General features: G+C 39.1%; 16 protein-coding genes across 22 annotated transcripts; 8 read left to right on the forward strand and 8 right to left on the reverse strand.

The window, feature by feature from the left end:
- Window positions 1–22383: 22383 nt before the first annotated feature.
- RB195_020099 (uncharacterized protein) lies at window positions 22384–36619 on the forward strand (the record flags this gene model as incomplete). 2 transcript variants are annotated; one of them, XM_064188255.1, is made up of 17 exons in its annotated part: window positions 22384–22517; window positions 29488–29566; window positions 29623–29781; window positions 31274–31396; window positions 31618–31716; window positions 31775–31886; window positions 32443–32519; window positions 32597–32722; window positions 32781–32854; window positions 32926–33034; window positions 33102–33173; window positions 34518–34629; window positions 34687–34757; window positions 35099–35224; window positions 35289–35404; window positions 35564–35701; window positions 36469–36619. In XM_064188255.1, 17 exons carry the CDS (start codon window positions 22384–22386, stop codon window positions 36617–36619), a joined length of 1878 nt encoding a protein of 625 aa, XP_064044136.1. The 2 variants fall into 2 exon arrangements, with proteins under 2 accessions (XP_064044136.1, XP_064044137.1); XM_064188256.1 differs by lacking the exon at window positions 22384–22517 and having other exon boundaries at window positions 29537–29566.
- Window positions 36620–39044: 2425 nt separating this feature from the next.
- RB195_020100 (uncharacterized protein) lies at window positions 39045–44303 on the reverse strand (the record flags this gene model as incomplete). The annotated part of the gene is made up of 5 exons (XM_064188257.1): window positions 39045–39169; window positions 39225–39290; window positions 39350–39440; window positions 39495–39622; window positions 44219–44303. The coding sequence occupies 5 exons, from the start codon at window positions 44301–44303 to the stop codon at window positions 39045–39047; spliced, it is 495 nt and encodes a 164-aa protein (XP_064044138.1).
- A 1024-nt stretch (window positions 44304–45327) lies between these two features.
- Window positions 45328–48217, reverse strand: RB195_020101 (uncharacterized protein; the record flags this gene model as incomplete). The annotated part of the gene is made up of 5 exons (XM_013451834.2): window positions 45328–45405; window positions 45538–45656; window positions 46703–46799; window positions 47620–47678; window positions 47992–48217. 5 exons carry the CDS (start codon window positions 48215–48217, stop codon window positions 45328–45330), a joined length of 579 nt encoding a protein of 192 aa, XP_013307288.2.
- A 3502-nt stretch (window positions 48218–51719) lies between these two features.
- Window positions 51720–53173, forward strand: RB195_020102 (uncharacterized protein; the record flags this gene model as incomplete). 2 transcript variants are annotated; one of them, XM_064188258.1, is made up of 4 exons in its annotated part: window positions 51720–51806; window positions 51869–51968; window positions 52362–52411; window positions 53048–53173. In XM_064188258.1, 4 exons carry the CDS (start codon window positions 51720–51722, stop codon window positions 53171–53173), a joined length of 363 nt encoding a protein of 120 aa, XP_064044139.1. The 2 variants fall into 2 exon arrangements, with proteins under 2 accessions (XP_064044139.1, XP_064044140.1); XM_064188259.1 differs by lacking the exons at window positions 52362–52411; window positions 53048–53173 and having other exon boundaries at window positions 51869–51997.
- An 817-nt stretch (window positions 53174–53990) lies between these two features.
- Window positions 53991–54676, reverse strand: RB195_020103 (uncharacterized protein; the record flags this gene model as incomplete). The annotated part of the gene is made up of 2 exons (XM_064188260.1): window positions 53991–54133; window positions 54571–54676. 2 exons carry the CDS (start codon window positions 54674–54676, stop codon window positions 53991–53993), a joined length of 249 nt encoding a protein of 82 aa, XP_064044141.1.
- Window positions 54677–56234: 1558 nt separating this feature from the next.
- Window positions 56235–56594, forward strand: RB195_020104 (uncharacterized protein; the record flags this gene model as incomplete). The annotated part of the gene is made up of 1 exon (XM_064188261.1): window positions 56235–56594. One exon carries the CDS (start codon window positions 56235–56237, stop codon window positions 56592–56594), a length of 360 nt encoding a protein of 119 aa, XP_064044142.1.
- Window positions 56595–56635: 41 nt separating this feature from the next.
- RB195_020105 (uncharacterized protein) lies at window positions 56636–57860 on the forward strand (the record flags this gene model as incomplete). 2 transcript variants are annotated; one of them, XM_064188263.1, is made up of 2 exons in its annotated part: window positions 56636–57308; window positions 57376–57860. In XM_064188263.1, 2 exons carry the CDS (start codon window positions 56636–56638, stop codon window positions 57858–57860), a joined length of 1158 nt encoding a protein of 385 aa, XP_064044143.1. The 2 variants fall into 2 exon arrangements, with proteins under 2 accessions (XP_064044143.1, XP_064044144.1); XM_064188262.1 differs by having other exon boundaries at window positions 56636–57496.
- A 375-nt stretch (window positions 57861–58235) lies between these two features.
- RB195_020106 (uncharacterized protein) lies at window positions 58236–59069 on the forward strand (the record flags this gene model as incomplete). Its single annotated transcript, XM_064188264.1, has 1 exon — window positions 58236–59069. One exon carries the CDS (start codon window positions 58236–58238, stop codon window positions 59067–59069), a length of 834 nt encoding a protein of 277 aa, XP_064044145.1.
- Window positions 59070–59088: 19 nt separating this feature from the next.
- On the forward strand, window positions 59089–59469 carry RB195_020107 (uncharacterized protein; the record flags this gene model as incomplete). The annotated part of the gene is made up of 1 exon (XM_064188265.1): window positions 59089–59469. One exon carries the CDS (start codon window positions 59089–59091, stop codon window positions 59467–59469), a length of 381 nt encoding a protein of 126 aa, XP_064044146.1.
- A 1391-nt stretch (window positions 59470–60860) lies between these two features.
- RB195_020108 (uncharacterized protein) lies at window positions 60861–61139 on the reverse strand (the record flags this gene model as incomplete). The annotated part of the gene is made up of 2 exons (XM_064188266.1): window positions 60861–60947; window positions 61005–61139. The coding sequence occupies 2 exons, from the start codon at window positions 61137–61139 to the stop codon at window positions 60861–60863; spliced, it is 222 nt and encodes a 73-aa protein (XP_064044147.1).
- A 16921-nt stretch (window positions 61140–78060) lies between these two features.
- On the forward strand, window positions 78061–79237 carry RB195_020109 (uncharacterized protein; the record flags this gene model as incomplete). The annotated part of the gene is made up of 2 exons (XM_064188267.1): window positions 78061–78223; window positions 79017–79237. The coding sequence occupies 2 exons, from the start codon at window positions 78061–78063 to the stop codon at window positions 79235–79237; spliced, it is 384 nt and encodes a 127-aa protein (XP_064044148.1).
- Window positions 78937–79179, reverse strand: RB195_020110 (uncharacterized protein; the record flags this gene model as incomplete). The annotated part of the gene is made up of 1 exon (XM_064188268.1): window positions 78937–79179. One exon carries the CDS (start codon window positions 79177–79179, stop codon window positions 78937–78939), a length of 243 nt encoding a protein of 80 aa, XP_064044149.1.
- A 2308-nt stretch (window positions 79238–81545) lies between the features above and the next one.
- Window positions 81546–81881, reverse strand: RB195_020111 (uncharacterized protein; the record flags this gene model as incomplete). The annotated part of the gene is made up of 1 exon (XM_064188269.1): window positions 81546–81881. One exon carries the CDS (start codon window positions 81879–81881, stop codon window positions 81546–81548), a length of 336 nt encoding a protein of 111 aa, XP_064044150.1.
- Window positions 81882–83270: 1389 nt separating this feature from the next.
- On the reverse strand, window positions 83271–85561 carry RB195_020112 (uncharacterized protein; the record flags this gene model as incomplete). The annotated part of the gene is made up of 8 exons (XM_064188270.1): window positions 83271–83395; window positions 83512–83629; window positions 83716–83823; window positions 83884–84125; window positions 84186–84269; window positions 84515–84659; window positions 84792–84902; window positions 85496–85561. The coding sequence occupies 8 exons, from the start codon at window positions 85559–85561 to the stop codon at window positions 83271–83273; spliced, it is 999 nt and encodes a 332-aa protein (XP_064044151.1).
- Window positions 85562–90140: 4579 nt separating this feature from the next.
- RB195_020113 (uncharacterized protein) lies at window positions 90141–98055 on the forward strand (the record flags this gene model as incomplete). Of its 2 annotated transcripts, XM_064188272.1 has the most annotated exons (13): window positions 90141–90299; window positions 92214–92326; window positions 93369–93472; window positions 93545–93645; window positions 93840–93939; window positions 94000–94163; window positions 94226–94345; window positions 95476–95572; window positions 96060–96191; window positions 96327–96385; window positions 97556–97713; window positions 97779–97931; window positions 97994–98039. In XM_064188272.1, 13 exons carry the CDS (start codon window positions 90141–90143, stop codon window positions 98037–98039), a joined length of 1506 nt encoding a protein of 501 aa, XP_064044153.1. The 2 variants fall into 2 exon arrangements, with proteins under 2 accessions (XP_064044153.1, XP_064044152.1); XM_064188271.1 differs by having other exon boundaries at window positions 97779–98055.
- A 1482-nt stretch (window positions 98056–99537) lies between these two features.
- RB195_020114 (uncharacterized protein) lies at window positions 99538–114386 on the reverse strand (the record flags this gene model as incomplete). 3 transcript variants are annotated; one of them, XM_064188273.1, is made up of 35 exons in its annotated part: window positions 99538–99594; window positions 100182–100317; window positions 101000–101160; window positions 101233–101358; window positions 101425–101565; window positions 101642–101812; window positions 101971–102058; window positions 102122–102237; window positions 102303–102438; window positions 102737–102875; window positions 103002–103111; window positions 103233–103349; window positions 103619–103794; window positions 103976–104072; window positions 104206–104270; window positions 104359–104536; window positions 104596–104689; window positions 105202–105305; window positions 106360–106488; window positions 106566–106708; window positions 106830–106923; window positions 107009–107100; window positions 107178–107285; window positions 107392–107574; window positions 107777–107892; window positions 108525–108700; window positions 108761–108860; window positions 109381–109443; window positions 109620–109767; window positions 109832–109891; window positions 110026–110141; window positions 112065–112152; window positions 113485–113624; window positions 113693–113797; window positions 114221–114386. In XM_064188273.1, the coding sequence occupies 35 exons, from the start codon at window positions 114384–114386 to the stop codon at window positions 99538–99540; spliced, it is 4239 nt and encodes a 1412-aa protein (XP_064044154.1). The 3 variants fall into 3 exon arrangements, with proteins under 3 accessions (XP_064044154.1, XP_064044156.1, XP_064044155.1); XM_064188275.1 differs by having other exon boundaries at window positions 114221–114305; XM_064188274.1 differs by lacking the exon at window positions 109381–109443 and having other exon boundaries at window positions 114221–114305.
- Between the last annotated feature and the right edge of the window lie 6532 nt (window positions 114387–120918).

The following is a 120918-nucleotide window of genomic DNA, read 5'->3' on the forward strand; positions in this document are numbered from 1 at the left end:
TGAAAAAATAGCAAGCGCACAACGAAAACAATCGCGGAGAGGTGAAGGCACCGGCCACAAACTATTAATCCGATCAATACGTTTGACCGCGATAATTTCCAATATTTGATCTACTGATCTGACAATCATGTTCTGCGAATTGGTGGATATAAAAATAAAATGAATAAATAAATGATTGAATAATAAAATATGAAATGAATACAAATAAAATATAAACGTGAATAAAATCTTGACTAACACTGCTATTATTATTCGGAACGAGTCGTATCTGTGTCTAATGGCTGCATGGCCTACATAGCTCGAATCAAAGAAACGAAATATCCATTGAAGGCGTCCAAGACATCCAGAGAACTATTACCTGTACCAATCATCGTCAATCGATAACGTCCAGACGTTAGAAAATCTCGAAATGAACAATTGTGCTAGCTATATTGTGTAAATGCACAGTAAACACAAAGTTTTCATCTCAAATCCATTTCACACATATAATTGTTTATTTTCTATCAAAATAGACATTTTCAAAGTTAGGTTACTGTAGTTGGGTAGAGAGCGAGATCACGATGTCAGACGGTCAACGGATGGCGGAATACTTCAATACTCGGACTGTGTGGCGACAATGCCCTCTCTTATGATGTTGGGACCTGTCCCAGTCCCCTTTTTCTCTTATCGTTCCACTTTTTTAGCTATGTCTTCTAGTTCTGTTGAAAACAGTAGTTACTGCATTTTTTTTTTCTTTTCCTGTTTCCTTCTAGAATTTTCTGTTAAATCTTTTGCATTACTGCTCCTCCAAGATATCTTCAACTTTCTATTTGTATACAACTTCCAAAAATGAAAAACAAAAAAACAGGCACAAACCATTGATTGAGAAATCAGCAGGTCATTGCTGCACATACATATGTAGAGTAAACAATTGAATTGAACCTGAAAGAGTACAAATCACCGATGAGAATATGAAATCACATGAGACGAATTTACTAGTCTCCAATGAGTTTGTGGACATCTCTGGAACGAAAAAAAAATAAATGAGACTTTTTGTTCATTTGTCTCGTACATATAGAAAGTACGCAGGCGGGTGCACCGCAATCGGTTAGGGATCCACTGTAGCCGCACGGTCGACGGTTCGAAGACGCCCTAGTGCTCACCAAGCCATTTATCCCTCCGGGGTGGATAAATTGGTACCAGACTTGTCCGGGAGGATAAAAACACTGACCTGACACATCGGCTAGCCACCGCAAGTCATTGTATAGGCCAGTTACACGTTCGTTGACCTCAAACGATTCTGAATTGAAGCGAACGTGGTAGCGCATCCCAAGTGGATTGGTACGTGTGGCTTTATCTTTGCACTTTTATATTTAACGCACATGAACTGTTATTTTTTTTGCCAAAAATAAACTTTCCGGATGAGTAGGAAAGCAGAGGCTCATGGCGAAGAATAAAGTAGTGGAATTTTAACAAGCATCATTTATTAATGTTTTTGATTAATTTTTCTCGATAATCTACATCTTTTCCGTTAGTTTTTGTATAGTAGATTATGGAGAGGGAGTAATTCCATCCATTCTTCCTAATTTTCGTAAAAACGGCCCGGAAGATGCAGCGCGTGCACAAGGCTGGCGCGCTCCAGTCGAACTCCTCCTAGAAAATAGTGCGCCAGAACGCCCATAGCCGTATCTTCCAGGCCGTTTTTTACGGCAGTTAGGGAGAAATGGACGAAATCACCCTCTCTCCATAATCTACTATCCCGTATACGAATACTCCACCTGAAATCCGTACCACCTCAGATTCGTGGGGTGATGCCTTTAAGTGAAGCTTATGGTTGCCATAGATTGCTTTTTCCTAGCTTGAGACAGATACTAGAAAAACTTTTTTTTTTTTGCAGGTTTAGCCTGGTACAAGAATTGTTCCCTTGTACCAAACTTTAACAGCGCCAACACAGATGGCAACATGGAATTAATTGCACTTCTCTATGACTTCCTTTCGATGAAGGCTTGGTTTCAGAATGGATATCATTTATGCAAATGAGCATAGAAATAAAGCTTTTGCTATATTTTAGGTGCTGAAATAACACCTTAGGAGAGTTTTTTCTTTTAGAGGCAACCTTGTGCTACGTGTGTGAGGAGTAAAAATTCTGGAAAATCACAAAAACTGATTTCTAGGATTCAATTGTCCAGATAAATCACTTCTCATCGACGTATGCACTCGAGGAGTCTGTTCACAACTTCTACCCGTTTTATCCATCCATCTCATCCGAGTTCATCGCTCTATCCTTTTGCTCTTAAATCTATAAACAGTAATTAGTAGTTAAGTTAGTTAAGCTAGTTGAAACAGATGGGAGGACTATATAGACCTTGGAACGCGAGCGTTGCGTTAGGTCCAGACTCGAAAATTACCAAACAAGAGGGGATTTCTAATCAGTCTGAAATAATCTACGTATTCCTAATCGGGCGACGTCGGACATGTAGTGTGGCGTCGCATCTGAATGAGAGTTAATCGTCTAATCTCATCAACTAGCCGACCACAGCACTCTCATATGGAAGAAATCCGGGACGCGGTCGGTCGCATTCGCTAATGCAAACCATACGGACACATTTAGCGCGACCAAATATGCGCTGCAGATGGAATGTACCAATATCCATAATGGATTCATTTTAAGAGGAAATGTATATAATCATTTTTCAACTTTTTTCGCCAATTCTCTGCATAAAGCAAAAATTTTATGAACTGTTTTCATAAATCCGCGAGATTTTCGACCTCTGAATTATCACAGACTTTTTCAGGTAACAAAAACCTATTAAAAAGAGGGTTACTCCATGTCATTTACTGTTCAGATTTATGTCTGTCGTATTTATTGTTTTTTTTCGTATTTGCAGTAATAAGAAACAAGTAGAAGTAAAAGCGTGCAAATAGAAAGAATTTGAGCAGGGAATTTGGACGGCCAAGCGTGTTTTTGAAGTATAAACGTTCAGGAGAGCAGCTAGTGAAGTGGTCACTTAAATGCAAATAGGCGAGAAATGTTCTTTTAGGAACTTAGGTGAATAAGTAAACAAATATGGAAACAAACAAAGATTCAGCGATGAAGTCAAAGTGCATTATACAAACAGAAGGAAAAGAAGTAGAATGAAGAAGATAGAAAGAGGATCGTACGTCATAAGCTTCGTTTTTTTTGTGTTACGCTTGAAGGAAGGAAGAAAAGTAAAGAAATGAGGGAATGGATGAGAAGAGGATGAATGAAATGATAGTACGATAGGGACCTGAAACGAGTGACTGAGCGTAGTACGGTAAATATATCCAAATATGTAAACGAAGTGGAAAGAAAAGGAGGAGAAAGAACAAGAAATTATGCTGAGCTTGGAAGAGTTTGGAAGAGGTATGAGTATGGAGAATAAGCGACAAAATACAAATATCGCACACGAATTCCCAGTGAAGTTGAAAAGATCGGTAAAAATCAAAGAAAAGAACAGATAGAGGGGAATCCAATGCTCCTGTAGAGAGTTCTTGATTTGGGGAACAGATCTCGTTTGAGGAATTTTTATGTCCCGAAGGAAATGAATGACATGACAACCCAACCATAACGAGAATTGTGCTCGAATCGAGAGCCTGTGCTTTAAGGAAAAATATTAGCATTGTTATTTAGTTATTTATTTGTTTATTTGTTTACTTTGCTTACAAACTGCTAAAGTAACAGGAACATATTTATTCTCATTGTTTAGAAGATTATTTGCAAAATGTAGATAGATCATTTTTTAAAGTATTATGCTATTACTGACAAATTATTATTATTATTATTGATCGTAGATCCGTTGAGTAATAATTTTTCCATCAAGATACTTTTTTGTGACAGTGAAACATATATTGATGCTGGATTATATCCACGATTTCCGTCGTCATTCAACCCCCATGATCCAACTAATTGAAACTGTAATTGAAATAACCAGCACAATATTTGCTCAATAAAATTCGCTGCGGTTTGACCTCACTCAGTTCTCCGTAATAAGTTGCATCGTCGGAGAGATGAAACGTCTCACAGGGCTGTTTCTGAAACTCACGCTGTTTCTTCTGGATTAATAGGGGGATGTGAGTGTAATTACGTCTATACTCATATACTATGAACGTGCTTACGTTCTCCTTTTCATGGTGCGGGTCCCGACGCCGTCAATTTCGTCGTGACACGATCCCTCTAAACACAGCTCTGGTTATCTCAGGATTGTTATTATCGGGAATGCAGTGTGTGTGTGTGTATGTGCTCAAGAACATTTTCTCTTCACTATGTAATTAGTGCTCTTCAATGATACAAAAATATGAACATAAGCTTTTAAGCTGAAACAATCTGGATAGATGAATAAATTAAAGAAATTGCTTTGAAAGTTTCTTAACGCTAACAATAATTGATTAATTTAATTGAGGAGACCGTAAACAAAAAACTGTGATTTCATGTCACCGAGTTCTTACGGTGTTCTCGTGTTTTTTTTTTCTTGAAACATTTATGCTTGCAGGTCGTGAATCTTTCAAGGATAAATTCCTCGAGGAGATTCTCCTTTTCGATTATTTCGAATCATTTCCAATAGAATATCAACTCCGTAATTGTGAAATTCACCTATGGTAATCCCGTCGGGGGAATTCCGGAATTAACATTTTGATAGGGCGCCAACGGCTATTATCCGAGAAATTGAACGATGCAAGCGATGTGCGTACGGACATACATTAAATACGACGTTTGCACTCCGGCTTGAACCTAAGATGCGATGCGAATTTGATTCCATATTTAGGTTGAACCTCACACTTTCTTCTTTTATAGTTTTTGAAGAGAAAAAAAGAGTGTTTCCATGTGAAGTTAACTGTTTCTGGATGAGATTTAAAAGTTGGAGAAAAAATCTCCAAAAAATGATATTCGCTTCGCGCTCGTCTTATATGAGCTCCAATTTCCTACTCGTAGCTACATATGCAAATTTTCTCCAGACAGCTGAACAATTTCCCACATTTTCTTCTTTTTTCAGTGGTCAGAGAAGCAGCAATCGTTGGTTGTTCTCAGCTCATCTCAATCTCATTCAAATGAGACATTTGAAGCTATATTTTAGCTATTTTCTCCTGCTAGCAGCTGCAAAATTTATCCCATTGCACATTTTTGAATGATCTACATATCCTATGGTCCACTACTTGTTCTGCTACCTTGAATTCTTTTTTTTTTCATCTGCAGCCAATTTTTTTCCTTCATGGTGGTGCTATTACATATGTAATATATGATAGAATACGTACATTTCTCGAAAATCAGCTGTCTACGGAAAAAAACTTAATTATTTTTTATTGCTGGTGACTTGCACATGGCTCAGACGTACCGTGTGCTGACCTTTTCCATCGTTTCCTCCATAGATTTACTTTATTTTCTCCCCTAACCTTTCTTCTGTTCCTCGTTTTCTTCCCCATTTTTTCTTTTCTACAGATGGTGATCTGCAACAGCAACGGTGGAATGTAATGAATTTACGCAATGTTTGCAAATTTACGTTTTTTTGCCGCTTTGCTGCTTCAACTGCGCTTATTTGAAGAAAAAACAACGGAAATTTGCAAACAACACCTTATTATCTAGTTAGTTTCTATTATAAAAATCAAATATTTTTTTAAACGGTAACTGTTACCGCTAATTGCGATGACCTTTACTAACAAGCTTCTCTTATTTATATTCTCTCGGAAATTCACACCTGTTCAGAGAAGAAAAAGGGGAAAGTAGAACTTATAATGGAGCCAGCACAGATCTATGCCTGTAGCGAATCTCTACATAACAAAGTCAGTTCAGAAGAATTTTTTCTTTTTCTTTTCTTTTTCGAAGAATTCAAAAATTCGTGATCTTGAATCTTGGTACTGAATTCTTTCTATTTCTTCTTATCTCCTACTACTTCCCACCCCCATTTTTTCTAATTTTACTGTAGTAGAATAAAATACCATATTCTATAATCACATACATGATACCATGAAACTATCGCCTAAAATAAACTAAAGTAACTGAATAAGGGTAAACTTTAGAACGGAAAATTTAAGAAAAAAAAGTTAGGGAACTTAAACCGTAAAAGTAGTGGAGGAATGATGTTGAGGAAGTGAATTGGAAATAGGTAAAGATCGAATTATTTTCAATCACTCTGCGGTTGAGTCAAAGTTTTGTAGTAATGAACATTGGATGAAGTGAAAGAATTCACCAGGGCATCAATTCTTAAAAATTCTTAGTTTCATTTTTCGAGCAGTGTAATCTTGGTTTGTGATAATTTCTGACTTTGCAGAGGATCACAATAGCATCCATGGATGTCCTTAATATTCTACTCACGAATTCTACTTACAAAAAAAAACCTAATTTATTAGTCTATTTGATTTTTTGGGCCCAGTCCTCATTTCGGTTGATGATTCTCTAGAAATACAAACGAAAAACTTTGGTAACACAAATTTCTATCCAGCGACGAAGTTTAAGTAGTCAAACATGAAGAAACTTCTAGAAAGACTACTATGAGAAAGTCTAGCGAGAAAAATTTGCAGAGTAACCGGGAAAAAACTGTTTCGAGCTCATTTCGTATAATTTCTAGGAATCTAATTCGTCTTCTAACTAAGCAAAAATTAATTCTTAAAATTTTATAATCCGAAAAATAATTTTTGTTACTGTCACAAGTGGAACGATAATGATAGAAAAATGTTTGCGATTATATGCAATTGCCTTGCACTTTTATGCTTCCTTTTGAATTCTCATATCAGTCGTTTTCGTTCAGAAATATTTAAATTAGTTATTCGCTATTCATTATGTACTTCTCTCCATATCCCAGAGGTAATCGGATCTTTTCAACAAAAAAAAACAAGCTTTTTTTGACGTTGAGGTTTGGTCTACCTCCAATTCTTCTAGAAGTACAGAAACACTTAATTAAGTCGCAATTCATTCGAACAATCATTACTTCATCATCATCGATGTTTGAGCTTCCAAGCTCCCCATGCAGACCTTTGGCAAAATTAACATCAGTATTAGCATTAATTAGTAGTATAGTATTACGTAAAATAAAAAAAAAATAAAATAAAGTAAAAGTAAATAAAAGTGAGATCCATTAAACTTGAAATTTTTAATTGAATTGAATTAAAACGGAAAGTTCTACGATATTCCAACAAATATCCGCTAATTAATTGCTCAATTGTTCTTTTTTTTTAACCGGAAAGCACCACTTATGTAATATGTACGTAGGCGTAAGAGCTCTACGAATTTTTGGAAAGAAGCTTCTCAAAAAATTCGAGTAAAATAATTCAATAAAATTAGACAATACGAGTAAAATAAAAACGAGTAAGTCTGAAAAAAAGGTAGACAAAAATATACATGCAAATATAATGCAGTACTTTTGAAATAAATTCCCCTAGAAAAAAGTGTTTGCAATCATATACATGTATATATATATTTATATATATATATATAAAATATTTATAAATAAAAAGCTACGTTTAAATAGAAATGCATGAGATCATAATGTCTACAATAATGATGTCGTAAAAATTCGTATTAAACCGTAAAAAAAATTGTTAATCACAAAAATGATCAAAGCAGACCATACAGACGCAGAAAAACTAAGCTTTAAACTATGTGGAACTATTGATTCACGCCTTAAACGCTGTCGTATCCCATAACATCTCCGAAAAGTATGAGATTTCTGGTATTTGAATCCGCATGAGATGCGCCTACGCGTCTGTGTTTCGGAATCGTGTGAGGTTCACGAACGCGTAACCGGTCCATAGAATGACTTGCGAGGGCCAGCGGATGCGTGGTCAAATCAGTGATTTTATCCTCCCGGACAAGTCTGGTGCTATTTTTTCGACTCTGGAGGGATGAAAGGCTTAGTTGGCACCGGGGCTGTTTCGAACTTCCGGTCGACTGTGAAGTCATAGCTCTTACCGACAACGTTACACCCACTCATACATATATCTCCTTTATTCTTATAAATTAAGATAAATCAAACTTTTTAAAGTCAAATATGTATAACTTAAAATATATGCATTAAATATATTAAAATATACATATCATAATATGTTAAAGCTCCTTTATTTTTAAGATTCTTTTTCTGTAATATCTTTTACGCAAATATATATTTTTTATTCCATTTTCCCAGCTCTAAAAATCCATGGAAATATTATCTTTTGCAAAAAAAAAACTTATCCCAATCAAAAATCAAACCGCCTTGCTTATGTGATCACCGAATATTGCATAGAGATTTCGCTCAGGGGCTCCTCGTCTCGTTGGCATCTCTTAAGTTGCCCTCTGGCATTAGCAGAATGCAATTTAGTGGCCAGAAGCCGGCTGAAACCATTATTGTTCATCATTTAAGCGCAAACAAGTAAATTGGCTGTTAGCATTTGCTGGAAAAAGATGGCGTTAATGAAATCGCGTGGATCTGGAGAGGCGAACGATGCAAACTTATTTATTTGATTTCAGCTTTTGCCTAAAATAAGTAGATATGATGAAATAAATGTTGCTAATATCACTATTTGAATGCCTATTCATCTATTCATACACATATTATATTATTATTAGCACTATTCATTATTATTATTATTATTACTATTATTACCATTATTATTATTATTATTATTATTATTATTATTATTATTATTATTATTACTATTATTATTATTATTATTATTACACAATCCAGAAAAAAATTAAGAGTGAATTCCGTGGAAATGTTGGAGAAAGCAATAGAAAAACGAGCAGAAAATAAAAATAAAAGTTTCAGGGATTATCAGACCATGTATTTTTGACATATGTCTAAGGTGCAAGAAGCACATACAAAGCTGTAAAACTAAGTTCAAAGTTGGAAAATTAGATTCAGTCTGGAAATTAATGGATTTCAATCAAAAACAAAAGAGACCAAAGTTTGAGAAGCGCGAAATAAATTCGTGAATATAGTCTGAATAATAATACCCTAAAATCACATAGATAAGTGTTAAAGAAACCATAGATGATTTCAGAATTGTTCAACCTAGTTATTTTTGTTATATTGATTTGTTGTTTGAAATTTGAAAAAAACACATTAGAAAACTGTAGTCAGGAAGAAAAAAACGCGAGGCAACAAAAAGAAAGCATCCATCTTTCCGGCAGAAAGGAAAACGGAGTTATCTATGGGATTTTAGGGTAGGTACAAATGTAGTACAACATATAATTGACAAATTAATTCAGCAACGGACACTTCCGGTATTTGAATTATTAGTGATTGATTAGTTATTAATTTCATTAAGTCAACTTAATTTTTGAGACTAATTTATCTCAATTGTTCTCCAAGCACTAATTTATTCATATTATCATATTATATGGGGTGGGTGTGGCGCAGTGGGTTAGAGGTCCGTTGTAGCCCCACGGTCGAGGGTTCGAAACCGTCCTAGTGCAAACCAAGCCAATGACTTGGTCATCGGCTGGCCCCCGCAGGTCATTGTATAGGCCAACACGCGTTCCAAAACCTCATCGGTTACGAATTCCACTAAAACGCGTTGGCGCATCCCAAGTGGATTGATACGCCAGTGACTTTATCCTTTCTTTATCTTATCATATTATATTATTAAAGGGATAAAGGATAAAGTCACTGGCGTATCAATCCACTTGGGATGCGCCAACGCGTTTTAGTGGAATTCGTAACCGATGAGGTTTTGGAACGCGTGTTGGCCTATACAATGACTTGCGGGGACCAGCCGATGATCAAGTCAGTGTTTTTATCCTCCCAGACAAGTCTGGTACCAATTTATCGACCCCGGAGGGATGAAAGGCATCTGCGCCACACCCGCCTGTAATATTATATTATTACGGTGCTTAAATAAAGTGATAAAGGCCACGGCGTCGATCAGTTCCCAAAGAGGAATGGGGACGCTCGCGTTCGACTTCAATTCAGAATCGTTTAAGATTTTAGGAATGCGTTTGCAACCCTGCAATAACTTGTGGGTCCCGAGCCGATTTGTCAAGTCAATGTTTCTATCCATCCAGACACGTGTGGCCCCAATTTATCGAAGAGATGAAGAACTTGGTTGGCACTGGCGCGGTTTCGTGCCATCGATCGATCGTGCGTAGTCATAGTCGGACCTCCTACCGACTGCGCTATACCGCCACCACCGCATTGCTTAAATACCAATCCATGTTAACCAGTCGGTGTACTCGAGCAATCCGGAGATTCCATACTTTTATGGATAATCTTCCAGCGATGGTTGTCTACTGAGCGACGAACACGAAAACGGAAGCGGTCGTCCCTCGTAACCGCTGTAGATTCTGTCTGCTCGAGTCGTTAGCGTGACCGATCCTCGTCCTCGTCTCGTCTAATAGCACAGCTGGTCATTTTCAGGGATTTCAGAGTGTAAAGTCTCAGGAATAAATCCAGCAAAATGTGATACACTGTGACCAAGCCTATACGATTCTCTTCTTTCTATTCGGTTTTGAATTTTTTAAATTGGTCCTTTAACATTTTCATAATTTAATACTTTACCTCGTTCTTTAGTGACGGGAGAGGACGATGTTGAAGAAATTTGTGGTTCCTTCAACAAATTTACTTTAACATGTGTCTCATAATTAGCTTCTTCTTACTTAGCCTCTAACTTACTTCCTTACGGTGAACGTAATTCACTGCAATAGAAGGTTTTTAGGGGGAGTTTCATCTAGTCATCGAGACTCTCAAAAACAGTGGTGAAGCCGAGTTTGTTGAGGAGGTTGAGGTTGTAGGGCGTTAACTCTTCCACTTCACAAATTTTATGAGACTTTGAAGGAGAACTCTCTTTTTTATTACCATATAGGAGTCTTTTTAACGATCTGAAAAAGAATAATAAAGAACTGAGAATCGTGCACTTTTACGTAGATCACATTAAGTCTGTCTAGTGTCAGAATCCATCGTGGGAATTGCTGGCATTACAGTACCGAACACAGTCGAATCCACGAAAAAAAAGCGCGTTGCCACAGAGGGAAAAAGAGGTGTAGTTGACAAAATTCCATAGAATTGTCCAGAACATCGGTCTCTTCTCTACTTCTGTTTATCATCATGCTTGAGATTACTTTAGAAGAGACTTATGATTACTTATTTATTTATTTATTTATTTATTTATTTTATTTATTATGTGCTCAATGGGAAGAATTAGAAAAAAGATATGGGAAGGACATTTACAAAAAGTAAATACACAGCAAAAAAAAAAAGCACACAACGAGCAGAAATCAGCCCAATGTACGTTTCTGGCATATTATGAAGGACTACAGAACTTTCTAAGGTAAATCTCACTCTCGATTCCTATAATACTCTTTCTTTTATGTATGGATTATTTTCTGAGAATTTCGTAGCTATTCCAGATTATATTCCTTTAATTAGAGGCTCAACGGCAGCAGCTGCCCTGCCACATACGTTCCTTTGCTGGGTTGGGTGCGATTCGCTTAAATGTTTCCAGTATCGACCCCTCATTCTATGGGGCCGCTATTTAATTACAATGTATGCCAGCACATCCCGAATGTCGATCATTTCGGAGCGATGCCAATGGAATTTTTAATTGAAACGAAATCGATTCGGGGATACTTTCCTTTCTCGGCGGATACAGGAAGTCGCGAGCCACGCCCATCGTTTGGTGTACATCGGTGTGTGCGACCGCCGTCGCCACCACCGTCACCGCCGCTACCGGCTGCCGTCGGTTGCACGCTGTCGGGAACCGTCGCTCGTCCACTTCGCCCACTTCCGCGGCGCGGCGGTTACTGTAGCCGCATTATTCCGACTTTTATTCGTACTGTGATTTGCTGCCGCAGCTATCTACTAAGAGAAGAATGTCATTCTGGTTATAAATAATACGAGGTCTTCAAGAGCAGGTGCCCGCTGCGGGTTCCCACGGGGAATCAGTGCACCATTAAACCTCTTTAATTGGCATTCTCAGCGTTAATGCGCTTGAATTGCTTTTGATACCTGGAAAATCTGGAGAAGCTAATAATAAAATTTAAAAAAAATTCTAGGAGCAATTCAATTGGAATACATTTCGGAATAAATTCGAAAGCCGTAGAATGTTATAAGATTGTTCCAGTTCGGACATTACCAGCTCAGCCAACAAACTCACTTTTTCTTTTCTAAATTTTTCTGATTTTTAAAAATACTAAAGCACAGCTCTACCTAAACATAACAGATAAATAAACAACAAATTTTACTTCTTGTTAGTGATGGGCCACAGCATGGAGGTTCTCCCGCTAGATCCTATCTGGAGATCCGACATTTTTTAATAATTTTTTTTATCATATAGTCTGAAATTTTCCTGTATTTTCCTCGCACAGATGTCCCCTGTGAAAAAAAGAAACGCAAATGATCCCTCCCAGTAATTTCCATTGTTGTATAAAAGAATGTACCCTGAAATTAGATATATTCATACAGCCCTATGTACATACGCATGAACATTGAAAAGGCAGCGATACGGTACCGTAGCGTACCGTCGCCCGCTCGTTTCTGTTATCAAATGAAAGTTTCGGAACATTTTACATATCATTATAATCTTTTCATCAAAATTAGCATAATATTGAGAGGAAAACAATATTTAGCAAAAAAAAATACCTACCAGAATGACAACATTTGCAAAGTAACATTGTCTGAGCTAAGAAGAATAGTGTGGTTAGAAGAATAGTGTTCAGAGAGCACAGGGAGCTTCCATTTTGTAAGAAAATTGATGACTTTTTAGGTACAACCATATAAAACTGTTTGTTCGTCAATTTTTCCATAATACGCATTTAGCTACTTATTTATTTATTTACACATGTTCTGTTGTGGACACACATTTAGTTCTTTCCTCTTGAGAACAGGAAACAAGCTGAATGATAAACGTTTCACATAGGCTAGGCCATCGATAGTCGTTTTTTTTTCTGAAAGTGAAAATTTCTGAAAATTATATTCTTTCTTCTCAATTAAGGAAGATTATCTTTCAAACGATCTGCACAGATTTCTTCATACTTCAGGATCTTTTGTTAGGAAGAATATCGTAATCGTGCGATTTTTCTATTTTTTTTGATTATGTGAGGAGTGAAACCACAGATTTATTTCCATATTTTAAAGCATTCAAGCAAAATTGTTCTAATGATGAAATTGCTTATCTTTCTATCCTGCTTGCAACGTAAAGGAATTGCTGAGAACGGGGAGCTTTGAAGAATTGAGGTATACCGAATTGTGAACAGTTTGTTACTCATCTGTATTGTGTTGTTCATTGACAGATTCAAAGTGAAAAACACCGTTGGTGTACATTTTTGGAATAGTGCAATATTCCCTCGCTTCATGGCATGTAGTCAGATATGAACGACATGAAGCACGTTACAGCTGCGTAAGCGGTTGCGCTCGAAGTGATACGGTGAAGCGTTGAGGTTAGGATCGAAGTGCGACCACCCACAATCCCTCCATTGCTGTAATCCTGGCGAAGCGAACGAAGGTTCCACCTCGATCCTAACAGCAACGCTCCACAGTGTTTCGAGCTTCGAGCGCAGCCGCTTACGCAACTGCACCGAACTTCAACTCGTTTTGACCCTAATGCACTTTGGCTTAACCTCCCAGATGGTGGGCCCTGTAGAAAAAGTGCACTCCATGACGTACGTATACGTACGTCATAAGCGCCGAAGGGGTAATCGGCCGGTTGGTATTATCACGGTCATTCGCATCTCCGCTGAAGCCCAACCTTCTCGACCTACAGCGAGATCTCGCAGAGAATCCATTCGTTCGTCACTGTTCCAGACCTTTCGAGTCTCGGCGCCCACCCCACCGTATACCGCCGATCGACACCGAGGGACCTGAGGAGTACCTTCGGGTCGAAAATGCTCTCAGTTCAGCCTAATAAAATAGAGATTTTTATCGACTATTCTCCGCTTCATCTAGATATTTGACCTATTTGAGTCGGGCTTCGGCGGTGTGCTGGGTAACAGCACTTTTTAAACAGCCTAGCAATATCTGGACAACTTTCGCCATATAACCGTACGAGTTAGTTAGTTAGTTTAGCTCGTTCGTGCTCAGACCGTATACCCAAACTCCTAATTGCACCCGGCAAAACCACCACGGGCCGGCAGCAGTCGGACTCCTCGTGAACGCGGCCCTTTCCATGATTTCTTCAGAATCAGAAACAGAGCAAAAGAAAAAAGCGAAACTGGACGTATTCCGGTCGGTACACGGACCACTGAGTTGATAGCGGAGGAAAGATCCCCTTCAAGACCATGTCAACCATAGCTGCTTTGTAAGGTCAATTTGCACTTCTTAAAAAATAACAATTTTTCAGAAAAGAAATGCTTGAAAGATCAGTTGAGTCAGCTAGATGATGTTGTGGTTGTTGTTCCTCTTGATCTATCTCGATCAATTCCTCCCAGGCGCCTCTATGAGAAGAAGGATGGAATAATAGGCGGCTAGAATTTCATGTAAATTACCCGCCAAAAAATGTGCATTCGAATCTTGGAGGGCCCCCGAATCAATTCTATTCATATTTGATGTCATCTATTCTCTGACCAATACGTTTCCAGATAATTCCTCTCGAAAGTGCAGAGACACCGACGTTACTGCTGGTGCTCCTGGATATAGTTTTCAGGAGTCCATTACTTTTGTTGGGAATCGTTTCATAGCACGTTTAGTTCTTCTCTCGGGTTTAAATCTCATTCAATTTTCTCAAATATGCATCTTAACGTATTTTCGATTGCTTTGGACAGATTTGAGTTTCACTTTTTCAGACCTTTTGTAACTTTTTCTGTTCTTCATCTGCTGAATTAACTATTTGTGATTTCTTTTTATTATATATATATATATATATCATTCTCTTCTAGTTACTAATTTGTAATTAGAAAGAACAGGATGTTCTTAAGGTCTTTAGGAAAAATTCTTTATTAACCCTCCCTTAAGTACATTAGGAGAATTCTTGTTCTCCGGCCTTCTTCATCTGCGGATTCATTCAATGGAACTTGTTCGAAATAATAATAATAATAATAATAATAATAATAATAATAATAATAATAATAATAGGAAGAAATAATAATAAATTATAAAAAATAAATGATAAGAAACAGGAGAAGAAGAAAGAAGAGTTTCTGGCAACTCAAAAAAAGCTTTTAATGTTTTTCTTTCATCAACAGATCAAATTTAGTTGCATTGAAAATGAGATCCAACGGGAAAATTCTCCGAATTCTTTTATTTCCCGTCGTCGCAGTATGTACCGAGATAACTAGGAGGTCCACCAATCCTTCTCCCGACCACTCAACCGTTCTCGTGTTGGAACACGCGGAACGGCATGCGTTCTCGTCCACTCTAATTACGTTAGCAATAATCCATCATATGAGATGTCCAATATTCATTCGTTTACAATAACCGGCTGCTCGTCGCCGAAAGCAACTCGTCCGTTATTGTGATGATCGAAATTGTTGAATAGAATATGACTATTGCCCTTTAATCATATACTGCAAGCCGGTATAGTAATAGCTCAATGCACATATTTTATTTTCTTCAACATATTCATATTTTTTCCGCCAGTCTTACTCGGATATTTATCTACAATATATAGATATGTCTATGTATATTTATACCTTTATCCACTAAATTTTTCTGCCTATCAGTTACATGGGACAGTTATTTAGACTAGGTTTTGAAATCAAATAAAGAAACCCAAAGAATTTCGCAGTATCCGGGACATTTTGCGAAAAATTCCTCAAATTTTTGAAAATGAATATGACTAACGAATTTTTTCCCTGAATTTTCCGACTTACTCAAGTGAGTCTCTTCTCCCACAACAACCTGACTAATCCGGAGAATTTTTGAACTAAATGACTGAAAAAGGAGAGGAACGAGTAATTATTTGTGATAATACCTCAAAACGTAAAAAGAGTGTAGAGCCTTTCATTCCAAAGTGAATATTCCCGTATTTGTTTAAAAAAAACTCTAAAATAGAAAAGAATGCAGTTTTACTAATCTATTCACTTTATAACGTATGAATTTACTGCGTAGTATAGAATATATGCGACCTCTCTTGTTTTTCCCGTGCAAATTGAATGTTTTGTCCGGTTGAACGAAATTTCCTGTCATTCTCAAGCTTTTTCGAATTTTTTCTTTGCTTAAATCGAAAATTTTGTTTTTATTTCCTGAAAATCTATGCATTCTGTTTATTTTCTTGTAGAGGAACGTCGAAAGGTTTCTGATGGATTTCCATCATTTCGATGAAATTGTAGTGGAATTTTGCTTGAAATTCGAAAAAAGCAGCACGTTCCCCTCAATCCAGCAAATATAAAACGTCCGTAGGGGATGCAAACTATGGAATTTGACGATTTAAACTATTATATAATGGAATAGAATGAATAATGAATTCGGATCATACGCACTTCAACAAAACGAATATTCGAGTTTAAAAGATTTTTTTTAGAATTTGATATCCATCAAATTGTTGCCTAATCACTCATAGTTAACGTTGAAATTTTTCAAGTATCACGTACGCGAGCGCTTTTATTTTTATTGAATATTCTGAATATTTTTCACTAAAGGGACTATGAGCCATAAGCACAAAAAATTTATAATATTCGAAAAAAATACGAATTCATTCTTTCATTCGATGGCGAAAATTACGTTGCAGCTATCACTATATTCATATTATTATTTATTTATATGTCATTATGTTATATTTATATTATGTTATATAATTATATTTGAACACTATAATTCTCAAGAAACCGTGAACAAAGATACTTGCCACTGATCAATCCCTTTGCGAAGTTCAAACGCGTTCGACTCCTGAACAATTCAGAATTGTTTGAGGTTTTGACCCCAAAAAATCTTTCAAGGACTTCCAAATCTTCCACAGTCCTATGTGATGGATTACGGTGGTGAATTTATGCATAAAGCCAGTGATTTTTAGTTTCAAACAAATCTGGCACGAATTTATCGACCTCAATTTATTGACCGCAGAGGTTTGGTTGGCCAGGGACGATGTTTGCAACATCGACGCTTCGACCATAACCCATAAGGGAAATGATTTCCAAGCTAGTATTGCTGCCGATCCGCGCGAATTATGGCGCAAACAATGCCAGAAGGCACTTTGAATAACTATCAACGCCCGTGTCCAGTAAATTTATCCTTGGAAGAATAAATATGTGCGGTGGAAATGAAACAATCGGCGAATCTTCTCCTGCCATCCGGACAATACAGTATTATTTGGTTGATTTGCCGATCCAAACTCGGCCTCAATGGTACTTCGTTGCGAGACCTAAGCTTTTTTGGACAAACATTTCTAGCTCTTGAACGACGGGATTTATATTTCCACTGTGTGATGGACTAATCAGCTGGCGAAACATTTTCTTGGACAACTATTTCTCCAACTCAGGCACATTTATCCACCACAGCGCGTTTAGCCAATTGGGTGAATAATATGTACGGGACCCAGTTGGGTATGAGCACAGGACCTTAAGTGAACACTCTGTGTATAGATTGCGTTCAAAAATTACCCGGATTCGCGTCTCCTGGTTTCGATCTACTAGGCTCCTTGGTCGGCCTGGCCCAAAAACCCTAAGGTTCAGGGTTGCAGCACCGGTTTGCCTGCTGTACCAACAAATTCAGGCACTTACGGCAAAGTCCACCAAGTCGTCGGCAACATTGGGTGATTACCGTAAGACGACTTTACCTTATTTCTTATGGTGACCTCAAATTACATGTCAACTATCGCCATTTCGCTTAGAAAATAACTAGTACACTGTGGCATTTTCTGGAAAAAAAATATTCATGCCACAAATTTTGAGTATTCATGTAAAAATTAACGATAAACATGGGTCCCATGCAGTTAAATCACCAACGTCACCAACTACTTCTGCCGATAATTGATTTCTTCTAGCTTTTGAAGATATGTTTTCATATCAAAACGAGAATATTGAGGATTTATCGCGATTTTCACCCGAAAAACTAAGGTCACCTGCAAGGTCACCGCAAGAATTTTAACGTAGATATCTGTGCATATGACTTTTTTTTCAAATAATTCATTTGTAACTGTAATTCGAGGATGAAGCGGCTACAGAATGTGCGAGAAATACGGGGGAGTCCTCGAAAACAATAAACTTAATGGAGACTGAGCGGCTATGGTGCTAGAATTCTGCGATAATTCTGTCTGTTCCTCAAATGAGGATTAATCCGTTGAGAAAATGCAGATGTCGAGCATTTCTCACACCTGAAAACTTTGAAGAAAAAAATCTTTTCATGGTTATTTTTGCTAATTCTTAAATATATTTCTATTACCTTAATGTTACTGCATATTTTGCATCCTTTTTTTCTTTTTTACTTCCATTTATATACTGTTTTTAAGCTGATTAGCTATGTTAGCTGCAATTTTGATTCTTATTATTATTCTATTGTTATATTTTATTATACTGTTGTATATTATCTGTTATTGTATATTATTTATTATAATATTTACTATTTTTGGACATTTCATTTCATTTTATTTCATTTCTTTTCACCTATTTGGAAATGTACATTACTATAAGTTATCTTTGGATCTGATGAGAATTCCACGGAATGCTTGGAGAGGTTTTTCGGAAATTTCTGGAATCTCCTGGAAAAATTCCCAGCGTTCCATACTGAATCTTTGATTGGTGGTCAATTTTTGAGCGGCTGGACAAGAGGAGAAGCTTTCTTCTCCACATTAGTTCATATTTTCTTAAGATGTTAGTGTAAAGCTTGCATGATACTGGTCAATTACATCATCTCAGCCTTGGATTCGCCATATGAGTCCTCACCAGACATTCGGTCCGCTTCAGGGATTGCTTTTCCAGCTTTTCATGCGATCTTCTTTTTTGAACTCTCCAGCAATTTTTCTTCTCGTCCGCTTTCCCCTCTCTTTTTCTTTTCGTTTTTTTCTCCATCTCCTTCTTCTCGTCTTCCTTCTTCTCATTCTTCTGCTTTTTCTCCTTCTCCTTCCTCTTCTGGTTCTTCTTCTAAAATTCCTTCTTTTTTTTCTTCTTCTTCTCCTTCTGCTCCTTTTTCTTCTTGCCCTTCTTCTTCTTCTTCCTTAACGTCATCCAACGCTCTCATATTCCTCTCAATTTGCCCTCGCGTGGTAATAGATAACTGGCACGGTTTCCATGCTATGAATAAGTAATAGCGGACTGCTTATTTGCCAATTCTGCCTCAAACGACTCCTCAAAATTCGCATGCAGACAATGAACAGCCAGTTATCCGAAAAATTTGCACATGCAGTAGGATCGCTAATTCTTCGACAGAAGACGAAAAAGACGCGAACCCGCGTCTTTTTCGTCTTTTTTTCATAACTCGCCTCAATTTGATCCTTATTATAAGATCTACACATCATCAGATTCGTGAGCACGAGCTCTACCGATTGAATGTAATTAGAACTTCCAAAACCTATCAAGGAAAGAGTTTTCGGAAAAAAATTACCTGCGGGTACATACTAACAAGATTGAGTCCGAGATAATTGCGCCCCAAGGATATATGATTTTTGACATGAACATATTTTTCGAAATGTGAAACGATGGTTACATATTCGTAATCTACATAATATTGCGAACAATTTGATATCTTTCACAGCTATAACTTCATGATTCTGGAGATTTTGTAAACTTGACTAAAGTGACATGTTTGAACTCCAGAAAGGACCAATATCACCAGCTTAAAAATTGTTTTCTTACAAAATACGCAAGAAAACTATTAGTTGTAAGGCATATTCTGTAAGAAAACAATTTTTAAGCTAGTAATATTGGTCCTTCGTTGTTAATATGTACCCGTAGGTAATTTTTTTTTGGAAACTGTTTCCTTGATACGTTTTGTTTTGAAATTTCTAATTATATTCAATCGGTAGAGCTCGCGCTCAAGAATGTATTAATGTGTAGATTTTTTTAATGAAGATCAATTTGAGGCGAGTAATGAAAAAAAGACGGAAAAGACGGGGATTCGCGTCTTTTTCGACTTGTGTCGAAGAATTAGCGATCCTACTGTAACTCTTTCTAAGAAGTCAAAATGATGCTTTTAATGAGCAATTATTCCGCAAATATCTTTAATTTTTTCCATTTTCTCATTTTCGAATTCGTTTTTCTAATAAATCGAGTCCTTGCACTTGAAGACTAAGGGATTCTGCTAGTGAAGAAGACTCATCAAATAAAATCAGTACGATTCCTCGAATTTTCAGCAACCAAACATTCTTCAGATGAAAAAAGGTCCTGGATGTGGAATAAAAATCCTGGGAAATTTTTGATTATATGCTGTAATACTACAACCATGGAAGCAGTCGAAACAACCGGACCCTATAATTGTACTTCGTGGCTGAGTCGGGCGAATACTTCCGATCTACACATTTTCTCTGCAAACGCAGAATTCATGTGTCCCTGTAGATTAATAAAATATTTTTAAAAAAGTGTTTCGAAATGCAAAGAGTTGTAGTACTGCAATGATTGTTATACTAGAATATAAAAAACTGCAAAATTTGAAACTATTTCTTCGGATTGAAGAAGGGCATGTACTTAGTATGTTTTAGATGTCATAATGATTATTGTTTTTTTTTGAGGAAACTCCAGGAAAAAAAGCATTTTGCGTAGTCCTATCTTTTTTTTACAGAACACAGAATAACTGATAGCAAGTCGGATTTTAGGAACGCAAAATTTGAAAAAAAAGACAGCCCAAATTGCGACAGTGTACGAGTTGTTGCATCTCCTTTTTCCCAGAAATCGTTATCAACTCTCTCACATACCTTCCCGAAGAACGAAAATCTCTCCGATCCGGTCCCAAAGAACGAAAATCTCAACTCAACGGTCACAGCTGATCTTCGAAAACTAGGGATATGGATTTCTTGGACATTCACGAATATTTCAAGAACTTGACCAGTTTCGTTTTACTTCCGATGAATTCTGTAGAAACTGGAATTTCTGGAATTTCAGTGGATTTTAGTGAGAAAAGGTCGGAAATGGGTGTTACAAAAACATCCTCCATCTTCTTTTCATTGCGCTAATTAATTAATTCTAGTGCACAACATTTCGAATACTAAATTGATAATTGTGTTAATCCGCATGACCGCGACGCATCCGCGGAAACTCATTTTCTGATCTGGAAACTTTTTGGAAAATTCGATGAAATCTTTGCGATTACTTGAACGAATGCTAGTCCCATTTGTCCCACTTCTTTCGGAATTTTTCGGTTTTTTTTGTAAGTTCTTTTGTATAAATTGTTGTCAATTCTTTATGTTTGAAATTATCTTGGAATGAAATCTTGCTCGCGTGTGCAATTCCTAACTCAAGTTAGACTTTCCTGGATTTACGAATGTCTGAAGAAGAAGACTTCCGGTTGAATTATTTCGGCAATTATTTTCGCATTTCTCCAAAGTGAATTTTGAATAAATTTCCGTTTTGAACAACTTCTTTCGGAATTTTCCAATTTTTTTGGAAGTTTTTTTTGGATAAATTGTTACTGGTAACACTGGTGTTATTGGGTCTAGGAGATCACTTAGCTCATGTTTATTGGGTTGGACCATAAAGAGATTCCCTTGAGCTCATATGAGTTACTAATTAACATTACTTTCGTTGAAGAAAATTTCATTCTCATCAACTCTGAACGAAACATTGTCATTTGTTAGCGAACCTCTCCCTAAATCTCTTGGTAAAATAGTCATTTCCTCTTTTTTCACTCACTAACAACCATATTTATTTCCACTACCATCAAAACACTTGAAGATACTAGTTGCATGCTTCCATCATCTCCTTTTTCCCCTCCTACACTTCAGATTTTTGTCATGCCATTAAGTATGCATTTCTGGTGAAGGGAATATGACTGGTGCCCTTCATAGAATCCTCATCCTTCTTGAAAAATCAATAAATAATTTTTCTTGGTCTCCGCTGACCATTTCAGACCTCGGATCTCATCTTAAGCTAATTTTTCCGCAATTCTTCCACATTTTTTTTGAGTTGGAAATCACTTTGTGGATTTTCTTACTGTCTACAATATTACACTTGATACCACCACTGACGATTTAGTTTCTTATCCGAGGGAACATCGGATTTTTTCGGAATAATCACAAAGAAGCTGCTCCATATAAATTCAGCGCTACTTTACGCTTTTTTTTGTAGAGATTATTAAAAGTCCAAAGACTACCCAGCACACTTTTCATAGTAATTTGTTGGTCTAAATTTAAATAAGTTCAATATATTTGACTATACAAATTTAAAGTAGATCAGGAATCGTTCCCAATGTTTCCCCCGTCGACTATAGCGTTAGTTCTGCCGTTCAGCCGATGTCGGATAACAGTCGATAGAAAAAGAGCCATTGTATAATATTAATAAGTCGAGCACACCGTGCTAGCTGTCCGCGTGCGTTTGTCGCCGTCTCCGTCCCGTCCCCCACCGATACGCCGCCCATTTCGGTCGGTGCATTGTCACTTTTTCATAAAAATCCAATATAGATGCTTTTCAGTGGCGTCGTTCTCGTCATCATCGTCAGCCTACCAATCGATGAGCCCGTCAACGTTGTGTTGTTGTTAGCCGAACGAACGTACCGGACCGGGACCAGAACATGGACGAATGTGTTCGCCATTCGGTCGGTAACGGGAAAATATTCGTCCCACTTATTCCGTAACGACAAATGACTTCTTTTAAACACACATCACCTTCACCTTCCGTCTTTTGCGGACGGTATTCAAAAGCTAATAATACGAAATTACGATATTATTGCTCGAGAATACCCTTCGCTGTTGACGAAAACATATTGTGTGCAAATTATTTATGGAATAAATCATCCCTGATAAAAATAAGATCTCCAAATGACTGGAAAAGGCAGCGATGCTCCATTTTATACTCAATACTTCTTTAATAAAGTCAATTTTTTCCCAATTTCTTTGCCATACTCTTTCAAAATATTTTTTTTCGAAATACTCAACGTGATCTCAACCTCAACCACAGGCGGTTGGTCCGAAGCACCAAAAAGTTATAACAAGGATTTTTGATTTAAAAAATGTTGGGATTTGAGAGCACATGGTGTTTACGATCTTAAGATCTCTACAATTTTTTTCAACAAGCAACCAGAAGAGCGGAAAAATTGCTTTTCAGAAAAAAATTCTTCGAAGAACGCCACATGATGAAAACGAAAGTGCAACTTTTACGAGTAATTACGTGGACTAATGAATAGTTCATAATTCGGTTGAAAGTTGAAGTCGCCTGAAAATTCGTTCTGAGTCTAGAGTGGAAAAGGGTGTGGTATTGAATAAGAATGTCTCTAATCATACTTTTACGACGCCACATAACTCTCCAGCTATGTTAAAGTAGTCTCACTGGGATCAAATCGTTTAGGAGACATGGTTCAGTCCAAAAATCTAAGAAAAACCTCAGAAAAGTGACGTAAGTTTTTAAGCAGACAAATTCTTGACATCTCAGGATTTCTTCTACTACCCATTAAAGATTTCGATTTGTTTATTTATTTACTACGCTCAAGGAGTGTCAAAAAATAATGCGGTAATGACAAAGCATAAAAAGAAAACAACGAGCAGGATTTAGCTCCGTATTCTGCTTACTCGAACTCATCCAGGCCTACGAGGGAAAGTTAGGTATCCAAGACTTGTGGAGATATGCAAGTATAAGCGGGGTTCAGATTTTATTGGCACACCGTCTTTGAGTTCGTAGAATTAGAAGAAATTAGAAGCAGTCGCACAAGCGGTGCAGTAGAGCGTGGCGACTAGGATCGAGTCAGGATCCCTGCTACCGCCTGTTTCATTGCTTCAGTTCGCGATGGTCCCAGCTAGATTCCAACCACTATCTCCACCACGCTGATAAAAAAAACTCAGAAGTACTAAACTTAGAAGCACTTAGAAGCGATTGTAAATCATCATACAATCGTTCTTGGCAACTTTAATGCATGTGCATGTAGACTGGGTTAGCTCAATAGCATTTAGTTCACCTTTTTTTGGTTTTCTTAGATTTCTTATCTAATGCTGGCTTGTTGCAAAATGTGAACGTCAACAGAACTCTCGACATTATCCTTACACCTAGCATCTATACTCTCGACGTCAAGCTTTTTCCACTGCTAGCATCATCTGACCCCGCTATTATCCACTTTGAATCACATGTAGTTATGTTACCACCAGGAATTCCGATGCACAACTTTTTTGGAAAGAAATGTCTCTGTTCTTCAATTCGTAGATCATTTTTGCGCACAGACAAGAAATCCTAAGTTTTTTTCCAGTATGTCACATGCCTCTCATTAAAGTTGTTAGAATACTCCCTACTAACTAAATAACAACAGTAGTACGTACATGATATTTCATTTGTATTTGCATTTTGGATATTTTGGTTAGAGAATGCGGTAATGTTGAGAGGAAAAGAGGAAAGAATATGTCAGTGAACGTGGACTCTATCATCCGATACGCAATAACATGCAAAGAAAAAAACAAACTTCAGGTTCTCTTCTGTATAGCTGAATAAGCGCTTTTTACAGTGACCTATGTGGATCGTGTGGTACTATTTCAGGCTCGAGTCAGAGCCTCTCTACTCTTCTTTGAACAATTATTTTTCCGGTGTTGATTGATTTGCTCTATTTGATCAATACTCCTCATATTCTGACATTTACTTCAGATTCTGTAGAAATATTTACGAGGGTTTGGCAGAATTTGTCCCTCTTCGATTTCCTCGCTCTTTTTCCTTGAACCTCAACGTCAACTAAAAATTTCGTACTCTCAGAGGCAACGTCTTTTCGGCGGATGCAAGGCTCCCTAGTCTCGTGGATCAAACAGAAGCAACCTATTTCAGAGATCCTGATAAAGCTAAAGGTCCAGCTATACATTTTACTAATGTCTTTTCTTCATATTTTCTTTTCTTCAGACTGCCCCAACATCATTTCAGAAATTGTAAGCATAATTCCTGTCCAATAGCAGAGCAGTACATGTTTTTACATCCTTCTGATATCTACAAATACCTCCAATCTCTCAAAACCAGCACACCACGAATCTGCAGTGGTGAGGGAGTCCGCGTTAAAAGCAACAGAGGGGTCGTAGATTGCGCAAACCGGGGTTGTTTTGGTTATCTCTCTCTGGTCGTCGTAAGAAACGGCGTAGGAACCACTTTTTTTAATAAGTGATACGTTGGAACGCTCGTTATGTACACCTTCCGGTCCCCTTGCCAGTCTATTCCTTAGTTTTACTCGAATTGGCTCTTGAAAAGACATCACTGATCTTTGACCGCCCAAAGGACCGGCGCATGCACATTGGTGGCGCATTGCGGTTGAAATTGCCGTAAAAAAATTATGCCTTCCACGTCGTTTTGTACGACGATAAGAAAGAGACAAGAGGAGCCACTCCTGATCCCGCAAACTACAACACTAGCTCTAGCCCTTCCCGCGGATTCCCTCACCAAGGCAGATTCGTGGTATGCTGCCTTTAAAGGCATCACCCCACGAATCTGAGGTGGTACGGATTTCAGGTGGAGTATTCGTATAGGGGATCGTAGATTAAGAAGAGGGGGTGATTCCGTCCATTTCTTCCTAAGCCTTGTGCACACGCCGCATCTTCCGGGCCGTTTTTTACCCCAATTAACAAGAAATCGCGCAACTCTCCATAATCTACGATCTCGTATACGAATACTCCACCTAAAATCCGTACCACCTCAGATTCGTGGAGTGATGCCTTTAAGCCGTCGATTAGTGAAATGTACGATAGGATTTCATCTTTTCTATTCAAGGAATGTGCCGCTACTTTATCTCCTCCTCTAGCTTATATCTTTAAATCTCAGTATCGCTAGATGAAGTTCCAAGTTCTGGGGTCTGGAAATACGTCATTGTCACAGCCATACCTGGATTTCCAGGTACCAATTTCCCAAGCAATGGTCATCCCATTGGCTGTTAGCTACCAACGCCGGCGAAAGTTTTGAAAAAAAAAATAGTGAGATAAACTATTATCTTGGGGAAAAAGTTTTCATCTAATTTCTTTTCAGCAACATGGGTTTACCGCAGGGCTTCGACATCTACTAACCTAACTGATAATGTCTTTGACTGATCTCTAACTCTAAACCAAGATAATAAAATAGATTCAGTATACGTTGACCTGTCAAAACCCTTTGATAGAGTATGACACCCTAAACTAACTGCTAAACTCCAGTAGCTTGGAATACACAAGCATATTTTAGATGGGATGATCTGTTATCTTAACATAAGAAGTATGACGGTCAAAGTTGGCCACAGACACTCGGCCAAATTCTCTTGGACCAGTAGGGTTTCACAAGGTGGAGTCCCCCTGGTTTTTTCTATGCAGTCGTCCTATCAAATACAATCAGAACTTCTTTGCTTGTGAGAGTCCAAATGTACGCTGGTAACATTAAGATTTACAGCATCTATGATGATGAGAATTACCATGAATACGTACTGCACTTCTGACATCACTGGCTAGTAGGTCTGACTTTGCTTCCAAACAGGATCTGCATACTACCTACTACACCTCTCTAGTTATGTATTTAAATAAAGAGGATCTGGCTTAGTGTAGTATGAATGAAGTAACAATTGACACTTGTAAATTGACACTTCTATAGGAGGCTTTGGAATTTTTGATAATCTCAACTTCTCAGAACATATTGATCACACTGTACGAAAAACGCTCTTCTTTTTTCGACTACTCTGGATTCTCCATACAAGTAATCCAACTAATCTCATTCGTTTATACAAATCGTTCGTCTTCCCTTATCTTGAATATGGCTCTCATATTTGGAGCCCTTCAAAGGAGATGCTCATAGCAAAGTTCGAAAAGGTGCAGCATACTTTTACCTGTGTGTTGTTCAGAAGAATGACAGCAAACCCACGGTGACTAGCTACAACGACCGTCTCAACCGACTTAGTCTCGAGTTCAAAGAAACGAAACCAAGTTAACGTGTAGCAATTATTGCTGTTTTCCACTGGCAAAAGAACTGGTGATTTTAACTTACATTACGCAAAAATCCAACATAGAAACTTTCCGCTTATGTCCAACACCCTTTTCTATGCAACTGCAAGACGGTTGGAGCTCTCATCTCGTGATGTTCTTAAAACCAAATACAGTAGATTATTCAAGATGAGTTTAAAGAAAATTGACTTGGACCAGTATTTGAATATTGGTGTCTAGGTGTATGTCCTCTTCTTTATTAAAGCATTTTTCAAGCGTGTGGTGCCATTTACACAGTATATGCACTGACTCATAGGTTCCCACCAATAATATCTCTCAGTTGTTTTCCACAATTCTCTTCTTCTTGTACTTTTTCTCCTATACCTTTTCTTTTTTCATCTAACTGCGAGGCCACTCCTCCTCTCTTTCCGACTCGCGAAGCTTATTCCGCTAACGTAAGCTCATTCACTACTAAGGATACGAATATCTTGTCGCTATACCTCTTTTTGATTTGCCCCGTCATGTTACCTCTTCTCTCAACTATCTCTGAGTAACGTCCTCTTATTAACTTCCACATCTTCTAGCTAATTTGGTTTGGTTTGGTTTGGTCTTGTCCAGATTGTGGTGGTTAGTCGTTGGATAATCACGAAAGTTGGTGAACTCTCTTGTTCAAAGCCAGATTCGCTCTGGATCCCAACTTGCTCCTTCCGCCTTGACCTGAGTTGGTCCTCCAAACCCTGATATGTAGATAAATCGACCGATGTAAAGGGTTATGGACAAGCGGAGTAGACGTCATAAGAGGATTCTCTACTTTGTGGAGTAGGAGAATAACATGTTTGGCGTATTATTCGCCACGGAAAGGACTACACCAGGCTCCAGTGCGAATAAATGTGCCGATTTTTTCTTAAACGTTCTGACGTTCTGACTTAGACAAAATGTCCGAAAAATACTGTTCCGGTGCAGCCGAAAAGAAAATCACATTATTTATGGGATGATGGAATATCTGAGGGTGAATAATTAGAAATAACTTAATTATGGATTCAAATGATTAATTTAGATAAAGATAAAGGATAACATTTCTGGCGTTAATCAATCCGCTTGGGATGGGCTCCCACGTTCACTACAATTCAGAACCGCTTGAGGTTCACGAACGTGTAACTGGCCTATCCATTGACCTGCGGGGGCTAGCCGAAGTGTCAATTCAGTGTTTTTATCCTCTCAGACACGTCTGGTAGCATCTTATCGACCACGGAGGATGAAAAGCTTGGTGAGCACTACGGCGGATTCGAACCTCCGATCGATCGTCCAGGAAGGGATCCTCTAACCGCTGCACTACACCCACCTCTCAAATTACATCCCAAACTATTAATTTAGTAGGACTAATTCACAAATAATCATTTATGAAGCAATATTTCATCTACTTTGTTTATTATTTTCAACATTTTTATTTTCATTACTTCTATTTTTATTCATATTTGTTTCTTTTTACTTCGTTCTTTTCGGTTTTGATTGTTGCTGAATAGGCTAGAACTTCGACAGATATGCTGCAGGTGCTGTAACTTCCGTGAATTTACTTTCCACGTGTATTGGAGAATCTCAAAAGAGGAGAAAATCTGCTGAACATATCAGAAAAACTGCACACCCGCATATCCGCAGAAGTTCGTACCGTTCGCTTTCGCTGGAAATCACTTCTGGCGCACACAGTTTCCGTATGGATTTACGAGAGTTGAACGTAGACATTTAGAAGAGAAAAGGATTCATTACATCAGGTGTATTGATACATGCTCAATTGTACCTGTTATAGACTCATTTTAGCAGAAATTCGCATTTATCATGTCACTGAACAATAAATGTATGTATAGTGGGGTCAAAACGACATGAAGCAGGTGCAGTTGCGTAAGAGGGTGCGCTCGAAGCGGTGCGGTGGAGTGTAGCGGTTGGAATCATCGCGAACTGCAGCAATGAACGGCGGTAGCAGGGTATTCACTCGATTTCAACCGCTACGCTCCACCACGCCGCTTCGGGCGCAACCGCTTACGCAACTGCACCGCGCTTCATGTCGTTTTGATTGTACTAAAATCAGTAACAATTCATGGTATTTTCTGGTCAATATGACCGTTTCCCGAATTCGATTGCGTAAGCAGTTGCGTTCCAAGTAGAGCAGCGGTCCTGATGGAGGCGAAGCCCTCGTTTGCTGCAATCAGACCGCAGCGATGAGTGAGATTCCACCCCAGCCGCTTACGCAACTGCACTAAACTTCAGACCGCTCCGATCCAACCGAGAATTCGTGCAGGTCCTACGGAAGTGGGACAGTTTTCTTGGACAGCTAGCATTTTTACTACTGTATATGTAAACAAAAACAATATTAAACTAGGGAGTATTAGAAAGAAAAAAATACTACAGACTCGAGGCAAAAGGAATAAAGAAATGTTGTGTGTGGTTTTACAGAAAAAATGCTGAATTTACCGTATACCTTCTCATCTAATAGTTCGGTGTAGCCGACAGTGGATTTCCCCTCTAGTTCTAAGTTCACTCTTCTTTCAAGCATTCACTTCCACGACACGATAGTGAGATAGGTTTCTCGGAGAGGACTGCCGTATCAAAACTTGTATAAACAGTTCCATACGTTAACATCCGACTAGTAAACAATGCTGACCATATCTTCATTTCAAGGGTAAGTTTCACTTATGCTCAACTTCTCCTCAGCAGCAGACCTCCGGTCATGAACAAAACCAGCAACGTTCCAGACATGGTATTTTGTCCACAAAGACGTCCGGCGACATCGCAATCAGTACGCGTTCGATTTAGTCGTATGAAACCGCCGAGGAGCTCGATGATCCATCCTATGGTCACCTTCGATTCCAATTATCTGTTGACGATGCTGCTTTAAATGAACACCGTGTCAAGCCGGGCAGGAGCGAATTCCAATACGGACACTTTGTTTTCAACATTCAACAGATCAAAAAGGTAGGAGGACAGATTATTGCTTGTTAAATCTAGGATTTTTAATGACAGTTTGTTGCAAATATCGGCGTAGTGGTATAGTGGAGTCAAAACGACATGAAGCACGGTGCACTTGCGTAAGCAGTTGCGCTCGTAAAGGTGCGGTGGAGCGCAGCGGTTAGGAACGAGTGAGGATCCCGGCTAAAATCGTTCGCTACTGCAGTTCCGTATCTTCACCGCGGCGCTTCTAGCGCAACCGGTTACGCAACTACACCACGTTTCATGTCGTTTTGACCTGACTATAGCTACGCAACCCCGAAATTTGGCACTATTCATGCGTATAGTTTAGAGGAAAAAGAATAATGTGTGGAAAAGGGATCATTGTCCGAATATAGTCTGGCCAAAACGACACAAAGCGTTACGTAAGCGGCGCTGTGTGGAGCTAGCGTTTGGAATCAAGGTGGGACCATCGCAAACTGCAGCGATGAATGGTATTAACAGGGGTCCTCGATCCTAACCACTACGCTCCACCACACCGGTCGAACGCAGCCAGGCTTCATGTCGTTTTGACATGACTATGTAATACCGATCACCTAATCGTTTTCAATCGATACCGAAACGTTTAAGCATTAGCAACCGCACACTTTAGTTGGACCCTGCAAATGCACCTCACTTCTACTTACTATTCGACTCTAGATTATACGGTAGTATTTACAGTCGAAGGTGAATTTATTTAATCAGATAAGATAATCCGATACAACGCGTGCTCCTCTTTTTCACACACTCCCTCTTTCCTCCACTCTCGGGATAGTCGGGTCAAAACGACGTGAAGCACGATGCATTCGCGTACACACTCGAAATGGCGCGATGAAGGCAGCAGTTGGGACCGTCACAAACTGCAGCGATGGTTGGTGCCAGCAAGGATTTCACCACGCTTCTAGCCGCTGCGCTCCACGGAAGTGCCTCAAGAAAAGCGGCTTACGCAATTGCGTACGTGCTTCATGTCGTTTTGACCCTATTATACACTTCCTCACAAAGCGAATTTCTACGAAATCTTCGCAGTCGTTTGCGGTGCCAATGAAATCAGGTGGAAGACGGTCCTATTCTTCATAGTTCAGTAAACGGCCATCACCCACGCATCAAATCCTCATTCCTAGTAGTCGTCGCCCACGAGAACAAATTACGGCAACAGTCTCAAGTCCAAATGTTTCGATGAACTCTCAGCTAGTACTCATCTCCTTATGATTTAAGGGGGCAGTTGTAGAGCACTCTGTAAGAGGTTTCCCCCTCTGCACCATCGATCGGTGGTTCGAACCCGCCTCAACGCTCACCAAGCCTTTCAACCCACGGGGGACGATAAATTGGTATCAGACTTGTCTGTGAGGACAAAAACACTGACTTGGCTAGCCACCGCAAGTCATTGTGTTTGTAAACCTCAAACGACTCTGGATTGAAGCTGTGCTAAGAGGATTTATTAACGCCAGACACTTTATCTTTTATCCTTTAATGACTTAAGGATGAAACTCGACTTGCTCTCCTTTCTTGCACAACATCATCAGATTACGAATGGTACTTGAACACTCAAATGCGAATCAAGACAGGAACGATGGATTCTTCTGCGCTGAAGGTGGTTGACAAGGTAAGGTGTAGCGCTTCTAGTTTCAAAATGATTTTTTAAAAACATTAATTGGAGAAGTATTTGCACAGCATAGATAGTATATGCATGTAGTAGAGTGATTTAATACTACTACACCGGGCAAGTACAACATGTGCTTTCTGGGATTTTCACATAGAATGCAGATTGAAGTGGGATCTCTTAACCATTGCTGACGAGCATGTATGGATGTTGTAAATTTGTAGGATGTATTTGTGTTCTATCCCAAATGCGAACCAGTTTCTGTTGAAGTCATGAATAATGAGATTGCAACTGTGAAGTTTGAGCTACGAATTCTAAACAAGGTTTGTTGTCGTGATAGGTAGCATTGTTTCAAGACCACATTGATCTTTTCTTCGCCAGCTGATCCAGTCGCTACCAAAATTTGATGAAGGGGACCATACAATTCGTTTCGAAGACGGATCAACGATAAAAGTCTACAAACATCTGCTAGCATTGTACTCTCCTTATATCAGTGAGTATCTTATACATATAGTCAGCGCCCGACGTGTTCGACCAGGCGAACGCAACGCGTATGACGTGCATCGCACGCTCCTGCTCCGCTTAAGATTTTCCACTTTTCTTTTTGCTCCACTTAAAGCCATCGCCCCACGAATCTCGGGTGGTGCGAGTTTCAGGTGGAGACTTCCTATACGGGGTCGTAGATTGTAGAGAGGAGCGTGATTCCGTCCATTTCTTCCTAATTGCCGTAAAAAAAACGGCCCGTCAGATGCGGCGCGTGCACAAGGCTGGCGCGTTCCAATCGAACTTGTTATGGAAAATAGCGCGCCGGAACGCTGGAAGCCGTATCTTCCGGGCCGTTTTTTACGGCAGCTAGGAAGAGATAGACGGAATCACCCTTCTCTCCATAATCTACGATACCGCATAATCTACCCTGAGGTGATGCCTTTAAATCGAAGCTGCGTCGTGCCCACATGAACAAATTCGGCGCCGACTACATTTTGAAGTGAAATGATTTCAAGCAATGTCGTATTGTGTAAGGACAAACGAGAAATTAACTACTTTTACAGAGAAATGCACGGAAGACTCTGTTCTCACATGCATAGAGAGATTTCCGAGGGAAGCGTTCATTGAAATGTTATATCATGTACGGTCTCACGAAGAATTTGACATTTAAGAACCACACCACTGACATATTATTAGTTCCTCTTTTTTTGGCTTCAGATCTATCCCACTTTGCGCCCCATCTATCGTAATATATCTAATCTTGCGAAAGCAGCTGTCGCGTTTCAAGCTGATCCACTGGTATATGCATTGTCGATGCATGTCGTTGAATTCAATATAAGACCTGTATGTTGATATGCTTCCGAAAGTACAATAGTCTCTGTTACTCCTTGTATTCTCTCAGATGTCGTTGGAGCAAAAACTGCGATCAGCAATCGATCTTGATTTGTGTCCAGCAGTAGAAGAACTCGTGTACAGGTTCTCTCAGCTCGAAACAAGTGTTTATAAACTATAGAAACATTAGTCGTTATCATAAAAATGACATTAAGAGCTGCACAAGACGGTATTTGGGGCCATTTAATTAAACTTGGTTTCGAACCAGAGGCATTCTTTGGTCCTGAAATCTACAAAAAAGTTGTATGTCCGGCTGTTATGGCGGTTAGTGGAATTCTTGCAGTCTATTCTAGTTCTCGAAGATTCCACGAGGACATGACAATAGTTTTAGGGTCGCCAAAATGATTACGGAGAACCTTTTACACCATCTCCATATAAGCAGCCAGATTTCTTCAGTGAGGAGGTAAGTAAATCAATTGCTCAACTGTCCAGTACTAAACAGACGTGCGATAAAAACCGTTTTTGTACCTTCTTTTAGTTAAATTTGTTTCTTGTTCTTGAAATGGTTGCCATAAATATTTGTACTAGTCAGGATTTGTCACAATATTCTGGAAAGCACGTTTTATTTCCATCCTTGCATTGGGTGACGTCTTCCTAAATATTTACAATCATGTGGCTACTTCTGTTCCTGTTCTTCTTCTCCCTTCTGATGATCGCGCTGTGCGTTTGATTGGAACAAGGTTGAAGGTAGCAACTGTCTCTTAAAGACAGCTTATCACTATTTTGCCGTGCTGCGGAGCCCCAGGGAAAGGGAAGGATTTGACGTGCTGCGGAGCCCCAGGGAAAGGGACGGGTATTAGATTGCGGGATCCAGCGTAGCTCCGCTCATCTCTCCCTAATCGTCGTAAAAAAAACGAAGTAGAAGATGGGGTTATTTTTCCTACGAAGTAAGCTGGAATGTACCACCTTTGTCCTTTGTCCGCGTTCACGTGCGAGCGGTCGATGATTAATACGATTACGATTAGGGTAAGTTGAGCAGACACACGCTGGGTTCCACAATCTATAGTCGAGTCAAAACGGCATGAATAACGAGTGTAGTAACCAGCAAGGGTTTCACTACGCTCCTAAGCTTCACCGAAGCGCCTCGAGAGAATCCGCGTGCGCAAGGCAACGCGTATGGTGTGGGTGGGCTTCGCACCACATTAAGACCGTGATACGGTGCAGTGCATTTGCGTACACACTCGAAACGGTGCGGTGGAGGCAGCAGTTGGAACCGAGGTGGGACCGTCGCAACGATGGATGGTGCCAGCAAGGGTTTCACTACGCTCCTAAGCTTCACCGAAGCGCTTCGAGAGAATCCGCGTGCGCAAGGCAACGCGTATGGTGTGGGTGGGTTTCGCGCCACATCAAGACTGTGATACGCATCCTTTAAGTTTCGCTTTCTATAACTATTTGATCGTCTCGTGTATACTATTGTAGTAGCACTCCACAAATTTGTTATATGCTGCTACGGTTTAAACTGATGCATCTGCATTAATGTGGGGCTTTCCTGATGAATTGCATCCAGACGGCTGATACTACAAACAATCAGTGCGCCGTTCAGCTTCCTCATCGTGTTAAGTGTCATGTTTAGCATTTGATTGTCAACCACAGCTTTCTCCTTCGCATCTGTAGTCGATGAACTGCACCAAACGCTTTTTAACCCTGGAAATATCCTGCGAAAAATTCTTTTCCATATTTGATTTGTCCCATGAATAAGTCGTTTCGTTTTTAATGGTAAATCCATGGTTAAATACAACGTCTTCAGTCACGAAAGGATAAAAGCAACGTTGGCGTCCTATTTCGGAACACCCCGTTCTATGTGAATAGAGGTATTCTTGCCGTGCACGGTATGACGAAATTAACCCTTAATTCAAATGGTAAGCCTCCCTACTGTCGAAAATGTCTCCGTAATTTTTAGATCTGGTAGTTTACAGGGTTTCTGCAAGCGTTATTCACACGTGAAATGGAAGAGCAGTGCGCTAAAAGCAAGATTATACCAGGCGAAGTAAGAAATCAATGCTTTCTATTTCTAAACTATAGAACTATAGTCGGGTCAAAACGATACGTAGTGTGATGCAGTTGCGTAAGCAGCTGTGCTGGAAGCGGTGTGGTGGAGAAAGCGGTTGGATTCGAGGTGGGACACCCAAGAACTGCAGCGAACAGTGGTCCTAGAAGGGGTTCCTTCCTAACCACTACGCTCCGCCGCGCCGCTTTGAGCGCCGGCGATTACGTAACTGCCCTGTGGTTCATTTAGTTAAGTCCTTACTATAAATTTCGATTTTCTATTTGATTTGACTTCAGATTTGATTTTCTTTTCCTCCATAGCTACTTATACTGCAAATTTAGGTGTTAGTGTCGTTATTCTGCTCATTATATCCTCTTGGTCCAGCAATTCCCCTTAATTTCCTAAAAGCTGCGATAGTTTTTTGTCACGATCACGACTGGCATCATGCAAAACACAAATTGGAGCAGGTCTTTTCATTCAATTTCTAACAGTTCTCCTTAGGTGGAAATGAGTAAATAATCGAATTTTAAGATCCTCATGCAGAAACCACCAGACACATGTGACGAATACCGCGATCAGTTTATCTTCGCAGAGACATTTAATCTCCGGAATATGCTGACCGTGTCGGTTCAAAGAGCAGAAGGAAGGTCAGTTGTTTAAACTTCTATTTTACGTCATTACAGTTAATTTCAACGCCGTTAGGCTCCTACCTGGTTTTCTCGTTTATTCCCTGTGCAAGTAGATATCCCTTTCTTAAGAGTTGTCACAAAGTTGCTGATATATGTTTCAAAAAACCAATTTTGTAGCTGTAATGGATTTGCGAACGAACTGATCAAGCGGGATGACTTTAAGATGATTTCTTCGGCAACTAGAGATCTCATCATGGATCGAATATGCAGCGGTTGGGGATTAGAGCCGAAGAATGTGAATCGATTGGCAACCAGGTATCGGCAAATTTGCGAGACGACTTTAATAATACCTTTGTCAGTTTCAATTCATTATTCGTATTTTATTAGGTACTCTGACGTAGACAATGGAATTTTACCCATAACGCTAGCGTATGCCTTATTTTGTCTCTGTGATGCACATTATCCGCCATTAGGATCCACCATTACGTTGAAACGAGGGGTTTGAAAGCATACGTCTACGTTCGCGACATCTCATTATTGTGTCATGGGAAATTCCGCGACAAAAACTGGATTCTATTCGAAGCAGTAATACTATTAACGAAAGCAAATGGTTGTGTTTTGTGTTACAGTGACCATAATTCACTCTTAGAATCATAGGTGCGATAGGGAGAAGCCGGACCCTCCTCAGATGAAGGGGACTTAGCTCATGGGGTGCTGTTCAAGTGAAGGGGGTCCTTTCGCCAACCATCCAAAAGTGAAGGGGGTAATTTCGCCAACCGTTTAAAAGTGGAGAAGGTCCCTTCCCCAATCGTTCAAAACTGAAGGGGGTCAGAGCACCGGCTCCGTCCATCGCATCTATGCCTAGAATGTAGCGTATCTATGCAACCCAGTCCACCTAAGGGAATAGTCCGCTGCTTACGAAAAGTCCTTCTTCGCCAGCTAACGAAAGCTGTAATTGCAGTCTAGCTGTCGTAATTGTAGACCTACAGGTCCTCTCTAAGCCCATACCTTATTTCTGGGCTGTCTGTGTGGTAGGCTATTCACTATTTTGAACGCTAAGGGAATCGTCACCTCCTTTTCAGAGAACCAACCTCATTTCGTGAGCGTCAAGTAGGCTTGGTTCGCGGTGGACCACGTGAATTTGAGGACGAACCCAATGCGGCAACGATGGCCGACATGTTATCGGATTACTATTTCGGTCCTGTGGAAGAGATATGTGTAGTGAACAACTGAGTGCGGCTAATGCTTTTTTTTCTTGAGTCAACTTCCTTCTCATATGTGTCCAATAGTTTGAGTTCGACTATTATGTTAAAGTTTTTTTTTTTTTTTTTTTTTTGGTGTGATGCGTAATTAATACAAAAGTCAAACTCAAACTTATTTATTTTTACAGATGACACAGCATCATCTGAACTAATTTCTATTGGTGTTGTCTTGCAGCAACCACGTTATGTTCATTCCTCATTACTCCACCAGTTACACTTCTCGAAAATTCGGTCCTTTTCTTCACTTCTGATTGTCAGTCAGATAATCAGGAGCGAAGAACTCCCGTTCTGCATTGCAGTTTTGACTTTCTGCAGTTAACAAAAGTTAGTACTTATTCACTGGGTGGTAATCTTAATGTATTGATTGGCAACAAGACCAATCACAGGTCGAGACTACGCTAAAAAATGAGAGGCGAAAAATCTCTTGCTGAAATCCCTTTCTCATCTTGTCAGCTTCGTCTGGTGCCACCGTTTTTGTTCAGATCCAGCACATGAATAGACATTGATAGGCACGGTATATTTGCTCGGATGACCGTAATTCGCTTTTGATTAGATCAAAGAAAGAGGCAGGAAAGTTTTGGTTCTTTCGCATTGCGGTCCCTCGGGGAAACATAATGTAACCAAGGAAGCGTTGAGTTGTTTAGGACTGCTTTAAAATGTGACCAAAACTATTGTTTCTGTCCAGCAGAGAAGCGCAACAGCATTTTGACGGTAGCAGTACTAGGTGTATATATATATATATATATATATATATATGCAAATTAATGCCTTTTTCTTTGAGTAGCCTCTCGCAAAATTCATCTTGATCAATGTGTCAACATAACACATTTTGACGTCTTGAACTCAAAACGTGGAATAATGGTGTTTATTCTAGTGGAATAGTCTAGTTGTTCTAGTGAACTAGCTGTTCGTTCTTTTTTTTTCTCTTAATAAAGATTTACAGTACTGTTTTTCGTGTTTTTTTTTTAGGATTTAATGGACAATAAACAGCATCATATTAACTAGCACTTGCCATCAATCACCATGTTTTTTTTTCTTTTCACTTCTCGTAATAGAACCAAGTCTATTTTGAAAGTATGAAGTTATGTTGTTCAGTTAGGCGTTGTTAACAAAAGAAGTTACTTGAAAGGATGATACAATTAGTGAAGAATGATAGCTGAGGCTGTCAATATCATGTAACCAAATGTGACGTTCTAATCCACTTCACTTATAGTCATGTCAAAACGACATGAAGCACGTACGCAATTGCGTACGCGGCTTCTCTCGAGGCGATTTGGTGAAGCGTAGCGACTACGAACGTGGTGAAATCCTTTTTGGTACCACCCATCGCTGCAGTTTGCAGCAGTTCCATCTCAGTCCTAACTGCTACCTCCACCGCGCCGTTTCGAGCGCGTACGCAAATGCACCACAACTACACTCGTGGTTCACGTCGTCTTGACCCGACCATACTAATTTTTGGTGCAGTGCTGTGGTGAGGGCAAGGAGATGGCTCGTTAAGCGGAAAATGTGTACGAGCTGCTGCGGACGCGTACACTCGGATAAACATAAGCTCTGTTCGGACAAAATCTGTGGTCTCCGTGCTATCGCGTTCCATTGCAGTTCCGATGGGTCCGTGGTAGGTTTCTCGCGGTGGGACGTTCACCCAACTATACCGTTGAGGCAGAATCCGGCCTTTATTTGCGCTACCATGCTAACAAGCGAAAAAAAAAATCACGATTTGAAAATCACGCCAAAACTTACGCGGTCGCTTACGCCGTTTTGCACCATTTTTAATGTAAAATAAGATGTTTCGACATTGTTGCTCTATCCACTACATGCACATAAACCGTGCTTAAAGGCATCACCCCACGAATCTGAGGTGGTTCGGATTTCAGGTGGAGTATTCGCATACGGGATCGTAGATTACGGAGAGAAGGGTGATTCAGTCCATTTCTTCTTAATTGCCGTAAAAAACGGTTCGGAAGATGCAGCACGTGCGCAAAGGCGCGCTCCAATCGAACTTGCCCTAGAAAGTAGCGCGCCGGAACGCTCGAAGCCGTATCTTCGTTTTTTTTTACTACAATTAGAAAGAAAAGGACCCTTTCCTCCACAATCTACGATCCCGTATACGAATACTCCATCTGAAATCCGTACCACCTCAGATTCGTTGGGTGATGCCTTCAATAAAACTAGAACTGTTGTTGTCATGAGAATAAAGAACGTTTGTAATGTTACTTTTATTTTACCATCATTTTTCATTCATTTCTACAACTGTGGTCACAAAAACTTCTGAACTTTGAATAATCAAAATAGGATTTCGTTATTTACAAGTGAAGCTCTTTGATAATTCCATAGATAAATTTTCGTTCGCATTCTATTGGAAGCATTAATTTCACCGGAAGCAATGATCAAATATGTTACGACAAGCCTCTTACACTTCCTCTGAACATTCGTCTAAATTTCTTCTTGGATTTCACGAAAGCGGTCCCAAAGGGAAGACTTCGATCATGGCCGTAAATAGTTGGTAATGGTGGCGGGAATGCTGAAAGTTGATTCATCTCAACAGGTGAAGTGAAATTCATCTCTTCCTCGCTTACCTATTATTCCTCCAACGTTTGGCTGTCTCATAGGAAAAATCAAAGATCGGTCCAGTACAGTCCTGTCTAAATCACATATGGTCCTGTATGGAATTCTCTCCGCGTGTCTGCTCATTACAACATACTTCGTAAGTTATCCTCGTTCAACTCATCCGATTCTGATGACGAGGTTCCTATCGAAATTTGTGAAGTCGTTTTTGTGCTGCCGCTCACTATCTGGAAACATATTATCGTTTTTCTAAGGTATCATGATTCTCATTGTTTTCTCACCATTTCCCACACTTTTTTGTGTGGATTTTCGTCGGAACCTCTATTCCTGGAACTTCCGTCAACCACTTTTGATTTCCTCTCGGCTGATGTGCTCCACATCTTTGAGGAGGCACGGTATCGAACTTCATCTGCAATAAAAATCATTTTTTATGCATCGAACCGCAGAAATCACAGATTTTATGGGATCAAAGGAACATTGCTTCCAGGGGACGAAGACTGGACAGTAATATTTTTTTTAATCTCGTCAATAAGTAGGCGACATTTAATCAATATATAGAGGAGAGCTAGGAGTAGACAAATTAATAAAATTGGTACCAGAGCTATAGTCGAGTCAAAACGAAATGAAGCACGGCGCAGTTGTGAAAGCGGTTGCGCTCAAAGCGGTGCGGTGGAGCATCAGGAAAGGGAAAAAGAAGGTCAGGAATGAGGTGGGACCCTTGCTGGTACCACTCATCGCTACAGTTCGTGATCCTCGCTCATGGTCTCCGTTCGTTCCCGACCGCTACGCTCCACTACACCGCTTTGAGCGCAGCCTAAGCTCAGTGCAGCAACTGCGCTTAGCTTCATTCGCTGTCACCCAAGTATTTCTATGCGGCTTATCAGAGATTGCAATACATTGTTTTATACGTATACTGTCTGTCTAGTACAGATCAATATAGCACGTTCCAACCTAACTCGTAGGAACAAACGCCAGTTTTTTTTTAAGACGATTAGGAAAAGTTGAGCGGGTAGACGCTTATATAAAGTCAAAAGATAAAGTCACTGGCGTATCAATCCACTTGGGATGCGCCAACGCGTTTTACTGGAATTCGTAATCGTTGAGGTTTTGGAACGCGTGTTGGCCTATACAATCACTTGGGGGGGGGGGGGGGGGGGGGGGGAGGCAGCCGATGATCAAGTCAGTGTTTTTATCCTCCCAGACAAGTCTGGTACCAATTTGTCGACCCCGGAGGGATAAAAGGCTTGGTTTGCACTAAAGCGGTCTCGAACCCTCGACCGTGTGGCTACAACGTGCCTCTAACCGACTGCGCCACACCCGCCCGACGCTTATATTCGTCATCTAAATCACAAATTCTATGTTTTCCATTAAGCTTCCACAATAACTCAATTCCGTGATACATGGCTTCCTTAAAGGGAAGATGCCTTAAAAGTAGGGCATCCGAGTGCGACGCGTAAGTACCCTCCGCATACTTGCGACAATAACACAGTTTGAACGCAACATTTCTTGCGGCACGCGCCGCACTTATGTGCGTGCGGTCGAAGATCAATAAGGTCTTCTCAGAAACCCAACCAAGTGAAACCAACGAATACGTTGCTCTGCGCTTTCATCGCTTACAGGTCTAATATTATTTTCCACCAAGGATTTCTATGATTTTTTACAGTGAGAGTACTGAACAACGAATGAATAACCGGAAAAGAATTATTGAGAAAATAGTGAATGAGAAACGAGGAGTGTAATAACCGGAACTTAAGTTTGCTCTGTCTTCTTTTCTTAAGTTTTCTCTCTACCACGACGCTCATAACAAACGTAAATCGTTGTCGGTTCATCGTTCAAGTAACTGATAACATTTTGAACTACTTCCTTCTGGGATTTCACGTCATTCATGGCATTTTTTACGCTTACAATATATGGGCAAGTATAATGCAGTCGGTGAGATTTTCGCTTGAGATTGCACAGTCCATGGTTCGGAGACACTCAGAGACCAACCAGGACATTTATTATTATTCCGGGGTGAATAAATTGGTATCGGATTTGTTTGTGCGGAAACCAAACAATGACCTGATAGATTGGCTGAGCTTCGTTAGACAAACTTCAGACGATCCTGAATTGAAGTGGAACGCGAATTGAAGTGATCCCAACGGGGTTTGATCGACGCCGTGCACTTCATCTTTTGTCCACTTTATTAGTAGTTGTATTGGTATAAATAATAACTGTATTTTTCCACAGTCCAAAAAGCTCCTTCCAACCTCCAAAATGAATTCCAGAGTGATACAGAAAATTCAAAATAAATTTTTGACGTGATAATATTGAGACGAAGATGGTAAATTAAAATAAAATAAGAACAGAAAAATATGAAAAAGTAGGGCTTTTCTCAATGTTGTCTCACCTAATTTCACTTTGGCGCATCCCAAAAAGATTTTATTAACTGCGCATACGTTTTATCTTTAAAACGGAACTATTTATGATCTCTGATCGTCTTCCAAACTTCCCTATTTATGATCTGTGATCGTATTCAATTCCACTTTTCACTTCGCCGTAAATTTCGTCATTGAAACTACAGCTGTTTTCTTATGTTAGGATTGTTGGAGGAGCGAATGTGGAACAGGAATGTGGAATGAACGACTCCGGCGGCGATTGACACATCTCCGCTACACTTCAATTCACTTTTCTTCAGATAATGTGATTGTTGCGGAATTATTTCGCAGTTAATGTTCCGGAAAACGGGTAATACATTAATGGGAGCGTCCGAAATAAGGGAAAAAATGTTTTAGCGCTGTTGAATGTGGTGTGAGTTATTGGTTTCGTTATTATCGAAAATAATTTCAACAATAAAGTAGGTAAATAATTATTTCTCATAAAATTGGATGAAGAGAAAATGTGGAAGATTCACTGAATGATCTTTAAGGCCATTTTCAATCAGTATCGATATATTCAACATAACAAACGCTTAGGCTAGGATAATGTGTCTAATAACAATCTTTCTTTTTTTCTTCAATCGCCAACTTTATAGAAATCTTCTCATCAGATACGTACCGCATAGAGATGATGCAGGAGAAGTCACAGGAATGAATTTATCACATAATTTCACAAAAATCAAACATTAAACTGGCAAAAACATTGATTTTCAGAGCACCGAGTATCAGTTCTGAGGATATTTAGCAGGGAAATTAATGGAAAAACCGAGAATTTCCCGTCCATTCTTCTTTAAGGAAAAATTTAAACTGATCATAAAAAAGATGGGACTAAAGGACTAAAAACGAAAAAAGGAAAACTGGCCAGATAAAGATACACTGACAATAAAGACACTGGATAAAAATAAAAGTTTTGAAGAAAAAAACTGCTGCTAAGATAATATGATAGAAAAGAAAAGAGAACACCTTAAATTCTTGGTTTGTTCCCAAACAAATCGACATTCTATGGGATTTCTTTGAAAAGAAAATAGAACTCAGAATCTTTTCTGCCACCAATCGAGTCTGGGAGGATGCGAAACGTCAGTCAAAATAAAGGTCGTTAAATATCTGGCGCAAAATGCAACTGTCTACAACTTCTCCTCACTCTGCGATTTTAAAATATAACCAAGAAAATTTCGGAGAAAAATTTTAAACAATATCTATTTCTACGTTCGGAATCGAACCACACTTTTGATTGGAGGCAGTGGACTAGAAATAATTAAGCAATTAGATATAATATATCTAAATATGTTGCTACATATGTTTTCCTATATTATACTATATTTTATTTCTTTTTTGCTATATTATATGTTTTCGTATCCTATTATATCAGTAACAATTTTTATTCATGGAGATTGGTGGAGAAAATATTGCTAATGTCCTGCAGAATTATGGGAATAATAGTCATATTTGTAATGCGTGATCAATCTTTGGGTCAAGTGATCGTCATCATATTAATATGACACCCGAAAGATTTTAAAAATATAGCAACCGAAAGTTTTATGTGCATCTGCCTTTGAATAAATTCGATCGATTTTCGATCTGATTCTTCTTAGAATCGGTATTATATCGGTCCTTGAATCAAGAGAAGTCGTATATTTTGCCTTTTTGGTTCTTCTTAGGATTTTACATTACTGGATCAAGAAGAATCATGCATTATAGCACTTTTTTGGAAAAAAAGCCTCACTAAAAAAATTACTCTTTAAAGCGTCATTTAACACGATGATGGGTCATGTGGCTACCCAAATGAGAATTGAGAATTCGGTCTCGTGAGTGGATTGACAAGAAGTCGAATCGATCATGTGATGGAAAGTAGATACGTGCCATTTGTTTACTTATTTATTTATTTATTACGCTCAATGACGTGCTAAAAAGAATGTGGTAAAGGCAAATACAAAATAAATGCAGTAAATAACATAATGAAAGAACAGAAAAAAAGAATACGACGAGCACGGATCAGTTCCGTGTATTTCGTGGATTGCGATCCGAGTAATTAAGTACTCAACTCCACTAAAGTCATATTATTATCATATTATTGACCAGTATTATAAGTGGACTATATTAATCGGAATCCACGTTCGATATAGTATAAATTAAGTTTAAAACGGTTATTTCGGTTAGAGTTTTTAATAGTTTAAATTTAATTTAATTTAATTCAGTTTAATTTTTTTTGACCTTCTATACTCGGAGGATAGATGAACGTTTAAAGTGGAGGAACTTGGATTTTTGTTAAAACGGAAAATATAAATATACAAAACATCCAAATATATACAAGGAACTCTTAAATACTCTAACTCTTAAATTTCCCCTTAGGTATTCGTAATTCATTTATTGTACTTAATATAAATAGGACTTATTTTGGATACCATCCGGAAGATCCGGAAGATCCGGAAGCACATCTCCCATATATCGGAACGGTCGGATTAGGGTGGCTTGGTTTATTTATTTACATTACGATGTAACTTCTCGGTTCCTAGTTAGAAAACCGAAAAGAGTAAAAATAAGAAGTGCGCATATTCATTGTATACAGCATCACGAGAAATAAACCTTACCGGAAATTCGTTGAGACGTTCGATTAACGAGATGCGTAGCGATAATCGCCACAAATAGGGCAAACGACGATGAGAAGCAGAGCATTTTCGTCCGAAAACGAACTGTGGACTGTGGATAGGGCGCAGGGAAAGTGACGGGTGGAAACTTGCTGCTGCGCTGCTAGGCTTTCTCTTCAAGTTCCGCTAACATTATCATAGTGATTGAAATGACGCTGAAGAAGAAATCCGAAGAAAAAAAACGTCGTGAAACGTTTTCGTTGATTAACTAGCCGTGTACGGCTAACGGCATTTCTTCACTGTTGACGCGTTATTAGAAGAAATGGTTAGGAAACATACTAAGTGACTTTTTCTATTCCACAAATGTGACAGTACTAATTGAATTTCCTGTTGCGCATAGACACCGTATAGATTCGACGACGAATCGACAAACTCCGATATTCCCTGAAGTTTCCTCAAATCCTTAAATTTACTTCCACAAAGCTTTGAGAATATACTTCAAAGCATCTGATGTCCCGCTTATGTAACTGAGCTTCCCAGCGATTTTTCTCGGATTTTAATGAGATGAAGAGAAGTAGAAGCATTATTAATTGCTCATATCTCAAAAGTAAACCTCGAAAATGTAATTAAGTCCTCCTCGACGCTGAGATAGGGATAAGGTAGGTAAGTGTACGGTTTTCCAGAATTTCGAAGATGGGATCAGCCCAGCTACACGAGTAAATGCGAGAACATTTCATTTGAGAAGAATACTGTAGGAAAAATTTTTTGAACTAAACACCTTTATCCAAAGATTTTGAGACGACTGAAATGTTTGATAGAAAAATCAAAAATACTGGGTTATCCACTAATAAAAGTAAGGAATTTGCCACAAATAAAATGAAAACTAAATTCGCTGAAGTAAGGTATTTAAATGTTATTGGCACTTTAACGTAACTTTTTTTCTCTTCTACATTACTATACAGGTACACATTTACGCAAATTCAAATAAAAATATAGAGACGAGAATAAAAATAAATAGAGGCAATAGTTAAGTGGAAAATAAAGGGGGTACACAACAAGAAAACCACAATCATTTGCACTTTATCTGCCAATTCTTCTAAATTTACAATCTCCTAGGACTGCTTCTTCGTGAGATTCTGGATTGCGATCAACAAATCTGTGAGAAAATTCCCTTCACGTCCAGGACCACCCTGTAGAAGAACTAAGATATGTGATTGAGATTGGAGTTTGTCAAAAAACTGGTTCTTTTAGGAGAAAAGAAGAAAAAAAAAAAGAAAATTATAAGGATTGACCGAGCGAAACGCGAATTTCGCAGCACTCACCACAATCGTCCTATCACCCAACGTTACATTTTGTCCAACGTGGATACCTTTTTCCTTGTTGAAGTTAAACGCACCAGATCCACCAAATTCGGAGCCATTCACCAGTCCAATATCCTCTTCTTGAAGTAAATAAATCGATGAAAATTGGACAATACCCTCCGGCAAAGGAGTATCCCACCAGGAACAGTCTGACTTTCCCTAACCTTCTCCTAATACTCAATTTCCTAAGGCAACGCTCCGTATAACATGCGAGCTTCCCGTATTCTTTAACGTGAGAAAAATACGTAGGAGCGAAGAAGATATTATACCCACAGTTTACTTGTCTAACGTTTTTATCACTTACATTATTAGTTGAGGATACCTTACAAAGATTTTTTGTAACAATTACTTTGTCGAGACCTTAAATCCTACAATTAAGCTAGAAGATAAAATAAATCCTTCTGTAGTTTACTTCTCTGTAGTTAAAGTTACTTTAGTTACTGACGTTATTATAAACGGACCTACTCAGAACATAAGAGAATAAGTAAATTGTATGCGCAACCGCCTTCATCCCTAATATTATATTATTATACATTACTATAATAATTCCCAGAAATTTGTGAAAGTTCCTAGAGCCGTCGCCCTATATGATACGATAGATAGATAGGATTAAATCTTATAGATACCACAACAGTTGCTCGTATTGTCCAACGTGAGGGAAATAGAAAGTGAAAACAGTAAAAACAAAAATGTGAAAACAGAAAGTACTGAGCAAAAAGAAAACTTTTCTTCTGTAGTTTACTTCTTTGCAAACAATTATTATGCAGTTATTATCTCTATAGTTAAGTATAAAATTAATTTCACAAAATAGAGGAGGATATATGTATTTATAAATATATACGAGACTTTTATCAACTAGTAAGTCCCAATTTTCATCCTTATTTTTATCGCCGGATATCGCATTAATCCTTCCTTTTCATCTTCGCACGTTTCTCTTATACGGTGAGATCTGTTCCCTAAAAGAATTCTGCTACTTCCATTTATATTCTTATTATGTTCCACTTATCCCTACTTATATGAAATGTTTCAGATCTAATTTTTTACACTTATGGGATTGTTTGGATGCATTTTAATTGATGAAGCTCAAAATCCATATTAACTCCCGAAAATTTAAATAAATGCTCACTTTCTATGTGGAAAGTGCCCTTTTCAGTGACCAACTTCAGATTTCGCTTTCCTCCGTAACCAAACAGGTTGAATCCTTCATTCGATGCGATTTCTAGCTGAAATTTCGATACGAAAAACTAGATTATTAAAATAATTGGTTTGTCAGTGAATCTTCAAGTTAATTTTATTTTTTTAAAATTATCCTTAGTTGTTATTCACCTTTTTGTACTGTTTCAGTCCAAGTAGTGCAGTTCCTTTACTTTGGGTAAAGTGTGAAACTGCAGAAAAAAAAACAAACCCTTTTAATGCTCAAATTATAAAATAATGCTGGAACACCAGTTTACAAACATCGATTTCACACCGATAAATGTAGTTGCAAAAAATTCGTATTTTTTTCAAACTCGTAAATAACTCTGTTGTAAAGGAGGGTAAAGTGTATAGCGTATATGACCCTTTCAGGATCCACCTCGTTCAATTCTTCGAGTTCCAACTTCAATTCAGAATCGTTTCAAGTCCACGAAGGCGCGAGTACCTTCAGAATAGCCTGTGGCGGTCAACCGATGTACCACATCAGCACTATTGCTCTCACATGCGAGTCTGGTACCACTTTCGACCCCAAAGCGATCAAAATTGCAGGTAGAGTTTTTTTTTTCAGGAAAATATTCCGCTTAGGCGGATTCTCATGCAATAATGGGAAACCGATGATTTTCTTTTTAACAAATATTATTTTAGTATCACTTAAAGCGATTAAACCGTTTTCATTACTAAAAACAATTTGTAAATTGTTGAATGTTGAAGATAAAGGATGGAAAAATTGCTTCAAAGTGAAGGTACTCTTACAAAATATTTTTTCAAAAGCTGTTAATTTCCACACAACTCCTATATATGCGACTGTACACCTTAAACAATTAAACCTTCAACCTTAACTGAACTCACATTTCCATCCGCATTTTTCAGGCCAATATTACCGAATGGTATCGGGATGTTGAATTGCGCTGAAATTTTAACAAACATAAATATCGAGAAGCAATAATTTGTTTACTGTTTACTTCTTCGTTTGTATATAGTTTTATAAACTCCATTATAATCATATAAGAAGATAAAGGAACAAGCATGAAAAATACACAAATCTTTTTTAAAAAAATCAAACTTAAAAGATTGAGAGAAGAAGAAAGAAGAGAGATTGAATTAAATTAAATTAAAAGACAAATAAAAAAAAATCAAATCTAAGCACAAATTTGTACGATCCTATGATGGGATCATGGCGCAGCGCCATGACACGGACACCACCAGACATCAGTCACTCACAATTTACCCTCGGTTTTGCTGCTCTCAAAGTGAAGGTAATTATGGATTCAGACTTCCATAGAGGCACAATTTCTTTGAATTCAGAGCACAAAGAAAAATTGCAAAACTGATCAATATCGTACCGTTGGCGAGGACCACAATCGCAGCGACGAGCAGATGTCTGCGCATCGTCGTAGCCGTAGAACTGGATTCGTGGATGAGACGCCAAAGGGCAGTTGACGATCATGCATGTGATGATTATCCACGGGGATTTGTCGGATGTTGTTTATCTCAAATATACGCAGGGAAACATTATTTTCCGGTTCCTGCTAATGTTTAACGATCAAACTTTGATTGATTGAACTGGGAAAAAAATCCTGAATAAAAACTTCATTTATTTCAAGCGCTCATATTTTTTGTTTTAGTGTCTAGTGGATAGATGTTAATAAATGATACAGCTTCCGTCATGATCCATCAGTTGTGCTGAATCCAGAGATTTTGGCCCACGTACGGCTTGTGTTGAACCTGATGAATGATTCTTTCAGTATATTTTACTTGTAAGAATTTCCGGAAAAAAGAAAGGAAATTTTATTCGAAACTGTTTTCCAAAAGGCAGCCCATTGCGAAATTGACGTAGTATCTAAGCTTGGTTTAAAAAGAACATAAAATTTGGGATGTAGATTATAAGTACGAGCGTGGCGTCGTTCAACTTCCCCTAATCGTTCTGAAAAAAACGACGTTTATTCCCACGGGGTGCGTGAAAATGCCCCACTGTTGTGCACGCTCCGCGTACACAAGCGAGCGGTCAGAGATCAATGAGGTCTTTTCAGCAACCTATTCAAGTAAAATCAATGAGCAGGTTGTTGAGAAAACCGTAGCGGGTACACTGATGGATACTCCAACGTACCCCGTAGGAACTAGGGCGGTTCCCACGCTATTTTTCTGGATAATTAGAGGCAATTGAGCAGGGACAAATTTATATTCGCAATACACACCCCGGTTCCTACACTTTCCACCACGTTTCCACACAACATCAATTTCGTAAGATGTTTCCTTCGAATCAAATGAATACCTGCACAGAAAAATTTGAATTTTTAGGAGAACTTGCACTCCTGTGTTTTCAAACATTACTTAGGCAGTGAAGGATATTCTATATTCCGATGATGCTGTTATTTCGACAAGTTAGATTTCTTTAGCACTCTTTTTTTTAAGAAATACGGGAAGAAGAGGAGAGTAGAGGAGTGGAAAGAAATGAAAATCCCGAAAAATTACATACATACGCTATGCCCGCACGTATTGCTTGTATTGAACAAACGTTCCTTGATCTTACGATTCTATGAGGTCACGAGGAACTAATTTCATCTTTTGTCTTCTCCAAAAAAAACCGGTAGTTGTTGTACTAAAGGCGAAGTCGTACTGTCTTGAATAACCTTGGAGAAGTGGCGGTGGAACAATTCTTTCAATTATTCTACGCATCTCCTACGTACAGAGGTGTTTTTTTTATTTTTTCTGTAGTAATAACAATAAGTATTGATCTAATAGAGATCTACATAAATTTCTAATCGATCTTTTTTCCAAATTTTCCAGATTTTGTAGTTAAAGTGCCCACTAAGCTCAAATTTAAGCTCATTTTGCATTTCTTTTTTTTAAAAAGGAACTTTAGAAGAAAAAATTTGCTAAGTACTACAGCAATTTTTGCAATTTTGCTACCAAGCAAATCGAATTATTATTATTATTATTTCTCCAAATTAAACTCTTCAACTACTTTTCATTGTTACTTGACTGCTGCCTTTCTAATAAATTTTACTATTTATTGCACTACAAGAAAACATTCAAGTGAGTTCCCTAATAGAACTAATTTTAAAAAATATAAGTTAAAGAACTGGTAATCTGTTTAAACTGTTAAAAGCATGCTATTTTGCATCCTTCCCCGTCTGTTTTATTCTAGAATACTCCTCTTTTTCCCAAGAGATAGGTACCTGCGTTCCATAGCAGTCACATTCTACGGAAGAGGATACGGTGAAATAAATTATTCTCTTCTGCAGAACCAGTTTACACAATTAATTTTTTTCTGCGCTCCGACTGCATTTCTAATACCATCCCCCTGATGTAAAATTACTAGCAGTTATTTCTGATATTAGCTCCTCATACCTGCTGCTAGCAGTGTGGATTTTTCCAGGATTTCATCTTAGCTGGTAGTTTTTTCTTTCGGATAAAAATTTGACCAACACGATATAATAGTGTTCGTAGGTGTTCTAGTGTTGTTTTATGCATAGTATATGTTACTTTTCTATTTCCATAGTATTTTTATGGAATTAAAAAGCTTTTTTTTTAGAGAGAAAGCACAAATCCAAGGAGATATGTAGTTATGGGATAATTAGGTGCAAAGAATTAAATTTACAAAGACGATGAAAATAAATTAAAAACAAAAAATATAGGAGTTAAAATAATTGATAGAAATTGACTAAATATAATTATAAAAGGAGTTCTTCATTTTTCCGCTACCCATCCCCGCTGACATGGGATTGAGGGTTCAATTTCTTCCACAAGCAGTGAATTTTATCTTTATGTGTAGATAACTTGAAATTCAACTCACTGTGAAAATTGTCATGAGGGATCCACTGCATGTGCGTTAAGTGAGAATTTGGGGTTATTCCTTAAATATTGGGTTTCTCCTCCATGAAATCTAGAAAATTTGATCACCATCGCCGTATTTTGATCCTCTTCGACAAATTCCGTCCCATTCATTGTGAAAAGCTTGGAAAATATTTTTAGCTTGCACATAATTAGCTTTTAACAACTCTATTATTTGCTAATTTTAATAGAAAAAAGTTGCTAAAGACACTTTTTAAAAACATTTCGGTTTCAAATAGTTGGAAAACCGCTTAACATTGTATCTCTGTCTTTTGTTTCGAGTAAACGGGGAATTTTCTAGTATATAAAGGCAAATTGAAATTTTCCACTATAAATTTGAAGGCAGCATACCACGGATCTGAAGTAGAGTGGAAATCCGTGGGAAAAGCTAGAGATGGGGTTGTGGAGTCGTCGCTCATAACGACAACTTCAGTTGCGACGTGTCGTCTTTGTGCACGCGTCGCATCCACGTGCGAGCGGTCAAAGATCAATGAGGTCTCCAAATCAGCCTATTCCAATGAATAAGCTGCTGAGAGCACTGCAACGTGTACACGTATAGAGAGGCGCGTTCTTACGTACCTCGCAGGAAATAAAGCGCTTCCCATACCGTTGCTTACGATGATCAAGGAGAGATGTGATGCCTCTAAATATTTATCTACCGTAATATTCCACAGCGATGCACTAAAGTAGAGTACTATGCTATTCTTTTTCTGTTTTGTTTTTGCATACTTTGGGGTTATTATACGTTTTTATGATTTCATTTAGTATCTAGCAACTTGTTTGAATTTAAGGTTCCCTTTCTAATTTCTTTTTCAAGTGGGTTTTTCTTTTGCTTTTTTCTTTTTATTTTCTTTTAATCATACGAGAACTAAATCTACAGCAGGAAGTGCTAGTTGACGATGATACGGCCTTTCTTAACAGCTAAATGGCCTTCATAGTTCATAGTTTGGCCTTCACTGCCATTCGAGTGAAAGGTGACCGCAGACGCTGTGCAGTGTGTAAACCTCGTCCTTTTTTTGTGAAACACTTTCTCTTGCATCAACTAATTGTACACGTTCCTGGATCATAGTTTACTTTTCTGTATTTTATTATTTTCTCGTATCTCACATTCCAGAATGTTATTCACATTGGGCTTGTTCTTGATTTCATGCGGCTGGGTCACTTCACAGGACTCTCTGGAAATAGATCCTTCAAATTTCGAAGTAAGTACCTAAAGATTCTAAGAAAGCAGATCCCGCACATTCTAAGACCGAAACATCTTCAGGATTTGACAGCAGAATCAACGACAACAGAACCAACTTTATTCGAACCTCTTCCACCATTGCCTGATATGACAAGCGTACAACGTATACCTGGACCTCCTGGTAAGAATTTAATAGAAATTCAAATTTAATTTCAAAAATTGATTACTTATAGATATACTTTTTAAACTATGACTGAATTAATAAGCGGAATCTGATTGAATAGAGCCTTGAATTAAGAAAAACATTTTCAGCAAGGTTCCCGGATATATTCTATCGGCTAATCCATTTCTCTTAGATACTAACTTCTTATTTGGCGATTAAACGATTGTTCCGACTTCAATTAAAAATTAGAAGGAATTATTTCAGAATTATTAGAATAAGAAGTTAGAAAATAGAAAGCATAGTGATGGCATTAGAGAGGAATGCTTTTAAATAATATTCCTAAAATTTTTAAAATTGTTTGTCTGGAATTTATTCACTTATTTCTGTTTATTTATTTATGCCCAATTCAAGGTTTCGCGCCTCCACCGGAATTCAGAAAAACGTTCAATGGACGAGTTGGCGTAAGTTGCCACTTCTTGCAGTTTTTCTACATAAATTCTACTAAATCATTTGAGTTTTTACATGCATTCTGTAGATTCCTTCCTGATAAATGAAAATTTATTGGGGAAATTACTTTCTTACTTACTTTTGAGAATACTTTCATGAAAATATTGAAATTCTTCTTCATACGAAAAATAATGGAGTAATATATGAACGAATTAAATAGATTCTCTACTTCTTGTGCTTATTGATAGGAAGACTGTACATTTTGTTGAAGGCAACGGATAAAGTGCTAAAGAGTAGTAGCGAGAAATTTTGAGGAAAAAAACAGTGAATCTGAGAGAGAGTCAGGCTTAGATTCCTACATTCGCATCAAACGATTTGCTACTGTTTGATTGTCAATGTAAACAGAGATATCCGCTTCACAAACCGTTCTGAATGCGACTTTCTACACGAACATGTGAATCTGTGGCGGAATTTTTATTGTAGATTATTGATTCATACCGATCGATATCTGTTCTCCTCCAGTCGTACTTCTCTTTTCCATGTTGTTCTTTTTATGGGAACTTTCAGTCATTCTATGAGCAGTTTTCTAGTTTTATGCGCGTCACAACATTTTTTTTACCAATAACTTCTTTTCATTGCAAACACTTCAGTTCGTCATAACTAACGGAACGGCAAGGATTATGGGTGTTTCTCGGCGGAAACCGAGCGCGGAAGAAGAAGAAACGGTGGAGAATGTGGAGAGAAGGACAGAAGAAAATCAATTACAAAAGCAATAAATAAATTTCTTTATAAATTTGTACATGAACCATTTTTTTGAATGTGTATCACACAACCGTGTTGTCATTGTCATTTGAAATTCACGGTGCTTGAAATCCATTTAGCGTCAATGCGAAAAAGCTGATCAGTACCAGAAAAATCAATAAAATGTGCAAAGACACCCGTTCATCCATAAACTTTTAACATTTAAGAATAAAACATCGTGCGTAGATTAATTCGTCCAGTATTGTAGTCGCTAATTTTACAAAAAAAAAACCGTTAGTTACCTGATGAATCTGGTAAACAAAGCACTTAAGAAAAGATTTTATTCTATTCTTATTATCATCTTCTTATTAACTTATTCTAATTTTTATTTTCACTTTTATTTTATATTATTGATAGTTGACTCGAGTATCACTGAAAAAATAACTGGTGCAAATATTACAAAGACAAGGATAACTGTTTTATTTTATAAAGAAATCTGACACATTCAAACTTTGGCTACAAATTTCGATAAAATGAGAATTTTTCTGGAAAAAATCACCGTAAAATTGGCACCCGCGCTATGGAGATTCTCTTCCTAATCATAGAGTAGAAGAATGGAAATTGACAGAAAATAAACGTCATAAGACAAGCTACTAGCAGAAGAGAATTTTCTAGAAAAATATGTAACTATAAAGGCACATCACAATTAGAAAAAAAAAGAATTTTCTAGTAATCCTGACCGTATAATTAGAAGAATTAATACAGTAGAAGGCTGAACAACACAATTATAAATTGATTTTGGAGTTTTGGAAAATTTTCCTGGTTTAAATTTTTGGGATCTCCATCGATTTGTTAAACAAACAAAACTGCATTCGAATCTTCAGCCTCTTTCAACTGATGACTACTGGATCGCCCTTTGCTGAGTCGTCTCAGCGTATTATATGTCCGATTGATCAATGGCGGTTCCGGAGATGGATCGAAATAGCAGAATGCCACTGGAACAAGAGGTAGTTAGGTTAATTGGTGGGTAGGTTAATTGTAATTAATTTTATTCAAATTTTAGTTAGTTTCATTTTAATTATTACTAAGTAGTTACAACCAAAATATAATTACTTCCAACTGGTTGGATAAGAAGAAAATCTGCAGTACCTTCTATTTATTAGTTCATCTATGAAGTAATTAATAACGTAGCTACGCTACTCAAAGGAAGTAAATTTACGTATCGTTGTTTCTGGTGGGGTGCAACCACCCCCGATTTAGTTTCGGCCTCATTTTTCACTTTGTCCAGAGACTCTCATTGAAGCCTCGACACAATTGTCAAAGCTAACGCGGCTGGCTTAGATGTTCTGGTTCTCAACTTACAGAAGAGTGGTTTTAGAAGCGGACTCAGAAAAAAAGCACTTAAAATTGCGTCAACAAACATTTAACTTACTGAAGACGACAATAATATTTAAAATAAAAGCAGCCAGTACGAAAAACAGCGCTGAATCCAATGGTGATGAAGATTCCACATAATAACCGGACTCAGATTGTGTCATGCTGCATCAGTTTTTGGTCTGAAAATCGGAACTGTGCATCTCAACATTATCGACTCTGTCAAGAAGAAAATCCGAAGTTGAGGGCGTCGTATGAGGTTGTGCGATGAAAGAGAAAACAAAATAAAATAAGAATACAGAATATATGTATGTTTTGTGAGAATGAAAACAAGAATATGCTGCTAGAAGAAATAGAAATAGGATGAGAAAAAAAGAAGATGCAAACGGTTTCTAATTTACTTACTCCATGATTTACAGTTTTCCAGATTTTGGTTTTGTTGGCTTTCCTCCATTGTCCGAACCTTTAACTCTTGATTTTATTTTATATGATATAAGGCGGAAAAAGAAGAAAAATACAAAATTGTTTCTGGTGAGAATTAAGAAAAGAATCTGGTACATGGACAAATACAAGCAGATTTAGAGAGCGCAAACGGTTTCTTATGCATGAATAGCATCATGTACAATTTTTCACAATTTAATATAGGATTTTTTTTGAATTGACCGATATTTCAGGTTTCACGTTCAAATGAAAAACCTTTCCAACACACATTTGTCTAGTTGGGGATCCGTGCACTCAATAGTCTTGATGTAGTGGTACCACAATTAATTAAACATGGGCACGCTTAGGAAATGTCTAAACAAAATTAATTTAAATAACAAGAAGGTGACATGCGCTTTAACTCAGTCTTAAATTTAAACTTTTACATTTTAAAAATGAACCGCATTAGGAGGCAGAGAAACTATCCATGACTAACTTTGTTAATTTCTGTCCTCGTCTGCTCACAAATTACATTTTTAATTCATCTCTATCCTCTGCTCCTGTCGGTCGTCAATTTTTTTCCAGCGGGTCCCAGTAATACTTCCATTTACCCCTGCTCTGGTTGAGGCCAAAGGTTCCCCACTGGCTTCCTTTCTTGCGAAGAACTCTAAGAGTATCGTATCTTTCTTCGAAGATCCTCTTGAAGAGGTCCGAATATTCGGGTCGACGGTATTTCTGCACTGTGTTTGATATCGCGTTGTACTCAGTCACTAACAGTTCTAGCCAAGCGTCTGCCTTTGAAATGCGCCACGTGCCCGGCCCACCTAATTTTACTTTCTTCTAACTTTCGATAGTTGACGTAGGACCAAAGTTCGAATCCCTTTTTTCGCTTGTATAAAATACTGTAAACTACTTCTGGCATCAAAGTTTCAATTGAGCATTCTATGACGGTCATCGCTCTTCTTCACTACGTCCTCGATGCTCTTTTATAGTTTCCAAGCCCCTCGATTCTCTCCAGCTCGAAGGTGAGGTCATTCATTGATCATGTTAATTTCACGTTTTAAATATAGACACAGAGCTAGAGCATTCGGATATATTCGTTCCTTTGAGCGTGAATGAGGCCTCAGAAACCCTTTCGTTACTCATGGACATCGTCTTGTCTAGCTACATCGTCTCAGCTGAAGGCCGATCTTTTAACACATTCCATTAAATTCAGCTAGCATTCGATCCAGGGATCCACGGATCTCCCTCACTAGAGGGATCACAGCCGGTTAGTAGCGAGGCTACGTGGCGCGTCCCCGGATGTCGGATAGGGGGTTAATCGCGGACCAAAAGCGACCTTGTGCTTGCCCAGAGACGCAGGTGGATTCAGGGGATGCACTCCCTGTTTCTGCTGAGCCAGGACTGACTCATGACATCCTTGTATCCCGCACGTCGGTCCGGCCAAAAGCCTGCAATCAAGTGACTGGGAGGTGCAAGGGAGGCGGTTTGGAGTCGCCTCCAACAAATAAGTTCCACATGTCCACACCGGGAAAACGAAAGTTCTCCCAGAAACTCATGGGACTAGAGGCTTGCAACCTGCCCATGGCTTTTAAAATTTTTAAGCAAAACACAGTAATAGAAAAGAGTCTCCTGATTCCGGAGGAAAGCCTGGTACGGTAACGCCAGGTAGGACGGGGTTGCAGGAGTCATGTAGGAATAGGATGGCGATCTGTACTTATAACGCACGTACGCTTGCATCGGAAGCGGCCATCGAAGATCTGAAGATGCAAGCCAAGAAGATCAAGTACGACGTCATCGGACTGACCAAGACGAGACGACGTCACCCTCTCAACGCCGTATATGAAACTGGAGAAGAACTGTTCATAGGAACATGCGACAGTAGAGGTGTTGGTGGAGTTGGCGTCCTCGTCAACACGAGTATGGCAAAGAACATCGACTCTTTCGAACAACGTACGATCCGAATCGGACGTCTGCGGATGAGAAGATGTGGTCCAACACCAGCTTTGACTATCTTCGTCGCTTACGCTCCAACATCAAGCTACGAAGAAGAAGAAGTCGAAGCTTTCTATATGGACCTGGAGAAGTTCTACCGAGAAGACCATGCCTTCTACAAGGTCATAATTGGCGATTTCAACGCTAAGGTTGGCCCAAGAAGAACGCCGGAGGAACTTCACATCGGGACCCACGGCCTACAATGGAATGACCAGGAAGAGAGGCTCTCCGAGTTCATCATGACGACTAAGACCATCCATGGGAACTCGCAATTCCAGAAGCCCTCCTCTCTACGCTGGACGTGGGAGTCACCCGGTGGAGGGTACCGTAATGAAATAGGCCACATCATCGTCAATAAAAGGTTCTGCCTGACGGACGTCGGTGTTGTACCAAAGTTCTATACGGGATCGGACCATCGCCTCCTCCGAGGAAGATTTTCCTTTACAAGGAGAGCTGAGAAAGCCGCCAAGTTCAGAGAGAGAAATCCCAGGACTACCATCAACTGGGATTTCTTCGCTAGCCGGCTTTTGGAAAGATTCCGCAATGGACAACATCGACGAGGAATATGACCAGCTTGTTGAACACCTTCACGACTGCGCGAAGAAGGCTGAGAGTTTTAAAACCACCAAGAGGCGCCTGTCTCTTGAAACTCTTGAGCTGATACGCCAGCGTGGAGCAGTACGAGCCGCAGGGAACCAAGAACTCACGTCCAAGCTCGAAAGGCTTTACAGAGAGGCAATAAAGGAAGACCTTAAAGAGAGAAGAGCAGAAGTGCTGGCTGAAGCTGCAGCTGCAGGTGGGAAAAAGCATCCGCTATGCCCGTCGGGACTTCGCCAGTCGCAAGACGAGGATGGCTGCTCTCCGAAACCCAAAGGGAACGGCCATTGCATCGAGAAGGGGGATGGAGAAAATCATCTACGACTTCTACTCTGATCTCTTCGACAGCCATGTCCACTTGCCTCCTCACCATCTGAGGGAAGATGGACAAGTCATTCCAGAGGTTCTCCCGTCCGAAATATGACATGCTATCATGTCAGTAAGAAATCGTACGGCACCTGGTCCCGACAGAATAAGACCAGAACACCTGAAGAGCCTTCCGCCAGTACTCATCAACACTCTGGCGAGGTTCTTTACACGTTATCTGTCGGAGTGCAAGGTTCCTAAAGACCTGGAAGACCAGCAAGACCGTGTTGTTGTATAAAAAGGGAGATCCACATGACATCGGTAACTATCGTCCAATCTGCCTACTGTCCGTCATCTACAAGCTCTTTACAAGAGTAATCCTTAATAGGATTGAAAAAGTCTTGGATGAAGGACAGCCATGCGAGCAAACAGGGTTTCGAAAAGGATTCAGCACGATTGACCTACTGTACATATTCACACTGTTTCGAAACTCATCGAGGTATCACGAGAGTACAAGATGCCGCTCTGTCTCACCTTCATCGACTTAAGAAGGCCTTCGACTCGATTGAGACGGAAGCGGTCGTGGAAGCCTTGGACAACCAAGGCGTCCCTACTCAGTATATAAAGGTACTTCGGGAGTTGTACAGTAACTTCACGACCGGAATTTCGCCATTCTACAAGAACATCATCATTGACGTGAAGAGGGGGGTCCGGCAGGGTGACACAATTTCACCCAAAATATTCACAGCCACCCTCGAGAACGCAATGCGAAAGTTGGAATGGGACGACATGGGAGTGAAGGTTGATGGTCGGCAGCTACACCATTTGCGCTTTGCTGATGACATCGTACTAGTAACACCTAGCATCAGCCAAGCGGAACGAATGCTGACCGAATTCGACGAAACATGTGGATGCATCGGTCTTCAGCTGAATCTACAAAAGACGATGTTCATGCGGAGCGGATGGGTCTCGGATGCCCCATTCACGCTCAACGGAACGAACATATCCGAATGCACCAGCTACGTTTATCTGGATCGGGAACTGAACATGATGAACGACCTGACCCCCGAGCTGGGCAGGAGGAGAAGCGTACAAGAGCATCGAAGATGTAGTGAAGAAGACCAGGAACACCCGACTCGGTGCTCACCTCTTCAACACCACCGTACTTCCTGCTTTGACCTATGCTTCGGAAAGCTGGGCATTTCGCAAGCAGGAAGAAAACGCGGTGAGCGTCATTGAACGCGCAATTGAGAGAGTGATGCTAGGAGTATCCCGTTTCACGCAAGTGAGGGACGGGATTCGAAGTTCTCTCCTACGTCAGCGATCAAAGATTAGAGACGCCGCCGCGTTTGCCAAAGAAAGTAAAATAAGGTGGGCCGGACACGTGATGCGCTTTGATGACAACCGTTGGACCAGGGCCATGAGCGACTGGGTTCCCCACGATATTAAGCGCACTACAGGAAGACCGCCGACCCGATGGTCAGATTTCTTCACGAAGTCCTTGAAAGAAAAATATGATGCTCTTCGTGTCCCACGCGAAAGGAGGAACCACTGGGCTACTCTGGCACGCGATCGGGACAAATGGAAGAATTACTGGCGCCCGCTCGACCAGTTCGAAGATCAACGGGAGTCAAGGTGATCAAGGTGATCAAGCATTCGATTTGCATGATTCATGCTTGATGTTATCAGAACGATGCCGTGAGCGAAGTAAGGATACTGCAGCAGCTGGTCGTCAATCTTCACCCCCTCCCCCCCTCCCCCAGGTCGTCCCATTCAACCCTCGCATTGCATTCCCGAGAGTGGTAATAAGTATTTTGGGTGAGACTGTGTCACCTTGTCAAACCCCTCTCTTCACCGCTTGTGACATTATTGTGGAAGAAGGAAATTTTAGTCGTTAGATTGCCATATAACCAAAGATGTATTTTTATGGAAGGCCTTCTTCACGTCAATAAAAGTGAGTCAATGAAATCGGCATCTTGCGCTCTCGGGATACTTCTGTGAATTTTACAACGGTGTGTATGTGATCAATCGTGCTGAACCGTTTTCGAAACCATGCTTACCTGCGTGATTGTCTTTCATCTGATGCTGATCCTTCAATCCTGTTCAGGATTACACTTGTGGACAGTTTGTAGATGACTAACTGGAAAAAGATTGGAAGATAGCTCCCGATTTATGTGGATCTTATACAACAGCACAGTCTCGCTGGTTTTCCATTGCTTAGAAACCTTGCATTCCGACAGATGACCAGTGTAGAGCCTCCCAAATGTATTGGTGAAGACTGGCGTTAGGTTTTTCAGATGTTAGGACTTAATTCAGTTGGAACCGGATAAAGTTAGATTCTTCATCGACATGATGACATGTCAGTCTTTGGAAGGGAAGACATCTGGGACGACATGTCGGTTTTTCCTGAGATAGTGAGGAGGCAAGTGGAACATGGCTGTCAAAGGAATTTGAGAAGAAGTTCTGGATGACCTTCTTCGTCGTACTTCTCAACGCTGTAGTTGTTTCATCTGAGTTAGTTTAGTTCTGGGAGCGGTCATCTCTGCTTTACGATTCGATTTTGATTGGCGAATTTGCGATGGGGTTTAGCGAATGCTCTTGCCCATCCCTGCTGCTTCCACTAACTCTGAATCCGACGACTTCGTGCTCAATCTTTCTAAATTGTGTCAACAGAGGGCGCTTCTAATGCGAATATACGTGCATTGTAAGCACAGATCGTCACTCTAGTCCTTTTCGGCAGCCTGAATGACTTTTGCAACTTCCAACCTGCACTTTCGTTTCTGTCGCTACCGCATCATCCTTTCCTTGTGCGTGAGAAGACTCTTTCCCATAACTACATAGCACATTTAATTTTAAAATCTATTGGCAGGTTGCAGGCCTCTAGTCCCACGAATTTTTTGTGATTACAGTGCCTTCCGAACGGAGAAATGGAGCCTGTTTGTTGGAGACGACTGCAAACCGCTTCCCTAGCATTTCTTAGTCACTTGGCTACAGGCTTTTAGTCGGACAGAGATGCGAGATACAAAAGTATTATGAGTCAATACGGTACAGCAGAAACAGAGTGTTCGTCTCCTGTGTCCATCGTCGTCTCGGGCCAGGGACAAGGTCGTTTTTGGTCTGCAAGTAGAATCCTATCAGCTACCTGGGGACTCTCCACGTAACCTTGCGACTAACCGGCTTTGGCCCTTCAAATGAAAGAGATCTGAGGACACAAAAGCGGGTAGATGTAGTGCAGTCGGTGAGAGGTTCCGATGAGAATGCACGACGAATGTTCGAAACCACCTTAGTGCCAACCAAAGCTTTCATCATTTCGTCGATAAGTTTGTACCAGTCTTATACGGATACAAGAACACTGACTAGATAAATCGGCTAGCCCTGAAGTCCATTGTATAGGCTAGACACGCATCCGTAAACCTCAAACGATTCTGAATTGATGTGAATGCGTTGATGCATCCCAAACGGATTGATTATAGCGAGACACTTCATCCTTTACACTTTAAATTAAAAACAAAAGATTGGTTGACTACATAGAATGAGAATTATTGGCTCAAACGCTAGTAAGAAGAAAATGGACCATGTGTGACAGTAACTGAGATATTTAAGATATCGTTGAAAATGTTCAAAAATGCAAAACTGAGCACGTAACGGACGGAGAATTTTCTGGAACGAAGTTGAAGCTAAGGCCTATTCGAAAGCATTCGAGAGCAGTGGAAAATCATGTATAATTGGTTTTCGGTGCCATTCCAGTTCTCATTTTTTCAAATAAGAAAAAGTATGAATCAAATTTTCGCGTGTTATTTACTTGTCCGTTGCTTGCACTTGAAACGTCATTTTATAAACAAAAGAACGAATAAGGAGATAAATAGGGACCCACTCACGCAACGAAAGCAGAAAAAACAAGAAAAGCACGAGTAGTATTAATAAAATAGTGTGGAGATGTGTTAAACGAGTGCACTAAGGCCGCTCGAGAACAGTGATGAGTTCTCGTGATGAAGTTACGTGGAACTATGAATGAGGCTTATTAGAAGTTTCCGCATCGGTCGAGATAGAGTCCATTAGGGGCGTAAGATGTGATTTATTACTACACAATAACTATTTATCAGAAAATTAACTATCCAGAACAAAAAATGCTTTTTTTGAATTTATTTTCTTAAATTGTTTTTGTTTGAAAAGAAAACAATGAAATAAATCCATAAATACACAAATCTGCGGTGATTAAAATTTCTCGAATTGAAGAAGAACGAAAAGGGCGACTATTTGGTGTGAAAAGGTAATAACGGTGTATTTACTTTAGTTTAGTTCTATTGATTGAACAAATGTAAATTTAATCACGGATATCGTTATCCCAGATGGAAGAAAAACAAAATTTGACATCCAGAAAGACCAAAGAAATTCAGAAATTTATGCGAGGTTTTCAAGAAGAAATATTTGTATTATAATATTCGACGATGAATTTGTTCGCTACGAGATTCTTGATCAGGGTAATCGTTCAAATAAAAAAAAAAAAACAAAAACAAAAAATAAGTGGAAATTTCGCGGTAAGCTCAGAAATGATAGCTTTTTAATCACATGACATCCAACGGTTACTTAAAAATATTCGTACGCACCCTAATGATAAATCCCGGAACGATAAGTGCCAATTTCGAAGAAATTGCACAGAGATTAATAGATAATCTTTGCTTCTGAAGCACAAATAACAGTTAGTTCAAAAATCTAAAATATAAGAAGCAGATAAACCATTCGGTGGTAATTACCACCACAAAGTTATCTTATACATACAAAGTGTTCACTTATCTCTCACCCATCTCCGAGAGAGGATGCAACTTTAAACCCCCCAAAGATGGGGCTTCCACTCCATCCTGGAGGTTTAAATGAAGTTTTCAGAGTTATGGAAAGAAAACTCATATTGTATTATTATATTTACATGATAATATTGTTTATAATATTATTTATTATTATTTATTATTTATTTATATATTATTACCGTTACTACCCCCATTACTGTCATTATTCTATCATTAGCACGATTATTTTATTCTAATACGTTAGAAAACTTACGAGTGGTGAATTTTCCCTCATATAAAAAAAACGGAAAGGTCGTGGTACTTACAATGATTTCGTAGAAACAAAATAGTAATACAAACAAAATACAGTACAGTAAACAAAATAGTTTTTGAGAGGAGAGACTGTAGAATATCTCAGTTTCGTAAGCGGTAGAGATAATACAAGCACTAACCAGCTATTTTTACAGCAGTAACGAGCTGACTGATGAAAGTTCTGTTCATAATTCGCTATTATAACGCCAACAGAAAATCAACAAAAAAATGTCCGGAGGGATAAGAAAGAGACTGAAACCTTGGAAAGCGCATAAGTGTTCGCATAGACGTGAAATAGAAAGGAAATAGCAAAAAAAACACACATCTTCTTGCAAAATCTGAACTAATGTACGTCAAATCCCATGAACATCTGACTAGAGGTGCACGATGACCGTAGAAGTCAGAAATCAGACGTTATTAGCTAAAAGCTGCCGTCAAATCCGTTTAGTAGGCGCAAAACAGAAAACGCGAACTTCGAATTCACTCTACTCGAACAAAAAAAAAGTGCACTAAAGAGAATTGTGCTGACAGGTTTTTGAAAGATTAGTGAATTAGTGAGAAGTTCGCCCGCCCGTCGACCACAGAATAACCAAGTGGGAGGAATTTTTAGGTGATGGAGGAGTTGAAAGAGCATGACGTAGATGTGCTGTGTGCACGAGATTTATTGATTCCCGGAGAAAACAAGGAAAATAAATGCCAGTCTTACACGGAGCGCTTAATAGCCCATTATACCACATTTCAGTAGGTATTGAGATTTCGTGGAAGCAGTTAAGAGCAGGGATTCAGAAAAAAACGATGAATACGTTTCTAAATGCTTTTCATGACGATTTTCTCCATTTAAAAATAAAACAGGATTCATCCTAAACTTCACAATTAATCCCGGAATTGTATCTAATCCCGGCTCATTTTATTCTTTTGCTGCTTTTTTACTGCGTGTTTTCTGTATTCATTTATGTCTATTCATCCTTGCCACATCCTTTTGGCACGCCATCAAACGTAATAAATAAACATATAAATAAGTAAATTCATCCAAAGGCCACTTTCTGGGCACACAACAATCAAGACAACAAAAGGAGGTTCATAAAGAAAATTTTCCTAAGGTGCAGAAAAAAGTTCTAATAGGGAAGAAGATTAACGTTTTAGTAAAAAAAACGCATATCTATGTCGTAGAAGAAGAAATAGTATGCGGTATAGTATTGAAAGTAGTTCTAGGATTGCTGCAGCGAGGTGGTAAGGAATTTCAGTTCTAAGTCACATCGTACGAATTCAAAAAAATCGAATTCTGGAGGATATTCGGAGAAATTGGAAATTTTATTTGAGAAAAAATTGTGTTTTATCACCAATTTCTCCTACATGAAACCGCTTGTATGACTGAATATAATGGGCACATCAGCACTCAAGAGAGCTATATTTTATATTAGTCTGTCTGCGAGGTTTTTTTTGAAGGGAGCCTTTTTAAGCCCAACGTTTCCGGCTTTTTCGCGATCTTCAGAAGCCTAAATAGAGATTGACTGGGACAATCTTACGTTTATTCCGCCAAATGTCACATTAGCCTCAAAAAACCTCGTAGGCACACTAATAGAAAACATAGACAGAAGTTTTTGTAAAATTTCAAAGCTATGCTATTTGCTTGAGATTATTAAGATATAATTATGTGCCTTTCTATGATTTGATTATGTCTAAAGAAAACATTCGGCTAAGGATTCCCATGCAAGATAGTAGTTTTTTATGCTCGTTCATTTATTAGGACCAGCCTGAACGACCGGCTAAAGCCGGACTTCAGGCTTATTTTGGTGTTCGCTTCGCTCGCCTTCACCGATCAGTAAGAAATAAGAGTAGTGACGTTTTTTGGAAATTAGAATTGCTTTTTTCTATCAACGCTTTCTTCAATTTTTTTTACCCGAAAATATAAGCATAGATGAAAGATTTTATGGTTTTTCCCTAAACGCGTCGGTTTTATATTTGGAAACATTATTCAAAGTATGAGTCTCCTCGTTCCCAACTGTTAGCAAAGAACGATGTGCTAACATGGAATGACGTGAATATCTCTATCGTAGTGATAAAAATAACGTTCTATGTCAGATCCACGTAAACTGGTGACTACTATGTATTGTATTTGATCAGCCGTTGTTTTTTGATCACGTGTGTTTCCCTTCTTGAAGAAAAGATGCTAGCAGCATCATGGAGACATGCTGGGAAATAGACATATGAAGGAGCCATATAAACCCCGTCCTACCGCCTTGGGGCTCCCGCGTACCAATCCGACGCAGTGGAAACCGTCTCTCCCTACTCTATAGCTTTCCGGGATCTGCGCACCATTCCAACAGCTTGGGATCCGTCCCACCCAATTTTACAGCTATCTGGTCCGGGATGCGAATTTAACGCCGTAATACCCGCCTCACCCAATTTTACCGCCTTCGGGGTCCAGCGCACCAAATCGACGGCGGACGATAGACTGGCGTCAACCTTATTCGCGAAAAATGGTGAGCGTAAAAAAATTTAAACCTTCATTATTCAACACATAAATTTTAGTGTCTTCAAGCCTATCCGAGAGAAAAAGAAAAGAAAAAAGGACCATCTTCTGAAAAAAAGGGAAAACAGGACCGTCTATTTAAAACTATTAACCTAATCTATTTAACCGTATCTATTTAAAACAAAATCCCTTCACTTTTTTAAAGAATTTTCTCCTTCATTTTTCCAAAAATTTTCTTTAAAATTCCCCGTTTGTCAAGAACTATTTGGAGTTTGAAGCGGTGCGATCCCTGTTGATAATCGGCAGCGTTCCCAATGCCTGGATACCCCTGCGGCCCCTTTTCTTTCTAGATGCTAGGAAGCATTTGTTGGATTCCATTTAGGACCTCTCATGCAGAAATTCTGTTCGGAAGCCTATTTTCATTCAAATATTCTAAGAAGTGAGGAAAGTTCATTACTAGAAAAAAAGTTAGACGTTTGAACACGCTAAGATGACGAGCAGAAACGGCAAACTAATTTTTGTGTGAAATAATATGAATGGTACGAAAATAAATAAATATGCAGCGTAGTAAGAAATGCAAATAAAAATAAAGTGTGTACTAATAAGAGAAATAAATATAGAGCGTAGCAACAAGTGAGTAATAGATAAATACAAGCGTATATGTAAAACATATAAATATATCCAAAAAAAGCGAAAGCGAGCGATTTCCACGCTAAGGAAATTACATCCGAGATGGAAGCGATATAATGTACAGCAGCAGTGAAGCATAAACAACAAGGAGCTAACCACAGAAAGAAATCCAGCCTCGTGCCCTCCCATTTGTAAGGGGGGACGAGGACTCGAACCGCAGCCGTCCGCCTCAAATTCGCTCATCATTGCGCCCATACCCGTTTATTCTTTCTCGGTAGGCGTAACGAATTAATTGAGACATTAATATGCTGCTTCTTCATTATTGGAAATTAGAAATTATTGAATTTTACAAGAAAGAATACAAGGACACAAAGGGTTGGCCGTTAAACGGAAGAGAAGACCGAAAAACGAGTGAGATTAGAAGGAAAAGATCACATATTAACAAAAAGAGGGAATCTTTATTGCGCTCCATAAAATTTTATAGGGATCGTAGCTTTTGGAAAAGTAATATGAGCAAGCTGAGGTGCGAAGTTTCTTGAACTTCTCAGACAGTTTTTACATCCCGAAAATTCAATGACTATAATGAGCTCGTGAATTTCTTTCCGAAAAAAAGAAATGATTCCCGGCTGAAATTGCACAGGGACAAATATTCACAGCGGTAGACGTCTGCTTCCATTTCAAAACTAAACATTTAATCTGCAGCGACTAATATTTTCTTTTCTTTTCTTTATGAATTCTCGACGGCATTTTGGAGGCACCTTACTTCAGTGAACCTAGCCAGCCCAAAAAATTGAAACATAGAATTCAGGGCAGATTCTCGCTATATCATACACTTTCATGCATGACGTATTATTTTACTGATTCACATCATTGAATATTTCATTGCAACTTTAACCAGGAGAACTAGTGTTATATTGATGAGTTTATACGCAGAAAACGAATAGAAATTTCAGCACGTGTGAGGTTTTTTGTGAGGTGAAGCTGGGAACAAAATGAAAAAGATTATCCTTCCGTGTGATCACACATACCTAAAATGTACGAATTGTAAAATATTACATACTTGTATGCTGTTTATCTAAACAATTCTAACCTAGGAATAAGATTACAGATCTAGTATAAAAGTGGATAAACTGTCTGGCGTTAAAAGCATCACCCTACGAATCTGAGGTGGTATGGATTTCCGGTGGAGTGTTCGTATACGGGATCGTAGACTATGGAGAGGTAGGTGATTCCGTCCATTTCTTCCTAGCTCCCGTAGAAAACGGCCCGAAAGATACGGCTTTGAGAGTTCCGGCGCACTATTTTCTACAACGAGTTCGATTGGAGCGCGCCAGCCTTGTGCACGCGCCACATCTTCCGTTTTTTATGGCAATTAGGAAGAAATGGACGGAATCACCTTCCTCTCTATAATCTACTATCCGGTATAGTTCCGTACCACCACAGATTTGTGTGGTGATGCCTTTAATCAATCCACTTGGGATGCGCCCCCACGTTCACGTCACTTCAGAATCGTTTGAGGTTTACGAACGTGGCCTATACAATGACTTTGGAAGGGTGAAAGGTTTCTAGTTCTGGAGGTGAGTTCTACAACGGATTAGAACCTCTGATCGATCATGCATAAAGCGGAACTTCTTACCGACTGCGCTTCACCCGCCCCAGACTTATACAGTTCATGTATAAATACGTATAATTCTCTTTACTTTAAAAAAAAGGTACAATGTATAACAACGCAAGAAGAATTTTGTTTCGCAATGGGAAAAGTCCGAAAAACTCAATCAACGACTGCTACCGATCGGAAGGTATGAATTTTCTCGAAAAACACTTCACTTTGTATGCATTGGGACCTACTTAGTTGAAATTTTGCAAAATTCAACTGACCTCTGCTACTTCTCGTCGATGTTTCTATTTTTCATTTTATGGTACACCTATGGGTGTTTTTAAATAAATAAATAAGTTTCCGTGTCTAATGTGAAGACACGAAAACTACGACAAACACGAGAAAAAATGGAATAGATAGGAGTGTTTACATCAAATAGGTAAAATTTTAAAATTTTCTTGTCGTGGAGATGATTTGATAATGTTTAACACTTTAATAATTGGTTAATTTTCAGTGATTTTAATAGTTTATTTAATAGTTTTTTTTAAGGAGAGCTTGTGGTTTTTTCTTGAACAAATTTCTTGTGAGGACCAGTTTTTTCCTTAACGTAAGGAACAAAAACGAACTGAAACGATTACAGTAACGATGCTAAATGGTGAAGAAATAACTATGAATAGGACAACTGTGAGTGGGAAAATAATGAGCGAAAAGCTTCGATAAAAGTTCGAAAAAAGTACTTCCATCGAATAATGGGTGTGAAATAATGGACAATTCAACGGAAAACTGCAGCAGTTCGATCGTCTATGAGATATTTAATAAAAGTTAGGGAAAAGTTGCTCCCGAATTTCCAAAAAAAAAACGTGCCAGAATCTCCAAAGGCTCTTTTCATTCCAACTTTTTAGACGAGAGTGACGAGAATTATTTAAGAAGCCTTGAAAGACTGCAATGTTGGCGCAAAGTCAATTTCCAGAAATGGAGAGTTTTTCCAGTATCTTCCAGACATTCCAGCCGCCAGCCGCTTGCTTGCAGTGCATAGTACACTTTTTCTCGAAATAAAACTGAAGCTAATGGGAAATCTGTCGACACCACGCGAGACTGACACATTGAAAAGACCACGCGACGTGACGAATGAGCACGAGTTCGTCATTGAACACACGTCCAACTAACGTCGTCGTCGTAGTCACCGACGAAAACACGCTTCGCTAGACAAAAACGCTTTGAATGCGCCGATTACGCTTCGGATACGCGGTCCGGAAGTCGGCTGTCGAGCGGTAAACGCTGCCAGCCGCTCCGATTGTCTCCTGCTCATTGAAACATACGCACCATTAATGATTTGTGTACGGTTCGAGAAGAAATATTAGAGTGGAGGAACTAGAATTAAAAGAATTTTTTTAAAAAATAAATTCGATTCTATGAATGATCATGAATTCTATGAATGATCATGAAATCATGATTCATGATTCTATGAATTAACACATGAAGGCAGCATGCCACGAATCTGAGGTGGTACGGATTTCAGGTGGAGTATTCGTATACGGGATCGTAGATTACGGAGAGGGGTGTAATTCCGTCCATCACTTCCTAATTGCCGTAAGAAATGGCCCGGAAGATGCGGTGCCGCACAAGGCTGGCGCGCTCCAATCGAACTCCTTGTGGAAAATAGCGCGCCGGAACGCCTGAAGCCGTATCTTCCGGGCCGTTTTTTACGGCAGCTAGGAAGAAGAAAGATGAAAATGGACGGGATCACCCTTCTCTCCATAATCTACGATCGCGCCTAAGAAAACTCCACGTGAAACCCCTACCAACTCAGATTCGTGGGGTGATGCCTTTAACTGCAGGAGTGAGAGATGGGAATGAATTGAATTCTGGATTCCTCCAACGATTCGTTAATATAAAATGGACAATTAAGACAAGCTGGGGAGCATAAATTTGCTCTCTTCGTATCAGCATAATGTCTTTTGTGCTAATGCTGAACTGATATAATCAATGACGGACAAAGACTCATGGGAACGTGCCATATAGTCGGTCAAAACGACATTGAGCAGGGATAGTTGCGTAAGCGGCTGCGCTCGAAGCGACGCGGTGGAGCGTAGCGGTTGGAGTCGAGATGGGACCATGGCGCATTGTAGGGTTAGGTGGCGATAGCAAGGATCCTTACATGATCTCAACCGCTACGCTCCACCGCTTCGCTTTGAGCGCAGCCGCGTACGCAACTGTTTGTGCTTCATGTGGTTTTGATTCAACTACATCATATCCTAGGTTTTGCATTTATTTCTTTCCTACTCCTTCTAAATTTTCCGTTTTTTAAAAACGTGAAACGGGTGCTTTTCTACTTTTTTTACATACGATCAGAAAACACAATTTTTCATCATTCTTACTTACCTTACTGTGGGGACGTTGAGGATAAAGTGTCCGGCGTTAATAAATCCGCTTTGGATGCTCCCCCACGTTCACTTCATATAACTCGTTTAAGGTTTACGAATGTGTAACTGGCCTATTCAATTACTTTGGAGGGATGAGAGCATGGTGAGTCATAGGGCGGAGTCGAACCTCCGATCGATCGTGCAGGTACAGCGGAACGTCTTACCGGCTGGGCTACACCCGTCATGAGCACATATCTGATGTGAAAACAACATATGAATAAGCAACAAGCAACAACAGAGCTACAGCTATTAACAATTAACAAATTTGAAACGGAGAATCAGGAATGAAAAGTTCACCGGTAAAAGGCTTACGTACTCAGCCGATAGCTCGAATCCGCTCTACCACCAACTAATCTTTCACCCTCTGAGATCGATAAATTGTTTTTCAAATTTCCATCTGGGAGGATAAAAACACTGCATTTGACATATCAGTCACTGAATAGGCTAGACAAACGCCAGTAAAGGTCCTTAAACGATTTCGAATTGAAGTGCACGGATACGGTGGCGCTTCCCGGAGCGGATTGATGTCAAGCGGAGACTTCACTTTTACTACAATCTACTGGAATAAGGGATAAGCCGTAAGCGCTTTCTTTTGAGTTAAAAAAAAAACATAAAAACAAAGCCTAATGGTAAAACGTCATATAACATTTGATACAGAAGTACGCTACCTATACGACGGTGCTAATTTTTTAATTTTATCGAAAACGAGATTTTAAACTCTTATAAACAATTTCAACCAGTATTCACTAGAAAATGCGAGAGGTCGACAATCTTTTCATTGCGATATTTAACAACTGGAGACAACCTAAAAATTTTTCGAGTTTGTTAAGAAACGATCCTCAACAAAAAACATCTCGTGTTTTCAGTTTCCACAAATGAATGGCTTTTTTCGAAGAAAATACTAGAAATTCTGGAGAGAGAGGGAGGAGGAAGGGGAAAAGAGCCTTAAACAAAAAGAGAAAGAACAATGGTGGCAAAGTGACAAAAACATCAGCTTTAACAGAGTTCTGGACACGACACAACTGCTTACTAGTTGTTTTTTGAGGTGAAAAAATGACAAAAACAGGCTGAGTGAGCAGAGCGATGAGGTATCCATACATCATGGAATTGACATGCCGTATCATCATAACCACACCTTTCAAGCTCACATTTTCAGCGCTATCAACATTTCTGTTCGCTAACAAAAATTTTTAGTGTCTTTAAAACCGGTTTTCTGTTAATTTTCTTTTAACGTCCCTACGAGGTTTTCACCTGCAATCTTCATCATCCTAACGTTTCAGCACTTTCCCTGTAACGTCAAGCTAATGAATATTGCAACAGCGCAGAAGTGCTGAGACGACAGGCTTAACGAAAATCAAGGAAAAAAATCCGAATCCTCACGTAGGAAAACGAATAAAGGGAAAATGGGCTAGAAAATGCAGAGCGTTCCATGAAAAAAGAATATTTGATTCTTTTTTCTTTCTTCTTCTTCTTCTGAAAAATCTTTGATTTTGATTGATTGAGTGTGATCTGCTGACATTTTTGACACTTTTCTCTCGGAAAAAAATTGGCTGGAGCCGATTAGTAATTCTTATAGGATCACTACGATCAGTTACTAGTGTCAACCCCATTAATACACGATTCTTCAATCGGATTGATTGAAAAAAATCATTGTTCATATTTTTCCTGGTTAGAATGATCTAATTACTTTTTAATTTTATAAATCCCTCTACAAATCTACTATCACATGCATGTTGGACAGCTGAAACGTGAAGATTACATCCAAAAAGAAATGCTCAAATCATTTTTTCCACCAGTTTTCATTTCCGTAAAAATTCAACAGTACTGACGGCTTGTTTTATTTCCCTTAAAATTACCTGTCTTTGCAGTAGTAAAATGTAAAAGCAAACAAGAGTAAACAATCTAGATTTTAGAATGTTAGCACCAGATTGTCAATAGGAGCGTTTTCGGTAAGATTTACAGAACGTAATTATAAATTTATGAGCATATTAGCATTTGACATCCAACACACCTAAAGCTTTCATTTTTCGAAGGAAAATTCTCAAACCAAAACCATCAAAAATTTTCTTTGCATTCTACAACGTTTCAAAACTAGAATATCAACACGTTCACTTTTATGTATTCATTTTTATGCTTATTTTGTATTTATTTTCACGCTATTTTCGAGGGGGATTTGCTTTACTACGTCCTGCATTGTGGATAAGATAGACTTGGCAACGATTATTAAATGAACACTCAACAGCTTCACCTAACATCTCTTCTACAACGAAGTGCTGCTCGCCTCTTACTCGAATTCAAACGAATTTCTTGGAGAATGTCTCCAGAAGCACTCAGATCTTATTCTTAGAAGAATTAATAAGATCTGAGAGCAAAAACTAACCAGGATATCATTGAGCGTATTTATACTCGAACAAATCTTGGTTCATTATATTATTATATATTATATTACCATCGTTATATGTTAATGTATCAGTGTATTAGTATACTATTACATTATTATATATTATATAGTGATTATTATAAATTGTCCATGTTCGACTGCCTTTGAATCTCGGCATGTTGAAACGTAGTTTTTAACGCAGATTACACTATTGCATTATATTACTACCATATTATTGTATTATTGTATAATTATATTATTATATTATTGTATTATTATATTATTATATTACTACATCCATTTATCATTATAGTCACGTTCGAAATTATTCTTAATCTATAAGAAAAGAAGAAAAACTGATTCCATTAGATCATAGTCCCCGAAGGAACGTGCACATCGAAAATGTAGCAGAAATACGGATTTCCTTGTTGCCTCTCCCGGAAACCGTGGACTCTCTGTCGAATAATTGAAACATGAGTGAAATTCACATTATATACTGACATATTTTTATAAATGGCGTTAGTGAAGCGTTGAACATTCTATTAATCGAAAAAAAGCCTTATTGAGCGACAGCAAAGCACACATGCCTTTGAAACGATCGAAAAGAAGTTTTTCTCTCAATTAAAAATATAATTAGTCCAATTTTCACTGCGATTGGATGCAAAATCAGAAAACGAGTGGGAAGAGACGAATTCCAGGCAGTACAATTATTTTATGAAGAGATCGATCAGGATTTCCAGCCGAATGAATGCGTTTGATCAGAGTGGAACAGCCTAAGCAACAATTTAAGCTAAGGAGGGTTTGAAGGTACTATCGATTTCACCTCTAATGTTGCGCAGAAGTATTGGATTTCAGGAAGGGGAAAAAGTGAAAGCCAACCCGTTGAGACCATTCGAGTGTCAGCAATTCTATTCCAGAAAATTACCAAATAATTTGAAGTATAGAAGCGGTTTAGTTCGGAAACGTTCCCGAAGAAAAGCGCTTTCTCAGGCTTAAATTTCTTAAGAAGGAATTCTGTGAGAAAAGAGAAATTTCCCAGTAATTGCTTTTTTTTTCTTTCGGGTGACACTATGAGTTATCAAAAAGTAGAAGTAAAGTAAAGTAAAGTGTTCAAAGTCAGTAAAAAGTCTGAAGTTGCAGTAGATGCAGCTTATTATGCGCAGCTAATTGTTTGAAGAAAGAGGAGCCAGGGAAGGAAGTTGCGGACCAAAATGAAACCCGGCTCTTGGACGTATCCGAAATAATCACGGAACCTCCTGCTGCTCAGCCTATTTACTCAATTTTCTCGTCTTTACCAAGACAAGTAAATTAGGTCTAAGCAACATAGATGGGACAGAGATCTTCTGCGAAAACGAGATAAATGTTTCATCCCCAATTTTTTTTTCAAGGATTCGCTTCTTGAACGCAAAAATTCAAATACAGAAAATCTCTGGATTTCCGAAGACGTATGTGTGTGTACTTAGGAGCATAGCAAATTACTGTTGATTAGTGTTTATTTGAAGCAATTAAAATAATTGACACAGAAATGTTTTTTTACAGGAGAAGAAAAATCGGCATGCCGTTCGAAGAGCCAAGAAACTTCCGGAGAAATTCTCAGAAGCACGAACGACGACGATCGAACGAACGTTCATTGAAAAGGATTAGCACATGCGAGTGAGAGTTTCCAGGAAAAAAAAAAGCACGTGAGCGTTCATTCCTGGAAAAGTGATGAAAAAACGTAATGAAATGAGGAGTTAATTAACCGATGCACGCTTGATTCACCAGACCACACAGACCAGAAACCAATAGTTCTAAGAGCTCTATTTTTAGGATTCGAGATTTTACGCTCAATGAAGCCAGAAATCTAAACAAAGAAGCACTTAAGTGGTTGTTAGAACGTCAGCGTACGGGAAATATTCTGGACGTGAACATTCTTGTTCTTAAGATTTGCAGGGTCCTAAATGTTACAGTACTTATTTCTAGTATTAGACTATCTCCAGAAAAAAAAACAGCAAAGTCCCAACAAATTAGAAGTTTAAGCAACAGTTTGAACGGATTCACTTTGAAATTTTCGCTCCACTGACGCTGAATAAACGAAAATGAGGGCAGAGAGGGAGAAAAAGTAGGAATGTATGAACGAATAAATGAATGAAGGAAGGAATGAATGAATGAATGAACGAGTAAATGAATGAATGAAAGAATGAATGAATGGATGAATGAACGAGTAAGTGAATGAACGAGTAAATGAATGAACGAGTAAATGAATGAATGAATGAACGAATGAACGAATGAACGAATGAACGAATGAATGAATGAATGAATGGAGAGGAAGAAGAGAGAACGAAAGAAAGAGATCTAATAATTCATAATATTTTCACACTTGTTTAACAACTGGTACATATGCAAATCAGTATTACACGACCTACGTGACCAAATCAATAATCTGTACCACGATCGATAAAAACTATCTTTATCTGGTACATCCTGCTCAGAATCACTTTAAAAAAAACCATCCGAAAGTGATAAAATAAAGTTTAGAAGGGGTAGAGAGTAGAAGCGTTCATTGTTCAGTATATATTAAAAGTTTAAGCATATGCTAAGGGAGCTGACGCATGTAGAAAGGTGCCTCGTAGGAAAATTCGTACCGAAACGTTGTTTCCCATGCTGTTTTTCAAGACAACTACGGGGATTTGAACTACTACGTCGGTCACAGTTGTAATCTACGCCCCTAATCCTAAATTTTCTTAAAGAGATCCCAATTTCTTCATCGCTAACAGCGACACGGCAATAACCTCAATCCAAAATCGTCAAGAAAAATCCTGGCATTCCGCGCTACCAACATTTCTCAATGCTTTCTTGTGTTCTGTGTAAGAATGTACATGGCGAGGATTGTAGGAGGAGAAAACCAGCACTCTAGCGCTAACGGCAAAAATCCTTGTCGTACAAGTTCTTCGGCATCGGACGTTATTTTCTGTACAATATTCAATATTTGTCTGACAATAATCGAGTGTAATACAGCTTGGTATCGAACTTAGTTATTTTATAATAAATGTAATAAATTTAGCAATATTTAGCGATAAATTATTATTGGTAGAATTTTATGCTACACAATTTCTTCCCGGCGAATTTGGGACCTCGTAGCCAGTGTTACCACTGTAAGGGCGAGCACAAGCTGTAAACAATTTACAATAATCGTCAATCTCGTTGTATCGTAGTACCACTTCTACTAGTGATGACTTACATATCTTCCGTCATTTTCTCCACTCGAATTATTTATGAAAAAGAAGAAAATGGAGAAAAGGAGAAAAGGAGGACCACGTAGGCGAAGCATTCGATTCCAGCATGGAATGTCCAGCTGATGTTACATTGTGGAACGCTGAAGTCAGTGGAGACGATAACGTAATTGTAGCCGGTCTATTAAATTTCTAGTCAGGCTCCAGTCAGCTGCTCAGCAGCGAAATTCAATGGACAGGAACTGGCTCCTTTCTTAGTGCTTCCTTTACAATTGCGTGTTCATAAAACTATTCTGGATCGAAAAAAAAAACCTCAAAATAAATTGAAAACAGAAAAAAAAAACAAAATAAGCTTGCTTAGAGTCATTGTTTTGTACAAAAACGGTGTGCTGAGAAAATAGTTCTAGTATCTATTTTTATAATTTATCTTTAGCTACGAGTGGTGGTTAGAGGTTCCGCTTCCTGCACGATCGATCGGAGGTTCGAATCTGCCCCAGTGCTCACCAAGCCCTTCATTCCTCCGGATAAGGATAAATTGGTACCAGACTTATTTGGGAAGATAAAAACACTGACTTGACACATCGGCCAGCCACCGCAAGTCATTGTATAGGCCAATTACGCGTTCGTAAACCTCAAACGATTCTGAATTGAAGTGAACGTGGGGGCGCATCCCAAACGGATTGATTAACGCCAAAAACTTTATCCTGTATCTTTAAAGGCATCACCCCACGAATCTGAGGTGGTGCAGATTTCAGGTGGAGTATTCGTATACGGGTTGGGAGACAACGGAGAGGGAGGTGATTCTGTCCATTTCTTGCTAACTGCCGTAAAAAACGGCCCGGAAGATGCGGCGCCGCACAAGACTGGCGCGCTCCAATCGAACCTCTTGTACAAAATGGTGCGCCAAAACGAATGAAGCCGCATCTTCCAGGCCGTTTTTTTTACGGGAATTAGGGAGAAATGGACGGAATCACCCCCCTCTCCGTAGTCTCCCATCTCGTATACGAATACTCCACCTTAAATCCGTACCACCTCAGATTCGTGAGGTGATGCTTTTAACTACACCCCTAATGCTTCTTCTACATCTAAAGGAACGATTAAGGGTATTTTCTCAGTTGACCGCATTTTTTCAAATGTGGTCTATCTATAGAATACGAGCTTTTTTTCCGTTTTTTCCTTCGAATTTTGCTTTATTTTGAACGTTCTCGCGAGACCCAACGATCTTATGAATCGCAACAATAACGGAAAAATTAAAGGGAAAAAAACGAATACGAGACATGGAAATATTGTGCTAACTTCAGCGAATGCTACGAGAGACCGACTAATTACTCGGAAAATACGCTCAGTTTCCCTAAAAATGAACTCCACTAGAAATTCAGCTTTCGAGTTCCGGACTAGAGTATCCAATTTCCTGTCTCCTATGATTATTGCGTATCTCGTTAATATCATACTATTGCAGTGAATGTGACGTTAACGTATGCATGGCGATATTCTGCTAATTAGATGTGAAAATTCTGACTTCCGTGTTCGTGCGTGCAAAACGAATTTGAGATTATTTCTACGGAATTTGAGAACCTCTAAAAAAAACACAATTAATTTAAAAAGAGAAATTTATTTCAAATTAAAAGCTGGGACAATAAAATAAATAACAACAATAAATAATATATAAAAGCAAATAATTAATGAATAAATAGCAAATAATTAGTTTATATAAAATAAATAAGTAGCTATGTATATAAATAACAACAAACAACAATGTGAAAAAAGAAGAAGAAGAACATGACAAACTCCACAGATACGGTAGACCTCTCTTATGGTTTTCTTTTCAAATGCGCACTACAATCAAACTAAACGCACCTTGCATAAGTGTACGGTCATCTATGGAAAGAAATAAAATCTGAACCTGAAGAAATCACTCGAACATTGCCTCAGGGGATATGTCCCGTGTTTGTGCAGCCATATTTTCTCATAATGACTTCACTTCACTTAAAAAGAGAGGGCGAGAGTTACGGTCTAAGGCGGCTATCCGCTTCCTCGCCGGTGTGTGACGTCCTTAAATCTGTGCGACCCTCCCCTCCTGACCCCCGTCCCATCCAACGAGGATGGCCAACGAGTTTTTCGCGACAAGGAATCATGTGACCTATCAGTAGGTCACACTTTGAAGTACGATTTTCCTGAACTGGGCTACGAAATCAGGACATTTTTTCGATCCTCTGAAATAGATCGCTTTTATACTTTTCGGTGGTCGTACGTGAGAGTTAAAAATGATGTTCCTATCCCAGCCATATCCCATAGGATTTAAAAAAACACGCGGTAGTCAGTGTGTTAGGATTTGACCAAGAACATATATCTATGTTCACTTATTGTATTCACTTTTTAAAAGAGCAGAGGTTCAAAAGGTCAAAAATAAGAATGTACAATGCCGGATGAGAACAGAAATGAAAGAATGAATGAAAGTGAAATGAAAAATAATGCCCGTAAAGACTTCTGGAGAACATTAGTTACAACAAATGAGATAATTGAGCGACCAACGGCGGCTACTCGACCGCCTCGTCGTCGTGACGAGTATCATTTTGAGGGCAGTGAGTGTCAGCTGCTATGACACGTTATATTTCTCGCTCTCGGCCAAGTGACACCATGCAAAATGTAGATCCGAGATCTCGTAGAGAGATTCATAGCTATAACAAATTCATTTATTAGGTTAACTATCTACATTTTTTCTAATACACATTTTAAAAAAAATTGACGTTTGGAACCAAGGATGCGCCGTTCTTTCCTGAGTCACTAAAGTAAAAACTAGGTGGTTCCAGAAGCTTACTAGCTAGAAATACATAAGAGTGCCCTGTCTCTGTTGTGCCGCTGTTATAATGCGAAGAAATCGAAGCCATCTCCAAGTGATCTTATATTCTACCGGTGGAAACAATGCCGTCGGGCAGGTTAGGCGGCAGTCGACATCAACGAGACTTTGGACGACAGGCCCACTGCCGAGGCTACTGAATTGACTGATTCCACCGCTTCAAACAGGAGAACTTCTCTTTCGCCGACTTATTACACTCCTTGTGGCAAAATCGAACACGAAGATTTACGCAGTGTCTAACAAACGCCACAATGGCGGCTTCACAACTCGGCGTTCCTAAGCCCACCATAGAGGTTCATCTGCACGCTCTAGGTTACCGGAAAGTTCTGCCGAAATAGGTACCCCAAGCACTCACCGAGACCAATCGATCATCCCGAGTGAGCATCTGTGAGTCATTGCTGCTCCACCCGCGCAGATCGGAGTTTCTGAAGGATATTGTCAAGGAAGACAAGAGTTGTGTCCTCTGTAATAACGATAACGAAACTCGGTGTTGTTACGGGCTCTCTGGTTGCGTCCAGCCACCGTTGCAGCCACAACCGAACCAACACCAACGGTGGATTCTTCTCTGCTGCTTCTGGTGTTCGCGGAGAATTCTGTGTCGACGGCCGCTGCCGGACAACCCGACAGAGTGCGGCAATTAGCCGCCGCAATCCGAGAAAAGCGACCGAGACGTGTCGCCATTCAGTTACTTCAAGACGGCGAGTCGCTTCAGCCACTGGCCGGCAACTCGAGGACTTAGGATGGAAAACGGTCTTCCACGCACCCTATCCTCCAGATATTTCCTTATCAGTCTTCCACGTCTTCTTCAGTCTTGTACTGAGTTATTGAGCATTCTCTAAAGCCGAAGCTGTTCTATAATTTCACTGACCTCAGATACGCTGTTGAGCTGTTCTTTCAGTGTCAGTCCCGCCGCTTCTGCTCCCAGGGAATTATAACATTCCCAAGAAGATGAAACACTGTGATAGACACTTATGGTGGATAAATCACCAACGTACTATTAAGAGACTATAGGATTGTTAAGGGTATGCAAATGTTAAAAAAAATAAGCAGCCAACCTAATAGAAACACTTAGAAAGCCAACAATCTCCAAGTCCTCTCCTCTTAAAACCTCGGCAATTGGGAGCGTATTTATGTTTTTTGTTGATTATTTCGGGTGTTAGATTTCGATCTCGTGAAACCGTTTGAACTTTCTATGCTTATGGCTAGTTTTAGTGATTCCTCCCGTTCTCTATCCCCTGTGCAAATTGCTGTTGCTGTTTTGACCACATTTCAGATAACTGTCTTTTTCATGCCAATAAAATAATGCCTTTTTCATTATAAAAGCAACGTCAGCCGATCGTACTGGCATGAAAAACGCAGTTATCCGAAATGTGGTCAAAACAGCAACAGCAATGTGCACAGGGGATAGAGAACGGGAGGAATCACTAAAACTAGCCATAAACATAGCTAGTTCAAACGGTTACACGAAATCGAAATCTAACACCCAATCTCGAACTACAAACAAGACAATGAGGATCCCTCGTAAAGGTAGAATTCCTTTGTGCACCCCTTCGTCTCTGACTCCTTAACTGCTGCTATACACCGAACTCTTTGCGAGGGCAGCTGCAAGATGATGTTGTGTTGGTGAACATCCCGGACGACAGCATCAAGCGACAGTTAGTTCGCAATAGATTCTACGGTAGGAAATGCGTGTCAGAGCGTTGCGTTGTTTGTCCAAAGCTGGTGATTGCATGAAAATCGAAGTTATCTACCAAATAGAATGCCTAACGTGCAACGCCATTTATATTGGGGAAACTGGATGGAAAAGACAGGGTACCTGGAGTCGTTAGTGCGCCACAAAAATGAGAAGCATGATGAAAATCACTCTGAAATGTACGATATTAGGGCACGAGAAAGAAATATCTGCTAGAAAGGCATTGTCAGCGCTCTGGATTTCCGTCAGGAATCCAGCCACGAATAACAAAAATGAGTGCTCATCAATTACCAATGACTTCTTGCCCGTCGTAACACTCTGTGAGCTATAAGATTCCACCACATGCAGTTCCTCAATGTTATCTGTATTTAAGGATACTGCAAAGTGCGTAGATCTCATTCGCCCTGGTGACCATCTTGGAGAAGGCGGTGCTTCACCAGCCCCGCTAGTCGGTGAGATGGGTCAGTTTGTTTCCTTTTGAAGGTTTTGCGTGGTGTACTTACAACAATGTCGAGGCTTGGCGAAAAGAGAAGAGAAGTTTGATGGGATTTGCATGGCATCAAAGACCTCCAACCATTTTCAGGCCTTAGATAAAGACGAGTTTGTCGAAATGTCGGGTCACTAATAAAGTTTCACCTAAACCTCGTTGGCATAACAAAAAACATAAATACACTTAGAAATCTTTTACAATTTATTCTGCATCTAAAAATTCGCGTTCCCTGTAAAAAAATTTTTAGCGATTTGACGAATCTGCACCTCGTAAAATTATGATCCACATCTGATGAAAAGATCGAAACCACCGTATAATTACTATTAAATATAATAAGTACTATTATATAATAATTATTTGGTGCAAAAGAAATGTAAGTTTTTCTATCTAAAATCTAAACTAATACAACTCAGATCTAACAAAATTTATTTAATCAAAGTAATCTCCATTACAATTAACGCACTTTTGCCAATGAGAAACGAGCTTCCTAATGTCAATATCATAAAAGTCTGCTGATATGGATGCGATGAACTAATCGAAGGCAGTTTCTGCATCGTCTTGGTTTCTGAAGTGTTACTCCCGCAAGAAGTTATCGAGGTGCTTGAAAAAGTGAAAGTCAGTAAGCGAAAGGTCTGGCGACTATGGTGGATGATCCAGAGTTTCATAGTTCAACTCATGCAACTTTTGCCGTGTGATCAATGAGACGTGAGGTCCAGCGTTGTCATGAAGTAGGATTGCTCCTTTTCTATTGTTCAATGCCGGGCATAAACTTTGCAGTTTCTGGTGCATTTCGTCGATCTGCTGGCAGTACTTTTCTGCTGTAATTGTTTCACCCGGGTTCAGAAAAGTACCCGCTGCAGACCACTAAACCGTAACCATAATCTTCTTTTGATGAGTTTTCGGCTTTGGGTGATGTCGTGGAGCTTCTTTTTGGTCCAGCCACAGGGCAGATCGTCGCCTGTTATCTTGAAGATCATTGCGTGGATCAGTTTCGACTGTCGCCTTCAATAAGTCGTCTTCGAAGTGTTCGCCTTCGAGGCTGATGTTGCCGGCACGAAACTTTTGGAACCAACATTGTACTGTGCATTTGTTGATACTTCCCCGGCCCCATACTTCGTTGATATTTCGAGCGGTTTGAGCGGCGGTTCGGTCCAGTTTGAACTCGTAGAAGTAAATTTGACGAAAATTGCGATTAGACATCTGAAGATAAAAACCAAATTATTTTTATAATAAGCTACTTGAATTAAATTCCATATACATATTTAGAAAACTCATATAATAAGCTTTCCAACAATGTATAATACCTCCTAAAAAAGCCTTAGATTGTCAAAAAATAGCGTTGAAACTATTAAAACAGAAAAACCTGCATTTTTTTGCACCAATCTAATAACTCTACTAAACCTATACTGATATCAATTACTATTATAACCGGCCAAAGTGACAACAATAAAGATCTTTGACAACTGAAAGAGAAGCTGCAAAGAAAAACAAAAGCGACAGGAAAAGGAGCACTGACGATACACTGAGATTTTCTCACACTTTAATCATAATAATGGTAAAAAGAACGAAAAATAAAATGTCACTGGATGGAAATGATCAAGAAGATGATCTAACAGAGTTTGATCATAAATAAATAAATTTAAAAAATTAGACTAAAATAAAATCAAATTAAATAAATTGAATCAAACTAGATGAAAGATTTATTAAAATTTACTTTATTTGAGATCAGTTTGGGCGCTAAAAGGTGCTATATGGTATGGATATCCTTGTCATCCGAGGAAATTCTCACCCATAGGATTTCATCCGTTAAGGAATCTTGCAACGATGAATTGGGTTCACCTCCACAAATATTTGCTATTCGACTGAGGAGAATAGTTTTTCTAGTTTCTTAAAACAGACTGGAAATACCTTCATTTCGTGGGAAATGAAATTTTCGTTCAAGTGAATATTTCTCAGCAACGCTCTTTATACGAAAATACCTTTTTGAAAAAAGTTTTTTTTTTTCAAAGGAGTAGAATTTATCATTGTGACACATACATACACTATCGGGACTACTATGTACGTAGTCGATGTGACCCATATTAGCTTAAGAAATGAAGATGACATAGACCTAACTTGGTTTGTAGTTCTCTGGGACTTTTTTTCTATGGCAGCATGTTTGTCAATAGGTGCGGATGAGTAGGAGAATGAGAAATTTCTTGGAAGTTCAAAAGCGAAGCTCCTATGCAAGCAAGAATGACCAGCAGGGCAAGAATTAACATCCTTTAGAATATCTGCTTTTGCTTTGCTATTCAATCTTTTTTTGCTGGTAAAATGGAAAATAAATGGTTTAAATAACAAAAAAAATAGCCGAATCAGGATTGTATGAGAAAGAACCCATGAACAGTGATGCAAAACAGAAATATTTGGATACTCGTAATTTTTTCAAGAAATGATCAATCGAACCATGGCCTCCCATCCATTTTTCGGCGCTTCGTTTTTTTTTCATTCGAAACTTCTTACAAGGTTCTCTCTGTTCAAAGAATTGTATTGAAATTCGAGAGAATACGTAAATGTTTATTGTTTCTGACAAAAGTACAAAATTTATAACTAGTATCCTGGCGGAAGCCTCGGTGGAGGACAATGTTCGCAAGATCCGTTCGCACCATTTTCTCCGGGTGCACCACGCTCTCCCCGTACTCCAGGTCGTCCACGTGATCCAGGAACACCGCGCTCTGAAATCTTCTGTAAAACTTCACAGAGAAGTTCAAATATATAAAAATACAATGAACCACGCTAGTAGCAGTAGTAAATACTTCTAATTTGATTGCTAACTGGACAAAGACCATACCTCCTTGAACTCCAGGAGGTCCAGCTGATCCCTGGCGGCCAGGTCGGCCTTTCTCTCCTTTCGAACCTGGCGGACCGGGTTCTCCCATGGGCCCAGGAGGACCTGCTGGCCCAGCAACCTATAAATGTGCAGTATCAAACAAAAGGAGCATCCAATTGGTGTCCAGACGATTATTGAGATCAAAAGTAGGAAAAATCCACAAACCACCACAAGTCTTCCTGGTTCCCCTCTCTGGCCCTTCTTTCCTGGCCTTCCCGGAATACCTGTGGGTCCTTGCGGACCAGCTATACCTGGTTCACCTTTTTTCCCATTCTAAAAAAGTGCATCAGTTCTCTAGGAAACAACTGCAAATGGATAGTATGTGGAGCTCACAATTCCAGACAATCCAGGCGCACCACGTGGGCCCGGCGGTCCTTTAGGTCCCATGGCTCCAGGTAGCCCAGGCTGACTGGGTGGGCATATGATACAAGGTTCAGGAGGAGGCCCAAGAGCCGGCAATACTACACCATCTCTTCCTGGAGTACCATTACGGCCAGGCATTCCGTCTAGTCCATCCGCACCGTCGTCACCAGGTAACCCTGGTGGACCGGCAGGTCCTTGCTGACATGTACAACCTGAAATTCAGGGATTCTGTTTTGGATATGCATAGAAGCTATAGTTTCAGGGTCACTTACAAGCCGTGAATCTTTCAATTCCCGCCGACTTAGTTTCCTCGTAATTAACTGGACGCGATGCTGGAGGTGCACCTTCGGGGTAGTCTAGAAGAGAAATATTTAAATTTACTCTAGTAGAACAGTCCAGAAAACCTCCATAAAATTATAAGAGTATGAAAAATAATTATTGCTGTTTTCAATAATAATAAGTCGGCTCTGACGACCAAATCTGAATCTGTGAAAGTGTAAAATGATTTTTAGAAAAAATGATTGTGATCTTCTCTTACAAAGGCAAATAGCACATTTTCCCGGAGAAAAATTAAAATTCCCCTTTCTATCGCCCCACTCACCGTTTTCCCTCTTCTCAAGCCATCGTCCAAACGACCATTCACGTCTCACTCTGGATTCCGCAAGTTCAGGATTCGATTGCGCCCGATGAATATTCAACGAATCCTGCGCCGCATACACATCCACCCAAAGATCACGTGTTTTCGCCTAGATGAGATTTTTCTGCACTTTTCATGTAGAGAAAAACAGATTAAAGAAGAATTTTAGAAAATTAAATGTTGCTCAAAGAGTGGAAAGGTGTAAGGGTAAGTGAAAAATAAGAAATCTTGGGAATATTACTCTGCAGTAGTCCAATTCGTTGGACATATGTGTTTGCATTGCTTGGATGTAACTGTAGACGAGTGGCAGGGTAATCACTGATGACAACACTGCCGTTGTGGAGATCAACACCTGGAGCACGTTTATAAATGATAATAAATAAAGAATAATCAATAATTAAATGAATATATAAATAATAATATAACATAACAATATGTGAAAATAATTAAATGCAAATAATAAATATCATAACAATAAAATAACTAATTAATTAATTAACAAAATAGTAATGGCATAAAATTTCGACAAATAAACACAAAGATACAGTTTAGTGGGTGGTTCATGTGCACTTGAAAAAAAGCATTGACCTATTTTTAAACATAATTTCACCTCATAATAACAGCATAATTTCATCTGAAAATCTAGACTTTTTGTGTTCTTATCATGGTAACAGTGTTTCAAATTTACGGGAAAAGAAAACTTAAAATTTTTCCTGAAGAAGTTATGGTTATCTACCAAACTGATTCAGTGTTCCTGTAATTTTTCGGCTTCAGATTTGAACTCTCCCAATAGAGACTTAAATTTAATTTAAATTTCTTCCAACACGAGTAACTATGTATGGAACAAATTATTAACTTTCTTTTCAAGCAAGTAAAAAAAAATATTCGAACATTCACATAACAGTAATATAATGATAATAACAAAATAACGGGAAAAAAACTAACCGCAATAAACGTTGTTCGCCTAAGCCTTTCCGATTCGCATGTCTCCTTCAAATAATACTCTGTCATTTTGAAGTTGTCGATGAAGAGCTTCTATCCTAGAAATAGAGTAAGGTAAGATAAAAATCCATAAACAACATAAGTGGTATGTATGTACGTCCTTAAAATTATATATACTTATGATAAGTCCATCGATACTAGTGGATCTTACCGAGTGACGAAGAACAGAAATGTTGTTCACGAGCCAAATGACTTTTCAAATTTGAAATATACAGATATATAAAGTTAAAAAAGACAAAGTGTCTGGCGTTAATCAATCTGCTTGGGATGCGCCCCCACGTTCACTTCAATTCAGAATCGTATGAGGTTCACGAACGTGTAACTGGCCCATACAATGACTTGCGGGGGCCAGCCGCTGTCTCAAGTCAGTGCTTTTATCCTCCCTAACACAAGTCTGGTACCAATTCATCGACCCCAGAGGAATGAAAGTCTTGGTGAGCACTGGGGAGGACTTAAACCTCCGATCGATCGTGCAGGAAGCGGAACCTCTAACCGCTACACTAAACCCACCCCTACAAATATATAATAAAATATAATAAAAATAATTTCAAAGTAGAACTAATCAGAGCGATTTTTTCAATATTTATTCGTTTGCCTGTGCAGAACGTGATTTGTAGAGATATTATAACTTTACACAAGGCTAGATAAGAACACTTCTATTTCTGGTTAATCCCTTATGCGTAATGCAATTTTTGAGATTTTTGAGATTAAATATGGATAGAGTGTACGGTAATGTTTAATCTTTATGAGGAATCCGCTTACTTCAATTCAGGATCGGTTTATGCGCAGCCTTACAATAACCTGAGAGAGGAGACTATTTTAAGAAAAATCTATCACAAATGAAAGGAAACAATGAACGGCAATCCATATCGATTAATTACTTGCTAAAAGCAGCACGGGATCACAGAAATTCTCATCCTTGGTGTTTGAAGTTTCCCAAACCCCAATGTTTTTTTTAGTTACCTTTTCTTACCTTTTCGTTAGAACTAAAATTCCTTTCTTTTCAAGAATAAAGAATTTTTTGTTTCTTTCGCGAAGAAAAAAAAAACCATTTCTTTTTTTGCTTTTGACTTTACTTCCGCATAAAAGTATCAAAATCATCGTTTTCTTGGGAATATGCACTACTTTTCCTTGCATTTCTTTTTTTCACCCTTCTTCCTTGCAAATTCCTCGCAAGCAGATTATCGCAAATGTTAGTTCCTAGACAAATCTTTTTCAAAATGTTTCCTGTCTTATAAAAAAAAACCAGAAATTGTCAAGTTTTTTCTAAACAAAAAATGCGCTTGTCAGCGTTTATCAACCCACTTTCATTGATTTTTTTTGATTAATTGATATCGGATGATCTTGTTCGTCTAGCACAATATTTTGCATCGTTCCTCACATCCGAAAATTCGTGCTTCATCTCCAAAATGATGCGCTATTTTTGCATAGAATTCCCTAATTTCTCAGAGAGCAAAGAAAAAATGTTAAGGTTCAAAGTATCGAAGATAGTCGAGAGACGAATACCGGAACTAATTCTGATAATCCACCGAGAGATACATTAAATACAACAAACATCGTGCGGGATTCAAGGTAATTAAAGTAGACAGAGATCTCTTAGAGTGATGCCTGCATGCGCTTATATATTCTAGATCGGAGCGGAGATGGCCGCACCCAGATACACACACAAATGAGGCCGTATTTTCAATGTTCACAATTGTAAACATCACATTTACAGCGATATGTGACAACGGCGGCGGCAGGTGACGGCGGTGAGAACTGTCAGAATTGCGGATCTAGCGCGAAATGGGGCAATTCCCGGGCCGGGAATTCCAGTCAGCATCGTTTGAAAAACGAATGAGGTTGATGTTGAAGACAATTTTTGACTTCATGACTTTGTTTCTACTTTTACATTTTTACAGAATCGCATTCTCTTTTATGCACTTAAAGGCATCACACTACTAATCTGGAGTGGTACGGATTTCAGGTGGAGTATTCGTATACGGCATCGTAGATTACCGAGAGGAAAAGTCTAAACACCAAGGATGAAAGTTCCTGTGATTCCGTGCTGCCTTTACTTTACCTTTAACAATGAACGGCAATCCATATCAATTAATTGCTTGCTGCCCTTAACAAGTAGTTAATCGATATGGATTGCCATCCGTTGTTTTCTTTCATCTGTAATCGATTTTTCCGTCCAGTTCTTCGTAATTGCCATAAAAAACGGTCCGGAAGATGCGACGCGTGCAAAAGGCTGGCGCGCTCCAGTCGAACTCGTTGTAGAAAAGAGCGCACCGGAACGCCCGAAGCCGTATCTTCCGGGCCGTTTTTTTACGGCAATTAGGAAGAAATGGACGGAATCACCTCTCTCCCCATAACCTGCGATCCCGTATACGAATATTCCACCTGAAATCCGTACCATCTCAGATTCGTGGGGTAATACCTTCAAAAAAGATTTTGTATTGAAAATTCTGAAAATGCTTCTTGATCGGTTTTGTGAGCACAGCACAACCCCAAATAATGATAGAGAGTAGCCCAGGGAAACGAGAAATTTTGAGTGTAGTAGTGGCAGTCCTGAACAGATGGTGGACAGGTGAAAGTAGCATTATTCGGTACACAACTACTTGCCATTTAGTAGTTATAGATCAGTACATCGGTCCACGACGCAGATTTGAAGTCTGTGTGAAGTCTTTTTACAAAAATGGAGACAGAGTGACTGCTGCTCAACGGGAATTCCGACGTCATTAAAAGCGGTATACCGCGAATGTGACATGGTGGGCATGTGAAGGAATGCGCGGGAAAATCTAGAATTGCGGTTGCATATTGCGGGATCAGGAGTGGTTCTGCTCATCTTTCCCTGATTGTCGTAAGAAACGAGGTGGAAGAGGATGTTTTTTTGAAAGATGATTTCAGTTGCAACGCGTCATCCTTGTGTACGCGCCGCATCCAAGTGCGAGGACCAGTGATGTCTTCTCATCAGGTTACCCAAGTAAAACCAATGAATGCTAAACCCTGCTAAGGGGACCGGAATGCGTGCATCAAGGAGTGTTCTAACTACCTCGTAGTAACCAAAGTGGTTCCCAAGCCGCCTATTACGACGATTAGGAGAGAGATGAGCGGGAACCTCTCCTGATCCCGAAATCTACATCCTCATCTCTAGCTGTTTCCGCGGATTCCATCACCACGTCAGATTCCCGGTATGCTGCCTTTAAAAAGAAACGAAAATGAAAATGAAAATGTCAGAAATGAATAACCTATTTATTGATTGCCAGGCGAATAGGAAAGCGACCGTGACGTCCTAAATTGTAATGACGTCGGAATTCTCGCTGAGCAGCAGCTGCGCTATCACCTTTTTTGTAAAATGACTTCATAGTAAAACTGCATGGCTGCTACAACTGCACTCAAAATTTGTCGTTCCCTTTGCTAACCTCTAGAGAGTTGTTTCCGTATTCAAAATTGAGTTTGATCAAACCGTAGCCGGTAATCTTACTGATTTACTCATACAGAATTTGTTACCAAAGTTACTCTTCGTAAACTACGACCACTAGATGAAACATACCCTGATCCAACGGTCGAGTATTCCCTAAATTTAAAATATCAAGGTGATGGAGTAGATTCCTCAGGCATTGAAATCTATGAGTAACACGTTCAGAGATCCATAAAGTAAGAAAGGAGGATTTGAACAACAACATCGTTTTGTTGTAATATTTCTCAAAAGCTTTTTTTTTTACTTTTTAGAAGAAAGACTTTCTGAAATTATTACAACCCAATACTGTTGCTTTTCTTGAAAAAATGTACAAGTTTCAGTCTGAACATGCATTAAAATACGCTTCAGATACTCTTTGGAACAAACCTGAGGGAGTGTGGAGGAGAATAAAACCAGGCCTATCCTTAGGTTAGAAAATATTCCAGCTGTTTTTTTTTTCTTGCAGGGAATTTACCAAACGGTACCGTTGATAACACCCTCTAATTCATTGCTAACTCCAATAACGGATCCTGAGACCTTGAGTGAGCAAAAAAATAATGGATGCTTTCAACCTTACACACACCTCGGTGATCTCTGTGCTGACCTCCTATGGGGATTGCAGCGACACGCGTGATAAGCACGTGTAGATAAGCGATTTTTTCTTCTCTACACTCTCTTCATCTCTAGTAAGTGCAGAAATCCTTTGTGAACTTTGAAATCCACGGTAAAATATGAATGTATGAAAAAACCCGGAGAAAATAACGATTTCCTGCCGGAAATCATCTCAATCTTCGCGAAGAATGTGAACCAGTTGTGCAATGTTGTGCAACTCTTCGCTATCGGCCGGTGTGTGGTGTGGATAAGAGGGAATAGTGTGGAAAACAGTGAGGGCGCAGAGAAGAGTGCGAGACGTACATTGCGTATTTATTCTTTGATTTCTCCATGTAGAACTGTTGCAAACCAATTAATCGCCAAATTTTTAGAATTATCTCACTTTTATTTTGATTACTTCTTCAAATATAGGATTTTCCCGTGGACTCGCATCATCTCTTTCTTGCTTTTGATTTTCTTTTATTGTTTTCTGGTCGGGTTTCCACGATTCCGCCAAAATTCCCACCTACTTTTAATTCTTTGACATTCCAGATGCTCCAAGTTCTCGAGTTATGTTTGATTTTTCTACAATGCCTACTGTACAAAGTGAATGCATCGAATATCTTGATTTGGAATCCTACACTTGGCTACAGTCACGTCAGATTTTTAGGTAATATAGCGGATGTGTTGACGGCGGACGGACATAATGTAGTAGGTTTGAAGTTCACTCGTTTTTTCCTCCTCAATAACTTCTCCTACATCACCCCACGACGCTGAGGTGGTACGGATTTCAGTTGGAGTATTCGTACACGGGATCGTAGATTATGGAGAGGGGGTGATTCGTGCGTTCCTTCTTAATTGCCAAAAAAAAAACGGTCCGGAAGATGCGGTGCGTGCACGAGGCTGGCGCGCTCCAATCAAACTCGTAGAAAATAGCGCGCCAGAACGCCCGAAGCCGTATCTTCCGGACCGTTTTTACGGCAATTAGGAAGAAATAGGCGGAATCCCCCCCTCTCTCCATAATCTACGATCCCGTGTACAAATACTCCACCTGAACCGCACCACCCCAGATTCGCGGTATGCTGCCTTTAACCTTATACAATAAAACTCGTAACTTTCTGTTCAAAATCCTATTCCTACGTTCTTTTCGGTGCCAATTAAAGGCAGGGTATCACCGAATTGACGTGTTGGGACCTCTCATGGACAATATATGGTTTGGAGTGTTGATTAGGAGTACGATTGTGTTCACCTTCAGTTTTACCGAATCGCCCCGAAAAAACGACGTGAGAAATGTACGTTCCTGTACGAATTTTCCCTACGAGACACTTAATAACACCACCTTTGTACACGCGCCAAATCTCTCAACAGCGCATCTGTTGGTTTCGCTTTTCTTTCGTTTTATCAGAGATTATTGTCTGATTGATTATCGTTCGCTAGCTCGCAGGCACGCTGCATGTGCATTGGCGGCACGTCATAAGGTGCCTCGTAGGCAAGTTCGCGCGGAAAAGCCGTCTCCCGCGTCGTTTTTTGGGACGATTAGGGAACATTGAGCATAAACACTCTTATGCTCATAATCTACACCCAGAATCCTACATTGTCCTTGAGAGATTCCACCATCATTAGTTTCTTGATGTTCTGCCTTTGAACCGGAACCAACATTTCGGGATCTTATTTTGTTGAGCTGTTTTTTCTTTATTCATCACTTTTGTCCCAATAAGAAAGTATAGACCTCTCTTCTCTGCTCAAATATCCAGTCTTGCATGTGGGAGATGTAAACAAAGAAAAAGGTGCAAAATAAACCAACTTAACTTAAAGGCATCACCCCACGAATCTGAGGTGGTGCAGATTTCAGGTGGAGTATTCGTATACGCGATGGGAGACCATGGAGAGGGAGGTGATTCCGTCCATTTCTTCCTAATTGCCGTAAAAAAACGGCCCGGAAGATGCAGCACGTGCACGAGGCTGGCGCGCTCCAGTCCAATTCCCTGTAGAAAATAGTGCGCCAGAACGACTGAAGCCGTATCTTCGGACCGTTTCTTACAGCAATTAGGAAGAAATTGACGGAATCACCCCCTCTCTATGGTCTCCCATTCCGTATACGAATACTTCACCTGAAATCCGTACCACCTCAGATTCGTGGAGTGATGCCTTTAAGGTCCATTTGAACCAAGAACATTCCACGCAATGCTAGAAAATTGGAGCAAGAATGACAGTTAGACTACCACAATCTTTTGAAGTAAACAAACCTAATGTAAATTTTGAGCGCTAAGAAAAGCGAAAGAAAGCGATCTATAATTCTATCCACTATGATCGGCACTGAACCGATCATGGTGGATAGAGTTATAGATCGTAGATCATAGATTATCTTAACGGGAGCTGACCTGGACCTGTCGGTAGTGGGCGAAGTGCAAAAATCCTAAATTTTATCCTAAATTTCACTGGGAAGCTACAAAACCCTACCAGGTAGAGCAGCAGTTCACTATCCTCCGTAGATCAAAAAAAGTAGCGTGATCTAGTGGTGCCCCAATAGACATAAACGGAAATTCATACTGAAGATGATCATGGAATGACTTAAAGAAAAGAAAAATTAAGGGAGAAACGAAAATTTAATTTAATCTGCTGCAGACCATCTTCTCGTCTTCAATGGACTCGGAAATTACGACTTTTGGTAATCGTCTTCCAGCTCGAACGATCCGATTCAAATCGCCTGGAATCGATGAAGTGTTTCGAAACTTAGTGTAAGTTTGAACATTCTCAACATTTTAATTGATTTGATTTCTAAAATTAGAGTAGGGATTATTAGATATTAGATCATTTTCTTTTTTCATAGTAGTTTCTTATCGATTTGAGCGCCATGACGCGTTCATACTCACATTTATTTGTCGACAAATTTTTCTTCATAGTTATTATTGTTACGTTGGGTACATCACGTAGATAGCTAGTAGATAGTAATAGACCTCGTTTCACTTTTATTTTCTTAAGACCACTCCAGTAATCTCTTTACACACTTTTTACTGCAATTTCACGAATTTCTTTGATTGTTCACATATATGTGAAGGAAGCAACACAAGTACATTTTTTATTTAGAAATTAGACTCGTAAAAAAAAATACCACTTTTTCATCTCACACCTAAAGATTTCGGATCCTTCCTTTAAAGGCATCACTCCACGAATCTGAGGTGGTACGGATTTCGGGTGGAGTATTCGTATACGGGATGGGGACTATGGAGAGGGGGGTGATTCGTTCCATTTCTTCCTAATTGCCGTAAAAAACGGCCCGGAAGATACGGCCTCAGGCGTTCTGGCGCATTATTTTCTACAGGGAGTTCGACTGGGGCGCGCCAATATTCTGCACGCGCCGCATCTTCCGGGCCGTTTTTTACGGCAGTTAGGAAGAAATGGACGGAATCTCCCCGCTCTCCATAGTCTCCCATCCCGCATACGAAGAATGCACCACCTGAAATCTGCACCACCTCAGATTCGTGGGATGATGCCTTTAAATTTAGATCGTATTTCTATATTTATTGTATACATATTTCTATATTTATTGATTTATTCAAAACAACAACATTAATGTAATAACAAATTAATGTAATAACAACATTTACACAAATGGTGCGCCAAAAAATAGATGCCATGTTTATAGATATCTAAACTATTTTAACCGCAACTTGAGAGTTGGAAACATTTCTGCTCCGTGACTGAGAAAAAAGAATTACCGATTTCCTTTGATAATTTACCATTTTCTAAAGACCTTTCATTAAAATTATCAGCTTTCAGTTTAAAAGGACCATCTTTTTGGGACACCCCACAATGTGATGAGCTCTGCTTTGGATGGAGTGACAACGACCTGATGAACGAGCAAGTTCTCACTTATTGTAAAGGTAATAGTTATCAAGATTAGTTCTTTTCCTGGATATAATTTATCGGTTTTTTTTCCAAAAAAAAAATTACAGATCTTCTGGAAGACACTGAACTGTTAAATTCTTTGAATGAGTCCAAGTTTGAACTTGTCTACACTGAAGCGAACGACATTTGCGCTCCTGGGATATTTCAGGTCCGTTTCTCGTTGGATCCGTACGAATTATTCTGTCACCCATTTAGGAAGCACTCCTGAGATTATTTTTATCTTTTTGCTTATTTATACTCTTTTTCTACTCTTTTCTCCTGCTAGACGTTGAAAATAATCCATAAACAATCAGTACGCACAGAATGTTGGTAAATTTTCCTGCGCTAAACGTATCGCTCCAGATCCTTGGAATCAAGAACATGGTACTGGCGGTAGCACATACTATGGTGCCTCGCATGTATGAAGTAACAGGAATGTCGACACTCCCCAGTTTTATGCCAGGTACGGTCGTGATTTACTGGATTCGGGTCCGGAACAGAAAAAAATTATTTTCACCTTCAGAAATAGTGACACCATTTTCTGATGATATGACATTTGTGGAGCGAATGGCAAATTTTAAAATTAGCATGCAGTTCATGTTTCATATGCGGAAATGGGAGCGGATTTTTTGGGAACATTTTAACGCAAAATATCCTGGGTTTCCCGCGATACGAGAGATTTACAACGTAAATTTCATATTTGAGTAATCCTTACAATGTATTCTCGATTTCAGCCTATTTTTCTTCAGGAAAAAACTGCATTAATAATGACGAACGTACACGAATTTGCTGAATCGCCACGTCCCACAACGAATATGATACGGTATATTGGGGGATCAACGTTGTACGAAGCAAAACCATTAGAAAAGGTAAGAATTAACTATAACTGAAAATAAACACTCAATTCAGAGAAAATTGAATTTTATATTCTTTATCACAATTTTGAATATTTAATCACTGAAATGGTAAGATATTCGAAGGTGCCCACGTTGTTGAATATTCGATAGTACTCGACAAATTTCGATATTAAGGAATTTTCGACCATTCAACGCCTGAACATCTCTTCGTTGATTCAAAAATCAATTCTCGACATCCTCTCAATATTTTGAGAAAAAAAGGAATAATTATAAAGGCCCAAATTACTTAACTATTACATTTTTCCCTTTATTCACCTTTTTTATAGAACGAGAGTCTCCTTGCTACTAAAAACTTTTGATTATTGCAAATTTTTCCTTTTCACAGGGAAATTCTGGATGAAATTTGCTTCAAATAGAGCGAAGCAGGAGAAATCAAAATTTGAGAGGAAATACTTGAAGAACATTCGCGAAAGTAACTAATTGTGATATTAAATTTTATTCGTTAAATTAAATCGTATTCGAAAAATTACATTAACTAATCTCTTCAGAAATTAGTTTCGAAGTTTAACTTCCAAAATTCAGAAAATACATTTAGAATTTAAATAAATTTTGAACTGAAACTTTGAGTATTTATGACAACTTGAATGTTTTATAAACTCGAATATACTCGAATACATTCGAAAACTACTTTCAAACATAGCTATAACGGAGACATGGGACACTTGATATTAAGCTGCCATTCAAGATAAAGACCCCCTCGGTTTTGTCTTTTTTAAATCCCAGTCACTTAAAGGCATCACCCCACGAATCTGAGGTGGTGCAGATTTCAGGTGGAGTATTCGTATACGGGATAGTAGATTATGGAGAGGGGTGTAATTCCGTCCATTTCTTGCTAATTGCCGTAAAAAACGGCCCCGAAGATGCGGCGCCGCACAAGACTGGCGCGCTCCAATCGAACCTCTTGTACAAAATGGTGCGCCAAAACGAATGAAGCCGTATCTTCCGGGCCGTTTTTACGGCAATTAGGAAGAAATGAACGGAATCACCCCCCTCTCCGTAGTCTCCCATCCCGTATACGAATACTCCACCTGAAATCTGCACCACCTCAGATTCGTGGGGTGATGCCTTTAATCTTCGTTCAGGATCTGGATGATCTTCTCAACGAAAGGGAAGCAACAGTCCTATTCTCGCTTGGATCAGTTGCAAAGTCTAAGAATATGCCAGAATGGCTCAGAAATGGTACGAAATGGTTCTTTTCATCGTTTATTATTATTATAATTAACGTTTATTATTATTCATTTACTTTTCTTTCCCTGTCCACTTAAAGGCATCACCCCACGAATCTGAGGTGGTACGGATTTCAGGTGGAGTATACGTACACGGGATCGTAGATTATGGAGAGGGGTGTAATTCCGCCCATTACTTCCTAATGGCCGTAAGAAACTGCCCGGAAGATGCGGCGCCGCACTGGGCTGACGCGCTCCAATTGAACTCCTTGTAGAAGATAGCTAGAAGCTGTATCTTCCGGGCCTAGAAGCTGTACCTTTCTACGGCAATTAGGAGGAAATGAATGGAATCGCCTTCCTCCCCATAATCTGCTACCCCGTATACGAATACTCCACCTGAAATCCGTACCACTCCAGATTAGTGGTGTGATGCCTTTAATATTCTCGCTTCGTTCTCACATGTTAACTACAACATTATAATTAAAATAATATTTTTGCAGATATTATCCATACTTTTAACTCGTTTCCTAACGTGACGTTCATTTGGAAATATGAAGATGATGATCTTATCACATCCGGCTCTCATCCGAATATTCATCTGATGAGATGGATTCCACAAGTAGACCTATTAGGTATGCTATTTCGATGATATTCAACAGAAGGGGAAGAAATTAAACAGCATTCGGTAGGATTTGAGCCATTTTAAGGAATTTTCAAAGCCTTTTTTCTTCTCTTAATCGACCTCAGAAAAAAATTACATGTTTCAGCTGATAAACGTCTTTCTCTGTTCATCACCCATGGTGGCATGAATTCCATGCTGGAAGCGGTTGGTTCTTTCTCTTTCCTTTCTCTTAAAATCAAATTTATTGATTACTTTCTTCTACTTTTTCCTACTATTGGATTTTAAGTAAGAAACTCTGCACTACTAGTGCCACTGAGCTTTGGATCCGAGTGAAGGAGGACTTTCTTATAACTAATCCAAGAAACGCCCATTACGTATTACTTTTTCTTTGGATAAATAACAAGACAAGCCGGATAGCACATACAGTGTCATACGTGGTGGAACTGAGTCGGTCCCAAATTGAATCCACCACCTTCGATGGAAAACCAGGAGGAATCTAAGAATCGCGCACAAACGACCATGCGTTATCGATTCATTCTGCTCTTTGTTCGCAAATGGTACGGGATGGGACGGCACGGGAACCTAACCCTCACAAGACGAATTTTCTCAGCAATGGCACAAGCAACTCTCCGGGAATCCTATCATGCTGGTCGAACCTTTTGGGTCGACACGGGTTCAATAACGGTTCGGATTCGACGCAGAGCGGTACCGGCCGACGGCTCCAGATCTCCAAACCACCACACGTCCGGAAGTTCGCTGAATCGACTTTGGTCGGACGCCTTTTAGATTGGCATACGTGCGTAATGCGTTTCAATGACAATCGCTGGACCACAGCTGTAAATGACTGAATAAGACCCGATATCAAACGTACCGAAGGAGGACCGCCGACCCGATGGTGGGACCTTCTTAGGATGTCCTTCAAAGAAAGATCCGATGCTCTTCGAGTCTCTCGGGAGAAGAGAAGCCACTGGACAACCATTGCGCACGATTCGAACAAATGGAAGTATTACCTCTGCGCCCCCGAGCAAATCGACGAACAGTGAGAGCACAGGCGATACAGGTAGCGTGCGCAGAGGTTTCTGGATAGTGATCAGTGCTATTTTAGTGATTAGCGGATAATATTAAATCAAAAAATCGATAATCATAGTCATAAAATATTCGTGAGCACCATAATATTTGATCTCAATTATAAATATGTGTGTATTATGGTTTCTCTGGATGGTCGTCGTTAGTGTAGAACAACTGGATACTCTAACAAAATAATCTTTTAAAAAAATAATAAATCTAGTAAAAATCTGGATAAAAACACCGACGGGAACAGATCGAGGTACAGTCGGCGGTTGGAATTTCTCCAAAAAAAAACGCTCAATTCAGATGCACTACGGGAAGCCTGTGATTGCTATACCTCTATTCGGCGATCAACTTCACAACTCAAGGAATATTCCAAGACTTCAAATCGGGAACATCCTTGACAGAACACGTATCAGCCAGAAGACGTTAACGGAAATGATTAAGATGACGTTGGGGAACGAGTAGGATTTATTGGTTTTTTGTGCAACATCTGACGTATCGTATCTGATTTCCCACACGATTTCAGAACGATTTTACGGAATGCAGGGTTTGTTGCCTCGCAACTTGCCGGACGACCGCAACAATATCGTGAGGATATTGCTAGATGGGCAAAAGTCATTTTAGAATATGGCCGAATGGATCATCTAATACTACATTCTAGGAATATGAATTCGATACAGTATTATTGTTTAGATGTTATAGCATTTGTGTTCACTTTTACAATTATAGTTTTGTTTTCAGCATTGTGGCTTTTAAAACAGGTATTTTGTTATATAAGAGCCTCTAAAGAGAAATTTGACTGATTTTCATTTTGTTGGATCAATTCTCGTTCACGGATGTTGTTATTATTTCAATGATTAAAAGTTATTTGTTGTATCTGAGATCCTTCCGAGATTTCTGTGTCTGGTCAGCTGATGTGCGAAATTCGCAGAGAAAAATTTCAATATTCAAAACAGATGCCCAAAAATCACTAACAAAATAGAGGATTAAGGATCAGTCAAGCGCGAAGGTCTCAGATCTACTAATCGATAACGTTCCACTATCGATCGAAAGACCTGACGTGAGCACCAGCGACGTGGCGTCGCGGTGTTGCTCGTAAATCGGCAATGAATAGAACAAAAATATGGCAGGGAATAGTTTAATCATATCTTCTTCTAGTAATATTTTAAAGTAGAACTTAGTTTAACATATGAGGCCTTGAAAAAAAAATTAAAATACCTTATTGATAGAGGACGAACGGCTCTTAGGCTGGGACTTCTTAAAGACATTTTTCTCGATTTTCTTACGGATCGAAGCGAATACGAGAGAGAAAAATGTTGATGGATACTTAAAGAATGAGCAGATCGAAAGGATATAAAAGAAATAAAGTAAAAATCTACAAAGGAAACGTCTTATGAACGTACCAAAAAATCCTTGTGAATGATACGCGCTATGCCTTAAGATCTAAATAGGTCCCCGTAAAAAGTGGTTAAGAAACTGAGACGAAACAGAAAAACTACTCTCGACTCGTTTATTTAAAATAGTATGTACACCATATACTGCGAAATAATACACGTTTCTGGGAGGTGTGAACTACTAATGCCTACTACAAACAAACGCGAGACAATAATGAGGCTGTGTCGAATGCATGCAGCAAAAAATAGGACGAACATAGTAGCATACGACCCGCGTCGGGTCAAGAGCTTGAAACAACCTTGGCAAACGTCAAAAACAGCACCGAGGGCTTTGTCGTCACTAGCTATTTCGAGTTACAAATATGTATATGGAGCTAAGCGTAGAGTTCGAATCGAACAACAGCAATAGTTAAGGTTTTCATGGCTACTTTTCAAAATAAAATAGCATAAGGGAAAAATAAAATTATGCATACTTAGCGACCATTTTGTGACTAGCCTAGCAAAGATTCGAAGAACGGTCTTAAAAAATTGTATGTCAATGAGATGAGAAGAAAAAAATTCGCTCAGAGAGTAAGCATCACCTTAGAACATACAGTACATCACAGTGCAATAATGAGCGAACAAAATCCAAACAAATTAAAAATAATTAAATGATATCACCCGAATTTCCAACAAAGACTGCAGTCAGTAATAAAACATGGCAAGAGAGCGCTAGAGTGAGAATTAGAGAAGCAGTGATAGTGGAATGAGCGCATATGTTTAAGAAAATGTAATGACTAGAGATTTGGGGATTAGAGGAACAAGAAATGGACATATATTGCAAACTATACGAGCTGAATTGTAACCTCCACTGGGATCGAAATCTACGGAAGACCTGACAAAATCAAAATACTATCGAGATGACCTGATGTAATCGATCACGGCCTGGTAACAGAACGCATAATGTTCCTAAAACAAGATGAATTGGCAAAATGGCTGGGCTCGTTCTAGGTAGGGAAGTGAAGCATTCTCATCAGAATTTACTATGCATAATTTTTCCGCATTATCTATTTAAAAACAACAACTTATGGAATATTCTGGAGTAGTCATTCTTGGAATACATGCAAAAAAAATGGTTCCTCTATTCTTCAAAATCATTTTGACAGAAGTTTTTCTTTGTCGGAGGTGAAATGAGGAGCGACAACGGAGATGCTAAGGTACATAATGTCTGATGGCTTCCGTATATTCTTGAAAACAGTCGTAGTTTGTTGTCACTTATATTAAAAACAGTTAAAAAAACAAAAAGTCATATACCACAAAAACACTTAAAATCAGTGAACTAAGAAAATCCTAAATATAGGTAGTTAATACTTTTGCACCCCTATCATTGGGTATCAAACACGAAGCCATCTATTCAACTACAAAAAAAACGTAGCTCTTTAAAACGAGAGATCGTAAAATTGAAGGCAAAACTATGCATCAAGCGTGAACAAAGTAATACGCAATAAACCCGTATTATATAATGATTATAAAATTACAAAATGAGAAACACATACCAGTTTTGAGAATATGAGAGGCCGTTGGTTTTGGAGACCTTTTACTGTTTGAAAAACGTCTATTCGTTGCTCTGCTTTCAGCCGCTCTAACAATAAAGAAATACAACAATAGACACCCGTCTCAGAAGAGCCGTTTCTGAAAAAAAAGAGCGGTTATATTATTCTTGACACGAAAAATTCACAAAAGATGTAGGGCTTCATTTCAACTGCTGTAGCGAATCACTAACAGTGAGGTAAATGCCCCGTCATTAATCTTGAATATCCAAACAAACACAATAAATAAAACGAATAGTGAGATGTTCCACTAATTAATTAATCTGTGGAATTTTCTGATCAGAGGTCAGTAGAGCTCCATGATCTCTCATGGTCAGTTTCGACTTTCAAATTAAAACAATTTCCGTCACTACATGAATTTCCTCTCGAACGCTTGTAAGGAGAACATCAAGCCCTCAAACCACATCAGAACTAGTTATCGTTGAACCGTTAGACAAGACACAACACTGACTAGTTTTCCAAGCAAACCTGACTTTTCAAATTGTTTTTTTTTTCTCAAACAACACTGCTCACTGCACCCACAATCTACGTAAAGAAAGCCGGAAGGGCGACTCAGTTACAGACAATCTAGCTTATTTTGGAATGCATTTCAATATTTGCGATGTTGGTGATTTTACTACAAGTTCCTTCAAACAGTCGTTAAATTAATTAAGCAACAAACAAAAAAAAACTGAATTTCTGTCTTCTTTTAGCCAATGTTTTGAAAAAAAAAATTTTTAAAAAAGGCAATGTCGTTTGCTCCTCTGTTACAGAACACAACGAACCTGCAATGTAACACAATTGGTCCTGAATCAGGCAGCCCACTTTGTCTTTCGAGAACTCGACCAACGAGCGAAAGAAGAGACTCCGATGAGGTGGGCACAACACATGACGATGGCCATGAGGTGAACGCAAACTGCACAACGTTACGAGAGGCGGTGTCCTCCTGAGAACAAACAAACATCGTTCCAGCGTAGTTACTAATAGGAATTGAAGAAAGAGTCCAGTGAACTAATACCTTCATGCGATAGCTCAATTTTCTGGTGATAAAGTAGGGAAAATGTTCCTCGCCATTAAGCTGTACTGTCACGTGATATGGAGGACGCTCGTAAACGGCAGTACTGTGGAGCTCACTTGGCCAGTACTGCAAAATTACAACTCAGTGGCTCGACAACTGTAATCAGCAAGTAATCGTTTCTAGACGACCAACCTTCTCGGAAGGACTCCAGTCTTCCTCGTTTGAAAGCATTACTAATGTTGTGACATTTAATTCCGAGATCATACGCCAAAAATCAAAAACAGTATTTTCACTGACAGGATCTTGAGCCAGCACATATGGGTAGAAATACCCCTGAAGTAACTCCATACGGATTTAAAATTCGAGCGATTAGATTATGAGATAATTTCGAAGCGAAAATTCTTTGTACCTTAAGAGAGCTGGCATTGATGTATGTGGTATCGGCATACCCTATTGAGGCCCTTAGCACTATGCGATTACGATCATATGGTACCGCTGAATCAAAGCGATTTTTCATCACGTTGTCTTCTTTCGCTGCGAATGAACTCTTCGCTGGTGTTTCCAGAGTTCGTTCGAGTTTCTGCAACCATAATAAATAAAACAAATGAACATACTCCCATATGAAGTCTTATCAGCGCGAATGCAAAAGAGTTCCGTTGCAGAACGCACTGCAGATTTGAGTAGAGCAGTGTGAAAAACATGGAAGAATTTTTTCCAGACAACTAAGTATAGACGTACCAGAAACTCTGCTTCCATGCCTGACGTAGGTGCAGCGTCGGAACGAGCGACAAGCTTCGTGCCGCCGTTAAATGAAGAAACTCGGTTCCTAAAAATATTATATCGTTCCAAGAATCGCGTGAATAGGAAGCGGCACCAAAAAATAGGGTACCTCATTCCCGGATCGATCAATGTTTGATAATGCTCTTTGAGCTGTTCTACGTCCATATCCGTATAGCCGAATAGATGCCATTCAGCAAGCGCTTTATAAATGAACACATACTGTTCCTGAAAGTAGAAAAAATATCTCCATGCGAGGTGGAGTGAAAAATGCACTAAGAATGAAGGTTTACCTGTGATTGCACCATAAGATTGCGTTGCCTCCGCAGACCAGCAACAAAGTTGAAGATGTCTGCTTTTGCTTGAGCAGCACATTGATCGAGCATACTATCAATTGCAATGAAAGTTCCAGTTCGCCCAACTCCAGCACTAAAATAGTAGAAATAGAAATAAATAACTAGTAGAAACTGAACACAAAAGCTCCCACAGAAAAGGGAGACTTCATCATGAAGTCTAGAAAAAAGACGACAGCAAATATTTTTTATAGGGCTGGTGCGTATAATCATACAAAAATAAGTAATAACAATACGTAAAATAATCTAATACTACTATGGTTCTATAAGAGAGATGGAAATACAACAACTGTACAACAACGTGTTATTGTTCCATATATTGCATGCACCCCCATAAGAAGCGTTGTTTGTCCGAAAAACGGTATGTACTGTACCTGCAGTGTATAACAACAGGGTATTCGTTGAACTCTGGCAATTCACGAAGTCGGTTAACGAATCGTAAGAGCCCTGTAGAGCATTCAGGTGCTTTGTAGTCATTCCAATTGGTGAAATGATACTGTACCACACGACGAGCTGGAAATAAGAACCATATAAAAAACGACGGTGAACTACACCATAATAATGAAACATCCATAAAAAGAAAGAGGAGAAAAATACGCAATAAAATATACAACAGAATACAATTTTCTAGTTACCAACCATTTCCAGAACCGACAAACGAAGTTTCAGCGTGGCCATTAGAATGTCGCATTGATGGCACATTCGCATATTCCGAACCAGGTGTTGATTCAATTGATCCGACATCGGATCTGAAGGAGGAAACAAAAACGTTAACACGTTTAGAAAAAGGAAAGAGAAAGAAAGAACAAGAGAGAAAGAACAAATATTCTATTCTCTAAATATTTGGAAAAAAAAAAACAAATATTCTACCTAGCCCCGGGTGACATCCTATTGAATCGCTCATTTACTGGTTCCACATCGAAGCATCGAACGGCATAGTCAGCGAAGTAGGACGCTTCTCGCGGACTTATCAAAAGATCCCCATACCTGAATCAACTATCAATTACTAGGGATAAAATAGACCAAGAAATATTTTTTTGGATGTATTAAATAGGTAAAAACAATAAATAGAATATAAAGTAATTGTTGTTTGTAAGAACACATAAAGAACAAAGTTGTGTGATGTCTCTTGAACAAAACAAGGTAAGAAAACATAGAGGCATTCCTAGAACAGAAAGAAAACCCATAATTATTCCGCCCATAAAAGTAGAAACAATCTCTGAATAATTAAAATAAAGATTAAAACTAGAAACCACCTTGTTGGCTGATCGTCAGGCCAGTATTTTGTACACTGTTGCCGGTTCTTCTCAAATAAATTGGCAACCATAACTACAAGTCTGGCGTCTTGTTCCCAGATCATCCTCCAAAAGTCCGAGATTGTCGTATCGAGTGGGGCTTGCGCAGCAATAAATGTTTTTCTTTCATCCCAACCCTAAAAATGAAGAGTAACAATAGAGAATTAATCCACTGCTAAAGAAACATAAAGCCTAGTCGCAAAAATACCGTACAAGCAACCGATTTGAAAAAAAGTCCTCCATGAAAAAAAAAGAAAAAAAAAACAAGGAAAGTTTCAAGGGGAGGGGATCTCTTTTTGTGACGTTAAAAAAACTGACTTTGACGAAGTTCGCATTGATGTAGTCTGAATTTTCATCCTCATTTATTACGCGCAGTTTCACGCGAGTAGCATCGAAGGCACGAATATCGTTATACCTGGAATTAAACCAGTGAAACTGAAATATTTTCCCAATAAAAAAACGACAAATTCTATTTAAAAAACGATGATACTTGCAAATAGTTTTTGAAAAGTAAGGAATTAGGAATCCAATTAGACGAAAGAGCTCACCGATTCTTGCAAGCATTCTCTTTTTTAGCACTAGCCACAGCGTCAAGTTTATAATGTGGAAGGGCCTGAACAATATTCTACTTATGCAAGAACAAAATACATTACGTTAGCTACAAGGTATAATTTCTAATGTTTAGTTGTAATAACTCTGACCTCGTATTCTTGAGCAAAAAGAAAGTCAGAGTCACGGTGTCTCATGAGGTATTCAGAGGGTAGGTCGTCAACTGCAATAGCATGGTAGGACGAGGGCCTGAGAAGCGTTCGTTCAGCTCCAACTGAAGATTCTTTGGACATCCACAACCAGTGACACCACTGCGAGACCTCTCCACGTCTGAAACGGAAGTAGGAGTATTACGAAAATCCATCGAAACAATTCTGCGAACAACTCACTTATGCAGAACAAACAGAGCCATCACCGAGGCCATTGTTAAGAACACCAACAGCGGAACCAAGACGGTGAAGAACGTTCCAAGCACGCTTCCTTCTTCAATAAATAACAACAATCAGGAAAGTATTTAAATGGGACTAAGAGACTCTTTCAGATGGGATCAAGAAACCCCTTTTAAATTTGTGATTTTCTATTAGTAGACTTGCACACTAAATCAATAGTACTCTACTTTTCAAAATTTCCAGTCATAACTTAGAACTCGATGCACTCCAGTGATTAACTACAAAAAAGTAGGAATACAAGAAGCAATCAATATTTGAGCACTGTAACCAGCAAAGAGGAAATTTCGCTCCTAGGAGAATTTCAAGAAAAAAGAAACTTTCAGTGGCTGTCGCAGAATTTTCTTCGGAGGAGAGCAGAGGCAGGGGAGAGAGAAAGAAAGTTCGAAAAGCGACATGTCCGAATTGAAGAAAAAGATTTCAAAAATACCGACAAATATAGAGAGTTGAAAACGAAACAGATGTAAATTTCAACATGTCAAACTTTTCATTTTCACCTTCTTTTACTTAGACTTTTTCTAGCACCTCTAATTATTTTAAAGAGCTTACCGTCCTCTGGTTCAAGAAATACTGGCTTGAAATAACCGCTGAAGCCATACGCAGGTCCGCTAAGATGAAGTTGGCGATAGGATCGCGGTCTCAATGGATCCAAGCTGAAATGTAATTCATATACTAGAAAATAATATAAGATGATACCAAATATATTCATACGGATGCAGGGAGGTTCGGACGTAAACTAATGTCCTACTTTCACTACCACTCTTCTCTAGGAAAAAAATTTTTCATGTAGTTCTTTTTTTTGCAAAAATAGTCATTATAATGATGAATTCGCATTACATCGCCAATGTTCCTTCCCGAACCCCCTCCTGTCAATCCTTGATTAACGTGAACAGCCGCTTCTGCACTTCATAGCAAGGGTTGCTTGAATGATTGCAATCACTTCAAGATTTTTTCTACTGCTTGTTTTGTAACATCTTGGATGTGCTTTTTTACCGCATCCTTCCAATCCGACAACTGGCATTCTAACCAGAAATATGTTAAATTAGCAGAACTCTTCTCAAACCGCCTCACTCCTTGCATCAATATAAGCTTATGAGTGGCAACAAATTCGTTGAAAATTGTGCGACAATTCGTTGAAAATTGTGCTTGTGTTCTTCTGTGTTTTCATTGGAACTACCATTCTAATGGTGAACACAGAAGAACACAAACAGATCCTCACCCTAGACCAGTGAAGAAAAAAAACCGGATTCCTCACGATCCGTCAATCACAATCCGTCTTTTTTCTCATAAGTTTACGGTAACAAAGAAAAGAAAAGTCTTAGAGATACAAAATCCAGCCTCAGTCACAAAACTTATGGATTCCGTTTGATCACCACTTTTGAACATCTACACTTCTTCTACAAAGAAAAAATCCAGCAATCACAACTATGTCATATAAAAAGTGACTTTATCATGAGTAGATTTATTGTGCTCGAATTGAATGGCACGCTGGAACTCCCTGCTTGGCAGCAAAAAATAAAATAAAATAAATGAAAGCAAAAATAAAGTGAGAAATCGGTTTGTACATTTCCAGCATAACAGTTAAATGCTAACACAAACATGTTTCATAGAAGTTTCTTCAAGAAGTCAGTCTTCTCATAGACATTTCATGAACTTCATACAAATATAATAAACAACAAATACGAAAAAGAACAACTTTCCACTCACACTCGACCATATTGTGCCCCTCCTTGCACTTCCTCTTTGTCGTCTTTATCAACTCTCACAATCAAGAAACCGGTGTACTTCAACCCAGGTCGCAAAACAACATCTTCCGCTTTATAACGGCTGAGATACCTAAAAAGAACAAACATCAACAAAAAAAAAAAAACAGAAACTCGTTCGTAAATTCTTCATAAAAGTAGTGCACTTACAAAACGCTGCAAGGTTTCATCCCCGCTACGCCTCTTCCATCTCCGATCACTGTATCTACGGGGTACTCAGTGTAACTTTCAGCAATATACGCAAAAAATCTTTTCTTTTCAGCTGCTAGGGGATGTAGATTGTTGTTGAAAGCCTGTAATTAGAAAAGATCGAAACAGAAAAGAAGAGATGTCCAAAGAGAAAATAATATCAAAATACGGCTGAAAATTGACTTAAAAAACATTTCTTAGAAAAAAAAATTTCCAGAAAATTACCTTCGAAACAGTGTCCATAACTATTTCTTGTGGCGGTGGAAGCGTTTCCAACGAAACGTTTTTCAGAAGTGGCACAATCCCAATATAGTAACAACTAAAACAATAAAGTCTTCCTTTCCTTATGCTAATTCCTTGGATGATAGGAGCATGCAAAAATATCGTTGTGAAGAAAAAACTACCTAATAGGCCCATTGGTGTCATCAGGTTTAGCGTTAAAAGCCAGATTGAACGAGGTGTGGTTGGAGTTTGTGGATGTTATTGGTTTTTCAACCTGAAAGTGACGTCCAAAAAGAAGTGGAAACATTTACAACAATAAATATACTATCTAATTTAAAAAAAAAAACTTACCACATCAGGCTGAGCGTAATTAGTGATACAGTGCTTAGGAAACACCAAAGGCGACGAGCGCCCAGCTGAATTCTCAGCCCAGACAGTGATTGTATAGTTCCGATTCGGCTGGAACATTAATTAATCAAAAAATCATTCAATCATTATACAAATTGATTCAGTTATTTTTGAAGACGCAAAAAAATCAGCTGATTACATTATCTAGACTTCCTACCTTCAACGGTCCGTATTTGCAGGAGAGGAACTCTGTGGTGAACTCAATTGGATTGATTCCATGAGATGAGTCTTCTCTTTCATCCCAGTTAGCACATTTCTCCTCATCGGTGGGTGGCGGAAAATCATCAGCAACCAAAGGACCTCCTGGGCGCATTCGGCGAACGGCTCCCTGTACTCTGACCTGAAATGAGACACATTAGACAAAAAAGAAGTATAGATCGCTCAATTGATTGTATGAACAATCAAAATTGCATTTTACGATGCAATTTTCTTTCCAAATCCCCAGTAAAGTTTGCCAGGGAATTTCTAATAAATTAAAGTAGAGAAGTAGAAAAAAATCCATTACAATACTTATAAAACTCGTTCGAATCGTTAGAACTCACATAGTAACGGCTAATGCGCCCATTGGTTAAAGCAGGTGCCCTCCACTCCACTTCACAAATCAATGACGATCCTGAGTTTAGCACACGCACATCTTCGAATTTAGGCGGATGAGGCTCTGGAAAAACGTCTAATTAGTATACTTTCTAGTTAGTGGATTTAGATGCCTAATTTATTTCTCGTAGATGGAATAGAAAAGATGGAAAAAGTTGTAGGAATAAACTGAAAGTTTTCATATGAGCTGACCAGAAATTTGCAAAACAAAAATCAATTCGTTGCAACACTGCAAAGAATTGGAAGTGAAAAAGCACGGTGCAAGATCGGAGAATAATGCGCAGAATGGACAAATGTTATATGTCAAATTCTTGTAAAGTCCGCTAACTTCTTTGATTTAATGCAATCACAATAATGGAATTTCCAAAATCACGAAAATAATTAAAACATCAGTGACATATACGACGGGTGAAAAAACCGGTCGATCAATTTTAGCGATTTTTTTTTCACAGAGCATCAAAGAAAAAAGACTTCAAGCATCACTTAACTACTGGAACCTATCAAGTCGTAAAAAAATGGAGACTTTTCCACTAATTTGAGCAGAAACTCTATTACTCTTTTTTCATTCACAGTAAAAAAAAAATGGAACACAAAGAACTATGAAAGACTAGATTTCATATTTTCCTACGTATTATTTTAATGACTTAATGTACATATTCAAAATCTAAATAAAATGAGGAAATGAAATAAACTTACTACTTTCAGCAGTATTGAAAAGCTCAGTTATTTCAAATGGATCTGTCTGACTATCGTTTACGGTGACGAAGAGCTTGTACGGTGTTGCCGCACGAAGGTTATTAATGGTCACAGGAGAAATGGCATTCGTCTGCGAAAATACCTCCTGTCCATTTAATCCAGTCCGCCGTACAAGTCTAAACATTTATGCACTCTCCTCTTATACATTGAAGTTAAAGAAAGTACTAGTATTAGACCTCAAGCCAATCTTAAGCTGCGGTCCTTGCTGCACATCCCAACTAACATTCGCGGAGTTGTCACTAGTAACAATTGTAAGATTCTGGATTGTTCTTGGTGCTGCAATGTAAAGCATAAGATGTAAAATTACAGAAAATCATGCAGAATAAAACAAAGACACTGAAAAGTGAGCCACACTTTGCAAAAACCAGGACCAAGCATTCGATACTATAAATCGAAATATGATTTACGAATTATTGTTCAGAGAAATTGTCCCAACATCCATTGATAGGATAGAAGAGAATCTTATCTTATCATTAAGGAATAAATCTCAGGAGAAAAGATAAGCTTCATAGAAAGTTGGAATAAAACTTGGAAAAGAACACATGCAATACTGCTCTCATTTCCGCATAAATAGAACAAATAGTGGATTTTGAGAAACGCCTGCTTGATCCCTAGGAACAATATAAAGATGGCGAACACTTTGTGACACTCCATTACAACTAAAATCACACAACTGAAGCAGTGATGATGCTCACAAATAATCATAAATAAAAACTTCATGCAGTACAAAAATAGAAACTCCCACACAAGAGTAACTGTGAACTGAGTTCGTTCACACCCACAACATCAAACTTACCATTCGGTGGTCTCATAACCTTTTTCGATCTTTTTGAGAAAGGATGATGACGCCTTTCACGTTCTACAAGACGACAATAGTCGAGATTAAATTGTATGAAAGCAAATTTACATTCGAAAGTAGGTAAATGATGGAAAAAAAACTTCAACATGTAAACAAGAGTAAACAGCAATAAGTTCCTATACCTTGGGAAAAAATCAGGGACAATGCAAAGAAGAAAACATCGGTAGGATGCTCACCTTTCACTTGAAATTCTATCGTGTAGTTGACAGACGGTTGTTGATTCGCGTTGACATGACACATATACGATCCACTGTCAGATAGCTGTACGTTTCGAATTTCCAGCTCCCAACAGTACGGTGTGTTCATCTTCTCGAATTCAGTCATCTAAAATTTCTGGATGTGAATTTCTGTATTAATGTGATAATCAATCACCAATAGTGAAACCTACATGGTGAAATGGATGGTTTGTAGGTTCGCGCACAACGGTGGTGTTCTGCACAAACAGTACCTAGAATCCAAAATTAGATATTGTTAAAGTAAGTGTATGAAAATCAAAGCTTTTATTGCACAAATAGCAAACACAAAAATCTTTACGATAATCCTCCATGATAATAAAAACCTTTAAAAAAAATCAAAACAAACCCCTGCCACATCAATCAGTCCCTGAGGATCCATATTCACGCAGCAATAAAGAATTACATCTGTGCCTTTGTACACTGCATCCGACGGGTATGCTATACCCAGAACAGCCAGTTCTCCTGGAAATGTAAGACGATACATGAGATACATACAACTCTCATTTTTTATTCTTCCGCAACAGCAGTGTTGAATCAAAATAAGAACATCAGATCAATGCCAATCAATCAATCAAACTTTTCGCAATTTGCAAGAAGCTGGTATTTCAACTTCTTGCGAATTGCAACGTGTTATTTCGTCTTGGGATGGATTTACTAAAGGAAAAAATGACGATTGCTTGGAACTAAGTTGATCTTTGCAAATACCAGGGTAGAAAGAAACCAAGCCTAAAGAGATACGAATGTAAAATGCCTTTCTGCTTACTCCTCGAGATCTCCAACTGGAATCAGCGTAGATAGGCAGCCGATCGAACTCGTGGATGAGCTTTGGTAACTGGGTTGTATGCTCAAGAACAACGGCAGCTGTGAGACACATTCAACTGCTCAACGAAGTCATGAGCGACGACTACCTTCCCTCTCGAAGTCAAGTTGCGAGTCAGCTTATACGCAGTGCGTCCCATCATGACTTGGGCAGCACCGCCCACGGTGATGAAGAGATTTGATTGCACGAAAGGGAAGCTGCTTGGCTACTTCTGGCCTGGGGTATGTTAGAATGAAGATCTTTGCGCTGAAATCGATGTGGTGTACCGGCGGATAACGTGGAAAGTATCAACATCTTGCATTATCTGCCATCGAAAGCGAGCACAACAAATCGTCTTCGCTTCTTTGGTCATATCTGAAGTGACCAGCAGATCGCTTAGTTCAACGTGTTATGAGGAGTTTGTCGGATTCAAGCTAGAGCAGGTCACCTGGGAGAGAAGTTTCACGGAAATGGAATGACCTAGACTGAGGTGGTGAAAGAGGGCCTAAAGAGACTCGGCGTGGATAGGCAGTTCAGGCGAGACAGGTTTCGCAGGATATGGAAAAGCGACGAATGGATTGATTCTGTGCAAGCTTTCGCAGAGAGCGAGAAAGTTGGACAGAGCTCAGGTTCAAGGAAGGCACACCCCAGTGAAGATGCGTGTAATCGCTTTAAGCGATAACACCACGGCGCCGATTAAGCCATGTAAGTCATGTAGTAGCCATACAGACCGTCTATAAGTTTATTTCCTTCCCCAAGAAAACGAAAGTTCAACAATTCATTAAAGAGCACTCTCTGTGCTACTGGTGGAAAGTGCAAGTTCTATTCATAAATTAAGCAGCAAACGTATTCATTACGCACGTAAAACCCGACATATGGCACCGTGACCCCTCATCTAGCACTCACCGACATGTCACCACCCACAGTGCTACAATGCTCAACAAGTCATCGAGGTCACATGCCCTTAAACATTCGATCGACCGAATTGTGATTGATGTATTCTTTACCCAAAACAGCACTTCACTACTACCTCTGCAAAGATCAAATTTCAACAGCAAACGTCCATTGCAATGCTGCAATATCCCCCAACATATTTCAGCAGCAGTGCCCCTCTCTAAGGGTGGGCAAATAGTGCTATTTCATCATCGCAAGAAAAACTGAATCGAAACGAAGGACAATGCAAATGATCCATTCAGCAATACAGCATAAAGTGAAAACTTAACCCTTGTGGACACCTGGACTGACTGCTTAAAACTGATGCGGATCTCATAAAAACTGTGAGTGAACAAGTCAACTTTCACAACTTCTACTTTTTTACTCCCTTCTGGCTCATGCAATAAAAAGCATGGCGAACTTGAAGCTAAATTTCTTGCAGATGCCAGAAACTTATGTTTCATTATTTTCCTAAGTTCCCCACCTTAAATACTATGCAGATTCTTTCCATGTTATGCTGAAGCTTTTTTTTTCCAACGAAAATGCAATTTCATGCGGATTCGAAGTTGGAAAATCTGCAGTTTTTTTTTTTCGAATTCCATGCTACTGCCATAAATTCGTCTTTCATAAGATGTAACAGCTTTTAAGCTTACGTCTGTCACATTTGGTTGGCAGCAGATTTAATACCGGTGAGTCGCTGGTTCTCCAGTTATCGAACATCGGTGGGCATGAGCAACGACCCTGGAATCAATGAAAACATTAATCATCGCTTACGATTAGGAATCTTATCACTTCTGACACTGATACATAGAGATCTCGGATGTGAACGAGTCGGAACAATTGTTCCTTATCTTGTGAGAGATAGGAGAAATATTATGAGACTTGAGGAGACTATGTCGCGCACATGTACGAGAGAATACGAATGTTCCAGATAGTGCAAACCGATCCGAGACATGACCAATTCATGTCTCACCGGAAGTGTTTCAATGTGAATGTACGCAACACATCCAACGTTTAACATGGGATATATAAGGGTTTCCGTAAGTTTCTTCTTTCTTTTTCTACTTTTCATCGAACAAGAAATACGTTTCAATCAACAAGATAGCCACCAAAAAAGTCAGCAACATTTGTCCCACCTTGTAAATTCTTGACTCCTACGACTCAAAATTCGGGGCAATGTTAGTTGAAAAGTTGGTGACCTCATTTTCAGGTATATATAATCTTCTTAGGCTAGTAAAGCACGTTTTCGTTCAAAATGAATCATCCAATTTACTATTACTATATGTTATCGACACAACATTGAAGAACTAGTCTGGAACCAGTGATAAGATGAATGATACCCAACTATGATATTGTCATTATCGATCGCAGAACAACAAAAGTTTACAATGTGAAATGTCTTAAAGCGTAGAGCAGAACAGTGACAGTGAAAGATTTTTCATTGATTTGAAAAATACTAATACTTTTATCAAGAGGCTTGACAAAATTTCTTTGTGTAATTAGGTAAACATCTTAAAGATTATTTTAACAATCAATTCGACTATCCTATGCTTGTTATTCTAAAAGTAGCCCTCAAAGTCGTACAGCTTGAATAATGGATATAGTTCTTCGCTTCTATGAGAAAGACAGGCAAATAAGAAGCGAAGAAACATACGAAACTAACAGATTTACTAGAAAAAAATTATATTTTTGAATAATCGAGATCAAGGTGTAGGTGTAGAAAGCATTTTAAACATAATCAAATCGAAAACTCTCTCCCCGAGCAAGTAATTGTAAATCAAAAATCAGTTTGAAAAATGATAAAGGGTTCAAAATCGGTGTGCAATAGAAAAGAAAAGAAATGAATATAAAACTTTCCTAGAAATCATCTGGAACGTAGACTGACTGTATACTGATTTCTAGGAAAATCTGGCAAATCCAAATACTCAACGGGAAATGGATATCATATTGAACCTCCAACTTCAATAAATGAAGTAGATCGGTTGAATCATATTAACACTTGAAGAAAATAATAAAAATTGCAAGGACAAGAATTCTAAAAAAAACCGTTCGGTAAGGCGAAACTAAACTAACCAGATGACATTGAGGACTAGGTAGATCGTACTTCTTCGTATAACTAGTGTCCATCACCCCGCATGGTAACTCATGCCGATACCTCTGCCGGAGACGATAATATGAAGAAGTACCCTGCTTCATGCAGTCCATTGGGATGTCTGAGAAATTAAAGGATATATTTCCGTAAAAGAGAAAAGAGAAAAGTAAGATATTAAGAGGTACATACATGGTGGACAACTTCTTGGACAAAGACATCTACCATAGCCATCGGTATCCTTACGACACAGCCCATTATGAACACAGTCATAGTTTGATTCACATCGAGGAACTCCTGAAGAACAGCAAACTGAGGGACACAAATTTTCTTTTGGAAAAAAAGTTTTGCAGACAAAATTCCCCCAAACAAAAACACTCACAAATAATATATAGAATTTTTACTACTTAACATAACAATTTTGTGGTAATCTAGCCGTATAATCAACAGTTAGTGATGATTCGAATGTCTTTTTCAAAAAGCAACTCTTGCAAAAGAATTCAAGGATCCTTGTTCTTGTGAGGAAAACGTGGTGAAAATATAGTATTCCAAAATGCTCATTTGTTGATTTAAAAACAATCTACGTCTATTGATTTATAAAAAAAAAACTATCTTTTCTAATGCGGTGCAACTATTGGAATTGGTAATCGCAAGAATCTCCACAGCTCCAAAAAAAGAGAAATCTAAAAGATAAAAATTTTTCAAGAAAAACCTTCCAACCTAGCTTATCAGCAGAAACGGGGCCTGATATTGTTGTGGTCGTCAGTGGAGCATCCGTGAAAGAGGTGATATTTAACGTGTCCATATCGTCTTCACCGTGGGTAAACCGCAGTAGTAACAAAATCAGGGTAGACCACCATGTCCAAGTTCCGGATATCCTTGTCATTATTCACGCGATTGTCATAATGAGCTGGATTAGTGTAGAAAGTTGTCAAGATTCGGAAATAAAGGCCTGAAATCAAGCAAATGAAGTAAAACGCATCGACAAACACATCTTCTTTCGCCATTCATAAAGCAAACGAAGCAGAGAAAAAAGAACTGAGAAAAAAGAGAAAACGAGCAGAGAAAGAAGAATAGAGCATGTACAAACGTAAGAAAGAAAAATCTGCCCACTTCCCAAAAAACTACCCAATTACCCAAATATACGGACCAGTCAGGAGAATAAAAGCTCAAAACTTCACTAAATCATCCTATTTCAATTACAACGCACTTCAGCGGTAGAAATACAAAGGAGACAGAAAAAAACACATTCAAATAGTCAATAAAGAAATTCCAAGCATTACCGACTTTAAATAATTCAATCCTCTTAACAAAAAAAAGCATATAGGAGCAGAGGAAATAAAAAGAGAAATTCGTCATCACTCAGGTGAGTTATCTTTCTAATATGCAGCGAAAGAACAACGCAGCCATATCAAGTGCATACAACGCTCTTTTTTTTAGAAAATACAGCATTTTCCTGAGGTTATGATATCAATTTAAAGAAAGCAAATAGTGATTGAGTGGCAGCAACTAAACAATTGCGTTATGCAGTAAGTGATAGGTGAATTAAACCGAGAAGAATCCTGGAACTGCGCTTACACAAATGAAAATCTTCTCGAATGATTCCTAGAATCTCCGGTTAACCAAAAGCTGAGAGCGCAATCACAATTTCTACTAAAGGACGTTCAAATACCATAAATGTTGAGGAATGTGTACAAGATGTCGTAAATTCGTCATGCAAATAAAAACCGCAATGTGAATTCATTACAAAGTCAGTACGGTGATATGTAGGTAACGTATAGGAACGAAGTAGTGTTTACGTTGTTACCTCCTGCGATGTATTCGGTTTCAACATTTCTCTCCACAGTAGTGTTAAAATGCGATCAGAATTGCTTTTCAATGTCTCCAAACAAGACAATAAAATGAAAAAAGTGTAAGACGAGAATATAAAGAGTCGTAAGTAGTTTTTCGTTTTAACATTTGCAGATTTATTCAGTGCGCTCGCTTAAAAAAAAAAGTGTAAACGCGATTTGAAACGGGTGGATTCCTCCGAAAATTGTGTTCGAAAGAAGAAAACGACAAAAAGACGCGAATAACAACAGTAGATAAATGTTGAAACTTTCAATTGATCGGATCAATGAGCGTTAGTCGGGAAAAGAAAATCACAGGAACTCATTGAGTGAACTGTGAAACAATCTCTGTGATTTTACTTGCACGCAAAGGACAATATTCCCAAAAACGAACTCCAATCCTTCACCACCAATACGAGAAAAATGTGGCAAATAGAAAATAATGAACGTGAAACACGATACCTCATTAGATATTGCCGATTCCAGGAAAATGAATAGAAACGGAAGATTTACGTTACAACGCCATTAATATGACAAAAAATACACTTCTGGATCAACTGAAACTTGACGAACGCTAACATGAGGGGAATGCTGTGTTCAACATCTGCTCCACCAAGCAAAAAAGCAAGCTCAAGTACCATGACAAGCGTCCCACTTAACGAAAAGAAGTGCCCCCCACTCGTAAGTAATAAACGAATCAAGAAATCAAGTGAAAATGAAGATGATGAAGAGTATATATAGTCTCTCTATGATCTCTCAATACGATCGAATTACTGGTACTGATCAAATCTAGCAAAGAAAAAGTAAAACTGTACGATCATACCGACGCCATCCAAAGCACGCTTGTTGAGTTTCAGAATGTTTTTTTAGCTGGCAGCTGCTTAAATTGCCTCTTTGCTTTTTCTTTTTTCTTTCATATGAAAAAGAAGAGAAAAAAAAAACCAATAAAGTCGGCTGCACTAAGTGTATATCTGGATAGGGATAGGGAAAGTAATATTATATTACTTACTTATATTAATCCTCCTAACATACGCTATATAGTACTCATTGTAAGAGAACAAAATATAAGGATATACCTATATCTAGTTCTTTTTTTTTTTCCTATATCGATATATCTAGTTTTTCGCAACATTCTCAACTACAGAAGGATATTTCCGTACAAATTTCACTTCCATTGAAAAAAGCGATTTATAAGATCTTTATAACTTCTCTTTGGTACAAAACACAAAAGATCAACTTGATCGAGGAGGAAAAAGCAATCGGAAAAAAATTTGAAAAAACAACTGGAAAAAATTGGGAAAACAATTGGGAAAAAATTAAGTTAAACAGAAGAAAACAGTGTTAGTAATTCTTTAGTGATGATAATGATAATTATGAAAGTGATAACAGTAACGATTGATTGATTGGCGAATGTGAGAAGGAGGTGTAGAAGGACTCACTACAGTGAAAGCAAGAGGTTAATCACGCCGTCGTCACAGTGCAACAGTTCCCAAAAAAAAACTAAACAAAATTTCTTGGAAGAGAGGGTATAGAAGAGACTGGAAATTACTAACCATAAATCCTATATCCGACTAAAACTGGCAACCCGCTTGTGGTCGATCGCGTGCATGAATGCGCCATCGTATTGTTGTTCGGACGCGCGAAGGCCGCGACTACATTCACTAATCCAATAATACGTAGTTGCGGTTGAAACGCTAGTAGCACGCATTCACGCGCGTGTGTGCGCGTAACATTCAGGGAAATGCGATTGAGATCCGTCCGGTTGAATACTAATCATCACGCACACACAGCAACCAACCAGCCACTTATATGATCCGGCGCCGAATCCCAGAGCGACGGCGGCGGCGAGGAAGGAGTGAAAAGGAAGGCGGCGCCGGCCGGCCGCCACGCACGGGAAACACATGCAAATTCGATCACCGGCAGGCCCCTCTTTCGTGATGGACTATAGCCGACAGCATTTTCCGTAAATGAACACGCATGTGCTCCATTTTGGGGAGAGCAAATAGCATGCAGAAATCCGAATAAAATGATTCTCAACCCATAAATCTTCCCCAATGGCGGATCGAGGCCAGAAGGAAGAAGCGGTGCTCATTTTGCAAATGCAAAACGAATTTAGTCTAGCGCTTCCGATTTACAGTGACCACTAAATCGACGACGAATCTATAAAATGACCATTTGTGCAGTCGGCGACGAAATTCTTTGCCCGAACGGCAGTGCTGCACATTCGATTGAGGAGGATAAGTTAAAGGATTGAGCGAGTGTTTGGTGCCGCTGACTATAAACAGCTGGGAATTTCTAAACATTTGTGATTTTAAAAGGACATTGCACTAATGGTTGTAGCATGCATAACAGATTCTTCCTTTTTTCCCTTCCTGTGCATCTAGATATGCACTTTAGAATAATGAGGTCGTGATGAGGTCGCTACCGAGCAATACGGGCATAGATATCACCGGCACTAATGAATTCATTAATGGGACCCATCGGGTCGAGAATGATAACCGCAACGTTTACTAGAGGATATGAAGGGAGATGGTATGATGTGTTCAAAGAAATTCCCGCATCCAACGTCGTAAATGGTGTCCGTTATTCTCGTAGCCAGTAAGATTAAATGAAAAATTTTTTGTAGCGCTTCTAAATTTCTTTTCACTTGGATCCCTAAGTAAAAGTTACACTTTGCTATGTAAAACGGAACTTAGCGCTAATCCTAAACTCTAGAATAATCATAGAGAAACCTATATCTAGACATACACGAGGGCTAATAGAGGGTATATCCGGCAATATTCCCCAGGTGTCCGGTTACCGTCCCAAGCACCGCTTCGAAGGTATAGTAGGGTCAAAATGAGATGACACGAACGCAATTGCTTACGCAGCTTCTCTCGATGCGCTTCGGTGAGCGCAGCGGCTAGAACCGTGGTGAAATCCTTGCTGGCACCACCCATCGCTGCAGTTTGCGATGGTCCCAACTGCTGCCTCCACAGCGTCGTTTCGAGCGTGTACGCAAATGCACCGCAACTACACTCGTGATTCATGTCGCTTTGACCCGACCATAGCCAGAGGGTATCAACGATTAATAATAAGACATGGAAATTGAGGTAGAGAGAAGAAATACATCAAAGAAGAAAACTCTAAAACAAACAGAATGAAAAATCGAAGTCGAATCACATTCTCAAGATTCTTGTCGCAAAAGAACTGGTTTTCGGCTATGCTGTGGTCATGGAAAGTCTTTAAAGGCTATCAAATCGATAGCTACAAAGACAAACAAATTCTCAGCAAGACTCTCAGAGAAACTGAGACCTGAGGAACTTCAATAATTGTGCAAAGAGTAGACTATTGAACCATCGGATTCGGGTGAGCGTTCATCTACGCGAAGAAAAAAAAACACCAAAATATTACAAAAATATCCAATCACATCATAGCGTCGATGGTTTCGATATTGTAATAATAGCAATTTTGATGATTGAATACGAATAGAAGCCGTTACAATAAAAAAAGCACGATATGAATTGTGTACCCATGGAAAGGAAATTTAATCTTTAAAAAAGGATATGAACTGGGAATAGAAACTTTAGCATAGCACAAACGTTTTAATAGCTTTCCATTCGATCAATCTAAAAAAATTAGAAATAATGATGAAAAAATAAAAGGAAAAAGAAAAAGAAGAAAAAGATTTATTTGGCGGAATTATTTATCTGGCCAACCATCTATTATTTGTATTAATTGGAGGTAGATCTATGAGAGAGAAGAAACAACTATATTACTCCGAAAAAAATGAAAAAGAAAAGAATAGCGGTAAAAACTCCATACAGGAGTATGGATTGGACAGGCGATCACTTTGTCGCACGTCAACATCAACGGACATCATACTCTGCGTAAGCAACAGCAACAAATGCTGAGAAAATCAGTATAAGATAAACTCGTAGCACCAACCTCAGTGATGAGGGCGGAGGGATTTGCAGGGGTGTATCGCGCCGCCGCCGTCGGTACGTTAAGTATCGCGCACGCACGCTCGCGCGCGAACACAGCTGACCTTGTCATAAATGTTCCGTTTGATGGCGCGAAAGCATTATTGGACACATGGCAGCGGAAATTCGGAATCGCGTATCCGCCGACACGCCATATGTGTACGGGATGTTTGCCCGTCCATACACACAGACACACAGACAATACCACAACGAACACCCCGTTCTTAGCGCGGAATAATTCACAAAAAGACCTTCCATTCACTTCGTAAGCTGTTGTATTTACAGTAAAAAATCATAGTCGAGTCAAAACGATTCGAACCGTTCGAAGCTCGGCGGAGCGTAGCGGTTTGCGGACCGAGCGGGACCTTTGGTACCTGTACCACCCATTGCTGCAGCTCGCGATGGTCCCACCACGATCAAAAGCGTTAACACCAATGCGCAGCCGCTTCGAACGCAACCGCTTACGCAACTGCACCGCATTTCATACAGGTTGTCTTGACCCGACCATAGGAACAGTGTACAAATCACAAGCGCTATGGTTAACCGTGTCCTTCTGGATTGCAGTTCGATGGTCGTTAGCGCAAAAGAATCCAAGAATTCCTGGAAGAGTTAGCAACACGCTCCGCCCACCTATACCACACTTTCGCTAACCCCATCAACTCTTTGGCATTAGTGTATTTATTACGGTTAATTTCCAAACAAGTGCTCCTGAGAGTTGCAATTTATAGGTCGAATGCTTCGGCTGCGTCCATACTTCACCTTTGTTGACGATAACGACTTCATTTTTGATAACTATTGATTAGAGGGAATCGCGGCGATCGTCAATGGCGGTGAGGTACCGTCAACCTCAAGTTGTCCATACAAAAAAAAGACAAACTGAGTCCTACTCTCTTTTTTATGCGAAACATTGTTATCACAATTCCCTATGCTATTTATTCCCTAGGTTTTGTTTACTTTCATTTTACGTACACAATCAATACACATCAAAAATGAATCAGCCAACGCCAACGACAGTGAAGAAGTGTAGCAGAGGCCTGAGGATTAGGATCTGTCCCATAACAATAAAAATCGAGAATAAATCCCCATCTTCTCATTATTTAAAACGTCCCATCAATCCGTGTTTTTCATTTCCCCCTCGAAAAAAAAACTCATGCACTTTTGGAGTGTTTTTTTTACTCTTACGATTCACTATAATTTTCTCTTCACTGTTGAAACTATATGTATTTACTGTGTATTCCCACTGTTTTCACAATATTTTGCCGATCAGGTCTTCGTGGAACTCGTTCCGTTTTTTTTTTTACAGACAAACGTTAGGCATCGCTGAGCATTCACAGACGATCGCGGGGAAAATGCGCGGCCGTCGTTCATGGTGACTAAACATGTTATCGACTGAATTTCAAGCAAATCTTTCCAAGGGGAATATAGGATTTAAAAAATGATAACCAATAATAAATAATAAAAATATAATAATAATTGATAAATGAGAAATCTCAGCATGTTTCTTTTTATTTCAATAATTTGTTGCAAAATACACTTAAATGGATAGTTGTGATCAATTTTATTTCCGTAGGAAAAGATATGTAAGAAGAATTTTCTTTTCTCTTTTTTGTCTCTTTTCTGCTTTCTT

The sequence above is a fragment of the Necator americanus genome, chromosome II (assembly GCF_031761385.1).
Source record: "Necator americanus strain Aroian chromosome II, whole genome shotgun sequence".
NCBI lineage: Eukaryota > Metazoa > Nematoda > Chromadorea > Rhabditida > Ancylostomatidae > Necator > Necator americanus.